The following is a 143809-nucleotide window of genomic DNA, read 5'->3' as shown; positions in this document are numbered from 1 at the left end:
AAGGGAGAGGGAGAGAGATATGGAAACATCAATAATGAGAGAGTCATTGGTCGGCTGCCTCCTGCTCACCCCTGACTGGGGGTCCAGCCTGCAACTCCAGGCATGTGCCCTGGCCGGGAATCGGTTCATGCTGGCCCTGCTTAATTAGTGTCTTTTAAAGATCATAAGTTTTTAATTTTTATGAAGACTTATTTATCCATTTTAAAAAATATGATCTTGAAGCCTAAGACATCTTTGCCTAGCCCAAGGTCACAAAGATTTTTCTTCTATGCTCTTCTGGGAGTTTTATAAGTTTATCTTTCACATTTAGGTCTGTTAGCTCTATGATCCACTTCAAATTAATATTTTACATGCTGTGAGGGAAGTTCATTATGTTTGCACATGGCTAGCCAATTGCTCCAGCATTGCTGTGGGAAAGGCTACCATCAAATTAACTTGGCGCCTTTTATGAACTCAACTGATCACATTTGCGTGGGTGTATTTCTTCATCTTCCATTGCTCTCTCTCTCTGTCCTTACACACTGCCTTGGTCACAGCACCTTCATAGTAAGTGTTGAACTCAGGTTGTTAAAGTTTCTAACTTTGTTCTTTTCAGTGTTCATTTATGGAGTGCCAACTACGTCCCCAACCCTGCTCGTTTGCTCACTGATTCATTCAAGAAATACGGCTTTCGGTGCTGGGAGACGGTGATAAAAATAGACAAACTTCCGCCCTCGCTGGTGTGGCTCAGTCGGCTGAGAGTTGTCCCATGCACTGAAATGTCATGGGTTCGATTCCGGGTTGGGGCACATGCCCGGAATGCGGGTTTGATCCCCAGTAGGGGGGGTGCAGGAGGCAGCTGGTCGATGTTTCTCTCTCACATGGATATTTCTCTCTCTCTCTTACTCTCTCGCCTTCCCTTCCTCTCTAAAATCAAATACACACACACACACACACACACACACACACACACACTTTTTTCTGAACTATCTGCGGCTGTTGTATTTATCACGGCCCTTTACTCCTAAATTCTCCAAGTGTGTATTTGCTAGGAACGGGGGGCTGGGGGGGGGCTTAGCCTCTTACACAGACAGCCCCAGGAAACAATCCCATCCGTTTATACCGATGCAAACCTTTGATCTAACCCACCATCCACGTTCCAGGCCATCAGCTAACCCTGCACCACCTCTAGGACACTTCCCCTCCGGCACAGGGTCCAGTCGAGGGGCACGACTGGCATTTTGTTTTCCTGTCTCTGTAGCCTCCTTTAACCTAGAACATTCCCACAGCTTTTCTATTCTTTGTGATATTGGCATTGTGAAGAGTCCCGTCCCTCCCCACCCCCGTCCCATATAAAGGAGTGTTTCTCTTTTTGTTTCCTAGTGATTAGATATAGGCTGTGTGTGCTTGGCTGGAATGTGGGACTTCTCAGGATGTCGCCCCTGGAGGCACATGATGTCCATCTGTCTGTCATTAGTGATGCAAAATACCCGAAACCTTTTATCCAATGTTGGTGGATGACAGGAGGTGGAGGAGGGAGGAAGAAAGTGGAAAAAAACTGGGAGGCATATGACTCAGCAATTACTTAAGTTCCTGAGTCACGTGTGTTGCTGAGTTAACCACCCGAAGCGAGGTTTTGCCTAATCGCAAGGGGTGGGCGAATTGCTCGCACAGGCACAGTTCCACTGGGCGCTTTTTAAAGCCATCGGCAAAGTCCTGTTTTAGCACAAGGGGCATTGGGAGAAATAATTTGGAGAGATTTTCAAATTCGGCACGAAGGCTTCACCTATAATCATTGCTTCTTAATGATTCCTCGGGTCTTGAAGGATTTGGCGCTCTGGTTAGGGGTTTGGGGGCACCAGCCAAGTGAGGGCATTCCCTTAAAGCAGCGGTTTTCAGCCCTGGCAGCTCATTCCATTCTCCTGGGTGCATTTAACACGCGGTGCTACAGAGACCCCACCCGATCAGCTGAACCAGAGCCTCCGAGGGCGGCACTGGGGGATGGGAGAGGTTTCAGAGCTCTGCAGGAATTTCCAGTGTCCTGCCAAGGTAAAAGCTATGATTCCAGAACGTCAGTGGTACCCAAACGGTCCTTAACTTTTGGTCAGGTGCTCCCTGTAATAGCTACAGTATATTGAGCACCTATGTGTGTCATAGACGTCATAAATTTTGTTTTCACAGCTTCCACATTCTCTTCTCTGGGTAAAAAAACCCAAACCCGCTGTTCCTCTGGCTAATTTCCACCCCCTACTTGCAGCTCATGTGATTTTGAGGGGGCTGACCCTGACTCCCAACTTCAGGGATGGACATTGAGTCCTAGGCTTGGCAAATGGGTCAGCTCATGAATGGCCTAGGTTGTTTAGATGAGACTTGAGCCAAGATTTTTAAAAACAATTTATCGTTATTGTTTTAAGTATTATAGATGTCCCCCTTTCCCCCTCATTGATCTCCTCCACCCTGCCTTCACCACACTATTGTCTGTGTCCCCGGGTTGTGCATTTATGCATAAAAGTTCTTTGATTAATCTCTCCCGACTCTCTCCCCCACCCCCACCTTCCCACTAAGATCCCTCAGTCTGTTCCATGAGTCTATGTTTCTGGATCTGTTTTGTTCCTCAGTCTGTTTTGTTCATTAGATTCCACATATGAGTGAGGTCATGTAAAACTGAATCAGGAAGAATCAGAAAAGCTGAATAGACCAATAACAACTGATGATATCGAAGCAGCAATAAAAAAATCCCCAGCAAACAAAAGCCCTGGTCTGGACAGCTTCACAGGGGAGCTTTGTAATTCTTTAAGCTGTAGGCTTAGATAGTTTATTAAACAATGTTTTTGCTCTTTGAGGTAGGCCTGCAGTGCTATGAACTTCCCTCTTAGGACAGCTTTCACTGTGTCCCATAGATTTTGGGTTGTTGTGTGTTCATTTTCATTTGTTTCCAGGAAGTTCTTGATTTCTTTCTTGATCTCATTGGTAACCCATTCATTGTTTAATAACATGTTATTTAGCCTCCATGTGTTTGAATGCTTTTGTTTTAAATATGTCTCTATTGATTTCAGAGAGAGGAAGGGGGAGAGAGAGATAGAAACATCAATGATGAGAGATAATCATTGATCCGCTGCCTCCTGCTTGCCCCCTACTGGGGATCGAGCCTGAAACCCGGGCATGTGCCCAGACCGGGGATCAAACCACGATCTCCTGGATCATAGGTTTATGCTCAACCGCTGAGCCACACTGGCCAGGCTGTTTGAATGTTTTTGAGTGTTTTTACTGTAGTTGATTTTTAATTTCATGCCATTGTGATCCGAGAAGATGCTTGGTATGGTTTAAATCTTCTTGAACTAGTAGAGACTTGTTTTGTGTCCTAATTTGTGGTCTATCTTTGAGAATGTCCCATGTGCACTTGAGGAGAATGCCTATTCTGCAGCTTTCGCGTGAAATGTTCTGTAAATGTCAATTAAATCCATCTGATCTGGTGCGTCATTTAGGGTCACTGTTTCCTTGTTGATTTTTTTGTCTGGAAGATCTATCCAGTGAAGTCCGTGGGGTGTCAAAGTCCATGACTATGACTGTATTGCTGTCAATCTCTCCCTTAAATTACTCTAGAAGTTTTTTTTAGTTGCTCCTATATTGGGTGCATATATGTTTACTAGGGTTATATGCTGTTGTTGGATTGATCCCTTTAGTATTATGTTGTGACCTTTCTTTGCTACCTCAGCTTTTTTTTCATTTCCATTTGCATGGAAATTTTTTTTCCATCCTTTCACTCTCATCTTGTGTGAGTCTTTTGTTCTGAGGTGGGTCTCTTGTACACAGCATATATTTGGGCCATGTTTTAATCCATTCAGCTACACTTTCTTTTTATTGGAGCATTTAATCTATTTACATTTAAGATTATTATTGATAGGTACTTATTTATTGCCATTTTAATTTTTTATGCTTACTTTCTCTCTCTCTATTTCTTCTTATTATTACAGCAGTCCCTTTAACATTTCCTGCAATGCTGGTTTGGCAGTGATGAACTCATTTAGCCTCTTTTTAATCTGGGAAGCTCTTTATTTCACCATCTATTTTGAGTGATAGCCTTGCTGGATAGAGTAGTCTTGGTTTGAGATCCTTGCTTTTCATTACCTTGAATACATCATGCCATTCCCTTCTGGCCTGTAGAGTTTCTGATGATAAATCAGCTGACAGCCTTATGGAAGTTCTTTTGTAGGTAACAAATTGCTTTTCGCTTGCTGCCTTTAAGATTCTCTCTGTGTCTTGAATTTTTGGCATTTTAATTATGCTGTGTCTGGGCTTGGACCTCTGTGGGTTCTTCTTGCTTGGAACTCTCCGTGCTTCCTGAACTTGTGTGGTTTTTTCCTTCACCAGGTTAGGGAAGTTTTCTGCCATTATTTCTTCAAACAGGTTCTCTATCCCTTGCTTACTTTCTACATCTTCTGGCACTCCTATGATGTGAATATTGTTATGTTTCATGTTGTCCCATAGCTCCCTTAAACTGTCCTCCTATTTTCTCTACCCTGTCTTCTAATTTGCTGATCCGATCCTCAGCTCCCTCTAATCTGCTGTTTATCCCTTCCAATGTACTCTTTATTTCTGCTCTGTCATTCTTAATTTCCTTCATAGTTTCCATATCTTTTCTCATGCTGTTGAGCATCCTTACAAATCATTATTCTGAACTCTATATCTGGTAGATTGCTTATCTCCATTTCATTTATCTCTTCTTCTGAGAATTCTCTTTTTCTTTCATTTGGGGCTTGTTTTTTTTTTGTCTCCCTAGTTTGGCTGCCTGTTCAGGTTTGTCTCTATGTATTAGGTAGATCTGCTAGGACTCCCAGTCTTTTTGGATGGTCTCTGGTGCAGGTCAATGTCAGACACTGTTTGTGAGTGGCCTTGAGTACCCTGTTTGAAGCTTTCGGTATCCATAGCTTGTGGCTCCCTCTGCTGGGGCCAGGTGCATTTGGAAAGGACCAAGATGTGCACCAAGGTCTGCTTTTCCTAGCACCAAGTCCAGAGCAGATCAGGCAAAGACTCAAAGCATCCAGAGATCCGCATTTGCCTGCAGGCTGATTGTTAGTCTCTTAATGTGCCTCAGGCTTTCAACCACAACAAGGGGTAAACCCCATAGGGTGGGGTGAGAGGTTTTCCAACAAGTGGGGCAATTGTTTCTCTCCCAGGCAAAAAAGCTGCCTGGATGATGGTCTGCCTGAGAAAGATGTCCTCTGCAGTCTGGGGGAATGACTCAGCACAGGAATCTGGGCTCTATATCCAGGGTCCCGGACCTGGATTTTCCTCACACAGCTCTAGTCCACTCTGCCCTCCTTCCACCAGAGCCCAAGGTGAGTGACTGCACACAATATTTTGTATGTTGGCCCTTTAAGAAGGTGCCTGCATTTCCAGCCATCTCTTCCTGGCAGACAGAAACCCTGCTGCTTTTCATAGCCAGATGTTATGTGGACACCTTTCTCAGTTCTGGTGCTCTAGGCTAGGGACCCCAGTTTGAGGTTTAGGCCCCAGAATTCTTAGTGGGAACCCCCCACAGCTGAGATATCCTTCTGGACCTTGAGCTGCTTCCTATGGGAGCTGGGCCAACCCTCTTGCGCTGCTGAAGTTCCTACCAGTCTCTATGCAGTCTCCACTTTAGGTCCTTGGTTATGAGGGTGCTCTCCATCTACTCTTTTTTTTTTTTTTTAAAATATGTTTTTATTAATTTCAGAGAGAGAAAGGGAGAAGGAGAGAGAGATCAAAACATCAATGATGAGAGAGAGTCATTGATCAGCTGCCTCCTGCATGCCCCCTACTGGGAACTGAACTGTGACCTCCTAGTTCATAGGTCATTGCTCAACCACTGAACCACACCGGATGGGCCCAGCTAGTCTTCAGTTGATTTTTCAGGATGGTTTTTCTATATTTTAGCTGTAATTCCAGTTTGGTCCTGGGAGAGTGTCAGTGTAGCTTCCACTTAATCCATCACCATCTTGGAATCCTTGAGCCAAGATTTTTGCTGGAATTATTGGCAAAGAGGTGTTTTATTTCTGCTGGGGCTAAAACTGAAAGAATGTAAATGTGAAGTTAACAAGGGCTACTACAGAAAGGGGACCTATCCAAGAGTGAAGTCCACATAGAAGACAGCAGAAAAAGGGATGAACTCGGTGGCTATGGTTTGAGCCCCTGGATCCAGCCATGTCTGAAGCTATCAACTCCTAGATCTTTAAGTGATATGAGCCCCTAAATTTGTAGAAGCAGGTAAGACAAATTTTACCCAAAGACCCGATACCTTGGCCTAAGGCGGGAAGTTATCAGAGGCAGGAAAGCCTTATAGAAGGAGGAGAATTCAAACACTAGTTCTCTGGTGTGTGGCTGTGGGACACCATCATCATTTAGTCTCCCTGGGCTCCAGTCTACTCCTCGGTTGGGTCAGGGGATAGCATAATGGGACTGGCCCCACAGTGTTGCCTTGGGATTTAATTGCACAGCCTGTATGGCCCTTTGCAGCAGGTGGTTGCTGATGCCATCTTTACGAGCCTGTATAAAATTCAAGTAGGCATTTGGGAAGTTGGTGGGACAAGAGGTATGGATATTTTAAAAATGAAAACTGTGCCTCCATGGGCCACTGCCTCATCCACTCTGTTTGGGGCCTAGGTGAACAGGACACAGCTGGAAGTCTGGGCTCTTACTCAAAAGGCGTTTTCCTGTGCTCTCTGTCCACCCCACCCCTCTCCTGTCCCCCAGCTAAGGCAGGAGCCGTCACTCCATCACCTTTACCCTCTACCCAGCTCCCACCCTCCTGGCCTGCTGTGTAGTTGTCACTTTTATAGTCTAATAGTGGAAGGCAGGCTGAGCCCTAACAATTTGCAAGGCCATATGAGTGGTCCTAATGTGCCAATGGGGTCCTCTCCCAAGCCCCAAATAAGGTTCAGAAGAAAAAGTATTAAAGCATAAAACAGAATGATGTTTTTGAAAATGACACACGACATTATGTGCTACAACTAAGTTATTTTCTTTTGAGATGGTCTTTCTCTTTTGGAGAGGGGAGCCCTTTCTTTGCTGAGGCCTCCACTATGCCCCTGGTCAGGTGTCTGTTGAGAAACCTACGCGGATTGTGCACTGAGCACTTGCCATTTAGTCAGTGCAACAGCCCCCAATGGATGCAGGTAACTTGGTGACCCGTTTGCCAGGTGAGGTGGGTGATTTGTCCACGGTGACGTGCTGCTCAGCTCTAGGGGCAGGATTTGATGCCAGGCAGTAATCTCCTCTTTCTCTCGCTCTCTCCTGCTCATCTGTCTGTCTATCTATCTATCAATCATCTATCTATCTATCTTTCTACCTATCTATCTATTTATTTATCCATCTATCTGTTATCTATCTATCATCTATCTATCTATCTATCTATCTATCTATCTATCTATCTATCTATCATCATCTATCTATCATCTATCTATCGTTATTTATCTACCTACCTACTTATCATTTTTCTGCCTACCTTTGTCTCTCATTCCTGACTCTGCGCTTACCCAGGCCTGGTGCTATGTTTTCTGTACAGTGACCTTGTTCACTGTCCAGTACAGGTGGCTCCATTTGTCTTTTGCCCACACAGGCTCTGGTCTGGGCACACTGGGTTGCGTGGGGTGGGGGCGGTATTTTTCTCCCCGGGCTCAGCTCATCACGAGGGCTCCTCAAGCTGTGTTGAGTGTATTTTATCAACACTCTCAGGAGAGGTGGTCAGCAGAGCTCTTTGCTTTATTTAGAGAGAAACTGAATCACAAAGCGATGACATACAAAATCCCAGGGAGGAAGTCACAGGTGAGGTGGGCCAGGCCCCTCCGGAAGGTTCGGGCACTACAAAGCTCCCCCATCAAGCACGTGGCGCAGAAGCTGAGCTGCAGGCCCACCGGAGGGAGGTCGTGGCAAGAAGTAAGCAAACAGTAATACCTGGTGCTCAGCGAGCCCGCACCACGTGCCCTGCTAAGCCCTCTGCGTGCACTGCCTTATTTATTCCTCAGGGAGGGTGCAGTTGTTACAGACAAAGAAAACCAGGGTTCAGCAGACAAACGTCCTGCTGCGCCACAGCTGCCGGAGCCCAGGGGACCTGCCCTCCTCCAGGAAGGTGTAGTGGGGTGACGCCGTGTTTGCCACTTAGAAGCCCTTCCAAGGTTTTGTGGGGACCTTCACAAGAGCATTGAAGGTCCGTAATCGCTCAAACTCATGCCATGCACCCAAGCACCCCATTCCTAGCTGGCCTCGCCCCTAAATACAGAAGACAAATCAGCCATGTCAATGATCAGCTGCACTGAGGAGCTGAGAGCAGGATGGAGTCAGCGGGGTCTTGGGCCCCTTCCGTGGGGGAGGGGAAGACTCCTGCAGAGGACAGGCAAGGAGGGTGGGGGGAGGGCAGAGAGAGATGAGCAGACAGACAGATTGGGGGTGGGGTGGGGGGGAAGAAGGGAGAAGGGAGAGAGAAGGAGGGGGAGAGGGGGAGAATGTACTAGGGAGAGATGGAGAAGTGGGGAGGGGGTGAGAAAGAGAAATGGAGGGGGGCCAGGGAGAGAGGCAGAGAGACAGAGAGAGTGTGTGGGGGGAGAGAAACCGAGAGAAAGAGATTGAGAGAGAGGGGCTGAGAGAAGGGAGCGAGAGAAAGAGATTGAGAGAGAGAGGGTGACACAGACAGACAGACAGACAGGTGATAGACAGACAGGTGATTAATAGATAGACAGTGGATGCTGACTGACGTGTGGCAGCCCAGCATGTTGAACAGAAGTCGCCTGTGGTCCCTGTAGCCACCCCTGCACAGCCACCACCAGTTTGTTGCCTGTCCGACGTGTGAAATGCTGGGCTGTTCCTGGAGCCCCACAAGGGGGTGCCAGCTCCAGGGGGTGCATCCCAGAGTGGTACCTAGCACCCCAGGCCGGACTCCCTGGGCCGCACGGGCCGAGTGTCCCACGGTGCAGACCTCATCTCTCAGAATTCTGCAAAATGGTGTCTGCAGTGTGTGCCCCCGGGGGTGTGCCTGCAGCCTGAGTCCTGAGCCCAGGCGGGCCTTTGTGCGGTCCCCACCCAGCTGGCTGCAGCCGGGGCCGCTCTCACCTCTGAGTTTCGACGGCACGTCCTTCAGGTGACCTGTGCTATCTGGCAACTCAGATTGCTGCTCACAAAGAAAGTATCACTGGAGAAAAAAATCCCTAATGATCATGTAAAAATTCTTTAGCAACGATATTAAACTCGGATGCCCTCTGCTGGGCAAGGCAGGTAGGGGCAGAGGCCAAGGAGGGCCCTGCTGGTGGCAGGTGGCCCTGAGCTAAGGGGCCCTGGAATGCAGGCTGTGCCTGGGAGCTCAGAGGAAAAGCCACATGGGGCTGTCCCCTTCTTCCATGACCCACGGGCATCTTTCAGGGCATAAGGGCCAACCTGAGTTCTTTTGGGCAAAGGGAAATAAGAAAACAAAATTGAAACTGCTTACAAGTCAATCATACATTTGGGGAGAACTGAACATTCCATCACCTGGATTTTAAAAAATTTCTGTTCTAACATAGTTAGATTTGGCGGTGGGAGAAAATTAGGAAAAAATGGCAGGGCTTTGCTGACACTTCCAGCTTTTTCATCAGGACAAAAGGTTTTGGGACTCAGGGAAGTCCTGGGGGCTGTGTCGAGACAGTGGCCAAGTTCATTTTCATTATTAAATTATATTTCCCAACCAGGATACGATGAGAGTGAAAGCGGGCACTGTTAAGGATTCTACCAGGTCAACAGGTGGAATTCAGGGGTGTCTCGGGCCAGGTAGACAGTTTAGTCAGATGGTCCCAAAAGAACTTCCCATGATGATAAAAATATTCTAGATCTGTGCCATCCAATATGGCAACCGCAAGCCACATGTGGCTGCTGAGCTCCTGAGGTGTGGCTAATGAAACCAAGATGAATTTGTGGCTTCCTTTCATTTTTGTTCATCTAAGTTGAAGTTTAAATAGTTGCGTGTGCGCAGGGGCTAGTGCATTAGACAATAGAGCTCTCTTGTCAAATTATTCATAGGAGAAGACCAGCAGGCTTGCTGACAGCAGCTAAGGCCGTAGGCATTGGACTTGCTGAGAGAGGCAGACCCTCAACAAGAATTTGTTGAACAAATACAAACTTAATAATCAGAAGTCACTGTGATCTGTCTCCACAGTGGAAGGAATTCAAAGCACTTCTCAGAGACTTCCAGGAACTTCAAGAAACCCAGTTTTGCCTGGGTTGAACCAAGTGACATTTGCCATCAAATGTCTAAGCCTAACCCCAGGTCTGGAGTGTTATGACGTGGCACTGGGACCAGCAGTTGGGAAGGTTATCTGCCACTCATTTCCAGGACTTTCCTGGTAGTGTCCTGAAACTCAGCAAAGTTTCCATCTGGTCAGAAAAGACCTCTTTCATTGACAAGTTCTCTAAATTTCTCCTGGCATTACAGATTTGGAAAGAGGCGTATTTGTTTCTAATTATATATTCATGGGTGATGTCATTCAGTTCCCAAACACCCAGTGGGGCTATACTGAATAGGGGGAGATGATATGCTAACAAGCTATCTCAAGGTGTCAGAAAGAAATGATGAAAAACAGTATAGTTTGGGGAAATGTTTTTCAGCCTGCTTTGTGGTTTTAGCAACTGCATTGGGAGAGATAAGATACACATGGCTTTACGGAGGCGGCGGATCCCCAGGGAGCATGAGGCAGGAGGAAAGAATCAGGCTGCAAACATGCAATCGTCACATACTCACTGAGAAATGGATTACAATAGAGCAAAGGAAGCTCTTGAAGGAAGGGCTGCTACAGGGACCGTTGGGGCGAAGATTCCGTGGGCTCCGGGACAACTTGACCTCAACTCAGTGGTATTTGAATAAACTGCCAGAGAGAAAACAGATATAGCACACACTGTCACATTTAGCGCCGAAACTCTCGGTTTGATTATGAGTAATGTTCAGCCATGCCAGGGTCAGGCCTACACTCACTCAGAAACAAGGGGAGAACTGAAGCAACTATTCAGATAGCCACACACCAGCTACTGGCCAGGGGTGCATCCCAGTTTAGCCCAGAGACAGTCATGCTATTATAAGCGGCCTGCGGTTTGTGGAGCTATCTTGAATTTATTAAGGAGGGGAGATTACAGACAAATCCAGAATGTCAGTGGGAGTGCGTTCAGGTTGAGTCATTGAGCAGAGTAAAGGGAGAAACAGAGCCTTTCACTGTCCTGGTTTCAGCCAAAATGAAGATGAAGATTGGGGTTTAAATCTTTCAGATGGTCAGGTCTCCACAGGACTGTTGATTACATGCACAGTTGATAAATTCCACATTGGACTGCATCTGGGCCAAAAGGCAGAAAATGGTGAAACAGCACATTAAGAATTTTGAGATACTGTGAACAAAGCAAAATAGTATTTACAGCTGTCCCTTAATTAGTCTTTCCCCGTGATTTTTGGTGGGCTGGCCAATGGGGGACAAGTGCCCCCCACCCCGCTTTTTAGAGTAGCTTGGAGGAGCTTACAGCTTCCCTGCCAGGAAGGGAAAACCAGGTCCCAGAGCTTACATTAGAGTGATTTCCCCATTCAGTAAGAATCCAGAGGTGGGTGGTTGCCTTTTTGGCTTTTTCTCATAGTCACATGGCCTTTCTGGCAGCAGAACAGGAGGGGGGAAAAGAGACCACCTGAGCTTCACCTGCCCCCCACCCCCAGGAGCTTTATGGGACGTCCCCCCAGTGATTCCTGACAGCTCATTGGCCAGAACCAGGTTAAATGGCCAAGTCTAGTTGCAAAGGATTCTGGGAAATGTAGTTTCCAAAGCTGGCCGTCTTAAAGTTACCGCCCCCTCCCCTTAAAACTGGTATCTGTTAGTAAACATCAAGTAGACTTTACCACTTTAAACCATCTTAAAACAAATTTAAAAAATAATTTAATCTAGTTTTGCAAAAATAAGCCAAACTCAATAGTCTTTATGAACAGCTTTATGATAATAGAATACTATATATGATCAAATATGTAAAGGAAGAGCCCCAGTTAGTTCAGGGGTGTGTGTCTGTGTGTTCTCCAGGAAGGTGAGCTGCATTCTTACTGGAGGACCTTCAGTGCGTTTCTCCTGGGGGTTTCCATGAATTCGTGGTGACTGTCTGTCAGCAGCGAAGTCTCCTTCTGTTAGAATCTGAGCTGAGCAGGATACTCCTGAGAACTAAATAAAGAGCTTCAGTAGGAGTTTCTTCAACCTGAAATGCACTGTCTAGAGCAAATTCAACTTCATTAGTGATTTGAAGAGAGATTTATTGAGCCAAAGGGAAGACCTTTCTGAACCGAGCGTGTCTACCTTGATTTAAGGAACTAAAGCCGTCATGGCATTTGAGTGGTGGTTAGGTCCAAGTCTGAAACAATTTCTCTGTGAGTCAGCCAGCATTAGTGATGGGAAAAAAGGAAGGGGGTGAGGGGAAGGGCTGGGAGTTAAGGCTGGGGGTGGGGGTGTCGAGGCCATATCACGCAGGGTCTTAAGTGCACATTAACAGGTTGCGTTTTTAAGGCCTGTGGTTCAGAGGTTGCAAACTCCTTCAGGACCAGGCAGTAACGTGGGTGCATGGGGCTGGCCGGGGTAAGGAAATAGGGAAGGGAGCAAAGTGCTTGGCTCCCCAAAGCCACAGTTGCTACTGGGCTCAGGCCAATTGATTCCATGCAACAACTTTTGTTTATAACTAATTATCATATAATAAAACAATGATCGTGCATTTTATCAAATATGCAGACACAGGGTTGTCAGCCAGTCAGATCTTTCAGGAAATATCTGAATCCAATATCTGAATGTTTATATGAAATCTGATTTGATGATGTTTGGTCAAATTTTAATTGCTGGGCCAAGGGCTGATCAAATGCGGCCCCCATTGGCAACTTTGCTTTATGGGCAATATGGTGCCGGTAAGGCTGTCCGAGCAGGGGAGGGACCTGGATACTTGCCCCACCTTTCCTCTTCTCTCTCTCCCTCAGCCTGGGTGAGTATGTTCTAGAATGGAGAAGAGGGTAGCACAGAGGCGGGGGGGGGGGCAGGGCAGGATCAGCTGGTGGCAGGAAAGCCAGTTAGGACGCTCTAGTCACAGCCAGGATGCGACTTGGCGAGCGTTGGAATGAAGGCAGTGTCAGTGAGGACCGGAGGGTGGGCTGAATTCTGGAACAGTTTCTGAAGTGGTATTGGGATTAGTCACTGACTGAGTAAGGGACAAGGCCAGTTTAGGAAAAGGGGGATTTGGGGAAGGGACTGACTCTGTTTGAGGGAGAAGTTTTCATCTGACATCTTGGCAGTTCAATCAGACTCATAGATGTGTTTTATGGACCACATGGGATTAAAATTCCTTTTAATTTTATTTTCAACTCTTAAAAACTGAGCATTTACATTCAAATCTAGATTTCTAGCTCCTTTTGCAAAAAAATCAGAGTAGTAGGCACAGATTCCAAAAATGCAGCAACAGCTGGAGGTGGGGATGGGGTTGGGCTCGGTGGTGGGGGAGAGACAGGTGCATGGACTGGAAGATTTTTTTTTAACCCACTGGGCTGCTGTGTGTATTTGAGTCTGTGACCCCTGAGGGAGCTGATGTACCAACCATAGGAGTAGACAAGGTCACTCAGAGCAAGACGTGAGGAGTTCCAGGCTACAACCACAGTTCAGGACAGAGTCAGGGACATTGCAAAGGGGACTTAGCAAAGATAGGCTGGGAGACTGAAAAAGTGACAGGAAGAGTGGAGTGAGAAACAGCAGCGGCTGCCTGCTGCCTGATGCTACTGGAGAGCTCAGTAGTCGAGGGACTGAAATAGGCTGTTAAACCCTGGCCAGTGTGCTCAGTGGTTAGGGTGTTGGCCCCAGGCACCAAAGGGTCATGGGTTTGATTCTCAGTCAAGGGCAGGTACCTGGGCTGCAGGTTCAATCCCTGGCCCAGTCGGGTGAATAAGGGAGGCAACTGATCAATGTGTCTCACATCGATCTCCCCCCCATCCTCATGAGAATTAACAACAGCAACAAAAAAATAGGCTCTTCATGTGGATTTGTGCAGCCATCTGGAGGGGTGATTCATCAATGCCTATTAATGGTGACAGGAAACTGAGCCCCCCATTGGCCTGGAGGCCCAGTGCTCTGCAGCCGCCCTGGAGTGAAACGCCCACTGACCTGCACCGAGAGACAGGTAGGGTGCTTCGTGTCTGTTACAGTGGCGAGTTGGAAATGCTCTAAATGGCCACCAGTAGAGTCCCAGGTAAATAAACCATGGTCCATGCCATGTCTGTGCTGTGGAGACCCAAGGACTCGTGAAAAAGATAAGATACACTGAAAAACTTCCAAACTAAACAAGCAATACTTAGCAGTATAGCAGTGCTCTCACCCCTCTCTCTCTGACCTGAGGATCCACTGCCACACAATGCCAGGTGTCCTCGTTGAAGGAGAATGTTTCCAAGACCAGGAATAAGTGGTTAAAAGGGAATCTACCTTTAAGTTGTTAGTTATTTTAACTGGGAAATTCCTTTTCTGTGTCACTTGTGTGGTTAAAAGTTAGTTGCAAGCATAGGACACTGCATTTGGCAGTTTGCAAGCTCTGTCTCAGCAGAGCAGTAGGAGTGAAGGAGGGATGACAACACCTTCAGTAAATGGGAGGTACGGGTGGGAAGTCCAGGCCAAGGAAAGAGGAGCACAGGCTATGGGCAGGGTGGGGGTAGGAGAGAGTCAGGGACAGTTCTCTGTTGGTTTTCTTTTTTTTTTAAAAAAGATTTTTCTAATTGATTTTTTTATAGAGAGAGAAAGGGAGAGGGAGAGAGAGCGCGAAACATTAACCAGGGCATCAAGCCTGCAACCTGGGCATGTGTCCTGACGGGGAATTAAACTGGCAACATTTTGATGCGTGGACAATGCCCAACCAGCTGAGCCACACTGTCCAGGGCTGTTTTGCTTTTAACTGGGCAAGGGGAAAGCTCAACATAAGGGCATTTTGGCTTCTCCTACAAGGCATGGCTTTTACAGTCGAGCATGGGGTTTGTTTCTGAGACGAGATCACACCTATAATTTGCATCTCAGCTCTTCTGATGTAGAAAAATTTAGAATTTTGATGGGGATGTAAAAGTGTTTGATTGGTGGGATAGGACCCCAAAACTTGTGTAAAGGCGAAACATTCATGTGGTGAAAATATTGCTTGAAATAGGATACGAAAAAATGTCCACCAATGGGAAAATGATTTAATATGTTTTAATGACTGCTTGGCAGACTATTAGATAACCATTTTAAAAAAAACATGTTTTCCAAGTTTTAAAACATGGGGAAATGCTGATAATACAAAGTTGTTTTGTTTTGTTTTTTAACCCTCACTGGAGGATATTTTTTCCATCGCTTTTTCAGAGAGAGTAGAAGTGGGGAGAGAGAGAGAGAGAGAGATATGAGAGACACATCGATTGGTTGCCATCTGCAGGCACCCCAACCAGAGCCAGGGATTGAGCCTGCAACTGAGGAATCGAACCCTGGACCCTTCAGTCCAAGGGCCAGCGCTCTAACCACTGAGTCAAACCAGCTAGGGCAACAAGGTATGATTAAAAATTGCGTGCTGCCAGGCTTTTTATGCAGTCAAGTCCCATTGCACTTACAAATATAAGTATCTATGGGTAAGGAAAGAAGAAAGAAAAGCACTCAGCTATTAACAGTGCTTCTCTCTGGGTGAAGGGGAAATTGGTGATTTTATTTTTCATGCATTTCTGTTGACACAACCATTTTTTACCGAAAACAGTATTGCTTTCAGAATTCCCCGAAGGAACTGTTTTTAAAACTGTAGCTTGAAAATCGTTGGCAGGGAAGATAGCCAAGGGAGGATTCCTGTTTGGCAAGGAATCGGCAGGCAGGCCCCAAGCGGCCCTTTGGAGACTTCTTTCGCCTTTTACCCAAATGTCAAATGTCAGGCTCCCGTACAGTTAAAAGGACGCAGCACTGCAGTCAGCTTCCCCTGCGCTGGGTGACAAGCCAATGCGAGCTCCTGCCCCTCCCCAGCCAGGGCTGCGACCCCGTGTTCTTGCACTTACAGGGGAAGAAAGCACAGAACTGAGGGGGGCTGGAGCCACGCGCGGGCCACAGGTAGGGCCCGTCCGCCTGCTGACCCCCAAAGCGTGCTGTGACCTGCAGAGGAAAGGCGGCCGGCCTCCTTCTCACCCGGACCCCCTCCTTCCCGCCAATAAGTTAGGAAGCTACGCGGCCCCCCGATTAACCCTGTAAACTTCGGGACCCTTGCCCTTTACTTCACAGCTCGCCGGCTTCCGGCAGATCCTTTACCTTCTTTGGGCTTGAGTTTCCTCCTGTGCAAAAGGCGGATGAAGATCCCGCTTCACTGGGTCCCTTTGAAGGTGAAATGAAATAAAACACGTAGAGTGGACGTGCAGTCATCAGATGGGTGGTCTCACTCTCAGGTTTCCTAGTTTTATTTTCTCCTAACCCCCTCATGCCATCATGCAGGGGGTGAAATGAGAAAGGACAGTTTGGGGAGACAGACACTCTGGTTCCCCTGCAGATGGTGTCCACACACATGGTGTCCACGTTGGTGTCCACTGGGAGCCAAAGGCCCAATCTGCTGAGCACCGCAGACTGCCCGGCAGCGCTGGCCCCGCCTGGGGGGGGAGGCTTTCAGGTGGGTTACACGGGGCCAGGTTTTATTCAAACCGATCCTGAGAAAGGCACTTCCCGCCCCCTCGGAAGCACCCAGCCTCACCTGCTGCTATCTTCTTGCCAGAAGGGACCGCAGTAGCCGCTCCTTGGCTCTTCTGGTGAACTTGGGAATCGGCCAAGAGAAGAGAAGAAGCATTCTGCACAGAGGAGCGTCAAGTGCGGGGGCCCAGGCAGGCGGGAGGCAGGCGACTTGGGACTGAGCCCTGCCTTGGCCAGTCACCAACTTACCTGTGGTCACAAGGCAGCAAGTGGCAGAGCAGCTCTTCGCTCCCGTGGCTGACTCCCGAGGCCCCGCTCCGGGCCACGGGCCTGCAGCCGCCCACGGCCTGAGGAGTGAGCACCGGTGCCCAGCGGGCTGTCTCAGTCCCTGCGCGGCTTCCTCAGCTTCCTCTCGCTCTCCCAGCCCCGAGGGAGGAACTTATCCACCCAACATATCGTAAGGTTTTGGGGGTGCTGCTTCAGGAAACACAATATGTAGCTGAAAATCTTTCTCTACAGCTTTTCAAAGCCAGTCTTTGAGTTAACCAGAGGTCCGATGAGATCTTAGGTATATCTACTCGAGATGAATTTGTTGGTTTGGTTCATGGGTACGTCAACATACTCATATCTTTCATTGATCTGTGTTGGGGGATATGTGAGTTTTAATACTTTTTTTTTTTTTTTTGAAAAGAGTGAAAAGCGAAGCTTGAAATGAAAATAGGGCCACCCCATAATCTCATCACTGTGTGGAGTTAATTTTGTTATAACCCGGTCTTATGGAAAAACCTCATTTTGGTTTCAAGCTCCCTTCCAGCTAACTTAAAGGGAAAAGAGAAGTGGCTTAGCCAAGGCCTACACAGTGGCACAAAGAGGTCCTGGAGCCATAAAAATTATAATCATGTAGCTTAGAAAAAATAAGGGGAATGTACATGATATAATATCATAATATAGTATTATATCAGATATAATATAATTATAATTAATGTACACAGAACATAAAACAAAATAGTTTACATTGAATTGGACAGTGAGGTAGTCAGTATGCATTTTATTGAGCACCTGCTATATGCCTGCTTTCATAACTATGAAATAATCAATATAAAAAATATTTGAAGGGACTATTTAAAAATAAGATTGAGTCAGGGAGATGAGATTATGATGGACTGTTTTACCTTTAGTCTCCCCTAAGATTAAAAAATAAGGTTTTATAATAAAAAAGGAAATAATAAATGAAACAGCATAATGATAAAGGTTGCAAATGCTAATTCTGTGCTGACTTAATCCCAGGCACTGTTCTGAGCAGTCTGTGTATAGTATCTGATTTATTTCTAAAGTGATGATAGTATAAATAACATCAGTCACATTTTACAGTGAAGAAACTGAGACACGATATTTCTTATCAAGCCCAATGTCTCAGAGCTAGTTTGTAGAACTGAGTTCCAGAATGTTCTTAGCTACTACTGCAGACACATCACACAAGGGTACATGGGCCTATTATGTATGTGAGATTTCCCCTAGTATTGTCTCGATATCCGGCCTTTGGAGTGGCTGCTTCCTTGGCTACACTGGAGTGTTCCCTGCTTTTCTTGTTTTCGCTCTCTGAGGCTCAGACTCACAGCTGACAGTCAGCCTATGAGTAAACCAATCCCACTCTGACAAAAGAGGCCCGGAACTGGGTGGACACTTGGTTTTTTCAGAAGTGTCTGTCAACTTTGTGGGACTTTCATAGAGTTTTTTCTGTGTGCTCACCATTCCAAATTGAAACAGAGGATGCCAGCCCAATTCACCAGACAAGCAAACAGACTGAGAAGACAGTGGTTAAAACAGGAAATGATTTCACCCTGGGAATATTCCGGAAATCATGTTTGAAAAATTGGTTCATGTTTAGTTGGACACATGTTCATTCCAAGGTTGACTCAGACATGTAAATATTCCTGACTACCTTATGACTGCCACACACACACACAACTTGTCTTTCCAAAATGCTAACTGTGCAGCATGAATCAGTCACTCTTTTTTTTAAAAAAATATTTTTTATTGATTTTAGAGAGAGAGGAAGAGAGAGGGAGAAAGAATCATCATTGATCAGCTGCCATCTACGCAGCCCCTACTGGGGATTGAGCCTGAAACCCAGGCATGTGCCCTGACCTGGAATTGAACCAGCAATCTTTCAGTGCACTGATGATGCCCAACCAACTGAGACACACGGGCCAGGGCACAAATCATTCACTCTTGACTCCAGAGCACTGTGTCCTTCATCATCAACCTTGACTCACCTTTCTCTCACACACCCACTCCAACAGCAAACCCTGCCTGCCCTCTGTTTTAAATTTGAAACCTATCTTATAGGCCAACACATGCTGATTTAAGTAAATATCCTCTGTGCCCTTGAAAAAGAAGAAATGGTCTGCAGTTTTTGGTTGCTTTGTTCTATAAATGTCCACTAGGTTAAATGTGTTGGTCAAATTTTTTTTATTCCTACTGATGAATTTTTGTTGGTTAGTTTATCAGTTACTGATAGAGGAATGAGAAAGCCTACCACTATGATTGTGGGATTTGTTTATTTCTTCTTTTAGATCTGGTGGTTTCTGCTTTACATATGTGGAGGCCATATTAGCAGGTGTTTGTAGATTTAGAATTTTTCTGCTTTCTGGTGGGACTGGCCTTTTTTGTTATTATAAAATATCTCCCTGTATTATATTGCTTCTTACCTTAAAATCTACTTCCTCTGATACTAGAATAACTAGTCAGCTTTCTTTTGGTTAGTGTGTGCAGGCAATACATTTTACACCCTTTTATTTTGATCCTTTCTGTATGCTTGTATTTGAGTTTTGTCTCTTGTAAGTGGAATATAGTTGGTTTTTTTAAAATTTAGCATGACAATGTTTGTTAATTGGAGTATTTAATCCATTTACATTTAATGCAATTGTTAATACATCGCTAATACAATATTAATATATTATTAGCTGTTTTCAATTAGTTCCATCTGTTATGAGTTTCCTTTTCTCTCCTTTATGACCTTTTACATTAATGTGGTCTTATTTTTTAGGTCATTCTATTTTCCCTATTAGCTTGTTATTTCCATATTTTATTTTTATTGTCCTCCAGAGTACAAGCTTGACCCTTGACTTAATAGAGTCTAATAAAATTAGTGCTTTCACTACTTCTCAGGCAATGTGAGGAACTTAGGACCTGTTTAATTTCCTGTTCTTTCCTGCCTACATGTTGTGCTATTGCCGTGATATAGTTTAGTTCTGCATATATTTTAAACCCCATGAGACATGACTGTTATGTTTTAATACAGTGAATATTTATTTAAATTTACTAATACATGTACCCTTCCGCTGCTCTCTTTTCTTTCCTAAGCTTTCATTACTGCATCTCGGAGCATTTACTCTCTCCCTAAAGAACTTGCTTTAGTCTTTTGTTTCCTTAGAGTCTGTTGGTAATGTATTCACTCACCTTTTGTTTGTCTGAAAATGTATTTATTTCATCTTAAATTTTGATGGATATTTTTTACTGGGTGTAGAATTATAGGTTGGCAGTTACTTTCTTTCAGTCTTGAATTTTTTTTCCTAAAGAGTTTTGTCTTTTAGCTTCTATCAGTTCTGCTGAAAAGTCAGCTGCCAGTCTCCTTGCTGCTTGCTCTCCATGGAGGTAGAGCATGGCGTCTTTGTTCTAGGGTGACTTCAGAGCAATTTTTTTTTTTGTCTACCTTTTCTAGTTGTTCTCAGTAGATGAGATGGTCTGCAACTAGCTATTTGGCCAATTTTTCAGAGAGAACTTTTAAATATTAAATGGCTTGGGTTTTCACCAAAAGATTAATGTAGTCTGGAGGCAAAGGGAACATATGGGGACAGAATGTCACTTCCTGAAAATAAACGGTCCCACAGTCTCGGAGATGGTGATATCCAAAATCACAGTTTATATTTCTCTTTATTGTGTTATACTTCCCTGAAGTAACTGAGATCCAGGGGGGTAAGTAAACTTGTCCAAGCTCACCCAGCTGGAACACTTACTGAGATGCAAACCCATGCCAGTAGACTCCAGAGCCCACACTTTTAACCACAAAGTATACTAAAGGCCAGAGACTTTTAAACTTTTCTGATTATAAACCATAGTAAGAAATACATACTGAATCTATATATGCATATTCATAATAAAAAACCTGACCTTTCGCTAATCACTGTTACCTGCATTACCTGTAATAAGGCATGTAGTATTCCATTCCATTCCATTCCATTCCATTCCATTCCATTCCATTCCATTCCATTCCATTCCATTCCATTCCATTCCATTCCATTCCATTCCATTCCATCCCAAGTGCTGGCTCAACATTAATGAGTTGGTCCGCAGTTTCAGGTAAAAATCACTGCTAAAGACAATGCTTTACCTTAAGGATTAAAGAACACAGCCCTGATTTGCCAAGGAAAGCTCAGAAAGTGTGTGTGGGGGGGGAAGGCAAAGGAAGCCACTTATGATTGTCTTTCAGGGAGTTTAACCACACAACAACTTTGGGTCTCCCACTTCAGATTCTGGTAGCAGGCAGCCTCCAGGAGATCCCTGCACTTTCACCTGTCACTGAGCGAGGGGAAGTTATTCCACCTGTTTGGGAGCCCATCGCAGTCCTCTCCGCACAGTGCTAGGGACAGAGTGAACACTCAACAAACGTTTGCTGCCCGAGTCAACAAAAGGACCTGATGAATCTTCGCTATTCTAATACTCTCTAGTAAGCCCCTGAATGAGGAAGGCTACACATCTCTCTCTGGGTCACATCAACAGCAAAGGAATATGCTAGAATGGTCACTTTGTCCAGAGCTGCTATCTTAGGCTGCTGTGGTACTCACTGAGGGATTAAAGAAAAATGCCCCCCCATTCCAGAATTTCCTGTCCTGTCTTGTGGTTGATGTAAAACATTCTCAACTCCCGCCTCCCTCTTTCTCACCACCTCTTTTTCAGGGTTAAAGAGGTTGTGCGTTTGCGAAGGAAATGATTAAGCAAACCCAGAGGTCTTGGCGAGGGGACCTGATCTGCTAAGGCCCTCGGTTCTGAGAGCTGGGCAGTGTGCCCGACGAAGGGTTGCACAGGAGATTTTAGCCTTGGTCGGGGACCGGTGCATAATTTCCTGTTTTTGTATCCTCAGAACTGCTAAGCTACTTGTGAACAACTGGTCCGGAGAGGGAGGGGTGGGGCTGCGGAGAGAGGGCTCGGAGCCCAGAGGGGAGGAGAGGGCTGTGTCTCCTCCAGTTCTGGCAGAACTTCTGTGAAAGTGGAAATCTTTTTTTAAAGGCAGTGAAGGAGAGACTAGAGGCAGATTCTAGACGTTGATGTTGGGGGTTTGGGTGGTAAAGGGAAGAAACAAGTTTGAGCAGGAATTTTAATGGGCTGCCAGATATCCAAATGTTCCCATAAGCATGGGCATTTATTACGCACTTACTGTGTGCCGGGCACAGTGCTAACTGCTTTGCCTGGATATGTTATTAAATCCTCATGGCAACATCACGGGGTGGAGTCTACTATCAGCTGCATTTTATGGATGTGAAAGGGAAGCCTGAAGATGCCGAGTGACTTGGGATTTCAAGCAAGGCCTTTTGGACCCAGAGCCTGTGCCCTCAACCACCACTCTGTTCTGAAGATAAAGGAAGTGACGAGGCTGTCACTGGACCATAATCTGCATGTTCATTTATTTAGATCCAGGGCCGGGGCCGGGGCCCTGACCAAGGTGGCTTCTGATTTTTGTCTTCTCTCAGAGCAGGGCTTCAGAATGTGCTCGCCATGTTGCCCTTCAAACTGCCTTGCCCAGGTTCCAGTGCCAACTGGCACCTTCTCATTGCCAGAAAGGCAGGGTTCTGGAGAGGCCCCTTGAGTCCCAGCTACCTCCCCCCCCCCCCCCCCCCCGCATGGAGCCCCGTTTCTCCTGCGGTGTCCAGTCCCCTGGCTCCAGGAATGTCACTTTTTTATCTGCCTGGCCCTGATGGTAGTTGCTGCTTCCTTCTCTGTCGTCTGGATGGCCTCCTGGTCACAGGCTTGCCTGTCCCCTCTTCCAGCCCCTTTAAAACCAGTGCCCATATGAATTTCCCTCCATGAAAGTACTTGGCACGAGCTGGGTTTTCCCGACAGGACCTTATGTGAGACACAGACGTTTGTGCCTTAGACACAGACACCGAGACAAGAACATGGGTGCAGGTAGTTTATTTGGGAAGTGATCCTGGGAGGCACATACTGGGGGAGGGGTGTTCATGAGTATGTTACTGCTGGGGACAGCCAGGTTTCCGTCTTGCTGGGGACCCTTTTGGGAAGATGGAGAAGACACCTCCAAATTGTCCGACCGAGAGATGGAAAGCTGAGATATTTGTCTGCCATCTTCCATCCTTCATTGGTTGAGGGAGGCCCTGGGGGCATAAAACTTCAGGCACTTCCACAATGCCCTGCACATGGGCTGAACAAATTCCCACAACCCCTGGAGAAAGCTACCAAGAAGGAAAGCAAATAACTGAGGGGTCCATGAGGCGGGAAGCTGTCCTTGCTGCAGGTGAGCTCGGAGGTGGGCCGAGGAGATGCGAACGGGGCATTCACAGCATCTGCTACCATGGCAACCTGGCTCCTGTTATAGATTCACACAACCAAGGAAAGCCAGAAATGGGACTTGACTTCAGAACAGGAAGGACACCAGGGAAAATCAACATTTATTTCTTCCCTCCTCCCTCGGTTCCCTTGCTTTGGATAATCCAGCCAGCCAACTGGTTACCTGGGTGGGGAGAGACTGGGGCACAGTGTAAGGGTGTCCCAAAGATTGGATGTCTTTCGGCCCGAGATGGAGCATATGCATTCTGCCGGGCAGGTGTCCCCTGCATCCCAGCGATGCCTAGTGAGCGCTATTGCTCCCCGGGCACTACGCGTACGTGCTGTGAATGCTTCGCCTCTCTCCTCTGCTCAGTACCTGCCGGAGGTAAGCGCCAGGGTTCCTTCCATTCTACAGAGGGACAAAACAAGGCTCTGAGAAGTGAAGTCACTTGCTCAAGATCTCATGACCTTGGGTCACGTCTGCGTGGGTGGTGCCCAAATCCAAATTCACACTTACAGCCCTTGGGAATCAGCATCTAAGTATCCAGTCAAGGGCCAAAGCCATTTAGAAGTTTTATGGAAGTGGGAATTTCTTTTTTAAAAATCCTCACCGGAGGATTTAGAGAAGGGAAGGGAGAGAGAGAGAGAGAGAGAGAGAAACATCAATCCGCTGCCTTCCATATGCTCCCTGACTGGGGATCAAACCCACAACCCAGGTGTACGCCCTGACCGGGAATTGAACAGGCAAACTTTCGGCGCCCTGGATGACACTCAACCCACTGAGCTGCTCTGGCAGGGCGAAGTGGGGATTTCTTAATACTTTTTAAAGAGTCTTAAAAAGAAAATGATCACACATTATTTTTAGTAGATAGTTCAGGTCACTTAATGAATGTTAGTTGAATTGAGTTTGCATTAGACCCTACCTACAACCAAAATACAAATTGAATGTGTCACACTCCAGCTCAGATCTCTCCCATGGCTCCCAGTTGCCCTTGGGAGCAAGTTTAAACTCACTGTGGGCTCCTTTCCACGTGTCCTTGAGGACCTGGTCTGAGCCTCCTCTGCAGCCTCCACCGTCTTATCTGCCTTCCCGCACCTTACTCGGCCACGCTGAACTACTTGCTTTTGCACCCCTTTTTTGCTGAGAAGCCCTTTGGCTCTTACCTGTGCCTTCCTGAGTTCCACAACACCTGCACCTACCCCTCTCACATTATATTATTACTGTCTTTTTTGCTTGCCTGTCTCTCCCACAAACATGAAAACATGCCTTTAAGAGCTTAGCTTAAGTTTCAACCTGGCATAGACTCAGGTCCAGTGTTAGCTGTTATCTTTGCATCTTCAGGGCTGTTTTTTCAAACTTGATGTTCAGTAAAGTGGTAGCTCTGCCCGGATCAGTGGTTTTCAAATTTTCTCGTGCATCAGAACCACCTGGGTCCCAAACCCAGAGTTTTTGATTGAGTGGGTTGGGAGTGGGGCCCAATAATTTGCATTTTTACCTAGTACTCAGGTGATGCTGACTATTATGGGACCACACTTTAAGAGCCACTGGGCTGGCCACCTGGGGAGGGTGGAACAGTCTGATTAGAGTGACCAAACACTTGGAGCTAAAATCAGCTCTTACTAGAGGCAACTCAATTCCCAGTGGATGTGGCCATAGAATATTGATCTATCAATTTATCCATTCAGCCGATATTTATTGAGAATCTACTATGTCCAGGTCTTCTGTGATTCCCAGGCCACCCAAAATATAAAGTTGGTTGTTTTTTCCATTCCTGCCAGCTCAGCCTTGGAAGAAGCTTGAGGAATGATAGTGTGATTACAAAAATTTAAGTTGGTGTCGTTGCAAAGCATTTAAGCCATCCTCACCAGCCTTGCCTCCCATATCTCCACACTCAGAGGGAGGGCAAGTGACTTAACCTCTCAGTTCCCTTCCTGAACAACGGGGTAACAATGGTGCCCACTTGGTAGAGTTGCTGTGAGCACAGAGGGAGATGGAGCGAGTCCAGTTTGCCCCCCTTGTTGTAGTTCTCCTCATTAAACTTGACTGCTTTCTAGAAGTCAGTCAATAAACACATTCTTAAGATCTGCTTTGGCCCAACCTCCCATTTGTCCAATGGGGCAAAAGAGCCTGGCTAGAGATTATAGGACCCCTGGTCCTGGAACTCCCCCATGTGGCCAGCTCGGAAAGAAGCCCTCCTTCTTGAGAGTAAATTGCGTAAGCAATGTGCTCCTTCAGTGGCCACCGTCGTCAGAAATGCAGCTGGGGCCTTTTTGTCAAGAAGTGATCCTTTGGGGCGGGGAGCCATACAGGTGCACGCCAATCCCCTCATAATGAAATGTAAGAAAGGAAGCAGTTCAGTTCAGTTAGGGGCGTACAGTTTTAAATTAGATAATGCATTCAAAAAACATCCTACAAGCTGTGGAGTGTGATAACCTCAGGTATTATTATTATTTCCCTTATTTCGGTGAAATTTCATGGGCTGCTAAGTCTGCGATGGCTGGTTAAAGGGCCAGGGGATGGACAGGCTCCAACGAGGAGCTTTCTGGGGAAGGGAAACAGAGGAGAAAGGGTTAAACTCCCCAGAAAATCAATTTATGCAAAGGGCTGGATCCTGACCCGCATTCAGGCCTCGCTAAAGATCTGAATTACAAATGTACCGAATTTGCTGCTCAGTAAGTAATTTCTTTTCTTCCTAATGGAGCCTATCCTTCCAGAGGGCCAGGCCACTGTTTTCACGAGAGAGTGAAGGAGCTCTAGACCGCAGAGGAGCCTGATGCTGCTCACCCTGGGAACTGCCTTTTAAAAGGCTTAAGGAGGGACGTGGGGAGTCGGTTAAAACCAGCCCTATCCCCTCGCGTTTCTGTGGGGCGCTCTCTGCGTTTGCTCCTTGGGTGAGTTAATAACTGAAATCACGTCCCTGCTCTGTAAGGAAGGTAGGCAAGCCAGTTGCCTCTTTTAAAGCTGAAGATCAATTTGGGACTATTTGACATAAGAAATGACGTTTGTCATGTTCAGTGGGCAGAAATCTGTTCCCTCCCAGGCCCTTTGAGAAGGAGCCAGCAGGACTCGGTTAAAGAGCCAGCAGATTCTAGCCTCTTGGAATCTAACTGAAATCTGCGCTGTTTGCAAACAAACAAGGACAGTCAGCCACGGGGTGTGTGTGTGTTTAAATCCCTGGTAATTTGTTTAAGGAGAAGGGGTAGGTCAGGGGGGTGTGAGAACAAAAACACAAGAACTGCATTTTCTTTCTCTTTTCCCTCCCTTTTGGGCATTTTTGGGGGTATGTGTCCCTTCCCCCAAATGATGACTTCAGGAGGGACCTAAGGACTGCTGAGAACAACCATGCCGTTGAGTGAAGTCTTGTGTGGACATCGGTGAGAAAGCCACCAGCAGCTGGCACCGGGAGCGGAGTTTTTGCTTTTTGTTTCCCCAGGGGCGGCCATTTCAGCTCAGCAGCCCGATTCTTGGGAAAGGCCACTTCTTCTTGACACCGGAGAAGCCGCACTTCCCTGTGCACCTAAAAATAAATAAGCAAACAAGTAAATGAGAACACAGGCCTGGCCAGGCCCCTCAGCCCCTTCCCGCCGGCGTTTCTCTTTCAGTTTCGGGGCTCAAAGCCTCTGGGGCAGGTCAGCGGGCCCAGCGCCTGCTCTGAGGAACATCAGTCTCTGTGGCTCCTGTGCCCAGAGCTTTCCTGAGCTCACGCGGGGGCTTTCTGCTCCTTTCACGCTAATTCAGCACGGAGCCTGGAAATCTGTGTTTATTGTAAATGCTCAGGAATGGGCTCTCAACTAAAACAACAAAAAACACCCCATAAAACAAAAACCACCCAAAACTAAAAAATGGAGTTTAACTGGCTTCTTATACAGTTCGACGTAGAATCCCTCACACAAGTCGGCTCTGGCTTAACCGTCCGTGCCTTAAAAACGAGCGAGCAATTTCAGTGAAAGCTTGCTCTCCTGGGCCAGGGTGGGAAACCGGTTACAGAAACGGCGGGCATGCTGCGCAGGGAAATTCTCGGCCAAGTACCTCTTCTCAAAAAAATGTAAATTTTTTTTTTCTGGGGAGATGGCAGAGGGGAGGCTCCTTCTGCATATGACTTAGTTCCTCCTGGGGTATTTCTCATCAAGGCCAAAAGCCCCAGTGTCCAGTGAGGTGAAACTTGCAAACGATGCAGTCACCTTCCTCGCTGCCTGGTGTGGCCCAGGCCCCCCCCCCTTCCCGTTTCCCTGGACTCTTCCCCTGCTCTGTGATGGCAGGGCTGAGGGAAAGCCAGCTCCCCCAGGGGCTTCCCCAAGGGGTAGTTTCCTGATTTGTGCCAAGTTAAGCATTGGGACCTGAAGTGCCAGGAGGTCATTCTCAACCGGGTGAGTCAGACACCGAGTGATCCCCAGGCCTGGGCAGGAGGCCTGAAGAGCCTGGCTCAGCTGCAAGGGAAACACTTAGGGCCTTTATTTGAAACCTTGCATCCAGCAGGCCCCAGCAGCAAAGGGCCCCCTAATCTGGTTTTTTAGAGATACCATGTATTTTTTTCTTTCCTAAACACATTCTCTAAGTGTCTCACTGCCAAAGCCATGGTTTTATTTGCCTGAAGTGCAGACTTAGGAGAATATATTCCCGATCGATTTATTTCCGATAGAAGTGTGATGGATTTGTATGAGCCATTGTGTGTGTGGATCTGTGTGAGTTACGTGCATCTATTGGTATGTGTGTGAACAGGAGTATGTGCACATATTTATCTTTTCCTGTATGCATTTATGTTCATGTGTATAAATGTGTGCATGAATTTATTTTTGTATGCAGTGTATATTTATATTTATTCACAGGTATGCATTTATGCTCATATGTATGAAGGCGACCCTACGTGTGTGTCTGTAGTGGACCCTGCCCATGCAGACATCCTCTAGCTGCTAAGGGATCCCAGCTTCTCAGCGCAATTAAAGCAGCTTGCCCTTCCCACCACCTCACAGGGTGGCCCATGACTCACCAACAAGTAGAGGCGGGCCCCTTGGCTCAAGGTAGCCCCAGCTGCGTGGTGCAGTTCATGCTTCAGCGCCCCCTGGGGATGGTGCAACTCAACTCCAGCTGAGCCCAGTCTGCTCAGCTCCTTCCAGCCCTCCCTCAGTATTTCACATCATAGGAATGAATCCATGTCTCAGTCTCTGCTCTAGGCAGCCTGGCCCAAGACAGTACTTTTATATAGGTGCGTGTATGTGCAAATAAATGTGCATGCGCACACATTTGTGTTCGTGTGTGCCCCCACACAAGGAAGTCTGGAGGATCTGGGAGAGAAGGCAAGCTGTGCGAAGAGCATTGATTTTTTTTTACTAGGGCAGATAAAGACATCTCAGACATGGGATGTCAGAGACCCGCTTTAAAAGTGGAAAATTAAAAGATGCTTTAGATGTAAATGTATTTTTTATTAAATCAGAGAAAGATACAGTACATGACATCAGCCAATCATATGCTACTTTTGAATTACATTTTAATAGACCCATGGTCCTATTTACTCCTCTGTACAGGATGAAAAAAACTCAGATATTTGAATAATCTTCTGTAAATTTTTATTAACTGGGGTTATAGGGAGGGTTTTATCAGAGCACATCCTGAGAACATTAGGAAATTACAGACAGATTTGAGATAAGTGCCAGACAGAACAGATGAAGGAAGCCCTGAGCCATCTGAGAAACATTAATAATGTAAGATCGCAGAGACCACATCTTTGTTAGGGACGCGGAGGCAGGACTCAGATGGAGCCCCGGGCGCCCCCTTGTGTCGCAAAGTAAACTTGCAACTACATTTGTTTTTTTTTTTTTTGGTTTTGTTTTTGAAGTTGTGATCCTTGCCCTTGTCACCGACCCTCGAAAAAGCAACTGTTGACCCAAACCGTTTCAAGCCCTCTCTAGTCAATCTTGCCCTCCCTTCAATAACGTGCAGGGCCCTGTCTGAAAGGCCCTTACTCTTTTCTTTGTTCATTCCCCCACACATTCCATTTCAGGCCGCTGGCAACCCCCGACCCGGAGCCCTGGGCTCCCTCCTAGAACCGGGAACTTAAACGGGGTTTCCTCTCCTCTCCGATGAGCCTACAAAGCTTGATTACTCAGGGCAGCCATTTCTTTCCTGCAACTTACTTGTCACTGCCGTTTTTCATAATTTAGCCAGAATGCATTCCTCTCCCCCACTCCCACATCCACTCTTCTGACCTGACTAGTTAACTTGCTAAACCATTCTAACAGTTATTTACCAGGAAAGATTGGACCAGAGACATAAATAATACACCTCAATATACAGCAGCTCAGGCTTAGTTTGTAGGCAGAATTTCATTGGATGGCCATCAGAAGAAAAAATATATACATGGAGTGGGTTTGGGGAGGAGATGACAGGGAGGAGGCATCTTGGTGGCAGGAGGACTTGGTGGGAACTGTGGTGATTTGTTTACTTGGATTTGCCAACTGGTCCAATGGATACGGGGTCTGTTTGCACTTGAGCGTCCATCATCCGCTTTGGTCCCTGGAGAAAAATATAAAGAAGTATTTCCTAATGAAGATCTGGAATATCAGTAGCAATAGCTGCCATTTATTTAGCACTTACTCTGCGCCAAGTGCTGTGCTCAAATAAATGCACCTTACTGGCCAGTGGTGGACAAGACAATAGTCTCCCTTTCGATGTCCAAGTTCAATGTCACAGTTTCTAGCTCTGTGAAATCTTGGACAAATAACTCATTGTGCTTCAGTCAGTTTCTTTTTTTCTTTTAGGGAGGAAGGGAGCGAGAAACATCAATTTGCTGTTCCACTTATTTACGCATCCCTTGGCTGATTGTTTGCGTCCTGACTGGGGATCAAACCTGCAACCTTGGCTTTTCGGGATGACGCTCTAACCAACCGAGCTGCCCGGCCAGGGCCAGTTTCTTCATCTTTAAAATGGGGGTGATATAGCTTATCTCTGAGAATCGTTCTAAGATAAAGTGAGTTTGTACTTGTAATGCACTTAGAACAGTGCCCGGGGCTTAGAAAACTGTTCATGATTATAGCCTGTCAGTCACCCTCTCTAATCACTTTCTAAGCACACTGCCCTGTTTAATTTTCTTACAAAACACATCATGTGTGAAATGACATGCGTCTAACATCTGTCTCCACTGCGTGGAAGCTCTGTGGACTGTCTGCCGTATCCTCGGAGCCAGCAAGTGCCCAGCACATAGTAGGTATTAACTGAATGTGGCTGAATAAACTGTGAGCCAAGTACTGTTATCACTGTGGTCTTCATTATTTAACCTCTTCCGTCAAGTATAATTTACGTACAATACAATTAACCCATTTTTGTGCACAGTCCTATGATCTTTGACTAACACAAACAGTCACGAAACCATCACCAAAATAAAAATATGCAGCAGTTCAGTTGCTTCCAAAACCCCTCTAGACCCTTTGGAGCCCACCCCCCGCCCCCCAGCCCCAGACGCTGGCAGCCAGGGCCTGTTCCCCTCCCCTAGACTCCTGCCTCCTCCTCCAGGGTGCCGTGGCCGCGGGGTACAGGGCACAGGGCCCCTGAGTCTAGCTTGGCTCATGCAGCCTAAAGGGCTTGGGACTTACCCGTCCTGCTGCGCCTGTCAGGGCCCTCTCATTGTCGGCCCTGTTTCACAGGGCAGTGGATACAGTGTAGGGTGTAGGGTGGAACACGGGGTAGTCTATGCAGTGCGGTAAAGTACACGTGTGGTGCAGGTGGCACACACAGTGTACACTGTAAAGTACACACAGTGTAAAGTAGTGCGATCGGTAGTGTGTGTGCACAGTGCTGTGTCTATAATGTCGGACAGGACAGAGCACCCCAGGACGGTGTGTACTGAGGAGTATGTTATATATACATACGTAGGAACCTACCATGGTAAATACGGCGTGGTATACAGTGTATATAGTACCGTTCAGCACACCGCAGTGTATCTGCTATAGCACATGTAATATATAGGGTAGAACAGTGTAGTGTCTATAGGGCTGGGCAAAAGTTTGTATGGAAAATACAATAGTTAATAAATAATAATACAAGAATAAATATGCCCCATGGGTAGGGTAGCCTCATACGCCCTGGAGAAGGACAGGTAACGCAGCTCACAATGCAGCACCGCAGGGCGTGCGTGCAGGACAGACAGGGTGACGTACAGACGGTGGGCGTGTCTGTGGGGCACCTACTGTGCAGAATACACCGTTAGTCTTCGGGGACATGCAGATGGCAGGACCGCGCGGCACAGGGCAGGCCGGGGCTCAGGAGCCAGGGCTCGAGGGGGGACTCGTCTCTCTCTGGCTTGTGACCTCTGATCAGCCCTTTGCCCCGTGAGCCTGTGGCCTCGATAGTCCACACGGCGGGTCCTACGGCTGTGACCACACCTCACAGTGCCCCATGCAGCTGACTTCAGTGTCACACACACAGCAAAGGAGGAAGCTCCGTGAGCCTAAGTCACTTAAAGCAAGTCGTCCCCTAGCGAGCATGGGTCCAGCTTCTGTCTCCCACTTGCCTGCACCCCGCGCTAGTCTCCCAAGTGCGACGCAGCTCCCAGCCCCCCGGTTTACGTTGCGTCTAAATGTCTGATGCTGGGATTGGACCGCAAACTCCTCAAGAAACGCCAGTGTCTTACTCCTCTCTGGACCATTACAGCCCAGGCACAGAGTGACTAAATAATACTCAGGAAACAGTTATTGCTTCCTGACCAATTACAACCTGCCAGGCTTTGTTCTAAGGACCTGCTACCCCACCTCATTTCACCTCCACGCTAGCCCCGTGACGTCAGTACTGTTAGTCCCACTGATAAGGTACCTGAAACTCAGAAAGGTGACTTGTCCAAGGCCACACAGCCACTAAGTCGTAGAGCTGGGTTGAAATCCAGCAACAAGCTTCTAGGTTTCTAGGGCCTGGACTCAGGCTGCTGTTTTAGTGTGAAAACTGCCATAGACAATATGTAAATGAATGTGCGTGGTTATGTTCCAATAAAACTTTATTTATAAAAGCAAGTGGTGGGCTGATTTGGCCCATAGGTTGCAGTTTATAAACACCTGGTCTAACCTTGACACTACTGACACTATTGATACCTCTTCTTTGAGGGGGACTGTCCTGTACACTGTAGGACACTTAGCAACATTCTTTGTCTCTACCCACAATGTCCCAACAGCACCTATTCCCAGTTGTGACAATCAAAGTTGTCTCCGGACACTGACAAATATCCCCTGGGTGCAAAATCACTCCTGGTTTGGAACCACTGGTGAGACCCATCTCATTAGAGCCTGGGATTTTGTGGGTAAGGAGACGTGCAGAGACCATCCTTTGGGCCTCTGGCAAAGGAAACCGAGAACCCCCAAGAAAGAGAGGCACCTGGGCTATGAACGCAGAAACCTTCCCGCGCTATACACCACCCAGTGCCGAGCAGCGCTGCCGCTTAGCAGGTAATGGCTCAACCAGAGCTCTGGGCAAGTAACATGCACAGTTGGTTTGGAAATGACAAAAACGCATGATTAGGGTTCACACTCTGCAAGGAGCAGAGCTGAGCATGGAGGCAAACACCACCAAACCACCGAACGCTGGTCAGTCTTATCCACCGTCCCCTTCGGATTCTCTCTCCTTTCTTCATCGCCTCTTTGAAACTAGAGGGGGGCCTTTCACCCGAGGCTCAGCTCTGGGGACTCAACTCTGTGCTAGGGTTTCACATCCCCAAATGGCCTCAAACTGTGACTGATCACACTCTCTCAAACTGAGGCTCTGCACACATCCTCAAGGACACAGAGACGAGGCAGCAACGTGGTGACATCAATCATAGCACTCTACGCTGGGCTCTGAGATTCCTCATTTCTAACAGGATCTCCAGAGACGCTGTTCTGAAGACCACGCCTGGGCCAGGGGAGCCATCCCCCTCACCTTCCTCTGCCTATTAGAGGTCACCAGACGCTCATGGAACAGAGCAATTATGAATGACCGGGTAGGTCTAGGGTCCTGTGCTTCATGTAACTGCCCCACCTTATTGCCGCGTGAAGGTTAACCCCAGGCCATCGGCCCCATGACTGGCGTCAGTGTCATTTCCTTGCCTTGCACTGCTGGCTCAACCCACAGTCTCCTGTGTCCTCGGTCTGATTTCACTTGTTTCCCCTCCTAGTTTATGCTGATCATCTTATCATCTGAGTCATGCCCCTTCAGACACTCCTCGTTTGCCAGGATTTACATCCTCCCGAGTAAAATGAAACATTTCCTAGTGTCCTATTTCACTCCTTCTAGCCATCCATGGATCCATCCATGCAGCCATCTGCCCATCCAGCCACCTACTCATCCATCCATCCATCCATCCATCCATCCATCCATCCATCCATCCATCCATCCATCCAGCACTAATGGAAGGTCTACTATGTTCCAGCCACCACGCTGGAGGACAGCGCACTTGCCTATGACAGGGGTGGCCACTGCCTTCCCAAAGCCAATAGTCTAGGGAGGAAACAAAGAACCAAAGAGGCAGAAACGAAGAACACAAAAGGCTGATTAATCACTTCAAGTCTGGCCTCCAACTGGGCTTCCCTGGAGCGAAGGAGCTCAGTTGTAGTCACCTGTGCACCCTGCACCCGGGTCACGCGTAGAGCAATTTCCCTGGTTTAAATTCTTCAGGACTGCCTTTGACGAGTCTCTCGCAGACGAACGTCAGTGCTTCTTGCTGTTCCCTGTCCCTGCCCACCTCTCCCGTCCCTGCTTTCTCCTCCAGCCAGGCTGCCTGTCCAGCACACCTGGGCACCCGTCCTCCCACTGCCTGGAACTCATTCTGCCTCCAGACCATCCCTTGTCTCCTCTGTCCGCAGGCTAATGGAGATCCCACATCTCCTCCGAGAAGCCCTCCCTGATGCTCCTCTCAAACTCAAGGCCAGGCCACTGTCCTCACCCTCAGGTTGACCTTTCAGGCCTGCCTTCTGCCTCCTGGCTGTTCCCAGCACCCCACCCACCCCATCAATCCCGCCCTGACTGTCGCCTCCAGACAGCAAGGCCTATGCCCACCCAGCTCTCCCTGTGCCCAGCACAGTGCCTGGTGCACAGCAGGCGCTCAACAAACACGGGTTGACCAATATCCCGCCAGCCCCTATCCAGTCTGTCCCCTCTGGAGGCGGGAAGCACGCCCCTGGCCGAGAGCCCAGAAAGCAATGCTGAAAGAAAAGCTCCACCTACCAGGCCCTTGAAGAAGCCCCCGAGGGACTGCCGCCGCTTCTCGGCTCTCTTCGGGGGCTTGTCCCGGTTCTGCAGCGCGTTGGCCGGCGCGGGCTCGGCGCACGCACACGGGGCGGGCTCCTTGGCGTCCTGCGCGCTGCCCCGCTGCCTGTTGCTCTCGGGCGCCTTGGCCTTTGCGGAGCCCTCCCTGCCCCTCGGCCCTGCTCCCGCGGGCTCGGGCGCTGGCGGGACGGCCTTCTGCGGGGGGTCCGATGCCTGCGAGTTCAACAGAACGCGTCTCAGTGGCTGCAAGACAGCTCTCAGCGCATAGGTTAAAACAGAGATGCTCAAACGCTGGGTGCTAGCTACGTTTTCGTGAATCCCGGGTGAAATGACGAAAAGAAAAATGCGCCAATACTTATTACGGTACAAGGGCGCGGTGGGGAACATCCACTTATTCATCTAATGATTCATTAATTTCATGCTTTCCCAGCAAGCATTCTATCTTCTCCTTCTGGTACTAGAACCTGGGTTTTCCCCAGGCGACCACTCCTCTCGTCTCTGTTCCTTGGGGTTTAGGCAAACTAAATATGCCCTGGACAAGAGCACGTAACTCGGGCCTGGACAATCAGAACACTGAGTGTGACTGGGCTGCTGTGATTCATTCAGGACAGCCAAACACAGATAACAGCTGAGCTAATCTCAGAGCTTTGCTACAACAACACACACACACACACACAGAGACAGAGAGAGAGAGAGAGAGAAAGAGAGAGAGAGAGAGAGAGACCAGCTCCTTTTCTGTTGAGTTTAAAGATAAAAGCCTGGAGCTTCCAGAGCCACTGCCATTTCCTGGAAAATTCTGCTCGAAAAGTTAGCTAATAGAGAGGAAAGCTGAGAGATGAAGAGAGAGAGAGAAAGAGCCCACATACTGATGGCATTGTGTGTGCCCCTGGATCCAGCTGTTCCTGAAGCCCTCTCGCGCTTGCGCAGTTTTGAGGGGGTTTCTGCACGTGCAACTCCGTGTGACCCTTCTTGGGGATACTTTTTCTTTCCTTTATGTCTATCTTGATTTCTGGTGTGAAATTGCCCTTTTGCTTCATAAAACATGATAAAGAAGAGGATTGTTTTATTTTTATTTTTGAACTTATATCCTTTCACGCTAAAGTGAAATGTTTACAATCCTACTTGGTTTCTACAGTTTGGAAAGATGAGGCTCTAAAATCCAAAAATCTAGAAAATATTGGATAAATTACAGATAACGAAAAATCTATTAGAAAGCAAAAGTCTTTTTCCCACAATTTACTTGAACTGAAGCATCTGCGGGGGCCAGAGAGCTAAACTAAAACCATGACCAAGACTACTGGTAAGACTAATCCCATGGAGACCTTATCCCCCAGTTGTGAAACCAACGTAGGGCCAAGGAAATATTTCTCTAGTGTAAGAAAAACAGCAGTTCAAGCAAGGCTGTCTTTGATGTTAGGGAGACAATTTGGAGTAGGGGAACTGTGGTGACCTGAATGTCACATGCCCAGTCTAAGTATCTGCTCAGACCCAGCTGAGGGGTGCTCTCTATGTAGGATTACAGCCCAGTGCTGTCAGATCTGGTTTTTCAATGGAAACTTAAAATAGAATTTTTAAAACGTGAGATATGTCCATTTTTAAATGCTGACTTCTCGAGTTTTAAAGCCTTGTTCAGGGCAAACCACCTCTGCACCAGTACCCTGTGGGCCACATTTGACCTACTGCATATATGTTTAGAATCTCTGATCCATAAAGTTACACACTGTCCCCAGGTCCAGAAATTCTATGACAAAGAGGCAGTTTGATTGAGAAGGCAGCAACCACAGAGCTGTCGTTGACACCCGTGGATTAAGCACACCCCTTGGAAAGAGATGAGAAGACAGGGAAGATCCCCAGTCCTGAGGTCTCTGCAGGCTGCAGCCCCCTGGAGGGCAAAACCCCTTGCAGAAAGCAGCACCGGACACCCAGTGCACCTGAGACGCTGTTCTGCAAACACACGTCCTCAGTATTTCTGTCGGATCCCAGCTGCCGAAGTTGTAGCAAATGCTAAGATACAGATGTTCAAGTACAACAGACAGCCCCGGGCAGATACTCGCTTTCGAATGAGCCAGACTCCTGCCACGATGCTCTGCGGAAAGGCCAGAGACCAGTGACCCCATTCAAACAGCTAGTGAACAGCTAAGAGCTTAGTGTCTGAAGTCAAAGGGACCTGGGTTTATTGTTATCACACCCTTGCTGTGTGGCCTGGAATAAACTGTTCGATCTCTCAGCTTCCCCATCTTAGGGGGGTAATTAAGGAAATCATACCTCATGGAGCTGAGGAGACTAAACTAGCTGGTAATGGAAAGCAGAAATGACACCATGTGGGGCCCATGTGAAATGCCAAACATAAGGGGACCAATCATCTTGGTTTGCCTGGGAGTGAGGGTGATCCAGGACATGGGACGTACAGCTTTAAGAGCAGAAAAGTCCTGGAAAAACTGGTCATCCTGGTTTAACATCGCCAGAGGTGATCCCGAGAAACTGTGTGGACCCGAGGGACGGGTACAGATGAGGCAGGCACTCAGGAAATACTGGTTGAATTGAGTCCCCTCGTCACAATTAAGTCAAGATTTAAAGGACAGGAAGGAACTGCCCACGTGGAGCAGAGGGAAGGGCAGTGTGAAAGCTTTGCAATAAGAAATAGCTGGGGAACTCTGGCTCCTGCAGAGTATCCGCAGAGTCCAGGTGGCTGCCCGATAGCCAGGAGGCGCTTGACCCAGAGCGTAAATGAGTTGGCATGGTAAGGGTTGCACTGGAAATGAGGCTGGGAAGAGCCGAGAACATGCCAGCTAAATCCCCGCCGAACCCAGTTCACAGGCCACTTACTTGGTAGCTGGAGTCTTTCCCATTTATTTCTTCTGGGTGGGTGATCCTTCCATCCCCTTTCACTGACTAAAACAACAAACAGACACCGGCCTTTCAGCTACTGTAAGCGCAGCAAAATAGAGGCGCGAAGGGGGTTCTGATGCGGGCGGCCGCAGGCATTGGCTGTTGAGGTTCAGATCACGCGGAAATGGACTACTTATGGGATGTACAATTTCCATGTGGTCTGCACCCAGAGTCTCATTAAATTCAAGTGCCGGCCTCCAAAAACGACAATAACAACAGTCTTCATCTCTAGGGCTAGGTAATTCTGGGATAAATAAATGGTGATGAGAATACCAATGTTGGAACCAGGAGGTGACAAACATTGAATGAGTGAATCAGTGAACAAACGGGTTGTCCAAAGATACAAGTTTCCAGTTTCAATGAGCAAGTACTAGGGGTGTAATATACAACGAGATGACTGTAGCCTCCTGTGCTGTGTGACACACAGGAAAGTGGTTAAGACAGTAAGTGCCAAGAGCTCTCATCACAAGGAGAAACATTATTTTTCCTTCTTGTCCCCCATTTCTTGTTTTGGGCCTGTATGAGATGATGGCTGCTAAATAAACTTATTGTGGTGATCATTTCATAATATATGGGAGTCAAACTTTTATGCCATACACCTGACACTCACACAGTGACATATTTCAATTATATATTCATAAAACTGGAAAAATAAAAATAAAGTAGATGAACAAACAATTAAACCATTGGTAGCCTTTCATTTGGTGACATTTGGTGGCCCTCCCTCCCTGCCTCCCTCCTTGCCTCCCTCCCTCCCTCTCAGCCTCCCTCCCTCCCTGCCTGCCTCCCTCCCTCCCTCCCTCCCTCCCTCCCTCCCTCTCAGCCTCCCTCCCAGCCTCCCTCCCTCCCTCCCTCCCAGCCTCCCTCCCTCCCTCCCTCCCTCCCTCCCTCCCTCCCTCTCAGCCTCCCTCCCTCCCTGCCTGCCTCCCTCCCTCCCTCCCTCCCTCCCTCCCTCCCTGCCTCCCTCCCTCCCTTCATTCCCCCTTCATTCCTCTCTCTCCCCTCTCTCCCTGCTTTGTTGGCCCTCTATTCCTTTCTTTTCTCTGGGCCGAGCTCTCTTTCAGAGACGAATTAGGATGGTTCGTGTTGGGCTCTGTATTAAAAAGACCATAAACCACAGAAACTTATTTTCCCCAGCTGTCAAAAGCAGCAGAGTTCCTGTTTGAAGGGCCTGACATTCTTTCGAAGACGCGCTCTGAGCAGTCTGAGCGCCGTGAGCGGCTTCGGAGCCTGCCCCGTGTGTGGCTTCGGAGCCTGCCCCGCATGTCGCCCGGCGCCCCTCCTCCTGGAGTTTGCCTTCTTTCAGGAGCCTGCCAGAGGCCGGGCCTGCACCTGGCTGGGCCCTCCAGCCGGCGGCATGTCCCTAACGCCACTTCCTCTTCCTTCTGCTGTGTCACACGCTCCATGGCTTGGGTCTCTGAGGCATATTTGAACCATCTCCGACACAGAGCTCAAGATATTCAAAATCCTAGCGGAGATGCGGTGGTCAGTTTACATTCCCTTAAAGGGAATGAAAATGAGTTTTGATGGAGATGTATTACAACCGAAATTGAGATTTACAAGAAGAACTGGGATGCCACTTGAATTTAGTATGACAGCACTAACTGTCGGCAACACTGTTTACTAGGTGGGCCTCACTACAGCAAATCCAAGGAACGGGACCTGCTGGAAATTTCCAGGGTAAACAAAGGCTGTGAGTCCGAACTTTGTGTTTTACTGAGGTGCTCACTTGAAATTAAACCGGACAATTCAGACAAAATTGCACCACGGAATTTAGTCTTATTTTAGCGACAAGTACATTCTGAAAACTATGTCCAAGCTTTATGTCTGTCATATATTAACTCTCTCTTTTGCCTTGTAATTTCAAGTGAGTGTAATTTTAGGGAATTTCAGGTAAGCCCAAGACATAAAAATGATGTTTGCACAGAAAACATTACTAAGATTATCACCAAAAGGGAGCTATGGTTGTTCTACCTCCGTTTACTCTCAAAGAGAACCAGCTGGCAGGCCCCGGGAAGCAGAAGTCGCTTATGGGTTCCAGGGTGCGCTTTAAGTCAGCAGCCTGAGTGTGAGCTCTGGCTTTGCCAGTTAGCAGCCCCGGGGCCTCGAAGCCCCTCAAACCCCCGAGTCTTAGTGTCCCCCTCTGCACAGCGGCGCAGGAGGAGCGTTTGCTTTACAGGGTTTCGTATTGATAAGGAGCCAACACACGCACAGTGCCAGCCATGCCACTTGCACGCAGTAAACGGTAGCTATTTTCATTATTATTACCATTAATAAGCGAGAAGTGCAGAATCCCCTTTAAGGATAGAAAGGAACGCAAGTCGCTGGTGAAGGCAGAAATTGCCAGACAAATGCTGCTTTCAGAAACCTTTCCTTAAAGAGCAGCTCAGGATTCATATTTCACACTCAGGGAAGAATTTGAGATCAAGAACTTTGGTTAGAAAACTCCTGTTCTTGTTGTTTTAAAATTACCATTACAAACCACGGTCTCCCCCCCACCCCCCCGCCCTCCTGATAGTAAATGTCAATAGGTTTTTGTAGACTTATTAGATTGAACATAATCAACAGAAAACTGATTTCTAGACTCTCCACATTTAGGCCTTTAATTTGCCCAATATTGAAGCTCACTATTTTCTTACCTGAGCAGGAGAATGTTATTCTAACAAAGAGTTGCTCACAAAACTAATGGTCTAAGGAGACTGGAGGTGGGGATTCAATGAGACAATGTATGTGATGTGAGTTTGGAGGAAGAAAGTACTTTTCAAGTACAAGGTGTTATTAATATTAACAAATGATAACCCGTATCTCTAGATTTCTCTCTACCGCCTTTATGGTTTCATCTGCCTACCTGCTGTGTGGGGACATGAATACAGTTCTCTACCCACTTGCTTTATAAAAATATACTAACGCTTCAACTATCCAACTTCTTGACATATAGATGAATTAATGCACAGAAGAATCTTTTTTTAATTTTATTTAGGGCATGCCAGATGTCAGAGCTGTTCCTTGCAATTATTTTGAAATAATTGTCTGTAGGAGCCCATGGGTTTTTGTGACATGCTCTATCTACCTGTAATGCAGAGACTTATGCAACTGTTTTCCCTGAAATAAAATTATTTGGAAAAATGATACTTTTTCTATTTTTACTTTTATGAGGTTGATTTCTGGAAAGAAAACTCTCTCTCTAGAAATGAACTGGGCAATGATGTTATTAAAATAAAAACTCAGTCTAGAGTTGCTTTGTCACGGGATAGTGAATACATTATCTGAAGGAACCTTGAGGGCGACGAAGTCTAGACGGTAGAAAATCAATGATCTGATGAATGGAGACAGATCACAAAACAAGGGGGATGCGTTTGAAATTGAGTTTTCTCTTCTGTTAAATCAATTATTTAAAAAAACTATATTTTGTAACAATATCTAAAATCAGTTGAAAGAGTCCCTTATTTTGCTCCAAAAATAAACTAAAAAGCCCATAGTGATGGACCAGGCACTGTCTCTATTTTCAAGCTCTTAGAGCAGTTTTTTCCTTTCTGCATAAATGCAAAGACCTTAGATTAGTTTGGAAGCCATGAATTGTAGCCTGAAAGTGTTTCCTCAAAATAACTGCTGAAGCTGACTTCCAGGAGCCTACACTAAGGCATATTCACAGATGCATAAAAGGTAGAGGCGAGGGGGTCATGCCAGTTAGTGGAGATCTTGTGTGTAAGACAGAGTGTGTGCTCACTGAGTGTGGCCGTTAGTGAGAAATAAACATCTGTTGCCCTGGCTGGCCTGGCTCAGTGGTTAGCGTGTTGGCCACACACCGAAGGGTCACGGGTTCGATCCCTACCCTGTGGAAAATCAATTCCAAAGGACTTTCGTTTTCAATTTTGTTCCCCTAACAGGTTTACCAGTTCAGATTTACCTAGTTTCTACTGCTAGAAAAATCACCAAGCAATGGCTAGCTCTGTGGGATGAATGTAAGTAATGCGGGACCTCACTAGGATTTAAGGATTTGTTTTGAATGGATGGTTTAGGTGTCTTTCATGCTTTATTTGGAGTCTCTTGTATGTTCCTCTCTGTTAAATGGAGAAGTACCATGTTGGTTATTTGGAAGAGAAAGTCATTGTGTTTGAGATATATGTTATCTCTCAACTCCATTCAGAAATGGGCAGGCTGGATCACACTCAATGCTACCATGAGCTATTTGGGGATCCCTTTTGTAATGTTGATGGGTTGCCAGAAACAGGCCAAATGTTCTTTTCTTTCTTGATGCCATGTAAAAATTATTGGTTTAAACATCTCAAACCCTGATCCCCATTTTCAGTGCCAAATTGCAGAATAAATGGCCAGGAATATAGATGGGGTTCCAGACACACAGGCTGCCCACTCCTGCCCCTACGCGCCTTACTCCACGAGGACCCGGCACTGAAAGAGATGATTCCTGTCAACGGTTTCTAAGAGTTACTTCTCATATGCCTCGCCTCCCACTGGCAAGGGTGTTGTTTTGTTTTGAGGACTAGAAAGAATTCCTTAACAGGTTGTGACTGTGAAATTAGAATTGCTTTCTTCAAGGATACTCCCAAATACTCTTGAAAATAATGAAATTCTTGTTTTTTCATTAAAAGAGAATTAAATGTTTTACATGCTTTTTTTTTTTTTTTTTTTGCCTTCTGACTGATTTGGGTTTTAGCTCATTGTATTATTTATGTTTTTGGATCTTTAGATATTTAATGTGCATGACTGCTACATTAAAGAAGTCTGTCTGCATTTTTTCCATGCTATATAAATGAAGAGCATGGTGAATTCACCAACTAAATTACACATATTCATTCTTATAAAATTATGTTGTCATTTCCTCATTTGAGCTATCTACAAGTCAGCTTTGTCCAAGTTTGTGGCACTCACATGTCACCTTCAGAATTTTCCCAACATCAGTATGTAATTTCAACTATTTATTACTTAATCCTTTAAAAATGCCCATGTTCTTTATGCCAATAAATGTATTTCCAAAGGAAACTGCACATCATTGCCATAATAAGAAAAGCAATATCTTTTACCATAAACAGAAGGAACCTTTAAAAATAATTAAAATTAAAATTAAACAATACTATTAACGTCTAGGTAGATACCATTGTCTGTTAAAACTCAAGATCCAAGGCCAGCTCTTTCTTTGTTAAAAAAGGGGTTAGTAGAAACCTGGGCTCAGTGGGCTGGGCATCATCCTGTGCACCAAAAGGTTGCTGGTTCGATTCCCACTTGGGGCACGTGCCCAGGTTGTGGGCTTGATGCCTGGTGGGGGGGTGATCAGGAGGCAGCCGATCAATGTCTCACTCTTGCATCGATGCTTTTCTCTCTCCCTCTCCCTTCCTCTCTCTAAAGATCAATAAAAATAAAGATAATAAAAAAGGAGTTAGTAGAGGTTAATGAAAGGTTACAAAATCTTAACTGAGATTTTCTAGAAACTGTGATAGAATCCGAAGCGTAAAAGGGCATTTCTCACGGCGCAGTCCCACGCCCTCTGCCCGCCTGCGGCTCTGTCCCGCGCCCTGGGCCTGGCCTCTCCTCCAGCGGCGTCCGAGCGCCGGGTTCCCGCGCCGGGGGCCAGAGGCTTACCATCTGCCTGAGGAGCGCCAGCAGGGAGGTTCTCGGTGGCTTGCCGTCTTCCCTTTTGGGTTTTCCTTCAGGGGGTGCGGGCGAGGCCTCTCCCTCGTCGCTGAGATCCACTGTCTGTAAGGCGCAGTCTGCTTCCTCGGACTTTATAACCTCTACTGGTGATTCACACACCACCTGGATTATTTTGCCAGGTAATGAGACAGTGAAAAAACCCACATTCTCCCCAAACATGTCTTATAAAGTGGGGTCCAGGTTGGCCCTTTGTCCACCTAGAGGCCACAGGTTGGAGTCTATGACCACTTCTACACAGGCTCATCTTCAAGAAGGAGCACTCATGTCATGCAAGGTGCGCTCCCAGCCGATTTCTGAGCAGCTGCCCGACAGGCTGACTTGGAGGCAAAAGCCCTGCTCCAGGAAGGCACAAGGCTTAGACAGGAAGTCGCTTTTGGGGACTGCCCCTCAAGCATGCTCAAAACCCCTTCCCTTCTAGAAGGCCCGCCTCTGTGGTCTGCTGTAAAGGTGAATTACACCTGGGCTGTGTAAATATCAGGAGCAATCATTCCCTGGGGTCTGACTTTAGAGATGGTGACCGTGACATCTTCCACTCCACATCTGAGTTCCCTGCGACAGTGGAGAAACTGTCCCCTACACAGAAAGCATAATGTGACAGCTCCTCCACTAATAGACTTCAAGTCTTCGTTAACTCATTTCCCACCACACCCCAGGCTGTCATTTGCCACTGTTGCTTAGCTGAAGTTCATGCCTTCAGAAAAGAAATGAACTTGGCACGAAACTCTGGCTAAGCTGCTTATGGCCCCCAGCAAGGTGCCCAGTGAGCTCAGTGTCCCCTGAATGGCTGCGGTGGGAAGGGCTGGCCAGCCCTGGGCGCAGGTCTGAGTCACCTGCCTTCTGACCCCCACATGTGCTCCTGTGCATGGCCTCACTGCCTTTGTGCTGGGCCCACTCACACCTGAGACAGTTTCTGCATTTGCTTTGGTCCCTGCCACAGGACAGAGAGGGTTTTATAATTTTGTTTTTGTTTCCTTAGGCGGGAATTGGCAAACCACTACCAGATCCATCCCTGAGTCCGGTTACGTATGGCCTCCAAGCTAAGAATGGATTTCACATTTTTAAAGGGTTGTAAACATCTTTTTTAAAACATGGAAAATATCCACTAGAGACTGTGTGTGGCCTGTGAAGTCTAAAATCCTGAATCTCTGGCCCCCGATGTACAAGTTTGCCGTTAATTCCCTGCCTCGGAGGGAAGCACTGTGAGCTTGGTATTCCTGGTGCCAGGTCCCGGCTTCCCCAGTGTCCTGTTCTTGCTGTCAGGGACGAGGGGAGGTAGCTTACTGATTTCCAAAAGCACAGTGTGCTGGCGGAGAAGCCACGTCCTGCCCCTCAGTGCAGAACACACCATTGGCTGAGTGACCTGAATGATCCAACGAGGACCCTGCCTCTGTGTTGTCAATGGGAGCAGGAAGGTGCCCACCTGGCAACGAGCCAGGGTGCAGGAACACCCGAAAGAAGGCGTTAAGCCACAGCTATCTCTCCCTGCCTTTTGTTTCTTAATGCACTTTGTAAATAAAGATCTAGATTGGGGGGTTACAAACTCAAAAGTCCCCAGGAGTCAAGAAGTTGGCTTTCAGCAGGTGGTCTCAGCACCAACTGACCAGATAGATGACAAGAAGGAGTGGCGGGGACTGTAATGGACAAAAGACAAGTTGCCCATCTAAAGGTATTCCAAGAAAAAAAGGGCTGGGCCAGCCAAAGAAAACATGTCTGTGAGGAGGCTTCGCTGCGGGGTCTGGCTTTAGGAAACCAGGCTCAGACTGGAGCAGGGAGAGACTGGACTGGCAGTCAAACGGGGACGTGGGTTTCCGCACCGAGGCCTGATTCAGTTCATCCGCATTTCTGAAAAATCAGCTTCAGCCACAAGAGCCCTGGGGTGAGCCTGAAACACAGGCAGCTGACACAGTGTTTGTGAGCATAGCTTCTAGCGCCAGCCTGCCTGGGCTCTAAATCTCAACTCCGCCCCTCCCAGGGGCTCTAACAACCCAGGGTCCCCACTCAGCATCTCTGCCTGTATGTTCTCATTTTTCCGTGGGAACAGTATGGACATCAGAAAGCGATTTTCAGAGTCAAATCAGGCAATGCATGTAAAGTGCCTAGAACAGTGCCTGCCTGGTACATGACAAGCTCTCAGTTGGTACTACTGCTTGTCACTTGTGCTATTATGAGAGCTGCTTCCCCATGGGCATGGATTACCTGGAATCACCCACCATGCCCATGTGCACCATTTAGAGAGGATACTAATACCTACCTGCTATTGTACCAGTCGCTGTGCAAGGTAGTTTTTAAAAAAATTAATCTTCACCCAAGGATATTTTTTCTGTTGATTTTTAGAGAGAGTGAAAGGAGGGGAGGGAGAGGGAGAGAGAGGGAGAAACATCGACTGGTTGCCTCCCGCATGAGCCCCAACCAGGACCTGGGATCGAACCTGCAACCCAGATAAGTGCCTGTGACTGGGACTGGAAACTCCACCCTTTGGGTGTGTGGGCTGGCACTCTAACCACTGAGCCACACTGGCCAGGGCGCAAGGTAGTTTTAATATATTACCTCAGTAAATATTTTCAGAGACAGCTCAGCGCAGATAACATTATCTCTATCTACAGATGAAGAATCTGAATAATTGAATGGCTTGGCCCAAGTCACACCACAGGTAAGGAGCCATTTCAATGAGGAGGAAGTTGTCTACCAGTAACTGAATATCTAATAGTGACTTAATCAATAATGATATGGAACAAAAAGTTTGACAGTTGGAAGCTCTGGGATTGACTTAGCAGCTCCACAGTTTCTCTAAGAACCCGGACTCTTTCTGTCCTTTGGCTCTGCCATCCTTGGCATGCTAGATTTTCATCCTTTTAGTTGCTACCTCATGGATATAAAGTGGCTGCCACAGGTCCAGGCATCACATCCTCCAGCCAACGTTCTAAGAAGGAAGGAAGATCACAGCAAAAGATTTGTTCCAAATCAACTTCTGTACTTTAATCCCCTACCTCGGGGTACATTTCATTGGCCAAAAGTAGGTCAAGTTCTTACTCCTAAACTAATAACTGGGGAAGAATATAGGTTATTAGTTTAGACTAATCACAATTAAATACTTTGGGGGTGTAGTAGTCGGCAACCTCGCCTAAGATCAAGGGACGACAGGCGGAGAAAGGAGAAATGACCCTTAAGTGAATAATGAACAGAGTCTGGCTCACTGTCTCCAGCTTCAGAATTATTCTGTCTTTGAAGCAGCACATTTTGTGTGTGTACAAGGGCATGGAGGGAAAATTACTCACTTGGTCAGGTTGTACGGCAGTGCCTTTATAAATCTGCTCTACCTGCTTGCCAAACGTCTCTTGCCTGGCCTTTCTTAAGGTCGGCAGGTGTTAACTCGTAAATCCTAGATCAGAGTCCATTCTGAAAGGGCAAAAAAAAGGACTCCCAAGAAGTTGGCTTTCAGCAGCCAAGGGAAACCCAGGATGGAAACCCAGAAGGATTTAAGCTAAATCAGGAGCTTATTTGCATAGATGGACATAAGAATTTCATTTTTATTTGGATAGTTTTCTGATTCTTTCCAGGCTGTGGCTTTGGAAAAAGCTGTTCCTTATTTGGAATATCTGATTGTATCTGCACATTTTAATGAACACAATTAAAGTCAGATTTGTGTTATAATTTAGAATTAAATCTCCCTTGCTTAATGTCAGTAGGGGATATTAGATGCTGCATGAAGATATACATTTTGGCAAAATATAGTTTCACTTTCTGCCTTGGACATTATATCATACCACTCTTAAGATTTGGCTTATACAGTTTTTACTAGAGCTGTGCGTTTTGGAAACTGATTTCTAGCAAGTTCTATTTCCTCCACTGAAATTCATGTACAACATAATACGGTTGGTATTAAAAGTTTTGATTTTAGGATCTGTTTTAGATTCTTTCCGATTTGATTTATAACATGATTATTTGATTACAAAGACCCTGTAGAGATTTTACTTTTCTATCCAGTAACTATTCTCTCACATTCTATTCACACACCCAGTTTTGCTTTGGGGGAAGCAACCCTTCCTAACTTTAAGATGGCATAAGCTGAATGAAGCTGGTTGGGTGGGTCTAAGTGAATCAACATGGTCTAGCTCCTTGACCATACCGGTTCAGGATGGCAGTATGTGACAAATTGCTTTATTTTCCTGATTGTCACTCCCCCTTCCTGTAAAAGAATTATACATCCATGCCCATTGCTGTGTGACTTGCTTTGGCAAATGGAACGTGAGTAGACAGGATGGAGATCAAGACTGAATGAAAGCTTTGGAAGTGATTCAAGGCCCACCCACGGCACTATTTTCCCTGTCGTTACAACTGTACGTCCTTGTCAAAGGGCGGCTTCTTCATTCTAGATCTCAGTAGGAAGAGGCCATGAGGATCGCCCAATAGACGACTTACAGCTGATATGTAGCATGAATGAGAAAAAACAGAATCTTTGCTGTCAAAAGCCAGTGAAGCTGGTGGCTTGCTTGTTACTGCAACATAACCTGGCAAAACCTGACTAATAGAGCCTGTGAACCCATTCGAGCCGATGAAAGGGAAAACATTCGGGACATGTAGGGCTGCTGCTCAATCAGTCTCTCCTTTGCTCTGAACTGGGCGATACGATGTTGGCAAGCTGAAAATATGGCCAGCCCATGAAGGCTGAGTCAAGGGAGAGCCCTGAATCAAGGTTATTCGAAATGAATTCTACTTCCTAGTTATGATGGCTAATAAATACCATTTTTCTTTTTTAATCCAGGTTGTGTTTTTGTTTTTTATTTTCACTTGGAACTGAGAGGATACTTAATAAGAGAGATAAACAACAGAAATAGCTGTTCCCTTGATCTTATAGGTCATTAGGAACAAAAGTCCCTCCCCCCCCCCCCCACCATTAGTTAGAACATTAACTCAACTAATAGCCAATACATTTTCAGATTACAATGGAAATATTCAATAACTTCAGTGGTCAGAGAGATAGATTTTACCTCTGATAGGACCAAAAGTTCATTCTAGGGAAGTACTGAACTTCCAGAGGTGTCAAAACCTTATTTTTCTTTTCACGAAAAACTTTAGGCAATGTTGAAGTCAGTCTCTGTCCCTTGCTTTGTATTGTTTGATAGGTTGGTTTGGAAAATTGTGGTAGAGAAATTTAACAAAAAAACAACCATATTTTAGCCAAAATAAGTCTCTAGTTAATGAAATTTCATGATATGGTTAAGAACATCAACTTGTCCAGTTTTGAAGGTTTAGAGTCCTACATTGTTCGGATTAATCCCATCTCTTTTATTTGGGAGGAAGAAATTGGTTTGCACTCCATGTGGGCACTGGTCAGCTGAGAGATGTATAATTTCATGAGGAAACATAATCCCTGGGAGCCCTCGTTCATAATGTTACAAGTCCTAAGCACTGGTGATGGCTGCAGGGGAGCACCTTTTCCTGCAAAGGGCTCTGTTACAACTACTCAGCTTTACAGCATCGACCACACGTAAAGGAATGGGTGTGGCTGTGTTCTAATAAAACTTTACTCATAAACACTGAAATTTGGATTCTGTATAATTTCAAGTATCATGAGGTATTATTATTTCTTTTGTGTGTGTTTTTTTAACCATTTGAAAATGTAAAAACCATTCTTAGCTTGTGAGCCATATAAACACAGGTGATAGGTCAGAATTGGTCCGTGGACTCTAGTTTGCCAACCTCTGAATTACTGAGTTCATTCATCCTATGCTTCAGGCACTGAAGTATGGACATTACATGCATTGCCCTTTTAATTCTCACAAGAACCCTAAGAGGTAGGTAGAATTATGGCCATTTAAGAGATGAGTAAACTGAGGTCCAAGAGGTGGCACAGCCTGGGGTGAGGGGGCCAAGATCACAGCATTTTAGCATCATTCCCTCCAACATCTAGGCTGTTAGAAGATGAAATGTTGAAGCTTAAAAATAGAAATGCCATTTTTAGGGCTAAGCAATTTAAAGGAATTTTTTATGTGTCTTTATTTTCTTGAGAAAATATTTTGCTTTCTTTCATCACTCTATCAGCTTTTGTGTTTATCTTTGGTATCAACAATTTAATTCATGTTTATATTTCTGTTTTAAATCCCACACTGGAAAAGGAAATCCTTCCTGTTTGCCCATTAGACATTAACACTGCATTGCAGCATATGAGCTGCGAGACCCAGGGCACCTCAGACAAGCGACTGCCTGTGAACTTCCAAAGGAAGCTTCTCTGCAAAGAGCCCGGGACTGTGAAGCTCACTGGGGCTCCAGACTTAACCTGCAGATTCCAAAGACCTTCGTCCTAACAGGAATGACAACAGAGCCGTTTTAATTTCCATTCCACACCACAGACAACATCTCTGAAACACACTTGCATTTTCAGCATCTCTTCAGTACCAGCAACTAAATGAAAATGAAAACACAAGCCCTACCTGTGGCAAGTAAACAGGAGACACCTCAAAAGAGCAGAATCTATTTTGCTCAGGAAAAATGATGGTGATCAGTTTCTATGTTGAGGAGCAGTGGATTCATTTATTCCCACTTAAAAAATTTTCCGAGGACTGCTGCTTCTTTCAGAGCAGAGAGCTGCTGTTTGGGTGGGAAATGCATGAGGCCAATTCATTCATTCCCAGGAAGACGCTTTGGAAAGATACATTTTCATGGCATCTCATACGGAGCTGGCTCCTTCAGACATGAGTGCACTGTCTTGAAAACTTTGACCATCGCTCTAGAAGAGCAAGGCCAAAAGGACAGACATACGACCTATGTCTCTCAGGTGTGGACTCATGAAGTGGGATCTTCAACCTGAGATCAAGTCTCAGCATCTATCCCTGCGGCAACTACCTGCCCGGGGTACCACCCACAGTTAGTAGAGAATCTGGGTTGTCATGCACATGAAGGTGAAAGAAGCAACCGGAGCAGAAAGGGGCAGAGGGTGCGGCACCCTGGTCCCAGAAGGAAGTGGAAAGAGGTTCTTATGTTTAGTAGACTCTTTCAGCCCTGAAAGGATGACAAATTTTAAAATATGTGGCCTGAATTTGCAGCCAGTTTACACTGATTCAACGGGCATTACAAATAGTGACCCGAAGTTATTCCCCAGGGGCCCCTAATCCCGTGAGAGGGTGAAAGAGTCTACGGCAGACAGTAACACCGGAGCATGCAAGGACTCGGTCCCCGGAGCTGAGATGCCCGTGGTGCCACATGCAGAAGGTGAGAATGGAATGAGTCTGTCACGTCATGCGTCACTTACAATCTCCTCTGCACCTGTGGGGACTGAATCCTCTTTAACTGACTGAAGGGAAGACAAAAACAAAAGCAGGAGTCAGAATGTTACAGAAACCAGGGCTGACGGCCTCCGGGTGCAGTTCCTGGACGTTGCTTATCTGGGCCTTGTCCAAGATGAACCCGAAGGGGCCTCACACAAACGCGAACAGTATAGCAAGATCAGACATATTATGCATTTTTAAATGCAACAAAGGGAAAACAAACAGCCAGACGCAGCCAGGAGAGGGGTCACTACAGAAAACACAAACCACAGTCTTGGCTGTGAGTCAGTAACACGTTTATCTTGGCATTTCCTGGAAGCTGATGGGAAGGGGGAAATACGAGCCATCGTGCAATACACAGGCACTGCTGGGTAAAAACAAATGATGTTCAGGAAAATTCTGGTAGCAGGACTGGAGAGAGTCATCCATGGTCCTCGGAGAGCAAGCAGGCCCTAGGTAGCGAGTAGGGCCCTGAGCCTTGTCCTGACCATCGCGCGGTGGCCAGCGTCAGAGCTGCTTCTTACATCAGCCCTGAACAGGGGCCAAGTTCACCATGTCGGAGCTCAGTTCGGTAAAAACACTTCTATGGAGGGTCAGAGGGCTGGGGTCCAACACATCCATGTTCAAACACTGTTACTCCCTGGCCTGCCCCAAACAGGAGAGGAGTTATCCCAATTCTATCAAAAGCCAATGCCATACCCCCATGCTCAAGGTTGCGATTTATCAAGTGACAACACAGCTTTTATTTTTGGAAGAATGTCTAAGAAACTAATGGATGTTAATTTGGAGGAACAAAGGCTTGGCCTAGAAATTTATAGGATGTGTAGCACTTTGGGCCCAATCATAGTCCACCATGTGGGGGTCCCCAAACAGTCTTGGAGACAGAAAATGATCTCTAAATATTTTGTTTAGCTTGAGTTTTTTAATCAACTCTACAAGATGAGGGGATATTTGATTTAGCTGATATTGTTTTCATATTTTAAAAAGTTGTAAATAAATTGGTCTTTGCTTTTAAAAAAAAAAAAAAGCCAATGCTACAATTGTTCTATCGGTTTGCCAAGCTCCAGCTCTGGAGCTCATCTCTGATCTTTCCTGCAGCCATTCTTAGCCTTTTCGGGGGGTATTTGCAGACAGCCCACTTTGAGATTCGCTGGACAGGCCTGAACTTCTTCCCAGAAAAATAAACATGACAAGATATTTTGCAAATTATTTCAGGGTGTTCATAGACTCGCATCACTTCTCTTGGATTCCCCACATCTATTTAGTTCCAGATCCCACCTTTATTTTTCCTTTAAAACATCCAGTGGGAAGGGAAGAGGGGGGCTGACATGCACAAATCAATTGCACTTGGCGCTTTGTATACAGCATCTCACTTAATGCGGCCCCAAGCGGGAAGTATGGGATCCTCATTTGCTCAGCAGGAAATGCAGGCACGGAGAGGCGAAGTCACTCGTCCGAGGTGGTACAGCTAAAAGGTGGTGGAAATGGTTCTGAGGACCAAGCTTTCCTCCTGCCACGGGGACTTCCAGGATCAGAAACACATTTTGGGGGGCGCTGGTGACAGTGTAAGCTGCTTTCTCCACGACCAGGCTTCCTTCCCTCTGGGTGAGAGCTTCAGTGTGGGTCATTGATTCCTACTTATTGATTCCTACTTATTGATTCCTAATCCTCACACTGAAGCTGACCTGGCCACAGACATGGCCCTGAAAAGAACTGTGAGTTTTCTGGAAGCTCCTGGTTGTCAAGAAATCATAGACCATTCAGAAGTGTAGCTTTCTTGGAATTACGCCCATTCTCCTTGATACCAGTTGCGTGCTAATTAGTATTATGAACAGGGGACGAATGAAGCAATATTTTGAAAGCCAGGCCTCCTCAAACCTGACCTGCCAAAGCTTCAGGGGTCAGTGTACTGTCTGCTTGAGGCTGCAAAGTCCTCCCACGACTTCAGAGCGGCCACTTGCCGCTCTCCAGGCCTCTCTCCTGCCCGGCAGGTTGTGACGAGATTAGTTTGTGTCTTCGGCCTCCTGCGTCCGGGAGGTTCCTGGCCCTCGAGAGGAGCGGGGGAGCCTGACGGGGGTGCCGGCGAGAGGCAGAGGAGCCGCTCTCGGACACTGATGTTTCCGTGGTCTCTGCCCTGGCTTCAGACGCCCAGGTCTCCCCGACGTTTCAGGAACTGGCATCGTAAATGCCGCCTGTCCCGAGGGGCTTGCTCTTTCATATTGTAAAACTATACTACCCCGCAAAACATTCTTTATTTTGGGAATTAGTCCAATGGAGCATTTCTCAAACTTGGACAATTTTCACGATTTTCACCGTTTTCACGATTCTTTACCTGTCCATGCACCACCTGTACTTACTTGATATTTTTCTTGAAATTGACTGCTTTTTTATTTAAATAAGTATATTTTCAAAGAAGACATCATTACAGTGAATGTAACACCAACATCCTTGCTGTAAGTAGAAGTGTGTATAAAACAACTCCAAGTAAAAAACAATTAGCTCATTAAATCCTAATTACTTCAAAGCTGATGTTGAGAAGGGAGGCGGGCACACGTGGGCACAGCGGGAGGTGCCTAATACCCAGAGCCGCTTTTCTTAGTGCCGCAGCAGGGGCTGGCGTCGGACGGAAAAGGGGGCGACCGACCGCATGTCAGAGTGGCGTCCGAGAACCACGCAAAACCCTTCTGCACGTTTGCGTCCATTTGCACGCAGGCCTGAGTGCTTCGCCTTGATGCCGGCAGTGACGGAAATGCCCAGTTAGAATGGCCCAGAAACAACGCTCCTGCCCCTCCCAGTGTCAGAGAACACAGCTCGGGCTGGGGCTCCTCCCTGGAAGCATCGGAATTTTCTAGCGCTACTCTGTAATTTTCAAAAATTTTACAAGACTGATTTTATAACTCAAACTTATTTTAATTTAAAGAAAAGAAAGCAGTGGTCTCAATTTTATTTTCAATGAGAACAGAGGCTCCCCATGAGATTGTAAACCTCAAAAAGTCAGCAATCTGCCCACTGCTGTCTTTTCTGATTGATTGATTGAATTTCTTGGGGTGACATTGGTTAATAAAATTATGTTTCAGGGGTACAATTCTGCAGTTCATTATCTGTACATTGTGTGTTCACCACCCCAAGTCAAGTCTCCTTCCATCACCATTTATTGCCCCTTTACCGTCTCCTACACCCCCCTCTTTTCCTCTGGTAATAACCATATTACTGTCTGTGTCTATGAGATTTTTTTGGGGGGGGGCTAAATCCCTTCACCTTTTCCACACAGCCTCCCTCCTCCTTCCCCTCTGACAGCTGTCTGTCTGTTCTCTGTATCTGTCAGTCTGTTTCTGTTTTGTTTGTTAGGGAAAGATAAGTACCATATGGTTTCACTTACATGTGGAATCTAATGAACAAAATAAACTCATGGCTGTCTTTCCAATGCCAATTACTTAACACAAACTATTTAGCACAAAAAAGTCAGCCCAAAGAAACTGATTAAAAGCACCATCACGTGAGGGAATCCCCCCATCTCACTTCCCGAGAGGGCTGTTCTCTCTCACTGGGTGAAAGAGGGAAAGAAAAGATTTACAGGTGTAGTTGCTCTTAACTACGTTATTTTTATAATCAACTAAAGAAACAAAGCCAGATAATGTTGAAAAAGAGAGTGAAAAGAAAATAAAGGAAATTCTGTTATTAGGGAGATAAGTGTCCAGTAATCTCGCCTTCCGTCTTCAACGGGAAAAGCTTGAATTTCAAAGAAAAACCAACATACCCCTGATAGAGCCCTAAGGGGAGAAAAGATGAAGCACTTGGGGCTTGTTCGCTGACAAGCTTCTGCAAACCGGGGGGACGGAAGGATACAGAACTGGACGTGGTCAGGGCCCCAACCCTCCCGAGCGCCCAGGAAATCAGCGACATCGGGGACAGCGACCCTGCTCACCAGCCAGTGTGCTGGGCGCGTGCTAGGGCCTTACGGGAGCCATTTCTCCGAGCCTTCCTTCATTTCTGTGACCTAGGTGCTGTCCTTATTGACGCGCGCTTAGGAAACCGAGGCTCATCCACGCAGACTGCGACTCGATGTCCGACCTGGCACCAAACTTTTAACCCCTACATAGGGACCCTCAAATGTCTGTCACTTCCCGACCGCCTCTGCGGTGTTGGCCTTGTATGCGCCATCTGTGGCAGCCGCGGGAGTGTGGCACTCAGGTCATCCTTGCAAGGACGGCCTGAGACTGCTCAGCATCCGGGACGGCGACAGTGTGGTGATGCCCAGGCCGGCCCTCCCTGGCTGCTCCCAGCCAATGATGGCACCCGGGGTGCTGGGCCGTTTCCGCCCAATGCAGGGTGGCCCGAATGCCCAGTGTCTCTGGGATCCCCCACTGGCTCAGTCCCACCCCCAGGCTGAGGGTCTGTCTCCCTTCCTTCTCTCCCTCCCTCCTGTCACAAGTCACAGGTCACAGGTCACAGGTCACAGGTCACAGGTCACAGGCGTGAGGCCCTCAATGGTGGGCAGGCTCTCTACCTCCCTCCCCTTTATGCTTCACACTCAGCTTCCTCCAACAAACCCCTGCACATCAGTCCTGTCTGGGTACCTACTTCTTGGCAGACCCAAATTTACCACTATTTACTTACTATCAGTACCATGGCTTACGTAACACTTTCCTTCTAATTGGGTTACTTTTTAAACATATAGTTTGACCTTGAACAAAATATGTGTTAAATCAAGTTTAGTGTGCCAGTTCTACTTTTTCTAATACACTTTAAATTTATATATATTTAAATAAAAGTAAAACTGTTTGAATATGGGTCTCCAAACTCACCTCCCTTGCCACCCACCTACGGATGTCACTCACTGAAAAACCGTCCCCAACATTATATTGCTGATAAAAGGTTTTTCAAAATAAGTCATGGGTAGTTGGTGAGGGAAGAGAGTTTAGACCAAACAGCGAATGACATCATCCAAAGTTTTCATTTAGTATTGGAGTTTGTTTCTGGGCAGAACCCAGAGGGGAGAATCCTACACAGCAGGAAACACACAGGGAAGAAATCCGGGTGGATTCCGGACAAGAGAACAAAGCTAGCTCCACAGCGGCATCTGTATTTCTCAGTGCCTGGCCCTCTAGCCAAGTGGCATGGATTTTGATGAGATGACTAAATTAGATTTTCCCAGCTCTATGAGTCACACCCCACCGCCCGGCTCACCCACAGCGTCTTGCTCTTCTTTTGGTCACATTTAAAACAGGCAAGACTTGGGAACATGCAGGGCAGCTGGGGTGTGCTCAGCAGTGTGGCTCAAGGAATAGCTCTCGGGATGACCCAGCCCCACCCAAGCCATTTCCTTGCGCCGCTCCTTCATTCTAGAGGGGAAAAATCAGATCGTGGCTTGAATTTTCCTATCACAGAGAGAGTTGTGAGCTTGTCATGGTGGGAAGCTGGTGGACACCTTGGTTTTTCAAAAGGTCGGTGAAATCTGGCGCCTCTAGTAACTGATTCTATCTGGCGGGGGAAACAGAGAGCCCGGCGGAGGTTCCTCTCACCAGGGGGAGGGCGCTCAGAAGAAGCCAGGGGGAATAAATAATAAATGATTTTCGAAAGCAAATGAAATACCGCAGCCCTCAGTCATAAACCAGAGTAATTCCAAGAATGAAGAACCCTACTCGTTCGTTTCCCTTTCTTTCCCATGACACACGTTTGCACCGTGCCAGGCGTTTCACTCTGCCCAGCAGCGAGCGAGCGAGTCTCCAACTCAGCGGCTGGTCGAGCCGCTTGGAAGAGAGACGCCCCGTGTGTCGCCGAGCTCACCGACTGGCCCACGGAAATCATTTCTCAAGTCCTCCCAGCCCAAGCACTCGCCACGTCTTGAGAATAGGACTTACCTTTTTCCAGAACAGTTTGCTCAGAGGCAGCGAGGAGGGTCCCCCCTTCTGCTTGGCACCCTCCTTTGCCGTTTCTGTGGGTGTAGGATTCTTGGCTGCCCCTTGGGTCTCCGGGGGTACAAAGGTGGCTTTGTCTGCCTTGAGGTCTGCTGACGTGGCCGGTGACTTTTCAGCACCCTATAGAGTTAAAAAAATATACACTGATTTCCAGGCCGCAAGCGGGAGAGACCTCGCTTCTATAAACGTGGGCTGGGGGCATGCATGTTACTTTTCTTCATGTTCTGCCGTATTTTCCAAGCATGCTGCTATGAAGGGGGATTGCTGTTAAAATCTGGGGCAAAGTCAAGATATTTCCTTTTGGAAAAAAATATCTCTGGCGCCGTTATTGATCATGTTTTTGTAAGTAATTCGTTAGGCATCAAGGTGATCTAAGAGGCATCGCCGTTAGCATGTTAATGAGCACCGGGGCCGCTGGGCTTCGGGTGATTTTGGTTTTGTTCCCATCAGTAGAAACATTTTGAACACGCACTTCCAATACCTGCATGTCTGTTTACATCACAGAGATGGATTGTTTTACGAACCCAAATTCGAAATTGAAGAAGGGTTAAAATAAATATAATTTAAAATTTTCCTCCCCCACTCCGCTGTGGGGGTGGCTGATCCAGGCTGAGTGAGCGGAAGACAGCCAGACTGGAGCGAGGAGTGGGGAGAGCCCCCCACGCCCCGTTTCTTCACGTTTAGATGGAGCCTCTCTGTCTAAATTAGATGTAATCGAATAGGTTGTAATTGACTTAAAGCCAAGTGTTATTCATTCGACTCCTATTGTCTCTCTCTCTTTCCTTCCCTCTCTCTCCCTCCCCCAGCGAGTGGCCTTGCTGAGGTCCAGGTCCAGGGAGTCCGGCTTCCTTAGTGACAGAAGTCCCCATGCTCTGCCGTCTGCGCCACCGGATAAAGGGCGAGTTAGGAGAATGGCAGTCCCAATTTATCTCCGCATGAGTGCCCACCGGCATCACAAACTTTAATACTCGCTCCACCGGACCTAACCTCTTTATCTTAAGCATCTTCACTTTATGATTTTTGTTCCAGGAGTTTGTGACACTAGTCCTTTCAGTTCCAGGGATGTCAGATCTCTGACTAAAAGAAAAAAAAATCCAGCAGTAAAATTGGGATGTGGAAAATTCAGGAAGTTTCATAGTGTTTTTGATGTTGGACAGAGTTTTAGAGACCATCTGGGTCAATGCCCCCATTTTCACAGATGGGGAAACTGAGGCCTATGATCCTCCCAGAGTTAATTAGGGGCCACGGGTCTGGCTTTTGGCTCCTTGCTGGCGTTCTTTCCACACAGCACATTGCCTCTTCAAAGGGTATTTGCAAAGAACGTGAATTTGACTATTTGAAGCCATACACTATGTTTTCTGTGCTTTTTTGATACCCAGAGGAAAAAATTCTAGAACTTCAGAATCTGGGGGGCTTTTTTTTAATAGCCTCTTATGGCTTTGGCTGAATGGGTTGAGCACATGACCAGGCAGCCATGAGCTGGACACTTACCTACAGTGTCCTACAATGTAAGTAGCCAAGCAACAGATTTTCCATCAAAACAGTGTGGGGTCATTAAGCAACCCAGCCTCTACTGTAATGACATTAGCAGGTTGGTGATTGACTTAAACCAACCCCTTCCTTAGAAATGGAAATGAGGTCAGCTCCCTCGGGAAAATCTGAGCTGGGAGAGGGGTATTTCTGGGTGCGGCAAAAACACTCTAAAACAATGGCCGGCCTTGTGTGCATGTGGTTGCCTCCAGTGTTTGGGACATGTGTGAAAAGGTTTGATGCTGAGGCATTGCTGTGATGAAACCAAGAAAAAAGAATTCAGATTCAGCCAAGGAAAGCAGACACCCTTATTCTTTATAGCAATAAACTTATTCCATTTATTAATTCCAGGCTTCTCCACTTTTATAAACTAAAAAATTTCTTTTTATAGGAAGGAAAACTGAGACATAGAGAAATGAACCTAGGCATTAACCAGAATTGGTAATTGTTGTATTTGTTTCTAGAGCAAAACTAGAAGATAATACTCCATCCTTGAATTTGCTAGGCTACCATACAATCAAGAAGAAGGATTTTAATCACACCTCCTATAATCGTGCCGCAAGGTTCATTGAATAGAATCGGGTTGGTCAGTTTCAATGGCCCCGATTTTTTATCTTTTTGGACAACAGAATAAAATAAATGAAAAAAATAAATGAACTGTTCTAGGCATGGAGGTAAGAGCCAGTGAGATCTACCAGACGGCTGCATAAATAAGAATGAAGAACATTTGGGAATCGTTCCCTTATTTGACTTTCAGGTAAAAAAATCCCCCCAGAAACTGAGTATAACTCAAGGCAAACCCAAAAGTCCTGGTACGTGTATAACAGAATCCCAGAGAGGGACGCGTCCTCTCCACCTTCCCAGGAGTTTCAGCATCCTGTCCCACCCTAACATGCAACTCAGTGGCAGGATGTGAGGCCAACGATTTGGGGAAGTTCTAGGAATATTGAACTTGGTGGTCCACTGAAGAGGGGGAAGAGACTCTGGGTGTGAAACGAACGTCATCATGAAATGCAGTGATTACACTCCCAAGGCCCCCTACTCACCGAAGCGCCAAGAGGGAGCCCGGCTGGACCCCTCTGCATGAGATCTATGATGCTTCACTAGCTGTTTCCAAATTGTCTGCCACACACAGTACCACTGCATTTTAACTGTCCTCTTCCACTGCAATAACTACCATTTACCCCTTTCTCTCTTTACAGAACAAAAGAAGCCTGTACGGAAATTGAAGGGTGGCTTATGCAAATATAGATTCACCCCTGAGAATTTTCTATGGAGCTTTTATGTGCATACACAACCCTGGGACTATCACAGCCAGCAGGGGAAATATTTTTTAATAAGTTCATTCAACTTAGTGGAGAATGGTTGATATTTTCGACAAATTTCCAAGCCTGCTGGCCCAACTCAAGGGTCCTTTTAATGGAAGTTTTCAGACAAACACTGGTGCCTTTTCAGGCATTAGAACAGTGAAATCTCCCACAACGATTCCTAAGGACACGGAGCTAGAACTCGTTCTGCCCATTCATTGTTCCGTTCTGCTGGGTTTTTCTGTGAGTTCAGTGCAAGCTCAGTTAATACTGCAGATGATGGAGCAGGCCGCAGGAAGATGACACTGTTACCTTGAGGTTAGCAGCGTATTTCCCAAGTGGAGAAAGCATACCATCGATGATGTCAGAGGTGGTTTTACACTGCACAGAGGTATGGCAGGAAATGACACTCAAACAGTGAAAATACTTTTCTCTTTTCAGCTCTCATTTAATCCTTCCAAGAAGGTTTGGGGAAAATTCTTGGTCTGCTGTTGGTTCGTCTTTAATGTTTCTTGACAGCAGGCTGTCTGCCTTTCAATAAAGCTAGAAAGGACATTCGATTCGGAGCTTTACATGAACAAGGTAACTAGAATGTAATGTCTTTTATTAGCCATATTAATAGTTACCTTCCTCTTATGGTGATTCTGGTTTTCTATGTAAAAAGTAATATAAAGTTTCTTTCAAAGATACCTTTCCATCAGAGATGGATTAACTTCAATATATAAATATCAAGTAAATGATAGTACATGTGACCAAAAATGATGAGGGTGGCATGCATACTTTCAACATTTGGGAAACACTGGGTTAGAAGAATAATTTCAGAACCCTGGTCCACGCTAGGAAGAAACCAGTCTGCAATGTTTATAACTGAAGATGGAGACTTTTTGAAAAATTTACTGAAATCCGATTCACAGAATCTCGAATCCCCCTTTAATGATCCCAGCCACCCAAGGCTCCCTCTGCTGAAGCGGAGCTGGGTGGATCCGCAGGGGCCTGTGTATCATGGTAAAGACCAGGGTTCTTTCCCCGCTCCTAGTTTAACAAAATACAGACCTTATGCCTAAAGAACTTTCTAAAGGTGAGTCCTAGGCTGGGGCTGTGCAGGTGCTTTTTCTTGGTGCCTTTCGCCTGGATCTCCGATGTCTTCTGCACAGCTTGCCCATCACAGACACTTTCTGCTTTGCATGCCTTTTGGGCAATAGCAGTCACAGCTTAGAACTTCATTTTTAAACAAAATCCATTTCCCCCCATTGTTTTTAAGTGCATTAAACCACTTTGACAATTCACTGCTGATATATCACCTCCATCCCCCAACCACAAGAAGTTAGGTCAGGCGACAGTTTCTCTCTTTGAAACTCTCCAAGATGATTTGCTAAAGAGATAGTCTATGTCAGGTACACGTGGACTTTCAACAGGGCGACCTGGTTAAATGACCCAGATGAATAAACCTCCATTCGCTAAAGACAATGACAGGACATTTCAAATCTGTGTACATGGCAAAAAAACACCCAGATGAAAAATCTAAACAAGTGAAAAAGATGATACAGTCCTCAAAGATCTAAATGGTACTGACACATGGGAAAGAAAAATATATTTGAAGACAAATGATTGATTTGTGCGTCCTAGAGTCAAGGCAAATACTGCTGCTAAGTGACTTTCATTCCCAAATGAATATCATTTAACTTATTAAGTGTTAGGGACTTCGGGGAAGCAGTCCCACCCACAAAGATGTCAGCTGACTTCTCGATGGGCAGATCTCCCATGCAAAAGAAGTTTCTAGTATGAGCCAGTCCATTGAGCCAAAGTGGGGGGAGAGATCGGGACTAAATAGCCCAGCTACACCATTCAAAATTGTTGACTCAAGTGACAAATGGCAGGCGATTCTGTGTGGGGTGTGTAGTGTGCTAAAAATTCCCTTGGCTCAAATGGAAGGATGGGCCAATGGTACAGATGTTTCAAAACTATGATTCCAAGAACTTCAGTAGAAAAGGTGTTAGAAAGGCCAAGTGTGAGAACCAGGGTTGTAGAAAGAGGTCTGTTTATGGGTGTCATGGACAACCTACAGTCACAAAACCCTCTTTGGAGACCCGGCTCCACCCGCAGGGACCCCACAGCTGTCTGGGGGACGGGGAGATTTTATCAGCTAGGCCCGTTCAGCTGGGGCCGCATTCTGGGTGGAGAACCTGTCTTGGTGTATGAGCAGCTGAAGAGAGAGAGAGCATCGGGCCACTTGGGAAGCCACAAAACACACCCACATACCCCACTATTTATAGTCTCTTGTGCTGTGTGACCTCAAACAATGCAAAACACAGAGAGAAACATTGGACCCAAACATTCATTGAACTTGACCCTGGCTGCCTTATAGCAAATGAATAATTCTATAGGGAAACACATGTAGATGCCTCAGGTATCTATTTTTTCCAATAAAAGAAAAAAATTCTAGAGGAACCAGACAACAGCAGACAAGTATAATCATGGTGTTGTCTGTCTTACAGTGATTATGGAAATAGGGGTCGCCTACATTTGAACAGAGCTGGTTTACCAGGCACTGTCAAACTTGCACTCAGTCCTGGGCTGGGGAGATAGAGATTTCACTGTCCCCATGTGACGGATGTGGAGATTTGGGTTCAGACAGGTTACGATTACACAGCTATCTGGTAGCAGGACCAGAGCTCTAATGCAGGTCTTTTGAGACAAGTCTGGGATCCTTTTCATAGCTCAGCCCCTTCAAGTGCGGGAAGATGTACTCGGCTGGCCAAGCCATTTATTTGGTCCCAGCCTCTTTCTAAGCACTTTCAGTTTCAAAAGAAGGACAGAAGACACTTAGGTGTCACCAAGCTCAACTTTCCTCAGGCGTCCTGTGAACTTGAAGCCACGTGATCCACTAGAGATAATCGGTTCTGTCAAGTGTGAGGGGAAAGCATCTCTAGGGAGCAGCTACTCCAAACAATTTGTTTTGAGGAGAGTTGGCTGAATTTTGGGATGACAGTGAAGCAACCCAGGCTCTCCAGGGCGTCCTAACTCCTCTGCACGCTCCCTCCCTGGGCCTCCCCACTGGCGACTGTCTCATGTCATCAAGTAATCGCCTTTGCACTGAGATTTATTTTTTTGTCAAATGACATGGAAAACAAAGAACATATTTTAAAACTCCCCAAAATATAACAGCCTTTATTTCTACTTTAAATTGAGTCTCACCTCTTCCTCATTTCCACGAGCTAATTTTGACTCTATTCCTTGGGTCTCTCTACATACAGCTAAAGAGACTAAGATGATAGATAATTATTAATATTCTGCTCTTCTGTATAAGAAACTGGTGATTGTGACATTATTTAGTCAGAATTGGCATATATTTCAAGCTTCCCACTAAAATTTTTATTAAAATGCCATTAACATAAATGAAACACTTAAAAGACAATCTAACAGTGCTATTAAATTGCTAAATATGTATATATGTGCATATGCACATCCACACACACAAAGTCCCCGAAACAAAGAAGCAGACACCAATTCCAATCCAGTTCTGTACACAGACCCAAACATAAACACGCTTCAAGGTACCTACCGTGCCCTCCAGGTCTTTTTTCGTTTCAGCTTTGTTAGATGAAACCTTAAAAGTTTGAGAAAATCAAATGTTAAAACTTACAGCTCTTTAGGGTGACTTTATTTCACAGACACATGGTTTTTAGTTCAGCCCATTCACTATGCAATCAGAAGTCCTTCTAGTGCAGTAGAAACCCAGGACTTCTGGTACACGCAGGTATACAAAGTTCAAAAAAAACGAATGTTTTATAATGAAATGCAACAGATCTCATACATTCATCAAGAGTGTGACACAGTCAGAAACTGACTCCTGGGAGGCCAAAGAGTTTCCATCATTCTGCCGCTAATCCAAACAGATGCACAGCCCTGTGGTGTGTGGGGGGCTCCTATTGTCCTTTTCGGGCTTTTCTTCTGAGGTTAGTCTTGGCCTTTGGAAAGAGCCCGAACACCCCTGGAGCTGTCTGCTTAATGACAGATTCATTCACGGGCCCTTCTCTGAGTACCTGGCCCGAGGGTTCAGAGACGAGCGAGCCATGGAAGCCACGGGTCCCCACCTCCACCCAGTTCAAATGGTAGACTGAGCTGGAACAAGATAGAAGGAGGCGTCTACAGTTTCGCTTGCCATGCAAGTGTCAAAACTGCCTCGATGGGTTAATAACTGGGGAAGTGTTCTCCAATCCTTTCCATGGTCAATGCCCACCCGATCGCAGCAGAGTCCCATTGCGACTCTGCTCATGGTGTGGCGTTTGGGCGCCCACGGCTCCCGTTCTGAAGTGTCCCTCACGGGAAGCCTGGGATGACCCAACGTCCTTGCAAAACACAACTTGTCGCTGCTCTCCAGGGTCCCAGCTTTGTCATTCAGAACAGTGACACACGAGTGTGCATTATTCTTAGAACAAAACTTTTGAGCAACAGAGTTGAGGGGGAAAGGAAGGAAATGGCTTACCAGCGTTTTTAAGAAGCTCATGACGGAATTATTATTCTCGGTTGTAGCTGCTGTCTGCGGGCCCTCCTTGGCAATCTCCAGGCCTTCGGGATCCCGGGGGAGAGAGCAACTTGCAGGTGTGACTTCCTGTCCCTCGTCTTTGTCTTCAGCTATGTCCTAGGAGGAAAACAGTTTTCACAGTTGCAATTTGTTGAATGTGGACTCTCAAAGTAATATTTTTGCTTCACACCCCTGTCTCCCTTGCCCCCTAATTCCAGCCATACTTCATCTGCCCACGGGTGTGTAGAACAATCAGGAGCTTATGAGAGTCACTCTTCCTCCCCCTCCCCCCCTTTCCAACATATTCAGCATTTGCAGCTCATTGGAGGGACATTGTTTGGAGCCCCAGGGTAACAAACACAGCCTGCACGTTGCGTTCCAAACAAAAACCCTTTTCTCCCAGCTCTGCAAAGAGGTTGTGTCTGATGCCAATGGTTTCCATCTTTGTGGTCTCCTAGTCCAATGATCCCCAGAGACGTGTCTGAGTTCTCACAGTCTACACAATGGTGAATCACAGCAACTAAAAAAAGGCCTGATATTTTAAAATAATAATTATGTTGTCAGGATCTGGTTGTTTATTGGCACTAGGAAGGCGATATAGGGACTGAGTTTCTCCTCTAACTCAGCCGGAGGGTAGGATGCGTTCTGATTCTGTTCTCTTGTCTCATCTCCACTCCTATAACCTTGGGTCAAGCCCTGGCCATCTCTCCACCCCAGGACTGTAACGGTCGCCCACCCTGTCTGCTTAGACTCTTGGCCCCTCCAATCCATTATTGACTCAACAGACCCCAACCTCCCACTCCTTCCCGCCCTCCAGAGACTTTCCATGGCCCCTGGAGTCAGGGTGCCCCATGTCTTACAGGGTCCTGCCCATGTCTGCATATCTAGGCTCTGGCACTCTCCCCTTCATTCCACTCTCTCCGGCCACATTTCTTTGAGCTTCTCAAACATACTGCAAGCTAGTTCCAACCTCAAGGCTTTCTGTCTGCCCGGGGGTAACTTCCATTTGTCCTTCAAGTCTTCAGTTTCACCTCTCCCCATCACCGTCCTCTCTAGGACTGTCCCTTGCCCCTTCCCGTCTCAGCTATGAGAACCTTTCTCTTTATTTGCTTGGTATCTGGCCCTGGCTTCCCAGCCCCACTAGACTGGAAGCGTGACAAAGGCAGGAGTTACCTCGACTTTGCTCACTGCTGTTTCTTTGCTCACTGCTGTATCTAGGGTGGGGAGGCCCACAGCAGGCATTCAATAAATACGGACCATTTGACTACCTAATAGATGAATGGATGTAAATACATTTTATATCAATGGGATGGTGCTACCTGTATCAATTAGTTTTTTCCATGTAGCAAAACAGCACAGACACCTTTCCTGTTGCAAGCAGCTACATCTGCAGCATTCTTCATGTCTCACGTGGTCTTCCATTTTCCGGCTGTGACATTGGTTACTGTCCAATATCCTTACTGATGGGCATTTATAGTGCTTATGGTTTTTACAAACAGTGTTTTTAATCAATCATGTGTATCTATATTTCCTTTGGGTAAATTTCCAGAAGTGAAACTTCTGGGTCAAGAAGTATGCAAATATTATAACTTTATAAATATTCTTATACAAAAAAGGAAGATTTCACTAGGAAGGTCCTCCAGGCACCACTTCAGATCTGAAAGCTGTTTGGTTCATAGGCAGGGGTTGCTGGTGATACGTGAAACACATGCAAGGCAGGCAGCTCAGTGCCCGGGGAGTAGGGACTTACAGTGGGGAGCTTGGCCTGGAGGTGGGTAAAGAGAGGGAGGCTGGCTCACCCACTCCCCCCAAATACAAATAAACCGGTAAATGTTACACATGACTCAGGCAGTGAAGACTGCAGGGGAGAAACCAAAGAGGAGGAAGAGCAGGCGCCTTTAAGAGGCTGTGTGTGGGGATGCGGGGGAGGCATCTATTCTGGAAGGTCCCCGACCCCTCGGCTGGGTCAGCTGCTCAGGGCCACTCCAGTCTCACAGCCCATGGGCTGGGCCCCAGAGCTCGCAGGGGATGGAAGGGTCTGCGTCTAGGTCAGCCTGCTCCCAGACTAAACACAAGGGGGCATTTATTGAACTTCTTGGAAATAACATGGAATGCAGCAAAGTTTCAACCGAAAAGGAAACGGACTGGTAGAATGTCAGGGGATCCACCTGGACCGGGTCGGGCCTGCGTGGACAGGGTTGGGTCTGCACGAACCAGGTTGCCATCAGGAAAACCCTGCCATGATGGGTCTCCTCTGAGCAAAGGAGAGGGACCCCTAATACTTCTTCACTGAGGGAAGGGACTCTGACTACAGGGGACACAGCTCCAGAGAGCTCAGGAAGAGAGGAGCCTCCAGCCTCCCCACACACACTTTTCCTCACCCTTCTATTCACCACAGTGGAAAATTCCCGACGTTACAGAGAAAACAAACAGCAAGGATTCTGAAAGGTGGAGAGGAGAAGACAGACCGGCTGGGGACCCGAGGGGCAACGCGGTGGTGAGTTCCCCGGGCTTCCTTTTGGCCTCATACGTCCTAGACTTGGAGTTGAAGAGGCCGGCTCCCTGGACATACCAACGGTCCCTGGCCAGAAACGATCCTCTCAGGAAGCCTGCTCTCTCCCCCGAGGGCCAGTCTAGCAACACGACACTCTCAGGCGGTAACTGCTCTGCACCAGCCAGACACCAACTGTGTGAATCTACAGTAATTTCAAGGTTAAAAAGTTCTATAAAAAGCATTACAGCGCAGTGCTGGAAGAGCAAGGATGAAGGCCCATGACAAGGTCTGGGAAGGAAAACAAGGCAGCACGTGGTATTAACGCGGGAGGTTTGCCCAGGACCACACGATGGACTATTCTGCAGCCACGGATCCTTTCAGGATGCATCATGGGGAGGAAGAATGGCCATGATGGTAAGAAAAATGGGCAACCTTTACGTGTCAGGCTCCGTGCTGAGCTAGCTAAAGAGATTTCACTGAATTCTTAGAATGATCCCAGGAAGTGTGTACTACTTGTAATTTCATGTTGACTGATGAAGAAATGGATGCGAGAGAAGAATGAATAACTTGCCTTTGGCCGTAGAGTGGAGCTGAGATTTGACCCCAAGGCCAAATGATTTCAGGGGCAAAAAGCTCTTATTGGTTTGAGAGAGAGAGAGAGAAACGTCCATTCGTTGTTCCTCTTATTGGTGTAGTCACTGGTTGATTCCTGTATGTTCCCTGACCAGGGCTCGAACCTGTAACCGTGTCATATAGGGATGATGCTCCAACCGACTGAGCAACCCGGCCAGGCCCATAAGCTTGTTTAAAGCACCACCCTGCATTGCCTCCACCATCTCCCTTCCTTCAGGTGTTTACTTAAATATCGCCTTCCCGCCAGGGGGTTTCCTATTTTAATTTCCTTGTCTCTGTCCCTTTTCCCTGCTATATATTATTCCCATTTTTTGGTCATCATTCATATACAACACATTTTACCCAAAGACACATGGGAATTTAGTGTATAATAAAGGTGACACCTCAAATCTATCAAAGCAAAGAAGGGCTTTTTAATAAATGATGTAGGAACAACAGGGCAGCCATCTGAAAAAAATTAGCTCGTTGCCATAACTCAGCCCTATAGGATAAAAGCCAAACGCACAAAAGTACTAAGAAAACATGGAAAAAAATCTTTCATAATTTTGGATCAAGAAGGTTTTTGCAACTTTGACTCAAAATCCAGAAGTTATGAAAAGAAAGATCTAAAATGAAAACATCCAAATGTTTGGAAACATTCAGTCGGGAGGCTGGGGTGAGACACAGGCCCTCACTCAGAAAATACTGAGTGGAGTGTAAATTAATTTAGTCCTGATAAAGGACTGACATTTTGGTGCTATTGTAAGGAAAGAACATATTCTTTTAGCCAGCAACCTCACTTCTAAGAGTTAATGCTAAACCTCAATTCACACATGTGTGAAATAACAAATACACGAGGTTTGCAGTGAGGTAATAGCAAGGGTCTGGAAGCCAGCCACATGCCATTAATAAGGTCCTGGTTAAATAAAACACGGTACATCCATTCAATAGAAAACTATGTAAGTGTTGCAAATGAGGAAGAGATACAACTATAGAAAGTAGCGCCCTCTCTGTACAGATATGGGAAGCAGTGTTGACTGAAAAGAATTCAAAATAGAACGTCCAAAGAAACCCCAGAAGGATGCAGCTAAAAATACGAACAATGGTTATCTATTGGGGTGGCACTGATAGAAGAGTACACCATTTTATAATTTCTTAATTTTCATTAAAAATTACAATGAACACACAATGTGGGCGACTAATTCCAAATTTAAAAAAATATCTCGAGGGCCAGACTACATGCACGTGCTTGGGAACATGACCCAGCCCGAGGCCCCCAGTTTGGGGCCTGTGCCTTAAATATTGGGTCGTTTGTAGGATCTTTGTCCTTAACTACAAATATAGTTTTCTCTCCTCATCAGGCCTCCAGATCATTCCCAGCAAACAGAGGTCTTCGGCAGACCCACAAACGTTCTCCAGGCTGCGTCTGGAAACCTCTCTTTAGCCCACAGGTGTTCCTGGTGTCAGCTTGTTTTCCATCTGTGCGCGTGAAGCCTGTAATCTTTCCCTTTCTGTTGCCTTCAAAGAGCAGACAGACAGGAACACTGGTTAAGTGATCACAATTTGTCATGTTGAAAAATAATGCCGCCGTGTCATAATTTGATTGTCTGTAATAAAACCCATATGGAACTTCTGGGGCCTTCTTTCCACCGTAAACTGTCAACTGGATTTCAGGCTCCTTTAAGCAACGTCAACGTTGTCGAAGTGAAACTATAGGTTAAGGGAGGATGTCAAGACTAAAAGAGCCTCGTGTGGAAAAATTAGTGATCAATGTACACCCCGTCTCCAGTTCCCCAGTGATCGTACCTCACTGGCCTCACGGTGAATCTTTGTACAGAGAATCGGGCCCAATGTACCGCTTAACACAGGCAAGTTTGTCTGAGAGAGGCTGCAGGGTGCAAAACCCACTCCTCTCTTTTCCATCTGTTAGAAATTTGAGCCACATGCTGGCCTGAAATAAAAGGGAAAGCTCTGTTTCCTCTCCCGCTTGGATGCCCCAACAGCACAAAGGGCACCATTTGCCAGGCAGCAGCGGGCTCCAGACAGGCACGAAGTCCTCCCTTTTCTCCCCAGAGCGCCGTCACCTGCATAGAGCCACTGGCAGGTTTAGGAAGAAAAACGGCTTTTGGTTCGTTTGTAAAGATGGAATGTACCTCCTCCCATTCGCCTCGAAAGGAAAGCAAATCAGTACACAGGCAGGAACTCACTCCAACACCAAAGTCTCCTAGGAAATGTTTTGTGGAACACCGAAATTTCCTAAGCGGGTGGGAATGAATAATTCATGAATATGCTATTATTTTACTTCGCTTTACCGCGAAGCTGAAATGTGTCTAATCAGGGTCTATCACTGAGCCGGTTTTTGTATTTGTGTTTCCCCCTCTATTCCTGCCCCATTCACATCAACTGATAAAAATGTATTCCTACCTTTTAACCCCGTGGTAAAAGAGGGGAATGAACACAGATAGCACACAAGCAATGCCAGTTATGAGAGGGCTCCAGAGACTGCCCTGCACTCCAACCCCTCTCCCCATCTCCTGCTGGGGGTTACTGCACACGAGCTCTAAGAGCACGGTTAAGAGTCGGTTAAGAGTCGGTGTGATTTCTAAACAAGGACTTGCCCCGCAGGCTCTGGGCCGCAGAGTTTGGGAGTTGTCATGGGCGTAAAATAACCTTGAAGAAGCTGTTCTTGCTGCCGGTTGCAGTTTCCAGTGAACTCAGAATGCCGCAAGCCTCACGGCGCAGCCTAGTGGAGAAACCGGGAAATTACCCAGACTGTAGTTTCTTGTATTTTTGTTTTTTTACTTAGCCAGGCAGTATGTGGTTCTCTCTCCTTTTATAAAAAGATAAAATATAGATGAGCAAAGAGGAAAGATATAAAATTCATCCTTTATCCCACTCCCGAAAGAAACTTCTACTAACAATTTGCAATCTTTCATTCAACACCCCTTTGTGGGGAAGGGTGAATGTGTGGGCGGGCAGGCAGGCACCGGTGTTACCAAAAGGGATCGTCTGTAAAGACTATTTTGAAACCTCTCTTCTTTTTATTTTATAATTTTTATTTATTGATTTTAGAGAGTGAGACAGAGAGATTTGCTGTCCCACTCACTTATGCGTTCATTGGTCGATTCTTGTACGTACCCTGACCAGGGGTTGCACCCACAGCCTTGGCATATGGGGATGGACTTCCCGGGCAGGGTGAAACCTGCTCTTCTTGATTCACTTTACATCACGGCTGCCTTCACAGGCCCGCGGTTTGACCTGTGTCACCCTCGTCTCTGACGTCTAGTGGAACAGTGTACTGTAATCAATATAAAAGCCGCCCTATCGGAACTTTATGTGTGTGTATATATATGTGTATGTGTGTATATATATACATATTTACTGATTTCAGAGAGAGGAAGGGAGAGGGAGAGGGAGAGAGAAACATCAGTGATGAGAGAGTCATTGATCGCCTGCCTCCTGCACGGCCCCTGCTGGGGATCGAACCCACAACCCGCGCATGTGCCCTGACCGGGGATCAAACCTCGATCTTTTGGATCGCAGGTGGATGCTCAACCGCTGAGCCACGCTGGCCTGGCGGAACTTTGATATCTTCACCGTTTTTCCCTTGCAATGTTGGAGTTAAAAAGCCTGGTGTGTGAACTTTTGCTTGCTTTCTCAGTACGTCCCTGGATGCCAAATTGCTCATTGAAAAGGCACGCGAGGTTTAGGACCTTAAAACGGGGTGCTGCTCAAATGCCGTGGTTGAAACAAGCCTCCTAGTGATGCAGGTAGATGATTACGGGTTATAGGAGATTTCAGAGGACAATAGAAATAACGTGAAAATATTGAAACGTGCAACGTAGATTTTTGCTGTCTTCTGGGTTGATTCCTGTGAGGGGAGTCTAAGCTGCAATGACACAGATCTAAAAATGCTCCTTCCCCATTGCCCCTCCTCTTTTTGGGAGAAGAGAGGCGACGGTGTTCATTTTCTCTGCTTACCCTAACTGAACCGAGCTAGGCCCGATGATCCAGCGTGAGGCTTTTGGTTGGGCCTCGTAAGATCAACGCCTGTGACGACGCTCTGCAGACAGAGCCTCACATGTCCCGGCAGAAGCCTAAGGCACGGCGCCCTCGCGGCAGGGCCTCACTGGCCTGCGGTACTGACTGATGCGCAGACATCACCCTTATAACATGAAATAAGCCAGCTGCTCGTCCCAGTCACAGGCGCAGGGGGGAAAATCAAAGAACGCAGCTCACACTTGCTGCCTCTAAACAAGGGTTTTCCAGTTTCTCTCCCGGCCCTTGAGGGGTAAGCGAACTTGTCCACTTGATTTCCAATGGCAAGGGAAACGCAGGCGGAGAATTAAGCCGTAAGATATCTTTGTCTTGTTTCTCTCTTTGTTTTTGTTTTTGTCTTTACTTTGGGGACGCTCCTAAGGACACGAGCTGGCACACTCGTTGGTTCACTGTGATGGTGTGAGGCGGAGACCTACGCTTGCTGTGGCTCAGGGTGGGTGGACCGTGACCCCGGGGTAAGTCACATCGGGCGAAAGGGACCCGGGGAAGCTTCTCCTGTTCCGCGGTTGGTATTTCACATTCCGACAATGGTATTTCACATTCGTTCAAGGAAAAATATCCAATGTTTAAAAAAAATGCTTCAAAGAATGCAAAAACTAATAACCCGCAGCCTAGAACCTGTTCGTCATCTGTTTAGCAAACACTTCCCGATGGTGAGAAAACGCTTCTGAAGGTTGGCAGAATTAGGTGGCAGACTTTCTAAGGATGGTGTGGCATTGTGCAGAAAAAGCAAAAAAAAAAAAAGAAATCAAATCCTTTTTCCTGAATTTTCCAGTTAGACCAAACTCCGTCTCACCCCTACCCCCGCCCAGTTTGAATTAGCAGCTTCCTACTTTCTATCTCAAAACTCTGTTTATTTCATTCGTAGCCCCTTTTATACCCGGGAACTGTTTGTTTTGCTCACTAATTTTCCTGTTTTTTGTTTATTGGATGGAAGCCCTCCCCAGGTACCTTGTTCTGCCACCCCAGAGCCCAGCACCATTCCTGGCGCAAAGAAAGTGCTCAGATGTTTGTTGAATGAATAAATAAAGTCTCCTATTTATTGTTCGACACCTGCCAACAGATGGACTCTCAGCCTGGACTTACAGTTTATTAAGCAGGCGGTCGCCTTAAGTAGCTTCAAACTGCGGCAAGTCTGTGAAGGAAGTAAAGTGTCTGTGAATATTGTAACCTACTCTCAACTTGACCACAGAAAATGGCAATGCGAGTGCTGTCGTGAGGGACACCTCACATGGGAATCCGTGGAGGGTGGGCACTCGGTGAACTAGAAAGTGAGTGCCCGTCTCAAAGGACAGTCACAACTCAAGTCCCATTGAGGAATATAGGACAAAATTTCCCATTTTTCAGAAATGTCTGAAATATAAGGTTGTACTGAGATCTCCTAATTTTAAAACATTGTCAACTTTGCCAATTTAAAAATATTATCAATTAATTAAAATATTATTTAACGCACTGTATAGGTCAAATATAACCATTGTCCAACTTTGGTCTAATGCCTAACTCAGCGTTTCTTAGAAGAATTGTTCCTTGGAAGAAATGCTTGACTTGTTAGACAACTGATAGTTATATGGACAATTACATTTGAGAAACAGTTAAACAAAGTGAAGCAGGCGGGCTTGCTACAGGACTTCTCAGAGCCTTTAGTAGGCCGGTGTCCATTGTGAACCTTCAGGAGAGAGTATAAAGCAAGTAGTATTTTACAAAACTATCTGATGATGGAGCCCTATTTCTAGGCTGATCTTATTGGACTGAGGTTTCACAGGACATCAGTTTGGGAAGTACTAGCTCCAGAAATTTTCAACATCTATTAGGTGTCCCAAAAGGTTCAAGTGTTCCCTCTTTTTGAACTTACAGGCACAGAGGCTAAGCATGTGGGCTTTCTCCGTGTGATTCTATACGAGTTACTTCACCCCTCTGTGAGTTAGTAAACTCTCAATAAATTAGGGCTGTTATTATAGCCCTGGCAGGAGGGAATCAGATTGGAAAACATGAAAGGGACAATTAATTCAAAATTTATTTTACAAACTCATGGCAAAATACAATAATCCGTTCCAGCGTCCTTTGAGAAGTTGTAATATAGGCATCACCTTTCCTGGCCAGGCCGTCTATGAAACGTTACTGCCCGTGGGCGTGTGCTGGGCACGGGGAACACCTTCGTGTGTAAGGAAGTCAAACCCCTCAAGACCACTGTCTCTATAGATGAGAAAAGGTGGTCGTGGGAGAGTAGAGTTTTTTAAACTTCAGATTGTGACGGTTGGTGGATTGGGAAATAATTTAGTGGGTCAAAACTACCATCCAACAAAATAGAACAGAAAATAATAGAAAATACCAGCCTGTGCTATGAGCTGTACGAATAGTATTGCTTTGTGAATTCTTTGTTTCATGTATGTACATGTATGTATATGTGGTCAAGATATGAAAGCTGCTTCTTACGGCGAGTCATAGTCAAGTTCTCAGTGCAATCGTGTATTTAAGTAAATGATATTGCAGCATCATCTACCGGTTTCATTCCCTTCATGATTTCCTGATATAAAGTTGGGTAGGAAAAAAGTATCTGATTTCTATCATCTTTGCAGGCAGAGCCTACTTTCTGCTGAGGAACGTTCCAAGCCTCCCTTCTACTTAAACAGAGACTGGTGCCTCAGCGTGGCCCCTGGGTGAGTCTGAGGAACCCCTGTCGTTCGATAGGACACTGTGCTGACGTACAACCTGCAGCTAGGACAGCCACCTGAAAACCACAGGACCAACCCCGTGGGCCGAGCCAACCCACGCAGGACGCCGGAGAAGAAGGAACGGGCTCCCGGGGCCTCGACGATACTGAACCGACCTCGGGCGCCCTCCCTCTAGAATTCTTATCATGTGTAAGAAACAGCACGATCTCCTCGCTAGCGAAGCCACTGTGGCATGGCCTTGTGGCTCGAAGGTAAACAAAACAAAGTAAAAAACACAGGTTATAATCACTTGGCCTTCTAATGTTGGAATCAGGTGATTATTATTTTTTTTAAATGATTTTTAATTTGAGATGAACTTGGCATTTCCGATTTCCACTCACCAACATTTTTGAATAGCACTTGCTCCACTGAGCAGTATTACACTTTCCCTAGTCGCACCCTTATTGCACACCTTTTAAATAAGTGGTAAAAACATAATGCTGAGCAGGATAAGTGTGGAGTTAGACAATTCTTTTCTAGCTGTGAAACTTGGAATAAGTGAGTTGGTTTCTCTGAGGCTTTGATTTCATGTCCCAAATGCTAAAAACATGGAAATCCCCTTGTGAGTTTTGATGTTTTAATGGGATGATTCCTTCAAAGTGATTGTATCACAGAATTTGACTTAAGATACAGCATATAAAAAATCACCAGACGGATTCCTGTCGTCAGAACCCACCAGGAGTGGGGACATCTGTCAGCTTCATGAACTTGGCACTGGGAGGCGAGGTAACTTTTTCATAAACACAGAGAGAAATACAGGTGGAGGAAATCCGGGGAAGCAGCAGGCATCTGTCGCGGGCCTAGGCTGGCCGTGCTGACGGGAGAAATGGAAGGGAACAGTGGGCAATACACTTGGAAAAACAGAGGGAAGGGTGCAGAGACCCTTCAAGGTCAGACTAAGAAACGGGGCCCTGTGGGTATGGGCGCTTAAATTCTATTGTTTCTCAAGTAATTTTACAACTCCCGTACTTTTTAAAACCCAAGTTATGTCTTTGGTTATGTAGCTTTCCAATTAGATTCAACTGTGCTGCCTCTGTGAGTTGAGGGCTATGGAAAGGAAGACTAAAGAGACTAAAATGAGGAGTGACAGGGAGAAAAAGCAACATCCTAATAATAGCTAAACTTCCTTTTTCTCAAAATGCAGTATCTCTATGTTAAGTACTTTCCATGACTTATTTAATTTTCACAAGCATGAATCATGGGAGAATGTGCTGGATCCTGCTCCTATCCCCATTTTACAGATGAGGAAACTGAGGCTCAGAGAGGTTAAGTCACTTGCACAAGGTCACACAGCCAGTAGGCGACAGGCAGAGTTGAAACCTGGGCTCCCTGGCTGCAATGCTTCCGTTTGGCCTGACGGCTTTATCAAGATCTCGGTTCTCTCGACCCAATCCTAAATGGCAGTCGCCGTTCCCTGGGACAGGAAGCCTGTGCGCTGAGCACGCAGGCACTTTGTGGTTGTGGTTTTGGACAGACGGAGGCTGAGCCGCCCCTGAGCGCTCAGATGGAGATGTAGGTCGGGCGGCGTGCGGAAGAGGCGCGGAGAGTTCAGCCTGGACTGCGGGGGGAGCGAGGCTGCGGACACCGTCTAGGCCTGGGCAGCAGGCGCCTGTGGCCAAGGCCTCGGGCCCAGGGGCGCTTTCCAAGGCAGTAAGGCGGCGAGGGAAGGCGGCGAAGAGCTGGAGGGAAGGCCCAGCTCAGGGACGAAGGGACAGCAGCCGGTGGCCGAGGCCCTGGAGCCCAGCTGGGGAGGCCAATGGGAGAGGAAGGGCCCGCGTCGTCGGGGCGACTGGCCAGGGGCGGGGAAGGCCAGACGCGTCTCACCCGCAGCCCGGCGAGGGGCGGGAGGTGCCACGCGGCGGCAACTTTGACAAGGGCACTTTTTCAGAGGACAAAAGCCTGGAAGGGGCATGTTCAAGACAGAAGATAAGAGGCGGCGGCAAAGCCACTGAGTTTGCTTCCCGCGTGCCGTGGGAACGCGCCTGCGGGGGACGCGAGAGCACCTCCTGTGGGAAGCCGCGCCCCTCACCAAATGCGTCACCTCTGCGGGGCGGGGAGGTGACTTCTCTCCTAGGGGCCTGGCACAGGTGGGTGTTGGAGCAACAGTTGCAGACTTTAACTAACCTTTGAAAAGGAAAGGAATATTCCTGTTGACACCTCACGGATCGGTGCTGGACGGCACTCGAGGCCCATTCTCCTGCCCCCAGCACAAGGACGCTACTGGAAGTCTGGCTGAGGACAGAGATTTAGTGTGTCTGTGTGTGTGTCTGTGTGTGTCTGTGTATGTGAACCAGTAAATGTCAAATTTTCTTTGTGTGTGTGTGTGTTGTGTGTGTGATGAATCTTCAATGCGTATCTTACAGCTCTGGTTCAGTTGTTGAGAAGAGAGAAAAATTAAAAAAACACACAAATCTCACCCTTGCCAACATGCTGGTTCTTGTGAATCGGAGCTCAGTGAAACCTCCCAGGCATATAATTTATCTTTTCTTTGGCCTACATAGTAAATGCTGCATTTGTTCATGAATTCTGGCCTTGTTTTAATTCTGCTCTGCCCTGAATGTAGTTTTATGAGGCACAAAAATCAGATTGTCGTTCTGAAAACACTGAAGATTTGTGTTTCCCCCCAGGATGAAATGGCGGCATCTTCCCCCCAGTTCACGGCTCTGCGGGTTTGCGGCTGGAATTCCGAGCCAGCGAGGGGCTGGGGGCAGGGCCGCGGGGGGGGGGGAGCTGAAGGGCTGAGGGGGCTTGGCCTGCTCCGGGAGCCCTGAATCAATACATTGACGGGCGTCTGTGCACAACACGCTACTCCCACCAAGAAGGCCATTGATCGAGGAGTTTTACTCTCATTACTTTCTCAGGGCTGGGTTCTCTCATTACACTTAATAGAACAATTGATTTTTTTTTGTGTGTGGCTCCAGATACACAGTGGTGCAGCCAGAAATCAGATGAGAAACCTTAACAATCAGCAGGCTGTTTTTTGGTGAAAGATCTTTGCAGACATATGTACTTGCATACCCCTAAGTTCACAGAGTGAAGGAAAAAAATGAATGGCTATTTCAGGACGTGCCTGCGTTTTCCATGCAGAGTACCGAGTGGTATCCGATTCCAATGATACGACTGGCAAAGAATGGATATTGGCAGGGTCACAAAACAGATGCAGATTCTGTTAGTGAACCTGAGGGTGCTAACTCACTTCGAAAGGAAGACAGATTACAATTTTGGGGACTTCTGAGAGGTTACTATAACTTCCACACTCTCAACATAAGCCCTTATCTTCTGACTCCGATTTCGTTTTGAAACCCGTTCCACTCAAACTGAGGCGCTTCCCCTAAGAGTCTTCAATGAAGAAAGAAAGCTGGTTGATGAGGCACAGCTCTAAAACTCCTCTGCTCTTTTCTTAAAGTAGGAGCGTGTTGGGGTCTCATGGTGAAATGCATGCGGCGAGGCTTGGTTGTCAAATGCTGAACTGGTTCACGGGGATTTGGATAAGTCACTGACACCCGTCCAAAGATGGGTCTTGCCCCAACTAACTCAGTCTTTTCCTAAGTCAGGCAATGGGTTGACATCTGACGCCCATGTGAACAAAACGTGATTATTCAATGAATCACAAGCTCAGAATGGCCTTCGGAACCCATGGCCAATAATGAGAATTCAATCAGTTTCCCCACTCAGAGTAAAGTAGTACATAGTTTCTCAAATATTCATGAATATTGGTGACCAGTTTATAGCCCCGAGACAAGTCACTATCTGCTGTAGGGACGCACAGTGAGGGACTGTCCCCTGGGCCAGCGAGGCTAATTCTCCCGTGTCTGGGCACTCTCTCCAACACGTGGCCTCCCACAGCACAGCACCCGCCACCTTGCATAGTATGTGTGGGGTTTGTATACCTCTTCTCTGCGGGACTGCACATTTGCTGGGGACAGGGACACTCTGTCCTATCCACCACTGTGGCCTGGCCTCCCCTGTGCCTGGCTGTGTCACACTCGGCAAAGATGTGATGCCTGGATGCATTGAAAGACTTACTTCGAATCATACAGAAAGAAATTCAATTGGCTCCTGAACTGGTGCATTTGGGGAAGTGGGCATCTGAAGGGCAATTTTTTAAACTTTTGAAGGAAAATTTGAATATCGCATTTCTTAGACTCAAATTTTACAGGACCAGAGAGAATGCTGAGAGCAAGAACCTAAACACACAAGCCTAAAGATCTTTCCCCAATTTTAACTGTTCAGGATTTTTAGCTGGTGTTTAATATTTACAGTATAATTCTTGACACTAACCTAGATGCATTGAAACCACAGAGTAATGCGACACAATCTATATACAGTATTTAGAACAGAGCCTGACATATTCTAAGAGCTCAATAAATGGCAGCCGGTGTTATTAACAACTTGGCCGTGCAGTTGGCTGCTATTAAGGAAAATATATTGACAGTCACGACACATAACTATATAATAAAAGACTCAGCCTGTCTAATTTTTTCCTGGTTCTAACCTCAACCAGAGGCACTTGATTGAATCCCAAAGTTTGAAAAATACTATTATTTAAAAGTCCATTAACTGAAGAAACAAGTGCCTTAAAATACAATGGATTCATTTTTATTTCCTTCTTCATTTAAGGATCTCTTTTCTCCGCCCTGAACACAAACAAATATCTTCATGGTTCAAGGCAAATGATATTTTTAAGATAGAAAGAACTTGCCTTTCTTTGTACAGGCCAAGAAAATGTCAAGAAAAAATGAATTCTGGGTGCCTCCTTAAAAAAAAAAATCTAGTTTTTACAAAGGTATTCCTCCAGGCTGTTGGAAAATAATTAGTACATAAGAGAGTCCATCCAGAGCTGTAAAAGCTCTTTATTTAAACCTACCCTTTACTGCAAAAGATAGTTCCAGATCAACGCAGGCTGTTAAAAGCAAGAAACGAGATGTGTCCCAAGGAAAACCTATACATGCACCGTATGCGAGACAGGCTGCGGAGACCTGGCAGGTAGTTACGTCTCTGAGGAACCATTTTTATTCTGCGAATGCCCTTCCCCCCGGACTCCACTGATCACAGACACAACCCGTCCTGCTTCCTTTGATAAATGGAAGGACGGATCCATCTGCGTGTAACTCACCTCCTCTGGCCTCTTACATAAAACAGACGCCGCAGCTGTGGCTGTTCTGCGAACAGATGTTTCTGCCCACGACACACCGGGAGGCACGTGTCTACAATGAGCCGTTTGTTCCAGGGGGTCGAGGGCCTGACACCCAGTCAGGACCCCTGGGTGACTGCAGAGGGACCTACGTGCCGTCGTCTTCCCCAGCGAGGCGCACTGAGCTTGCATCAAGAACAAAACGGCCGTCCCCTGCCAGCACTTACCCTCTCCGCTGGGGCATCGTGGGACTGCCCGGGGAATCCGGGGAGGTCGTCGGCCTGGCCTTGGGGTGCCACACTCCTGGCTTCCAGGTGGCCGACAGTGGGAGCCTTTTCCTGTCCCTTGTCCAGTTTGAAGAGTTTGTCAAAAAAGCTGGAGTCCTTAGGCTTGGAGGGGGCTGCTCCCCCTGACCCAGGTGGCGGAGGTGCGGGCCCCAAAGTGGCAGAGAAGCCCTGGTGGTCGGCGGGGGTCCGGCCGGGGGTTTTATCTGGGCCGGGCCCCGGTGCAGCTGCTGGCGGAAGGGCCATGCTGTCACTCGGGCCTTTGTTCCCCGGGGCTGCGCTCGAGCTGACGTCCAGCTTCCCCGGTTCGGTGGATGAATCCCCGGCTCGGTCTCCGGTACGCCCTGGTACAGGCCGAGAGAGAGTCAAGAAAAAACGCGATTTAGCAGCTGGTGCCTGGGGATTGGCCTCTTTCCCAAGATTCTTTCCGTTGGCACCCGCGATAGCGCTGGTCTCCACTGTCCCGGGGGAAGAAGTGGCCACACTGTCTTCCTGGACACTTATGCCCAAATCGACTGTAAACACAAACATAAACAGCGGTTATTCAGCCACTCGAGGAAGCGCAAGGACAGATAATGGACTACAAACGTCTTATACACAAAGGCCACCGTGCACACTGGGACTCTGTTGTGCCCCGTCAGCAGCAGAAGCAGCTAGATGCCCTCGGACCCTGCTCTTCTCGGGAGAAAGGAACGGAGTCCGTGAGGAGGAAGCTCATGGCTGGAAAGTACACACCAGGCGCTGCACCCCTGAGGCCGAGTCAGTCACCTTCCAGCAACTTCACAGGAACCGTAGGAGGCAGGCTGTCATGGTTTCGATGGGGGGGCAGGAGCGGTTAGGAGCCTGGGCTCCACATCTACAAGAGGCTGCTCAGCCCTGGGACTCCCGGCATTTGGGTCGGGCCCTTCTTTGTTAGGGGGCCCGTCTCGTGCACTGTAGGGTGTTTAGCTGCATCCCTGGCCTCAACCCACCAGATGCCAGCAGCATCCCCAAGTTGCGACAACCAAAAGTATCTCCAGACATTGCCAAGTGTCCCCTGCCAGGGGTGTGTGTGGAAAAAAAGACTCACATTTGAAAAGCACTGAGCTCGATGTCTATTAGAATCCAGGTTATTTACCTTTCCCATGTCTCAACTGTCTGGTAAAGGGGGGCACTTTGCTATGAAGATGACATGAGCTAATATTCTTAGAGCACACAGAACAGTGCCTGGAATACTCCATAAATGTAAGTGCCCCATAAATGTCACGAACGTCAGCTAATCTCATGACTCATGAGTGAGAAAATGGACAGCCAGGGAGGTCATGGCTAGGAATCTGTTGAGAGTACTAAAAGATTTTAAAATCGAAGACTCATGAAGTTTCTACGTTGAAGGCTGGAAGAGCAGACGTCCACACAGGATGTCAGATCAGACCTCAGGCCCGTGTGGAACCAGACATGTGGGGTTAGCTGTCCAAGACGGCGCCCCTGCAAGGAGGACACTGTGCCAGCCTTCGTCTGTTTCACTTTGACCTCTGCCTTCTTCTCTAGGCCCCTTTACAAAGCAGTGCCATGTTTAGGAAAAAAAGATATGCCACACATTTTGGAACCACAGTTAAGATCAAGATTTTCTCCTGCTAGGTTTTATGACCTTGGATAGGTCACTAAAAATTTTGGAATTTCCTCATTTGAAAAATGGGAATGATAGTCGCTCCCGTGCAGGGTTGTTGCGACGTTTAAAAGAGAAAACTCTTGCAAAGGACCTGGACACTGCCTTTCCCAGGGTAGGCCTTGAGAGTCCACAGGACAGTGGTTCTTTCTAAGGTTTCTGCCACGCCTTTGTCCACGCTGCATCGGCTTCAGGCACCTGTGGGCAGCCGCTCCTTAATATCTGGTTGCGGGAAGGCAGAGGAAGAGAGGGGAAGACAGAGGTCTCCTTTGGTCTGCTCACATGGTTCATTAACGTGGAGCGAGGAATGCACACACACACAAATAGACATGCATACACACACAAATACACACAAATGTACACACACATGTACACACACAAATACACACACAAATATACACACATAAATACACATACATACACACACAAATACACACACACATACACACGTACACACATGCAAATATACACACACAAATACACACATACATCCATTGGTTAGTAGTTGTTTTTGCCAGACTCTAGTATCTCCCAGTGTCTAGAATTAGGAACAAACATGGAGAGAGAGAGAGAGAGAGCGCGGGAGAGAGAGAGGGAGAGAGAGGGAGGGAGGGAGCTGGGTTCTTGTGCAGAACCCTGAGGAGCAGAGAGGAACCGGGGAGCAGCAGCAAGCACCAGGGTTTCCGTGGACGCTGGGACCTCAGGGCATCACGCTGGGGACGCTGACGCTGATGACAGCTTGCAGCTCTTAGCGTCCCTCTGTGGCCCAGGAGCTCACAGTCAGGTCAGCGCTAATCTCAGGGAGGGCTGGGGGGGCGGCGCGGGATAGGACGTGAGAGCCCAGCGAGCGTGTCAGGGCGCCGGGAGCAAGCAAGTGGCTGGCGTGGCAGAGTGAGCGGAAATGAACTGTGGGTGGCCCGAGCCCGGAGAAGAGGAAACAGGTGACAAAAAGGGAGAGATTCAAAAGGAGGACGGGCTTTTCAAAACACCCAGAGCATCCACTGACCCCCTTCCGTCATTTCCCCTCCTCACTCTCCGGCTGGAAACCAGTGAGTGTTAGAGCTGCAGAAAACATCTCTGAGAAAAATCTTCCCGTGGACAGATTTTTTAAAAAAGTGCCAATATATTGCTTTGATAAAGGATGCATTTCCTGCATCCCAGTATCTGAGCCAGACTTCAACACATTTAGAGATTACAGCAGGTACAAACCATAGCTCTTGATATCAGATAACTTGTGAGACCTAGGACTTCTTAGAAGGGGCAATTCATGACACTGAAGCTTTGCCCCCAAACTTGGGTGAGTGCATACCCATGTCCATCGCCCGGAGCTTCTATTCCTCTTGTCAAAATGCTCACCCCCCAGGTGGGCATATGACTAAGCAAGGCTAATAAAAGAAATCCTGTGACTTTTGCTGAACCTATTAGAACAGTTTTGTTCTTTGTGCTTGGGTTGGCGAACAAGTAGGGAGTACATCTGGAGCTGGTGGCCTTGGCCATCACTTTGGGGAATGCTTGCCTGAGAACCAACACAGGTGAAAGTAGAGCCAAAAATCCAGGGAGCAGATGCCCAAGGATAGCATTTGAACACCTGGATCCAGCTGTGCCTGAAGCCGGACTTTACCATTGCTGGGCTAACAATCTTTTTTACCCCCCTCACTTATGCCAGTTTAAATTAAGTACATACTCAGTGACTTGGAGAAAATTTCAGGGGCTTGGTCAATACCTATTTCACTAGTTTCAAGGAGAGCATTAATTAGTAGCAATGAATGAAATGGGAGAAAGTGAGTTCTAAGGAGCTGGATAGAAGTAAAAAACACCCACCAACATTTATCTTCTCAGTAAAAGTGGAGGGAAAAATCCACTTGGGGAAAAGAGATTACAGTCATTTGAGACCTTAGATCAGGGGTGGGGAATCTTTTTCTCTGCCAAGGGCCATTTGGATATTTATAACATCATTCTCAGGCCATACAAAGTTATCAACTTAAAAATTAGCTATGAAAAAAGCTCCTAGATTTATTGAATTTCGAGTCCCAGTTGCAGTTGCCCTGGCAGGGCCAGACCACACGATAAAGCCCCTGGGCTGGACATTCCCCACTCCTGCCTTAGATAAACATTAAAAACAAGTATGTTCTAAAACATTACTTAAATACACACATACACACATCCAATCTGTATGAGTGAGCAGAAGAAAACCCATTGGAGCCCTGGCCAGGTAGCTCAGTTGGTTAGAGCAGCAATGCGCCAAGGTTGCAGGTTCGAGCCCTGGTCAGGCTACATACAAGAATCAGCCAATGAATTCATAAATAAGTGGAACAACAGATCGATGTTTCTCTCTGTCTCCTTTCCTCTCTCTCTCAAATCAATCAATAAAAAATAAAATAAAAACCATCGGAGTCACAGGTTTTGTACTTGGGCAGACAGGGGTAGTTTACACGCCATCCTTGCGTATTCCCAGAAGAAGAAAACGTTTCTAGGTGACCAGAGCTAAGCTTTCGGTTCCTATGAGAGCCCACCTCAGACCTGGTTGCAGTGAAAGTGCTCTCACAGAGCAGACAAGCAGGTGGCAAAGCGCAGAGTCCTTTCCATGAGCACAAACGTGCAAGAGCTTAGGGCAGACGGAACGGAATCGAGTAAACGCAGACGGCAGCTCCCCGGGAGTTGGGGGCGATGGAAGATGGGTCTCTTTAGTGCAAGAAGGTATTTTGTATTGTGTATGTCTTTTCCCTTTTTAAGAAAGTTGTTTTATCTGAACATGGGCCTGAGAATTTATTTCCAGGGGCAGCTCAGTGTCACTGGCGAAGAACTTAGATGGTGGATCAGAAGAGCCTGGGTTTAGCTCTGAACTCCTGGTTCATTAAATATGTGACCTGGCCAGGTTGCTTCATATCTTTGTGCCTCAATCTGATTATAAAACGAGCGCGAAAGCAGCAGTGCCTTCATCAAGGGGTGATTGCAAGGATTGAATGACATACTTCCCGTAGGATGCTGAACACGGCAGGTTGTGTGTGGCGGATATTCGGTAAATCAGCTGTTTTGTAAGATTTGTGTGTTATTCCGACAATGACTAGTCTACATTCCTAAACATCGGCCATAAAACAAGGAATTAGTCCAATGGTTTCACCTACAAACTTGAGTGCTCTGGAAAGACTTTAAAAAAAAGGAATGATAAGAATTAATTTAGCCTCAAAAATCTAAGAGCCTGGGCCAGAGAAGTTTCATTTTCAAGTACCGAGAAGTCTCAGTCAAAGCAAGCTGCTTCATCAGAATTCTTATTAGATACTGAAAACACACATACACACAGTTTGTATTACAATATTCAGAACTGCCGAGGAGGGGTTATCTTCCGTTTTGCCTCATGTGCCAAAGCTGAAGTTCTCTCTTGGTAGGATGCTAAAAACGACACCGAGTATTCATGGGGCTTCTCGTGTGCCCCAAGTTATGATAAAGTGCGATATGGAACCAGAAGCGTTTTATTGAGTTAGTATGGCAAATCTACAAGTTAGGTACTATCATCACTCCCATTTTACAGATGGGGACACTGAGGCTCTTAGGAGTAGAGTCACTTTTCTGATGTCATCCAGCTCATCAGAGGTGGAGTTGGGATTAGAACTCATGTTTGCCTGGTCCCAAAGCTCAATCAAGCTCCTAGGAGCATGTTGCAGAAGCAAGAACAGAAGCCAGGCAGGGGGGAAAGATGACTGAAGCAGACATAGTTTGGTTAATATAATTAGATTAATAAAAACCCCTTATGCACAAGAGAAAAAAAAGAACCCGTGTTTCTCACATCTAGAAAATAAGTGATTTTTTTGTTCATTTTAAATAAAAATTTAATTATGCCATTTATCTGCATAAAACTATCCAAAGAGAGCCTCACCACAGTAAGATCACGTCCACGGTCTACCGTGGACCATGGCTTGTCCCGGTTCTTCCTCTCACCCGTGGCCACGCCAACCTAGTTCCCACCCAAAGCCCTTTGCCCTGGGGCTCTTTCCACCTGGCCACGCTTCCCCGAGCATCTCCCCACGCCCACCTGCCATCACTCCGGCCGCGGGGCAGGCCTGGGGGAAGACCCCTGACCCTTCCCTCCGTGGCTTTGCAGAGCACCCCTTGGCCTCCGGATCGTCTCCTTCGTCCACGGGTTGCTTTTCCCCCCACCGACTGGCAGCCCGGGCAGCGGTGCCCTCCGCTTCCATTCAGCTGCACGCCCAGCGCCCGGCCGTGCTGGCGCGTCTAACGGGGTTCGGTCGGGGACTTGACTGTACCCGTGGCCTCACATCCCGTGTTCTGCTTGTGCAAAAGGTGCAGGACCGGCAAACCCGCAGAGAAGGGAAGGGGATTCGAGGTTGGGGGCTGGAGGAGGGGACTCGGGCGTGCCAGCTGAGGGGCCGCTCCCTGACGGGTGGGAACATTCTGGAATTGGACTGTGGGGATTGTTGTGCCACCTGGTGAACAAACGAACAAGCGCCGAACTGTACACTTTACAAGGGCGCAGCTTTCAGTGTGCGAATTACAGCTCGAATCTGGAAAAGAAGCTGTTGGAACAAACATGAACACGGCGGGGGCTGGGGGGACAATGGGCACTGGTCATGAGCAGACCGGTCACAGAAAGGGAAGCAAGGCTGGCTTTTAAGCATGAAAAGATGTCCGGCCTCATAAATAGTAAAATACCAGCAAATAAAATCACAACGAGACTTAGCCCTCCGCCTGCTGAACAGTAAAGAGGGAGAGCTCTGGCGCCTTAGGGGGGCCAGGGTGTGGAGAATGGCACTCACGTCTTTGGTGGGAGCCTGATTTGGCCGCCTGTTGGCAGGATGTTTAGTGACGCATGTCAATATTTAAAGGTTCACAAACTCCTGAGCTCTGATTTCTACTTTTAGGACGTGCCCCCCAAGTATAATTCCTCGGAGGCAGGCACACTATTTGCAGCACACTGTTACTGTGGCAAAAGACTGGAACAACCTGAGCTCTTCTCAGTGGGGACCTGGTTAAGTCAGCGGTCGTTTGTCCCCACAATGACCCCAGGCATCGACGTTTTCTGAGACAGCCAGTAAGTGATAAAGCAGGTGCATCCAACCGTAGGCACAGTGTGGCCCGTGTGTTTTCTAGAAATGATGCGAGAGGCAGGGGAGGTCCGAAAAACACCCACGCTTGGGATACCTCTGGCCACAGGGAGCTGTAAAGAGTGCCTGTGTCTAAGAAAAGACATTTAGGGCTGGGGCTGGGGAGCAGTCACAGCCAAAGGGAGTGTTTTCCCTGCCACTCATTCTGTATACGTGTGTACTGTTCCACCCCATCCCATGTCACTTAAAAGTGGACAAATAATGAAAAGAAAAAATGAAGGACAGGAGAGTCTGGAAATGAGAAGTGCGATTTAGGGAACATTTGACCTGATTCCCGACTCGCCCGGGGCTGGCCCCGAGGGACGGGCTCTGTAACTAATGAGCCTGCCGCTCCGGTGGTCGTTGCCGAGTGGGCCCTGCATCCTGCAGCGAGTGCACGACCTCGGGGCCATCTTTACATTCCAGGACCCCATCCTCTGCTCAGCAAACTCAGGGACTCGAACTTTAAGTCACTTGTAGTCAATGTACCTCTCAGAGATCATTTGAAAAAAAACTCCTGAATCAACCCCACGGGCAGCTTATTGGTTTAAGAGGAGAAAACAGAGCCAGAAAGGGCACCGACCACGGGCGACACCCCGCCTGCGCGGTCCCTCCCTGTGGCACACACGTGGGCACACCTTCTCGTGGGCAGGATGCCTGGTGAGCCCAGAGGCCAAGCAGACACACTTAGAGTTGGCTATAGGATTTAAATGTTTAATGCTTCAAGCTGGTGGTGATGATGATGATTTAGAAAAAGCTACTATGTTAAGAAATGTGAAGTTGGAAAGGAACTTTACAGTAGCCGAGGCTGGCAGTTACGATGTGGCCAGCTGGGTGTTTGGCCTGCAGTGTTTAGATATTTTTGAATTGGGAAATTTCATCTGAAACTCCTAAAATTGGGCTTTCATTGAAATACCTTCTTATCTGTAGAGGGATTTCCCCCAGGCAGCCAGGCCTGGAGCTGAGTAGAGTCTCCTAGGCATTCTAGCTCTCCCCATGCCTAGCCTCCCGGAGCCTCCTGCTGGGTCTCCGATGCAGGGCTCTGAGGGAGAGTCTAAGTCCCTGGAGGGCTGGTAAGAACAGGTCGGGGGTCACTGCCCCCAACATTTCTGACTCAGGAGGTCTGGCTGGGGGCCCAGAATCTGCAGGTCTCATAGTTCCCCGTGATGGGGTGCTGCTGGACCAGGACCGCTCCGAGAGTCACGGATACAGGGCTCAGCTCTTCAGCTCCAGATGCAGCCAGACTGAAACGTAAGTTGCAGAGCAGGGATTATAACCTAGTCTGTCTGACTCCAAATGCCACACTCCAAGTGTTTTTACTCCACGGCTTTCATCTCAGCTGCCGTGAACCTGAGGCCTCCTCCAGTGGTCACATGTATCACAAGAGACGAGACTTGTTAAGAGTTGAGTTGTGTCCCCGCAGAAGGTGAAGTCCTAACCTCCAGTACCTGTGACCTCATTGGCAGATGACCAGGTAAAGATGAGGCCAACTAGGGTGAGCCTCAATCCAGAGCGACTGTTTCCTTATCAAAAGGGGAAATTTGGGCACAGAGATAGATGCATAGAAGGGAGATGCTGTGGGGACACTGAAGGCCATCTAGAAGCCGAGGGACGCCGGAGGCCACCAGGAGCTCGGACAGCCCTGCTTGCCCACACCCTGAGCTAGGACTTCTGGCCTCCAGCACTGTGACACAATCCATTTCTGGGGCCTAAGCCACCTATTTGTGACACTTTGTTAGGGCAGCTCCAGGAAACGGACACCGGTGTTTTCAAGGTAAGCCTGTGGCTTCCATCCTTCCATTTCTCTTCAGCAAAAGCAGATCAGCAGCCCCAGCCCAAGAGGAGCACCCGTGGCACTGACCTTCGTCGTAGAGTTGCACGGTGTACGTTGACACCATCACCGGCGGCATCCCGTTTTGAGCACAGTCCCTCTTAGACGCGACCTGAACAGAACACATGCCAATATCAGCCAGGCCTTCTGGGAAAATCAGAAGAACTCGGGGCCACAGGGGTTCTTCCCAAATTAAACTTAATCTAAAGGCTGTTTCTGGAAACTCCCCAACATTCTATCAGAAACACCTGATCCCACCCTAAAGACTGGATTCCTGGGATCCTGAGAATACTCCCGCGTCCACACCTTAGCTAGGGGGCCCCGCGGGCACAGGCAGGGCGGCCCGTGGTGCGGATGGACGCCCAGGGTAACGGGGGCACCTGTCTGGTCAGCGGGGAACAATGATTTAGCACGTAGATTTCGAAACCTGTGCGGTTGGCCTCCCCACGCTGTCCTGCACACACAGGCACAGCCCTCAGCCCGGCCCTTAGTCAACACACTGTCAGCACAGGAAGTTCACTGTGGCTTTTCTCTGCTCCACACCCACCCCCTCGTCTCACGTTGCAGCCTTTTTTCAATTTTAGGCCGCTGCCCTGATTTTTTTCTCTTGTTATTTATCGCAGATATTAAAAAATATTTTATATATGTGTATGTGTGTCTGTATGTGTGTATGTACATACACACATACAGACACACATACACATACACTCACATGGAGAGAAAAAGTCACAGAAGAGACAATATGGTATATAATGTCATTTAATAATAAAATCATCTAAATTATACCAGAGTTGACATTAATTGAATGTTACTTTTATGCTAAGTACTTTGCATGTTGTGTCTTATTTTGTGAATTCTCAGTAGTATTATACATGTTAATAAGTGCAGAGAAAATTAAAAACTAAAGCTTTCTAAAGGTGGGGACCTCCTGGGGGATATGGAAGGCTTTTCCTTTCTTTATATTTTTATAATGGTTCTCATTGTTTAAAATAAGCCGGTATTCTGGGTTTATCATGAACTCTACCTAGAAGCCACAAAAAAGCTAAACATCAAACCCACATGACCATTTGGCTCTGAGGTTACAGCTGGCTTTCCTGGGCCAATACTTGGTGTGCAAAGTTGATTTATTTGGCTCACAGAATTTCAAAAAGTATTTTGGGATCCGTTGCCAATATTTAAAAGTCAGGAGATTTCATCAACACTGTTTTCTAACTCCTAATGAAAATAAGAGTCTTGGAGCCTCTTGATAGTATATGTTGGCCAGAGCCGGCATGGGCCCCACCACACTGCTTTGCTTACTGTGACTGCCTAGCCCTGGAGGCTAGAGGCTCCCAGACTTGGGATCATTTGGGCAGCTTGAGAACCTACCGGGCCCACCTGGAGGTGTGTTTTAGTTGGTCTTGGGGAGCTAGCCATCAGGAATTCTAAAAGTGTCCCAGGTAATTAAATATACAGTCAGGTCTGACACCTGCTATGAGTGTTCAGCTGCTTCTTCAAACCCAGCCTTCCATCTGAGCGGGAATTCCCTCTCTGATATGACCAATGTTAGTTCACAGGGCTTATCTTCCTCCTGGGGATTCTGTGTTTAACTGGCTCCCAAGTCTTACACTGAACCGATCTCAGAAACACCGATGGTGGGAATTCAGGCTTTCTGCTACCTGGCCGTAGAAGACCTAAGAAGGGCATTTGGGTGCCCTTGACCTCAGCCTTCCAGAGCAGTTTCTCAAAGACGCATTCCTAAACTACTAGACCCCCCACACCTGGTCTTGGCTGCGCATGCGACAGGTGAGGAGCTCTGAAAATTTGGGAGCCCGCTCTTACCTCCCTCACCCCCACATTCTAATATAACTGGTCTAGGGTGCGACTCTGTTCCCAGGTGATCCTGGTGTGCAGCCAAGACTGTGAGCTACTGATCTACACCTGGGTCTCTCATCCTTGTTACACTGACATTTGGGCTGATCATTTGCTGTGGGGCCGTCCCATGCACTGTGGGCCAGTCATTTGCTGTGGGGCCGTCCTGTGCACTGTAGGCCGATCATTTGCTGTGGGGCCGTCCTGTGCACTGTAGGCCGATCATTTGCTGTGGGGCCGTCCTGTGCACTGTAGGCCGATCATTTGCTGTGGGGCAGTCCTGTGCACTGTAGGCCAGTCATTTGCTGTGGGGCCATCCTGTGCACTGTAGGCCAGTCATTTGCTGTGGGGCCGTCCTGTGCACTGTAGGCCAGTCATTTGCTGTGGGGCCGTCCTGTGCACTGTAGGCCAGTCATTTGCTGTGGGGCCGTCCTGTGCACTGTAGGATGTTCAGCAGCACCCCTGTCCTCTACCCACTAGGCCAGTAGCACTGCCTGAGTTGTGATGACCAGAAATGTCTTCAGACATCGCCAAGTGTCCCCTGGTGGGGACGGGCAAAATCACCCACATTGAGCACCATTGGTCCAAACCCACCCGGGAGCAGGTATCAAATTGGCTCCAGAGGAATCACCTTGGGGGTCCTTAAAGACACAGGATCCCTGGGATCCCAGCCCTGCAATTTCCGATTCGGTGTGTCTCAGGTGGGGCCCTGAAGCCTGCATTTCTGCCAAGCTCTGTGATGGATTCTGGAGGTTTGAATGCAAAGACAACCCGTGGGAAGAGCGGGTCTCTATGATGAAGGCTGAGCAGGCCATTTATTCTGCTCTCACCCCCACTCTGCCTTGTAGGAGCTAGTGACCCAGTGACCGCGGCTGCACTACCTCGTGGGCGTCTGTTTCTGCATCATTCTCCTGGTCCTCAGCTCTCTGAGGAATGCTCATTTGGTTACCCATCGTTCCTGCAATAGAGAAGAAAGAAGAGAGAGAAATTAAAATTCAAGACAAACCAAACTCTAACTCCTGCCAGGGAAGTGAAGGTGCAGACCTGACAAGTGACGGGCGCGTCATCACAACGGCTGGCGTTTATTTGGGGGAGTGAGAAGTCTTAGGCGGTCATCCCACAGTTAGAGTCAAATGCAGCCCCGGTTTTCAGCTGCATTGCATTTCAGGGTAGGTGACATTTCTTCCCTCTCAGCCACAGCTTTTACACCAAGGAGGTTTTAGGATGACTATAAAGCAACACTGACAGTTTTTAGTATTCTCTGGTTCTCAAACTAAGCGAGGTCCCTGGCATTTTTTTCATAGCACTCGGCACTACTTGTAATTATACGCATAAGTGGTTGTATTTTCACTCATTCATTAATTCAAAATATACATTGAGCATGAACTCTGCACCTTAGGCTGCGCCAGGCAGGAGGGTTACAACTGTGAGTGAAAGAGATGAGGCCCCTGACCTCACAGAGCTGCAGTGCTGGGGGAGGGTGGACAAACAATAAACAGACAAAACCCCACAAACCAGGCCACTTCCGATGACAAGCGCGGTGCAGCGGTTATGAGCACAAGGCCTGGAGCAAGACAACCTGGGCTTGAACCCTCTCTCTGCTGCCCATCACTGTGTGTCCTCGGGTGAGTTACTTAGCCTCTCTGTACCTCACAGGAATCCTACACACTCAGTGAATTAATGCTTGTAATGCAGTTAGAATAATGTCTAGCTCATAATAAGCAATATATAAGTGTCTGTTTAGCAAAACACATAGGGTAAAATGCTCTGAATAAAAGTAAATTGGTAACATAACAAGAGGGGCCGTGGTAGAGGACAGGAGGGGAAGGGCGGCTCTGGCATAAAGTGACGATTGACCCCGACTTGGAGGGGGAAGCTGAATGTTTAACTTCTGTCTCCCTTCTCCAATGAACTGTAAACACCAGGAGGGCCGGGCTGTGCGTCTTTCCCACGGGGTAGCCCCGGTTCTCAGCGCCGCATTTGCGTTTCTCAGGCGCTAGTTATTACTCATGGTCGAAGGGAGGGACACATCATTGGTAGCCACCCTCGCCCGCATGCACTGGGCGAGAAAAGCCCACATGGTCGTCCCTAAGCCTCTGAGAGCCTTGTTACCATTCTAACAAGTCAACACGTATTTAGCATGCTCTCCTCTGCGCTCCATCTTCCAAATGCGTTTCCTGCAGCTTCTCATTTGGCCCCACAGCACCTGTGAGACAGGTGTCACCGTCATCTCGCTCTAGATGCGAGGAAGCTGAGTCACAGGAGGTTCCATTACTTTCTGAAGGTCGCCCAGGTAGCCATGGCAGAGGCGAGATGCAAACAGGCTGCTGTGCCCCTAACGGCTGGGATGCTCCACATGTTACACCTGCCCTTGGAGAGGAGGGAATCGAGTCTCCAAACTCACCCAGACACGGACCCAGCAAGTGGCCAAGTGAGGATCTGACCCAGAGTCCCTCTGGTTGCAGAAGTGGGGCTCTTCCAGCTTCTCCGAAATCTGCTGCCTCGCTCCCTAACATTTCTATTTCATACAAACGATTCGGATGTAGGCCCATCTCCAAACACCTGGCTGCTGGCTCATCTGCTCTGTGGCTCTCAGAATAAAAGCCAGGACTTTTGATTTCTGGCTGAAAGCAGCCAGGCACCTCCAAGGGTTCCCATGGGCCTCTCACCGGTGGGGTGAGTTTTTATGCCCTGGTAATCGACACGGCGAGTAATCAGAAATTACAGAGGGAGCAAAGGGTCATAGATCCCACCTCCTGGTCTCTAGGGGGAATTCGGTAGATAACAGAATCAGGATTTTACATGTTTTCTAATCACACCACGTAATCAAGCCGAGCAGTGCTAAAACGGACACTAGGAATTTGGCAGTATTTTCTATTTGTAAAACCCACGATGTGCATACTTACAATAGACCATCACTTCACCTGTAAATGGACATTATGAATGTAATATTGAGTCCTCAAGACCAGGGTCAGCAAATGGCAGCCGCGGGAGAAAGCCAGCCTGGGGCCAGTTTTGGTCCAGCCAGTGAGCTAAGCATGGGTTTTACATTTATAAGTGGTTGGGGGGGGAAATCAGAAGGATCATGGATTGCAACTCATCATAATTATGTTTCCCATAGTAAGACTGACTAGGATTTAAACCCACTGTGTATAAAAATAGTGACAATAACAGCTCTAACAACCATATTAATAAAATAGTAGCAACAACAGCAGCAACGATTTTGGCGAATGCTTATGGTGTGTAGGAGAAACTGTCCTAAGAGCATTACTCGCGGTAAACGCATTCACTCCTTACAGCAAACCAACAAGACAATGGCGTCATCATTCCAATTTCACAGATGGGAAAACTGAGGTTCATAGGTTACCTGTCTTGACCAAGGCCACATGCACGAATATTACACACACTGGACTGTGTCTCTGTCTAAATGCCGCTTTTTACACAATTAAAAATGACTTACCAATGGGTTTATGAACATTTAAACCTCCTATTATTCAATTTAAATTCAGTCCAAATTGGGGTCTGAGGTTATGAAAAATCTCCGGGCTGGGAGGAGTGTGATGCGTGTGAGGGCAGGAGAGAAACCTTGTCACCCACAGAGCTGGGGTTACACAGTCCTGTCCTTGCACATTTTCAGTAGCCTCTCTGGATTTCAGGGCCAAGTGGCCTGAAAGGAAGAGAGGCCATGTGGACGTCTTTGTGAGTGACGACCTGGATTCAGGTAACAACTGCTTTCCGACAAAGGTCATAACATGTGAAGTGAAATCGCTCCTGCCCTTCAAATTCTGTGAAGAGCAGGATTTAAACGGGACTAAAGCGAAGGGTTACCGCCACCTGTTGGCCGGTGTCAGGATCAGCAGAAATGAATATATTCGGCGACAGGGCGAGGTCCAAACGCCTGGTGAGGGCAAAGAAAAGGCTTTCCAGTGAAACCTTCACAATGAAAACGTCCGTTAAAAGTGCAGCAATTAAAAGTTGGCAACGGAATGGCAAGTCTTTTAATGCCCAAAAGATAGTACAGCCAATAAAACCATGATGACAGTGGCACCTGACGTGCGGGCCAGCCCTGCCTGGTGGCTCCCGGTAGAGAGCAGTGTGGCGTGTCGGGTAGGGGCGTGGGCTCTGCGAATGGGCCCCGAGTCTGGAATCCCTGCTGGCTGCATACTGAGGACGTGGCCCTGGACCAGTTACTGAGCCTCGCTGGGCCTCAGTTTCCTAATCTGTACACTGGGGGTAATGACAACCGCTTTAAGAGGTTGTTGTGACAATTAAACTAATTAACCTATGCAAGGTGCTCCGGACGGGGCCTGGCACACGGTAACGTCCACGTAAGCGTTAGCCATGGTTAGGATCATCGGCATTGCTATTGATATTTTCAGTCAGTGTCCCCCAAAGTTGCCTGATAGTAAGAATCAACTGAGGAACCTGCCAGCACTTTTGATTCTCACCAAAAAGTCAGTCTGGGGCCCCAGAGCTGTAGTTTTAGCAAATACATCGGTGAGTCTCATGACCAGGCACGTATGGAAAATATGGTGATGGGCCGTCCTGGGAGGAAAGTCCTGAGCAGACCAGGGGGGGCTGACCACCCTACTGGCCGCTCGAGGACTCTGTGAGGCAAGGACTCTTTTTAGCCTCATTTAACAGCTGGCAAAACTGAGGCTCAAAGGAGGCTCAGGGAATAATTCCCGTGATGTTTTCACCAGTTTCCAACAAATCAGACGATAAATCAGATAGAGGTTTTCATCCAAAAAAATGTCTTCATTGGGAAGAGCTAGCTTCCATTTGGAATAGGACAAATCTCAAAGGTAATGCCAAGATGCCCTTTTCTCATGAGCCGCCAGTGTCCGTTGTTTTGTTCTGATGGTCGTAGCTGACATTAAGCACAAGTGGCCATATGGCAGAAGGGTTTGTTTTTGAAATTGGACTCATGTTTGAGGGCCCGGTGTGTTGAGAGTGTGGGGTAAATATTTTGCTGGGTGTGGGGGGGTCATTCAGATGAGAAAGTCCTTTATTTCTCCACTTTCTGTCTGTGTCCCTGAGGCCAGTCCTCGAACTGTGCCACACTCTGGAATCACCGGTGGACATTCAAGTCTCCATGCTCAGGCCCCAGCCAGGTCGATTCCAGCAGCCTCCTAGGGCTGGGGCCGGGGCATCAGAACAGTTTCAAGATCTCTAGGTGATTTCCATGACAGCCAAGGCAGAGAGCTGCTGTTTTTGGTATTTCAGGGCGAGCGAGTGTCCCCTGGGTGGGGACCACTTGGGTGCGGCATCCTTGACACACAGAACAAGGGAGGGGATTCCCAGACCCTGGCAGGGCCCTTGGGGACCAATCACTGCCAGCCTGGGCATCTGAAAAATTTCCCAGCCCTTTCAGGACACTCCTTTGTGGGCCCTCGGCTGTGTCAGCCTGCAAACAGAGACACACCTGGGTCTGCAGCTTTCCTTCCCTGAGAACCTGTGTGCAGGGCGCCCTTGCTGCCTGGCAGCCTCGCCTTCCCGCTGGCTGTGAGAAGTGAGGAGGGCGTGGGTGGCCGAGGGGAGGACAGCAAAAGGGCCACCTGTGCGGGGAGCACTCTCTCCTGCCCCAAGAAAAGGCTGTGGAATGAGACGGGGCCTCTGAAAATCTCACGATTATGAGGCTTCCAGCAAGGCACTGAGCCCTCCAAATGCATTTTTCTTGCGGAAAATGACAGTGTTCATGATGGTGACAATATCAAATGCCACTGAGTGTTTTCTGGGAGCCGTGCACTTGTGATATGCAGGTATTGACTTCCCTGGCCCTTGCAAGCACCCTCTGGGTAGATGCTCTTACTTGCTCAATTTTCTGGTGAGAAACTGAGGCACCGAGAGGTTGTGGCACTAAGCCAACAGGCCTATATATCACAGTGTTGCAGGGAAGGTTAAATGAGGTGGGCACATTTCTGGCACATGTGAGTACCTGACAAGTGTTCGTGAGATATTTGTATGATATATTGAAGATCTCTCTCTACATATACTATATTATTATATTAAAATGTTCTCCTTAGAAATATGCTGCTCTCTGTTTCTGACTCACAGTAATTCATAAGCAGTGTTTCTCAAACTGGGGCCAATTTCAGGCCAATTTCCCCCCTCCCAGGGGACATTTAGAAATGTCTGGAGACATTTTTGGTCATCACAACTCAGAGTGGGGGGTGGCTACTGGCACCTAGTGGGTAGAGACCAGAGATGCTGCTGAATATCCCACAATGCACAGGACGACCCCAAAGCAGAGAATGATCTGGCCCCAAATGTCACTAGTGCCGAGGTTGAGGGACCTGCTCCAGGGGCTGGGCTTAGTCATTTTTCTTCTCACACTATGGCCCATTGTCCCCCAGGGACCTACGTTGCTGCAGAGCTGGTTAGAAACCTTGTCCATGGTGGTGAAACAGCAAACCCTCCTCCTGGGCTCAGACCTTGGCTCGTACCAGGTGTGGGCAGAAGCCTCTGCTCTGGTCCATTAGGTGAGGAGTGAAGAGACCATCAGGGACCTAACCTCCTCGGTCTCCTGTGAAGGTGACAGTGGCTCTTTTACACCAGCGATTGGTGTTCATGTCACCTCCTTTTAGATACAGGTTAACAGTAAGCCCACCTCCTGGGAACCGATCAAACACCAGCCCCAGCCCAGCTGCCCCAGAGAAAGAGCCATCTGCAGCTGCGACAGCGAAAATTGTCACATGGAATGGGAGGTCCTCGAAGGGTGGAATGGTGACACAATTAGTCACCGAGTAAACAGAAACACCTTTGATCCATGCAATGGCATGTAGGCAAACTGTGAGCCCTCCTCACGCCCCCACCCCCGTGAGGGGAGTGCCAACATGGCCAGGCTGGCACACCCAGCAGAACAAGCCCTCTGCCCCCCATCTCCAAAGGCAAGGTCAGTGTGGGGTAAAGAGAACAGTCCTGCTCTTCCGTGTTCCGGGGTCTTGCATCCCCCCTGGTTCCCCAGCCCAATGCTGCCGGGTGCAGTGCTACCGCCTGCCTCCTCCACAAGGGGGCGCACGAGGACTGACCCCGGGTTCCTCCGGGCACCCCCAGCCCTGCGTCCTGCTATGGGACCATGTGGGCCCAGGGGAAGGGGTGCGTCCAGCAAAATGGAGCTGGGTGTTTTCAGGAGGCTTGGTAACTGATGCCTTACTCGATTATAGTTGTATAAGTAGTTGATGTTCCCAGAAGACTTAAAGCTCACTGTCTTATTCTCGGTGTTGCCCCAAACAGTAGCTGATGGCTTACTTACTGAGAGCCAGGCAGGGCCAGGATCAGGGGGGAGGCCAGAGAGGCCCCCAGCGCAAAGTGCAAACAAGTGCCCTCTCAGGCCGGGCAGGCATGGAATCGGCACAGCCCTGGGTGCCTGGCGTGCAGCACCCTAGTCCTGGCCCTGGGGCCCACACATTACTCCCATCGTCTGCGTTTTCCTTACAGCAGCTCGTCACTCCCCCACTATAGAGGTAAAGAAACCGAGGCGTGATGCAATCCCCTCACCCCCAGACTGTGAACTGCGTGAGGACAGGCACCTCCCTTGTCCTGCTTGCACGTGACAAGCCCTCAGTTCACATTTGGTGATTTAAATGGAGAAACCGTCCCCATATCAGAAAGTGGTGAAGAGACAGAGTTAGGGTGGGACCTGTTTCCATGTGACTCAGGCTCTCAAACCCTTAACTGCTTCTGGCCCAGCTCCGGGCAGAGGCCAGAGACAAGGTGACGGTCAACAGCTTCACACTGAGCAGGACAGATGAGCCTGCAGGGGCTGGGGTCCCCCAGACTCCCCAGGCCTTCCCACCATCTCCCTACGCATCTCCTGCCATCAGAAACCAGCTGGAGTGAGTGAGGAATTTAAGGAGGAGCCAGAAAACTCAGTCATCAAGGTGAACAATGTATTTTAACACAACTTTTAAAAACCAAAATGAACGCTGTTACTGATCCTGTTGGCACTTAACACATTATTTTGTTCTTCATGGATCTCTTGGGATTTGTTTAAAAATTTTAAATATTGCTTTAAAATATCATTTATTTTGATGATTGAGTTTTTTTGGTATCTCTTAAAGTCTTCACCCCAGGTAAGTGCTCATTCATGTCACTCAAGTCCCGGCCTTGACTGGATCCCAGTTCCCCGACCTCCTTTCTGTGAGACCCCGAAGGTGTTCCTCCCCCTGCCCCCAGCCTCATCTTCCTAACTGTAAAATGGAGATGACCGTAGCAACGACAAAAGTCACAGCTGACATTGATCACATGCATAGGTGATCACGTGCCCTGGTCCTCTCGGGGCTCACCACCTTCACTTGGATCTTGGCACTATTACTATGCCCATTTTACAGATCAGGAGCTTGACCCTCGAGGACACCCGCCCTCTAATCACCACGACTCTTCAAAGCAGGGGTGACACAGGTTCCTGGAGTCGTGCAGGTGGGGTTTGCATCTTGAGTGCTAAGTAAGACAATCTGTAGAAAGAGCCAGGATCACAGACGCTCAAGGGTTTCTTCTCCCTGCCCCCTCCCTGTCTCAGACAATGCCCCAGGTGCCCTCCAAGTCAGCTTTACCTTGGACATTCTAGTCCTGACCGAGGTCCCCAGATCGGTTACCTTACCCGTCCCCCTGCTGATTTCCCCCGAGTTTTACACTTAAAATGACCTTCCGTGGTTGCACGCAAACAGGAGCTGTTTCTGTTGTTTTGCACCTGCTGCCCACTGCACCCTAGAGAACCTCTTAGGCAAGGCTGCCTTTGGGGCCATCACACAGACAGTGACACAGAGGCTCACAGACACCCAAGGCCACGCAGCGAGTCGCTGGCAGAGCTGGGGTGCTTCTGCTTCTGTAGGTCACCACCTGCCACACACAACAAACCCTTGCACCGCGCTGAAAGGATCTGAAAGGGGTTACCTGTTGAGTCCCTGGAGGGAGCCTTCAGTCCCCTGGTGTCACTTGGAGCTGCTCGGGTGCCGGGTGCCTTGTCTCCGGCTGGTGCGGCCCAGGACCAGCTGTCAACTGAGCCCGGCTCCCTGCCCTTTGCTTCCTCATTTGGAGCTGCCGGCTGAGCACACAGGCAGGGCAAACACGGGCTGGGTGGGGCTGTCCTGTCCCCCGACGGCCCTATGGCAGCAGCTTCTCTCGCTGGCTCCCCTTGTCTCTCCAATAAAAACCAACCAGCAGATTTCTCTCGCTCTAATGCCTCCCTGGCACTCCAAGCATCCTGCCCGGTGCCCTTCACCCACCGCGGCAGCTCAGGTTGACCTGGTGGCTAACTCTCTTCCCCAGTAACCATGAGTCATGGGCAGAGCAGGGGAAACACGTTCCGTAGGGTTTTGCGGTTCTGTCTGCCTTTCGCCTTCATTTATTGCAGAACACCACTCCACCACCGCCTCACCAGGCCACCTAATAGGAAGGAAATAGCGTCTCACCCACTGTGGTGCCCCTGCTCACGGAAACACCACTCCCAAAGGGCTTTGGGCACTGGGAAGCAGGCCACCTGAGGGTGGCACGCTGCTCTGGAGGCAGAGCATGGCATTGGAAAGTCAGGATGAGCCGTTTAATTTATTTCATTCCAGCAAAGGTATTTTTTTCATGTGTCTCACAAGGACATATGCAATATAGTGTGAGCATAAATTAAAATTGGCAAAAGGAGATAGCAGAACAAGAGTGGGTACGTCACGGTACCAGGATCATTAAAAATGTGCATGTTGATTTACAGACTTGTTATGAAGATGTGGCTTTGAGCTCCCTAGCAGCCAGTGCAGAAAGGGAAACATGGTAAATTATACTATTCAGTGCTCTTGAGAAAACATTTAGTAGAAATGCAAACTAGTAATTACTGTGACTTTTTAATATGCTCATCTAAGCATCCATCGTGAATACCTGTTGAGTACCAGGTTACAAGTAGAACCTGGTTTAGAGAGGTGAGGCACAGAGGCCCTATCCCCACCCTCTTGGCTCATTGTAATCTAACACAGAGTCTTACAAGTAAACATAGAACCGCACAGTGTTACTCTCATTATGAAATAAAAGCCAAGGCTGCTAAGACAGAGAAACAGGGAGAGCCAGAGAAGGCCCCTTTCAGAATGCAACACTTACGGGACAAAAACAGTATTTAAATAAACACTGAATTTACAATCTGATGCCCCATAATGAGGGCTGTGAACCTGCTTCTGGCTCAGTGCTGTCCCTTGACGTCTGGAATGTGATCAACCCAATTATTAAGCAGCCGCCATGCACACATACTGTGCGGACACGAGCACAGAGGCAGCCTGGCCTGCAGGGGCCGGGGCCGGGGCAGGGGCGTGGGCTCTGCCCCTGGGCTCAGGTTGTGACTCTAACTGACCAGCAGCCTTACCTCCCCAAGTCTCCATCGGCCACCCTTGGCCTTGAGCGCATTTGTGCTTATTTTGTGCTTATTTTTGTATTCCTGCCTCCCGGCACCCTGCAAGCCAGAATGGCCGGCTCCCTACCGTGGAGTAGGTGCTCAGGCTGCCATTCCTGATCAGACTGGCCTACTCGGAGTCATTTGGGGCAACAACCGCCATGCGGATGGCATTTTACTCTCTGCATAGCATTTTGCATCCGACTCTCTCATTTGCTTCCACATTGTAATTGCATCCACATTGGGATTTTCGCACCCATTTTATAGAAGACTATGGGGTTGAGGGATCTGAGGGACTTGGGCCGTGAAGGAGCATTGTCGGGTAGGGCACAGAGCAGTGTGTCTGGTGTATCGTTGGCTCTCACCAAGTGATAACTAGTAGAAGCGGCAGAGGCAGGGCTGGCGACAGGATTTATAGGACCCTGCGCAAGCAAAAAAAAAAAAAAATGCAGGGAAAAACACTGCTGGAGGCACTAAAATATGTATAAAGCTTTTTCCTTTCTTCTACGGTATCTCTCTCTCTACTTGTCATTTCTCTTAAAATATTGCCCTGGCTGGTGAGCCTCAGTGGTTAGGGCATCAGGCCGCACACTGAAGGGTCCCAGGTTCCATTCCCGGCCAAGGGCAGCTACCTGGGCTGTGGATTTGCTCCCCTCCTCCGGTCAGGGGGCCTGTGGGAGGCAACCAGTCAATGTGTCTCTCTCACATCAGTGTTCCTCTCTCCCTACCCCCTTCCCCCCTCCCTTCCACCCTCTGAAAAACAATGGAAAAAATATCCTCAGGTGAGGATTAACCTATATATATATATATATATATTTGAGAGAGAGAGAGACATATCCATTGGTTCCCATATGGGGATTGAACCCTCACCCTGGGTAAACCTGGGCAAGTGCCCTGACCGGGAATCACACCCACGACCTTTTTGTGTACGGGACAGTGCTCCAACCCACTGAGCCCCGGCCAGGGCATGAGCATGAATTTTGTCTCTCCCGGGTACACTGCGCGGCTGGCTTTAACCGCCCTGACCCCGCGCAGACCCCACACTCACACGACCTGCGCTTCGTTCTCACTACAGAGCGAGCGCTGCGCAAAGCTTCCCGGGTTCATTTCATCTCTGACGCGCTTCCCGCGGCGCTCTCCCCCCGCAGCTCACGGGTGGGGTGCGCCAGGAAGGGCTGAAAGGAAAGGAGGCCACGGGTCGCCCCCTCTTCCTTCTGTGTCACGTTTGCAGGGCGGGGGCTGTCACAGGGCAGGAACCCGAGTAGGAAAGGACGTGATGCGGTTCTTTTGTTGCTCACGTTTCTTAGAAAGCATGGCCTTCTTTCTGTATTTGAGAGTTTCTGATTTGAATGGAAGGTGTGGCTTCTCAGGGCTGCCAGGGCCCTTACAAACTCAGCCGGACTCGGACACAGGGGCCTTACCCTCCCTTTGCCGCTTGCTCAGAGGGTGGCCTCTGGGCCCTCTGCCTGGCTTGCTCAGAGGGTGGCCCCCGGGCCCTCTGCCTGGCTTGCTCAGAGGGTGGCCCCCAGGCCCTCTGCCTGGCTTGCTCAGAGGGTGGCCCCCGGGCCCTCTGCCTGGCTTGCTCAGAGGGTGGCCCCCAGGCCCTCTGCCTGGCTTGCTCAGAGGGTGGCCCCCAGGCCCTCTGCCTGGCTTGCTCAGAGGGTGGCCCCCGGGCCCTCTGCCTGCGGGCGTCAGGGACGCCTCTGTGAATGAGGAGGCAGCACTGGGCCTGTGTGTGGCACCGTCTCCCCTGCCCATGTGCATGCCTCCCTGTGCCTAGGGCTGGCCCCTTTACCCGTTTCCCTTCTCCCCACTCCCCTGCCCTCTGGTAACCGCCCACCAGTCTTTTCAATGTCTCCATAGTTTTCCCTTTTCCAGAAGGTCCAATAGCTGGGATCATACAGCATGGAGCCTTTTCAGACGGGCTTCTTTCACCTTCACAGATGTGCATTCAAGGTTTCTCCACGTCTTTTCAGGGCCCGAAGGCTCATTTATTTGTATCACTAAATAATATTCCATTGTCTGGATGGACCAGTTTATTGGTCCCTTCTCCTACTGAAGGGCGTCTTGGCTACTTTTAAGTTTTGGCAATTATGAGCAAAGTTGCTATAAATATCCCTGTGGACATAAGTTTTCAGCTCCTCTGGGTACATGTCAAGGAGCATGGTTGCTGGGTCACCTGTCAGAGTGCTCAGTTTTGTAAGGAACCGCCAGCTGCCCTCAGCAGTGGCCGTGCCTCCTGCGTTCCCACCAGCAGCCACCGGGCTTCCTGCTGCGCCCCCTCCTCGCCAGCGCTGGGAGTTGTCAGTGTCCTGCATTTGGATGTTCTAATAGGTGGTCCCACGAGATTTCACTTCCACAACACAGGTTCACGGATAACACTATGAAAAAAATCTCGAAATGGTGACTGCGGAGCGTGACGCCTGGCTCAGAGCCCTGGCTGCAGGCGTTGGCGAGGCCCGCGGAGGAACGGGCCGCCCAGGGCCCACCCGCAGCTCACAGGAATGGGGCTTCTCTCTGCCAAACGTGCATGAGGTGGTGGCCACCATCACATCTCCTCACCTGGTTTACGGTCGCCACCCCTCTTCAAATATTGACAAACTCACGGAGTTGTCAGCTCCTGTTATCAATTCGCTTTCCTGGAATCTGGACTGGAGTCGGTTGCTGTGCCAAAAAGAGTCACTGGAAATCTCAGGTCTCTCCAGACCCTTTTCCAGGCCCCCCTCAAACCCCCGCCAGCCTCACAGACCGTCTGTCCCCTCCCACTCATGCAGCCCATCCTGCTTCAGGGAATCTAGCATGGACCTTTGTCACGCTATGTGCACCCATCGCTTCGCATTTTTCAGGTCCCTCTCTTGCACATGATCATGTGCTCCGTATAACCCTGTGACATAAGAAGCATCTATTTGGGTGAGAAGGAAACACAGGCTCAGGGAAGACAAATATCTTGCCCCAAATCAGACCAAGGACTGACTCGGGTCAGTCTCTCAAGGCTAACCCCCGGGCCCGGCTGTGGTTGGGAACCCAGACTCGAGTCACGCAGCCTGGAAAGGAAACTTGGCTGCTGCAGCTGGGTCGCTGTGTGACCTCGGCAGGTGACTTGCCCTTTCAAATGTGCTTCAGTTTTATCATCTGTAAAATGGGGATATTGGCAGCACCCAAGTCATGGAGTTTCTGTGGGAATTAAATAAGATAATTCATAGAAAATACTTAGCACAGTGCCTGGCACATGGTATGATTAACAAAATGACAGCCACCAAAGGGAAGGATTGGGGTTTCATTAATACTATCTGCTCTTAACGAACTTTTCAGTATGCATATATAAAAATATAATATGTACATACCTGCATAAATAAACCAAAAAACACAAATATATGTAATTCAAAGGCCAGAGCACACAAGTAACAAAACCCACACGTAATCCAAGAGCCACATGCCAGCTTCATTGAATGTCGATTGCTTGACTGTGCTCACCGGTGTGAAAGCTCTGATTCTCTGAGTCACATTTTTCACTGAAGTGCTATTTTGGGAACTACACTGGGTGCAGCGAGACATCTGACCCTCCAGCTCGTGTGAGCGTGAGACGACCAAGCACGAGCCGGGGTAACACACTCAGTCCACATCCCTGGGGATACGCTGCTCTCTCCTGCACTGGCCCCACCGGTGGCCTCCCCTGATCCCAGACCCCAGCGCCCATCGCTTCATGCCATTTGCCGGCCTCTATGAGGGGCTGGTGGTGAGCAGAGGGGTTGAGAGCAGGGCCCTGGCGTCAGACCCCGGTTTGGGTTCGGGCTTGTGGTGTGTTGAGCACAATGCGCTACGAGCCTTCCTTACGTTTGGGCCCTGGTGCCGCCAGAGTAGCTATGGGGTCGTGGGCACCTCCCTTAAAGTCTCGGGACTCAGCGTCTTCACGGCCCCATTGGGCCTGATGCCTGAAGTGTATAAAATATTTAGCAAACAGAGGAGGGCAGGTCCTGTTTGTTGTTACTCTGCAAAGGGAGACGCCACCTGTGTTGGGCGGGATCGAGGAGGGTTTACAATGTTGGCTGTGTTGACATTTGGGGCCGGGCCATTCTCTGAGGTGTGACTGTCCTGTGTACCGTGGAGCGTTTGGCAACATCTCTGGCTCACTGGACACCAGCAGCACCTCCCTCCCCCAGTGCTACAACCCCGAATGTCCATGGACATTGCCAAATGACGCCTCTGGGGCAAAACTGCCTGGCTAGAGAACTGCTGGGCAGAAGGAGGGGTGAGAGGCACACGCTGCTTCTACAAGCTGCAGAGGGAGGACGTGAGGCTTCGAGGATGGGGCACGGACATCCCAGAGGGGAAGGAGGCAGAGGAGGGCACGGCAGGCTCTGGGATCACCAGGCACCCAGCGGGAACGCAGGGCATGGTGACTCCAGTTATTATTGTCACTGCTCACACCAGAGAATAAGGCTGGGATTGTGGCCGGGGCCGGACTGGGCAGAGTTTGACTGTCACCCACACTCTTGATGAATAGAGCCTGGCGAGATGAAGCCGTGTGCAGGGGGTCCCTCCCAGAGGCCCAGAGTCGAGCAGAGAGACAGGGTTTCTAATCCCAGGCCTGGCGTTGACTAACCCTGGCTGCAGTGGGGGCCTCGGCCCGGCCCCGATCACCCCTCCAGCCCTGAGGGCTCAGTGCCCTGCTTCTGGAAGGGGAGGCTGTGGATGGCTCTCTCTCTCCCCGGGACTTGCCATCTCCCAGATCAGGCCCCCTCCCTGGGCAGTCAGTGTGCGATGACTGGTGGGGACAGAGATAGGAAGACCTGGTCACTTTGCTTCTTGGGAACAGCTCAGGAGTGTGACCCAGCTCCGAGCTCCCTGTCCGATGGACCGAGGCCCTGGTTGAGACTAAATCACAGTGTCTACCTTCTCCCTCCCCCAGTCCTGCTTCTGTCCCTTCTTCAGAGGGGTGGTTTACAAGACCACACCTGATAAACTCCCTGCAGACAAATCTCCACCTCAGAGGCTGCTTCTCATGGACCCAAACCATTCCAGTGGCCAGAGGAAAGTTGATTTCCTACATTGACATGCACATGGCAAAAAGTGTAATAAACAATTCAAAAGGTTATCCAAACACACACAAAATGAAAAAGTGGTTCCATCACTCCAGCTCTCAGAGCCACACACTTTTTTACTTTTTATTGAATTTATTGGAGTGACACTGGTTAATAAAATTGTATATGTTTCAGGTGTACAGTTCTACAATACGTCACCTGCGTATTGTATTGCGTGTTCACCACCCCAAGTCAAGTCTCCTTCCGTCACCATTTAGCCCCCTGTACCCTCTTCAACCTCCCCCACAGCCTTGAGCCACATACTGTCTTGTGCACAGTTGCATACAGGGGTTCTCAGTGTGGTCCAGGAACCCTGGGATGCCCTGGCCCTTTCAGGGAGTCAGAGAGGCCCTACTATGTTCACAACAATACTGACATGCTATTTGCCCCTCTCTCTCTCATCCTCAAAGGGTCCTGTCAAGATTCAAGAAGGACAGCACAGTGTAGTGACTGTTCAGTCAGCAGCAGGTTGACACGGTGGCTGGTAGGTCGTAGTAACCCACGGAGTCATATAGGTATTTTCAACCCAATTAATAAATGATAAATAGTTCAAGATAAGACTATTGATGCTCTGACAAAGGGAGAGTGTGGCTTGAGCTTTCTTTCTGGGGATGCATTTACAGAATTTTATGGACCAACTGTAGTGGAAGAAGAAATAATTTCTTTGAATCCAGAAAATGACAACTCCTGTCACCCCTACATCAGCTGCCTGATAGAGACATCTATCCATCCACTCAACCGTCCATTCACCCACCTACCTATCACTCCATCCAAGTACCATTCATCCATCCACTCATCCACCTATGCATCCATCCATCCATCCATCCATCCATCCATCCATACACTCACCCACCCACTCATCCACCCGTCCATCCATCCATTTATCCATCTATATCTATCTATCTATCTATCTATCTATCTATCTATCTATCTATCATCTATTCTATCTATCTATCATCTATCTATCTATCTATCATCTATCTATCTATCTATCTATCTATCTATCTATCTATCTATCTATCTATCATCTATCCCTGTACCCATCCATGCAGTCCTCCGTCCATCCACTCACCCATCCATGCATGCATGCAGCCATCCATCCATCTATTCATTCACTTGTCCACGCATCATTTTTTCCTTCCAGCGTTTATCAAACACTTATATACCAGGCACTGTACTAAGTGCTAGGCCATAGACTAACAGAGAGAAAGACATGTGTATAAACTGGGAAAAAATGTTCTAACAGCAGTCAACAAAGGGGCATATGCGGCTTGGGGAGGTATCTGATCTCAGTGTAGGGTGGGAAAAAGGCTTCCCAGAAGAAACACTGTGCACATGAGAGATGAATAAAAAAGTGGCATTAGTCAGGTGAAAGCCGGGGTCCAGCAGGGTCTCGCACAGGGAGCCACACATGCGGAGGCCCTGCGCATACAAAGCTAGCAGCACAGTGCTGGCATCGAAGGCCCGAGTTTAGGTTCTGAGGGGGCTGCCTCGCCCTCGGTTGATCTCCCTGATACTCGGATTCCTGCTTGGACTCTCTCTGCCTAAGGACGTGGGTTTCCATGTATGTTTGCATTCTGATGTTGGCTGAATCTTGGTCAATATTGTCTTAGCTCATTTGGCACCAGGATGAAGTGCCACAATATTACTCAGAGCAATTAACCTTTAGTGTTCAGCTGAGCATATCCATGGTCTCCCTGTCGAACAAGACACTGGGCTCTTCTCCAGCTCATGTCTCCTGGCCCAGGGCTGCCTGTTGGTAGACATTTAATCCAGAGTTATTTTGCCTACAAACAAATGGGGTGGAGGTTCTCTCGGACGTCTGAGGTTAAAGCAGCACAGGGCTTGCTTTTCGCACCTTTTGGCATTCCTGCTGAGGCCATCGCCCACTGCCAGCTGTTGTATGGTGACGCGATTTTATACATGATAGTACATATCAGTAGGTCTGTGGGCAACTCAAACCTGTCACTCCCCCAAACACTATGGTGTCCGGCGTTGGTTTCATCTGTAAATTTAAGAAAAACTGGATTTGGAATTGGAAAGGCTATGTGATCTTAGGCAAGTTACTTAACTTCTCTGGGCTTTGGTTTTCTCCACTTGTAAAAGTGAGGATAATAGTAGCTACCTCATGACATTTTTATGAGGATTGAGTAAGTTAATATTTGAAGTGCGCAGAACAGTTCCTGGCATAGAGTAAGCATAGAAATGTTTGTTAAATGCAATAAAAATAGGTATGTGATATAGGGCAATGGTTAGGAGCAAGGGTGCAGTAGCTAGGCAGATTTGGGCTCTAGCTGTTCAGCCTTGGGCAGGTTACTTACTCTCTCTGGTATTCAGTTTAGTCACTGCTGTAATGAGCGTACTGATAGCCTCTCTCTTGCAGGGCTGTGCGGGGCTGGAATGAGAAACGCACACAGCACTCCTGGCACAACACTGGCATAAAATAAACGATGATTGCTTTGTTCGATGTTACTATTATTCCTCAACGTAAGCCCTGAATTGGCCAAAATAAAGAATTACAAAGTCAGATGTGTAAAAGCAGAGAGAATCTCCATGCCCTTGCATTTCCAAATGCCTGCACACCTTCCAGCAGCCACCATGTGACAGGGATCTCTGTAGGGACAGAGGGGACCTCGATTAACCCTGACAACAGTCCTGGGCCACAGGTAATATTAGTCTTATTTTATAAATGTGAATTCTGGGTCTTGGTGACCTGCCCAAGGTGCCCCAAGCACTCAAGTGACAAAGCCAGCATTGAACCCAGCCTGCATTTTGCTCACCTGTGGCCATGCCCTTGGCAGAAGAGAAATTAGATAGGCCTGGGTTTGAACACTGTCTGTGCCATTCGCTGAGTGACTCTTTTCACTCCCTTCAGCCTCAGACCCCCAGCCATGAACGTGAAGGACAGAAGGCGCCGTTAGGGCTTTGGCGAAGGCCAGGTGAGCCAGGGCAGGAAGCACCACCACGGGGCCTGGCACCCAGCGCTGAACAAGGTTTGCAGTGATTACATTTGCAACTAGTAAGTTTTGCTACTTGTGATTTAGCACATTCCCAACTACCTGAAGTCTCCCAAAGAAGCGGGAGAAGAGGCTTTTTGCAAACCAGGGCCCACGGTTGTCTCTCCCTGTCAGGGCACCTGCGATGACTCATTTATTGCTGCCCATTTCCTGGGAGTCACATTTTTCTTGTCCAAGTTGCAGAGAGTAAACTTCCATAAGAGGGTGCCGCCTCGTCGGGAAGCCAGGGCAGCTGTGCCAGAGCGGGCGTGCCAGGGCTTCCCAACAACCCGCGCCTTGACGCCTCTTTGTTTCCCAAAGAGAAATGCTGTATTTTATAACTGGACCTTCCCACTGCCCTTCTCCCCCTGTGACTATGGAATCATAGGACAGTGACCAGAATCCCAGGCAGCCATCCAGTGGAGTACCAGTCAGGGTCAAAAGGAGACAGACGGCACAGGCAATGAGGACACCTGAAGGGAGATTCATGCCTGCAGGGCTGATTACCAGGTGTGGGGGGAGACAGGACAGCGCGAAAGCCCAAGGGCAGCCGCAGCGGACCCAGAGGAAAAGAGAGCTCCTGGGACAAAGCTTGTTGCTGTAAGATGAACAGTGAGTGACTTTCCGTAGAAGGACACAGCCCGCCTGAGGTCACCTCACTCTCCTCCCTTCCTCTAATTTCCTGCCCGGCATCCCCATTGGCCGCACCCAACTGGAAGCCCAAGGGCAGAGCACCACGTCCACTGTGCGTGGGCTCGGTCCATCCAGACTGGCCTTGGGGGCAGAGCGCAGGCGGAAAGGGGTGGGCAATAGAGGGGGGTGGGGCTGCCCCAGGAGGGGCCAGCTAAGGAGCTGCCTGGCTTGGAAGGCATTGGAGAAGCTGGTCCTGAGACACCACTTGTATTATTGATTGATTGTTGAGCTAGAAACTCAAGGTGCCAATTAACCTTGAGCAAATCTTCTAAAACAAGAATATCAGGCTGCGTTCCCATCCGAGAAGTGCCGCACCGTGCTCAGGGAAGCGTGCTGTGAAGCCCAGAGGACGGGTATGGGCTAAAGTAAACCAGATCTTATTTTTCACGTCTGGGTGAACTTTCCCTCCGTTCTCTCTGTCTACAGGCGATTCTTCCATCTGTACACACACAGCCTGGGGAGCGCACAGGTGCCCTGCAGCTGGCCGCACGGGGGGGGGGGGGGGTGGTTATGGCAAGGTCTGGGCGCCCTGTGTCCCCACCTGCTGAATTGTGTGCTCACCAGCACTCAGGTTGTATTTGTCCCCATACTCATTTATGCCAGTAGTACCTGTTAATAGTCATTAAAAAAATAATAAATAATTTTGTAAACTATAAAGATCAAAATAAAGAGAGTTGTTACTTTGGTAAACATTTAGCTAAATGCCTTTGGGGGAAAACTTCAGTAAAGCCCACTTTTAAAAACCAATTGCTGTCAGATTAGCTGTGAACAAGGTAACAGTGAATGATGGGGGAAAACACAAGAATCTAGAAGGATCTATTTTTAATTTATGGTCCTTAGTCCCGTATTTCTCCCGTCCCCAATTCAAGCTAACGGTCAGGCTTTTCACATTCTGGCCTTGGGGGGATTTTTCAAGAAGGGCAGAAGCTTCTGCTCGGAGGTCACTTGCTAAAGCCTTGGTAACCTTCTAGAATCTTCGACATCCCTTTTCTTTCATCCAAGGACTTCTCATTCCCCTTTTCTCTTTTATTTTTATTGTTTTTACTCTTCACCTGAGGATATGTTTTTATTGATTTGAGAGAGAGGGAGAGAGGGAGAGAGAGAGAAACACTGATGTGAGAGAGAAACATTATTTGGTTGCCTTTCGTTCATGCCCTCACCGGGGATCAAACCTGAAACCCTGGTATGTGCTCTGACCGGGACTCGAACCTTCAACCTTTTGGTGTACGGGACAATGCTCCAGCCAACTGAGCCACCTGGCCGGGGCTCCCTTTCCCTCTTGTATCTTGAGGAAACCTGGAAAAATTTCTTCATTGGTCTTTGAACATTCCCAAGGATGAGACATGCCCCGCATTCCTGAGCATCTCTGCTTTGTACCCAGGGGGAACTGAGAAGGTTTAGAGTCAGAGGGTCCCCCTCTCTGCTCACTTGTCTTGTGAATATTTGAGATTTTTCTCTTTCCATCACCAACCACCTTTCCAGCAGACAGTGAGCTCCATGAGGGTTGGGGCCACATTGCAGGCATCTTGGTCCCCTCATTGCCCAGCATCCTCTGGGACATTTTAAGTGGCAATAAATGTTTGTGGAATGATCTGGAAAGTTTCTGAAGAGTATCACCAGGGATGCAAAGGGACCAAGAAACCTTGAATTTGTGGGTAAGAGCATATTTCCCAGACTTTTGAAACTTGGTGTGACACTTCTTGAATCTGAGTGTGGTGCAGGGAATCTTCATGCATTACGTTAGGGAATTCATCGAGGGTTAAGTCCCTTTGGAAACCACACTCTCTCAGGAGCAAAGACCCTCCAATGGCACCGCTAAGAGCACCACAGCTAAGTGGCCACACTTCCATCAGTCTCTCTGTCTGTACACGAGTTAGACACACTGTGCTTGAGGTTGCCTCCCGCCTGTCAACCCAGCAGTCTGTCTGTCCATCTAAAAATCGACCTAACCTACCTAGGACTTCACAGGTGACATGCGCCACAGCATTATCTCATTTCATCCTTACAAAGACCCCATAGGCCACAACAGAGTCTTTTAAATCTTTCTGATGGTCACCTACAGGTAAGACAAACATTTTCCATCAGGAGCCTGCTCATAGAAACATGCCCGCGGGCGCCCACGCGGGCACACACACACGCCTGGAAAAATGCTTATACTTATTTATACGAGACTTTCTGTTTCAATTATATTCTACTCTACTCTGTCTACTGTATTCTGGTCCATGCAAAAAACAGTCCTTGTGAGCCACAGTATTGTTTTTATTAATCACCAGTAGGTGGCTCTTACCCTCCCTTCTCAGAATCGAAGCTCAGAGAGGTTGAGGCAGGTTAGAGAAGAGGCCTGAAGAAACCCAGCCGATCAGTCAGACCGGAACCAGACCCAGGACTCTGCTGGCACCCGAGCACTCACCACAATGCCACGCTGTCCTCACAGGACACCTCCCGAGGGCAGGAGAGCCCACTTGCTTGGTGCTGGAGAGCTGCCCAGCTCCCCCACCTGCCCGCCAGCTCTGTGCTTCTCAGCCCAGCTGCACGTGGGCCCCTCGGAGCCGCCCTCGTGGCCTGGGCCCAGGTATAGGGCATTATTTTGAGGCGACTCAGATCATCCCAATGTGCATCCAGGGTGAGCATCCCTACGGCAGGGACGCGTGTCAGGCTCACGTCTATTTTGTTGGGGCCTGAGGTCAGTTTTGCTAGTTTGCTGCGGCATCCATAACCAGGGAGACCATTAAAGCAAGCGTGTGCCGGCCACAGCGGAGCGTCTTCCCGTCGCAGCGGCACCGTTTCCCCTCCCCAGCTGGCTCCCCCGTGGGGCGGCCCTCGGCTGCGTGGGCGCGTGGGGGGAAACCGCGGCGTGTGCTTTCCCCAGTTGTCTGGAAACACGCACTTTCTTTCAACCTTCCCTGGAAGGCACCCCACCGAGAGGGCTTTGTGGCTTGACCCTGAGTCGCTTTCATAACTCCGGCTTTTCCGTTGCTGTACAGTCGTTTGAACCCGCCTCTAAATTAGAAACGGACTCGTTTTCATATCACGGCATACAAAGCTCAAAGCATGCGGTAGGTTGAGTTTTCTTCTCTGGATTGGGTGAAGAATTTGTGAATTCAAAGTGGTTTCTCCGTAGGAGCGATTTATTTTTGGAGCAAGAGAACTGTCCTTTGTGAATCTAGAGGAGACCCTCCCCCTCCCCCTCCCCCCTTCCCAGGGCAGAGCTCGCTCCCTTCTTAGGGAGCAGCATGAAGAATTCACGGTTTGCTTGCTTCCTGACATGGGAAAACTGTGCACCCTCTTCACAGCATAAACTCCCAAACCCACAGATTCAGAAAATAAATAATGAAAATCACCTACCGATTTCAAGACTTGAAAATGCCCATATTCCTATTGAGTTGTGCAAGGACTTTAGGGAAATCATGGTGACTTTTTAAAAATTTTATGAAATTTATTGGGGTGACATTGGTTAACAAGATGACAGGTTTCAAGTGTCCAAGTCCATAACACATCTGTATATCGCACTGTGCGCTAGCCACCCGAAGTCAAGTCTCCTTCCATCCCCACACATTCGACTCCTTTACCCTCTCTGCCTGCCCCCCCTTTCTCTCTGGTCACCTCAGTGCCGTAAAGATCACTGTGTTACACCTGTGCTTGCTTTAATGACATGCTGTGTGCTTCTGCTTGTACATATTATTTGTCTGTCTATGAGGTCTTTGGTTTTTTTGTCTTGTTTGTTGCTTTCAGTTTTATGTCCCACACATGAGTGAAACCATGTGGCTCTTGACTTTCCCCATCTGACTTATTTTGTTCAGCATGATGTTCTCAAGGCCCATCCGTGTTGTCACAAAGGGCAGCATTTCATTATTTCTGACGGCCGAGTAGTGTTCCACCGCATGTTTGCCCCAGGTCTTCTGTATCCAGCCATTCCTTGAAGGCCCTTAGGTTGTCTCCGTGTCTTGGCCGCTGTGAGCGATGCTGCAGTGAACACAGGGGTGCATAGATCTTTATGAATAAATGTTTTCAAAATTTTCAGGTGGACGCCCGGAAGAGGGTTGCTGGATGATATGGTAACTGTTCGTAGTGACACAAGCCTCTCTGTGTGTCCAGCTGTTACATGGGTAACACAGTGCCATCTTCCAAAGAAAGGTCTACATCCCCAAAGGAAACAGTAAAGTGCAAAATTGAGGACTGGCCTTGAAATTCACAGTTCTTCATTAGAACAGGACACAATGTCGCCCGGCCTGTGTGGCTCAGTGGTTGAGCACCTCCTCATGAACCTGGAGGTCATGGTTCAGTTCCCGGTCAGGGCACATGCCCAGGTTTCTGGCTTGATCCCCAGTAGGGGGTGTGCAGGAGGCAGCCGATTGATGATCCTCATTATTGATGTTTCCCTCTCTCTCTCTCTCTCTCTCCCTTCCTCTCTCTGAGATCAATAAAAAATATTTTAAAAAGATGCAGGTCATACCTCATAAGAGCAATTATTATAGCTCATTATAATATTGGCGTTGATTGTCAAATTCTGATGTGGATTATCTCCTTTAATCCCAAAGATTACCATATCAGATAAGAAATGATATTAACCCCATTTTTCAGATGACAAAACCGGGGTTCAGTGAAGTTATAACCATACCCCCATCACATGACCTACAGATGTCATCGCCAAGAGAAGAATGCAGGTCCCAGGCTGCTGAAGACCCAATCCCTTCTCCCCAAAACATCGTGGGTTGTCCCTGGCGGGGGAGCAGGGGGCTTTTAGTCATTACCTGAGTGAATTCTGGGTATTTCCAATGAATGAATCTAACAGTAAATTCAGCAAGTGATTTTATGCACAACTGACAGGTATGATTACTTAGGACAAGGGCAAATAAAAACAAAATGAATAGGTTATGGGAAAAGTATCGAGTCAGTAATAATCTAGGTAGTACATGTCAGAAATGGTAATAGCTTATCTGAGTGACTGGGAAATAATTTTTAAATGGCAGAAGAGAGAATGTGGTAGGTCCTGATTATATATATTTTCAATGAGTTAAGTTATTATTTCTAGAGCCATTTTCCCCAAATACAACTCAGTCCTGGAGGTCTGGCATCTTACCCTCAGTGAGCGCTGCTGAAAGTGCTGTGTGGCCAAAGGATGCCAAGTGACCTTGCTGAGCTGCTGTGTGACCATAGGCAAGTCACTTCACCTTTCTGTGTCTTCTTTTTATAAAATAAAAGGGATGGAAAATTTCATATCTAAAGCATATTTCAGTGCTAAAGTCCTGGGAGGGACGAGTTAATCCAAAACGTATAGAGTGTCCCCCCAAAATGTATACACACAGTTTGAAAAATTACAAAGCCAGTGTTTGTTTATTAAGATACAGTTCATTTTCAAAATTGCTCTATCAGCTGTTCAAGGGTTTATACATTTTGGGGGGGGGGGGGCGCCCTGTATTTATTTGGCACTTTTCTCCAGCTGTTTTTTGAGGTGGGGCAGCAGGAACGCTGGAGGCAGACTACCTGACTTGATTTCTGTCTTCCCCATTTTTTGCTGTGTGACTTCAAGCAAGCTTCTTAGAGTCCCTGCACCTCAGTTGCCCATAGGAAGCCCCGGAGCAGTGGAGTTCATCCACAGAATTTGCTGACACGCAGGCGCCTGGCTCATTGCAAAGGGCAGCAAATAGTCACTATTGCTTTTATTTCTATGTGCCAGGTGCCATGTAGGTGAGAATCTGGGGACTGATTTCTTACCTACACGAATCGTATTTATTCCTTAAAGAAAGAAAGGCCAGGAGGCTGGTGGTTAGTGTCTAGCACACATTGTTTGCCAATATTTGCGCTCCCTGAGACAGCCAGCAGGTGGTGGGGCTGCATTGCATTTCAGACGGTCAGGCCCGCACGGCTCAGGCCCTGGGTTTTGTGAAACAATAGTCTTTTCTTTTTTAATGGACACCGGGAATTATTAGCATCTGGAATAAATGAAGGCTCTCTTTGTCACTTATTTCTATAGAAATATCAGGAAATGTCCTGCTAGTTAGAGCTAATGATACCGGAGGGATTCAGAAATGCAGGATTTTCCGCCCCATCCCAGCAGGGCTGAATCGGAGCCCCTGGGTGGGAGGCGGCACTGGGCCTTTGCAGAGCCCTCCAGGTGATTGCCCCGCACTGGGGTGGGGGCTCCTCTGTGCTGACCAAGGCAGCAGCCGGTCTCTGTTTTTTGTTTGTTTATTTTTAATTCTCACTTGAGGATATTTTTTCCACTGCTTTTTCCGAGAGTGGAAGGGGGGGAGAGACAGAGAATCATCGATGTGAGAAGGACACATCAACTGGTTGCCTCCTACTCATGTCCCTCTGGGGCGGAGCCTGCAACCAAGGCCGGAATCGAACCCGGGACCCTTCGGACTGAAGGCCGACGCTCTAACAACTGAGCCAAACCGGCCAGGGGCCAGGTCTCAGCTTTAACTCAAAATGGGAATCAGTAAAGAGGGGATGCCTGGTGCGTCCAGGACCAGCAGTTTCGACCCCCACGTCGGGAGTTAAAAATGCAGCCTCACACCCTCCCGTGCTGGACCAGAACCCGCGTTTTCACCGGGTGCCGGGGATTCTGAACAATTTCTTTCTTTCCTTGTCTTCCCTCTCCCTTCCCCCTCCTCCCCTGCCCTTTGCTGTGCCCCCTCTTACTTCTCCAGCACCGACTCTGACTGAACCCTGCAGCTCCGCCTCTAAGGAGCGAAAAGAAACACCCCAAAGAATGGACAGAAAAGACTCTCGCCTTCCTGCCCTGGAAAAACGCGCTTGAGATCAGCGGTCCTCGTGTGACACAAACACGACACATTCTGCCAGCAGGAGGGTGCGCCGAGGGGTGCGGGCAGAAAATCACCAGCCCAGCCACCCTCGAAAGCTGCGGTTCTCTGGCCACGGTGCCCTCAGGATCTCGGGGGGCAGGGGGCAGGCGTGTTAAACAGAGGCTCCGATGCAGTGGTTCCCGAGTGGGCCTGAGAATTCCTATCTCTAACGCGTTCCCAGGTGCGGGGGGCTGCTGGTCCCCCACTTTGAGAATCGCCGGTACCGACTTGGGATTCTGGTGACGCTGCTGACACTGAGTGGGGGGAACACGCTGCCCACAGCTGACCGCTGTGAGGCGGAGGCACACGGAGGGAGCGCGGGGAGGGCGAGGAAGGCCTCCCCGCCTCTCCTGGGCCCCAGGCGTTTCCCAGCCGCCCTCCCTGTGAAGCTGGCGGGCCTGGCCGGATGCTTCTGCCCTGAAGGATTCTTGCCTCCCTTGGCCTGCGGCTCCTGGCACAGGCTGGCGTGTCCACTCAGAAACGTCCCCTGGCCCCACGGGGGTGAACCATGATTGGTCTACATCCTATTTCTTCTTTGGCAATGACTGGTCGTAGCAAATCAGGGCCCCATGAAGCAACTGACGGCTGAGCCAAAATACAGTGACTTAGAAGGAGTTTATTTAAAATAAACTCGGAGAGGTGAATATTAGATCCAAGAGACAGTCAAGGAACCACAGGTTAGTAACAAGAAGGCTGCTGCCTCCCCCAGGCCAAAGGGAACAGGGGGCTCATAACAGAACTGAGGAGACAGTCAAGTAGGGGGCACCCCCTGGAAAGGAGCAAGGACCTTTGGTTAAGGTTCACAGCCAGCCTGAGGTCATGCCCAGGGAGGAAGTCAGGGGAACTGTCCCCCCTCCCTCCAATCACTGTCTCTCTCCCTCTGACCCTCTGCTGGGAACCCCATTGGCTGAAGCCAGCCAGGGACAAGGGGAGCCCTGGAGTCTCACAGGTAGGTCGTCCTTACAGGTGTCCTTACTGCGCCCCATAAGGTGCTGAAGAGCAGAATGCAGGTCTGGGGGCAAATGGAAGACATCTGGGCTCATGGGGTGGGGGTGGGCTGGTGACCCATTCTGGCCAGTGAGGTGTGTGGAAGGTCTGCTGGGCGCTCGGGGGAAGGATTTTCTTTCCCGACTATTATAGAACGAAGGCCCTTCCCTTCATTCCTGCTTGGGACGCTGTGGAGAGCGGGTGTTTCCTGGGCTCCTGCAGCCACCGTGTGACTATGGGGGGCACCCCACGAGAACGGCAATGAGCGCTCAGGTGAGGCCTGCGGGGAGGAGGCAGGGTCCCGCTCGAATGTCCCCTCCTTGCGTCCACACGGGATTCACGCCTCCATCCTCGCTGGTTACCGTCCCCTGTCTGCTTCACCCTGTAGCACCCATGATGCTGAGTCAAACATTTACATCCGTTTCCCCCTCGCCTGTGAATTTCCTCACTGTTGTGGAGACATCTATGAGTTAGAATGAAATCATTCTGTTCTTGTGTTTCTTGGCAGATTGTGACTCCTGGACTACCCTGCAAGGGTCACGATTTATAGGGTTACCTTGTATTGTTTCCACCACTATCCTCATGATAGGTTGTAAGAGCCCGATTCATAATCGATTTCCTACGACACAGTTTGTGCCACGTGGTGAAAGAGCTTGGGCTTTGCGCCCTGTGGACCTGGGGCCAAATCCTCGTGGCCTTGCTGAGTAGCTGTGTCCTTGGGGTACTTTACTTGACATCTCTGAGCAAACTGTGGTCGTAAAACCCACCCCAAAGTGTTCACGTGAAGATTAACTGTGTGTAATACATCCTAACCCCAAACCCCACTGACTCTCCTTAAAAATATTTCCCTTTTCCTCTACCCCCATTTCCCTTCTCATTAAAGATACGACAAAACCCTGAGACAAACCTCGGGGTTGTACAACTAATGGAATAAAAAAACCTGAAGGTGAGTGAGCCTCACCCGCTCAGACTGGAAGCGATGGGAGCGGTCCCAGCTGCCCCAGGCTTCAAGCGGAGAGAATCGGGAACCAAGGAGCCCCGTCATGCCCTGTGGCGTCAGTCACCTGGGCAAGTGTGAAAAGCGAGAAGGCTTCCTGAAGATTCCAGGCAGGCGACTCCCAGAGGAACGGGACGAGCACCCGACAGCCGCCGAGCTCCCCGACCTTTGGATGGCAGTTGGCAGTGCCCTTCCCTGTGCAGCTGGTTTCCCCCAGGGCTGCCTCCAGGGGGAGCGGGGGGCACCCCAGGCGGGGTCACCGGGGGTTTCTGAGTAACCGTTCCCTCCGGGTCACCGTGGGCAGGGAGGGCACAGGCGTTGTGCTCCACCTGCAACTGGTCTAGATTGATAGCGATGGAAAAGCGTCTCCATTATCAGTGTCCTCTACCCAACTGGACTCAGAATAATAGTATCTAAATAGCAGGGTGGGTGTGAGATTAAATAACGAGATACTACACTTATCGAATGCAGAATTCCCGACACCCGGGCAGTCCTCAATATATGTTAGCTGTTATTTTTTAAATCGTTATTATTATCACTATGTTGACCTATGTGTTGGCTGTTACTCTGCCTCAGAGGTAGGTGCCTTTTACATAAAACGTAAATATAATTATGTGTCCATGGACTAAGAAAGAAGAGCTGTGCTATTTTAAGTCATAAGTTCATGTAGGTTATTTTCCTCTCTAGTGAATTAAAATGGTTAACACATTAAGAGTTTGACTTGGACTAAAATTTGGAATAAAATCCTATGGAAATGTACAGCAGTGGGAACTTGCATAGTAACCGGTGGGACCCTGAAGTGCTGCATCCACTTTGGAGAGCAATTTGCAAAGTCTAATACAGGTCAGGGTGCATCTCTGTCACCTGGCGATCCCACGGTTCCCCGGAGGGGCCTCACACACTGTGCACAGCGAGGCACAGACGGAAACAGACGGAGGGGCCGGCGACAGGATGGTGGGCAGATAGCCGGGGGGAAAGCCTTCGAGGGAGTGTGATCCTGAAGTTAAAATCAATGCATTGGCGCTCTGAGCATCAGCGAGGTCAGAGCTCAGAAGCATCAAACTGCAGAAAGACACAGGCCGAGTGAAACCTACAAGCAATAGTTTCTATTGATTATGAATATGTTCCTAGACAGCAGCGCTACGAGACACGTTTAGAAATAGCGAATGACGAAATCGGCAATTCAGGAGAGCCGTTCTGTTGGGAAAGGAGGAATGGGGCTAGATTTAGAAAAAAGAAGTCAGGGCAATTCAACTGTATCTGAATTGTTTTATATCATATAAACATGTTGGGGCACCAACAGTCAACATTAAGATTCGGCAAAGCTGGATGGTAGATACTTTTCTGTATGCTAGAAGTGTTTCACAATTTAAAAATCATATTTTGTTACTTGTTTTGTCTGTTCCTGTTTGTCTTTTTTTTTTCTTGGTCTGCTCTGTAGTTTCAACACCCAGTGCCAAGATGCACATTTTCTGGAACCTCGCTTTCTTCCTGCCACGACCCGCCTGCAAAAGGTCCAGGTTTATAGATTTCGGCTCCCAGGGTTACATCTTGTTTTCTGCTGGGTTCGGACGGGAGGTCAGAAAGTGCAGGTGGGAGTCGGGGCTAGTTAATGATTGAAGACGCTTCCACTCGGCCTGTGGCGCCTCTGTGAGCTGTGAGAACAGTGGTCTCCTTCACGCACGAGGCCACCCAGGGAGAGGGGCTAGGGGGGCCACGTGGGTGGCAAGAGCAGAAGGCTGAGTCAACAGCATCCCTCCCAGTCACCTCTCGGTGTCTCAACAGTGTAGATAAGACTTCCCGAGGGAACCGGGTGCCCTCGGAGTTACGAGTGACCTGGAGAGGGAAGGTTCAGAGAGGCCAGGAGGTGTGTCACTTTGCAATAAAGTGTGAGTGACTCCACCAAGGAAAGGGGTGGTGGACAGAGGGGACAGATGAGGCATCGAGTTCATGGTTGAGATTCAGTGCCAACCGGGGCAAATCCGACGGGCAACTCTGCATCTGTGTGTGTGTGTGTGTGTGTGTATGCACATAGGTGAGGCAGAACATGAAAACATACACATTAAACCGAAAGTCACTAGCTTTGTGTATAATACCTTGTAAGTTCCCAACTCAGCCACTGGGAAATGGAGATGTTGAACCACAAATTGAGCCCCAGGGAAATGACTCACCCAGGCAGTGAGGGCTCTGGTCTCTCATGACAAACTTATGCTCCAAGGAAGCCAGGTGCGAACACAAATGATTTCTCCTCTGTGGATGGATCTGGGGTTGATTGGGTTTAAAAACCTTTAAAACATTTTTATTATGATTGAGCACACAGTATAGTATCGTCGTCTCCAGTTCTTTCAAACCTAACTTGCAGGACTGAAACTTTATACCTGCTTGTTGACACCTGGCCGTTTCCCCTCCCAGCACCTGGTCGCCACCAGGCCCTTCTTTGCTTCTGAGCGGTTGACTATTTTAGGCCCCCCGTGGGGTTGAAGACGGCAGGATTTCCTTCCGTCTTCAGTGAAATAATATCCCGCTGTGTGTATACACTGCATTTTCTTTGTCCAGTCACCCATTGGGGTGCTTTGAAAATTTATCTTCAAAATTTAAATCCCAAACTACAAAAGCATGGAAAGAGTAGCTTCATTGAATACCTTTCTACCGTTCACTCGGGTTCTTCAAATTGTTAAAATTTTGCCACATTTGACCTTTCTCTCTTTCTTTATAATATACACTACATATTATGTAATATGTGTAATATAAAATATAGGCATATATTATTTTTCTGCTAAGTCAGTGGTGAGTAAATTGCAAGCATCATGCCCTTTTGCTCTGAAGAGCCTCAGCAAGTGCCCTCTAAGAGCCAGGGCATTCTCTCGTATAAACACAGGCAATGATAAATTCTGAAATTTTACGAGACTGTTTCAATTCAGTTCATAGTGAGACCTCCCCAATTGCCCCACCCCCACCCCAGTGCCGCTAAAAGTGATTCGTTTTCTGATGCGGGATCCGGAGTCTGACGTGGTCGTGCCTGTCCTGTCCCTCTCTCTGGGCCGCGCCTTGCTTGCCCTTTGCCCTTTCTGACCTTGGCAGTCTGGAAGAGCGAGGCCCAGCCGCCCTGGAGAATCAGTCCCAGTTGGGTTTGTTGTCCGATCGCTCCCTCCGACTCAGTCCGGGTTGAACGTTCTTACAGGGCCCTCCCCGAGCGGCCGCGTGTTCAAGTCAGTGGATCGCGCGGGGAGGCACACAATGTGAATTTTGATTTCTTGGTTAGATGGGACTTTGAAATTTTTAAGATGCAATTCACTGGGGGATGTTTGCAGCCACGACTGCTTCTTTGGTTCTAAGGTTGCTTTAGAGTTGGTGTCTCTTTGAGGTGGCACCTCTTTATTGCCACAGGAGAGAGCCGAGTGTCAGCCAGTTCTGCCTTATAACTTAGAAGGTCACCTCCGGCCACCTCCGCCCTACCCCCCCCCCCCAGCTAGCCTTTTGTGGTGTGGAGCAGGCGGCAAACGCCGATTCGGATTGTGTCGAGTGCCATGAAGGATATCAACCAAGAAAATGGGGCAGAGAGTCAGGCAGCGACAAGGCCACTCTAGGCAAAGCAGAGTCCCCCTCCTCCCTGGGTGTCCCCTGCAGCTGGGAAAACCCGGATTAGCACAGGAACAAATCTGCAGTGAGTCAGGGAGCGATAAACGTCATGAAGGGAGATGATGCTGATGAGTGGAGACTGTTCTCGAGGGTTCCATATAAGGGGACAGAGAGGACCTGATTCAGGAGGTGCCATTGGAGTGGAGGTTTGCATGAAGTGAAGATGAGGGCTGTGAGGCTGGGGGTGGGTCCAGGCAGAGAGGGGACAGTGAGCTCACAGCCTGGAGGCAGGGACCTGCTCCCTGCCCCTAAGGAACAGTGTGGAGGCCAATGCGGGGTGCAGGCTGGAGTGCAGGGCGCCAGCGGGAGCAGGAGGAACTGAGAATGGAGAGGTGGCCCGGGCCAGGCCGTGCAGGGTTGCTAGGCCGGGGTAAGAGCCTTGGGTTTTATCCTGAATCGACTGGGAAGCCATTGGGAGGTTGAGCGCATCTGTGTTTTCAAAGCATCACTTTGACAATTCTGTAGAGAAACTGGTGAAGAGGGAGGGGTTGTGCCCTAGGGAAGCAGGGAGACCTGTAGTATCCAGATGAAAGAAGCTGGCTCCAGCAGAATCAGCACCTCATTTTCTTCACCTGTCTCCCCCGTGTCTAGTAAGGGATGCTCGGTGGTTGCTAAACGAGCCAATGAATGGGTGGGCGAAACGATGAGTGGATGGACGAAACAATAAGTGGATGGGCGAAACGATACATTGGCTTCCATCATTATTAATTTTCAGGTAGAGACTTTCATCTGATGGGTGGAGGATTTGCACGGTGTCCATTAAGCTAAAGTGGGACATGCCCCCGCATTTGCTTTCAGGTTGGGGTTGCCTGCAGGAGAAATTGGCACGAGATTTAGAAGAGGGAGGGGAAGGACAGCCATTGCTAAGGGCTCCGAGGTCAGTATAGAGGCAACACTGTCACGGCTCACACAGCCTGTCTCTAGCCTGCCGGTCAGCTCCTTGGCCTGGGGCAGCTTCTGGTCTTTGCTCCTGGTTCAGGTAGGTGTGCAAATCCACGGTGAGGAGGGTCAGCTGCTCCTGAGGGTCACACACGTCTTTGAGAGCAGAGACAATGGGACAGGCTGTGCTTGTCTCCCTACTTCACACCCATCCTCTTAGCAGCCAGTTTTGCTGACTTCAGGCCCAGCCCCAGCAGAAGCATCAGAACGTGAGATCCCTTTCTTGGCCCCCTGGGTCCTCAGAGGTCTCCTCCCACAATAAGTCCCTTTTCTATACCGTTCATGTCCTTCTGCTTCTCTGACCAAACCCCCAGGGGTGCAGACGGAATCTGAGCATTTATCCACCTTGGAGCTTCCTAAACTCTTCTAAGTTTCAGGAAAAAACGTTTCCAAGTTCTAGGTAAATTTATGAATATGGCTGATCAATCTCTCGGCAATTCTGGTACCAATAACGCTCGTCCTAACACACAAAAGTGCCTTCAGATGCAGGAGCGTGGCTCCTTTTGAGTTTGGTAGGTATTTGGTGAGAGAGCAGTTTTTGAATTGTTTGCCGGCCTAAGGGGACATAGGACAAGGCCTCCGATTGGATTTTGCAGCATGTGAACTGGATGACTCCGCCGCGAGTCCTAGGGGTGATAAGTGCAGTTGTCAATCATTGGCAGACCTCTGCATCTCTGTTTGGTACCCCTGACCTCTACATGAGTGTCTGAGATTAAAGTTTAGTCCTGGTTTGGGCTAGATTGGAAAGATCTTAACTTTTTTGGATTTATAGGAAAAAGAGGCATGAAGAGAGAGAGACGTTGGCCACTTGAGATCTGGGCCATTGGGACAAGGGGAGGAGGCCCCTGGGGCTTGTGACAGTTAAGTGCTCGAGCTCTGTGGTCAGCCAGAGCCAGACTGAAACCCATGACACTGTAACCAGAAGGAATTTACGGTGCGTATTTGACTCAGTGTTGTGATTTGTAACGTGGGGTGATCATTTCTTTCTCAGAGAAAGCCTGCAAAGGTCAGATGAGAGCGTGTATGGACTCTGTATAGTGCCTGGCACCCAGGGTAGCAGATGAGAAACTCCCTGACCCGGGAGACCTGGGACAAATGAATGAACGTTCCCATGCCTCAGAGTTTCCTTATCTGTAAAATGAGGCTACGAATAGCACCCACTTCTTAAAGTTTTATGAACATGAAGTCATTAAATACCAGCGTGGTTAAGATGGCCAACATTAGATCCAAGTCCTGGCTCCAACACTCTATTACTGTGTGACCTTGGGAAAATTACTCAACATCTCTGAGTCTGATTCTGGTCCTCATAAAACAAGCTTGGTAATGACAGTACCCCTTGCACAGGGCCACTGTGAAGGTTAAGTGTTGTCCTGTATGTAAACAGAGCCTGGCAGGTAGGAACTGCTTAGTAAATACGGGTTATTGTCATTGCCACTCTTATCACGGTGATTAGCCACATTTACAGGCCGAGCGAAGTGCATTGCATGCCAGGCTGTTTGTGCCTCTCACAGCCATCCGGCTGGGTAAGCGTTACCCTGTTCCTGTTTGATGGAGAAGCCACTGGAAGGTTGAGGGCAGGGCTTCGGCCTACCTACCTATCTATTTGTTCGCCTCTGTGACTGGGGAGCTGAGCCCCAAATCACTCTACTATTCTGTCTCCAGTGATTTTTCGAAGAAGGTGTCTGGGGCAGTCAATGAGCTGTGCAGCCCAGTCCCTCTGGGACTATCATTTCTCTCATTGAGTGTTTGATAAGTGCTGGGGGGCTGGGGCTGAGCACCTGCAGGGGGCAGATTGGGTGTTATCTCCAAGGACACATTGGGAAGCTATAAAAGACAGGGAGGCCTGCCTGTGTTGGGGGTGGGAGAGAATTGCGTGATGCTGGCTGAGTTTCTGGTTGCCCCTCAGCTTCTGCTCCTCTACACTGACAGGGGGACCGCCGAGGGAAACCCTATAACCCGACCCTTTTGTTTTTATGAGGCAAGACCTCAATGAGTACCGCGTTTTAATAACAGCAAATATCACTGCAAAGCGTAGGGAAGCTTTTCCACACAGGTTTCCATCAAAATACACATCAGCGAGCGTGCTCGTTGCTAATAGGTGGGAAACAAACAAACGAGTGCAGTAATTTGTCTTCTCTCTGGGCTCCTGGTAAGTGAGAGGCAAAAGGATGCTAGGAGCACTGAGCTGTGTGGATTGCTGGGGCCGGATAATTTAGGGCGTGAAATGGGTTCAGGAGTGGTTCTCCACGGGGCAATGCGGCCCCCAGGGAACGTGTGTCAATGTCTGGAGGCACTTTTGGTTGTCACAACTGGGGCTCTAAGAGGGTGCTGCTGGCATTTAGAGAACAGCCCTGCTCATCCTGGCCTGTTCTCACCAAATGAGGACAGGGGCCCTTACGAGACACACCTGACTCCAAGAGTGGGCAGGAATCTGGATTTTGTGTGAAAGGTCTCACGTATCGTTTAATGTTAGCAATGGATGGCAATGTTTAAACATATAAAATGGCCAAATACAGCCCATCTGCAAGCTGGACAAGGCCTGGTGGTGGCTGGCTTGGGACCCACTCCAATTGGAAAGTAAAGCTGCCGTCGGTGCCCACCTGCCTTGTAGGTGTCCTGGTGGCATTCATAGTAGCGTCCGTGGTCCAGGACTCTCTATGCTTTTAGGGGTGAGGCTGGAGGAATAATCTGGGGATATAGCTTGTGTGAGCAAAAAAGGAATGCTCAATCCGTTGAGTCTGGCATGGTTGCTGGAAGGAAAGGACTGTCTGGGAATCTGAAGGTGTCACCAGGAAGGAAGGGCAGAGGTGTGCGAGGGATCAAGCAGGACCCAGGGAACAGATTTTTGATATTTAACTTTTGATTTTTTTTAGGGGAAAGACAGGGGGTGAAATAAGAGACCACGAATTCAGACATGCAAATCATAGCACTCTAGAGAAACCCCAAAACCCAGAAGTCCCCAAGAAAATAACGTTGAGCTTCTCTTCCAACCTTTGCCAGTGAGATCTTTATGAGTGTAGGGAAGTACTTTTCTTACAGAATTTTACAGCTGAAGACAACTAAAGAGACCTTCACATTTTCAATTTTTGTTTATTTTTTATTTTTATTTTGGAGATAAAATGGGGCCTGGAGTTAAAAGAAGGACTTACCCATGGCCCAAAACACATGCTAAAACCCCAAGGTACAGAGGGTAAGGCAAGGGATCTAAACGAATGAGCTAGACCAGGTGGGCAGCAACAGGGAATGCTGGAGACTCGGGTAAACGGGGGAGGCGGCTTTTGTTACCCAGCTGTAGCCAACTGTGCCAGGCAGGAAGCAGGCCCACTGTAGGCAGATCTAACTTTCGAAGAGAAATGAAAATCCCTATTTTGAGGATGAAACCTGCCGATTTTTAGAAGTTGTTCACGAATGCACAAGTTTAAAATGCACCATGGGAGTCGAGCAAAGCATTTCTGAGGTCCACAGTTGGCTGGAAACCGGGCAGCTTGTGAACTGTGTTAGAGAACCTTCCAGTACCCCACACGTTTCCCGATGGCATCGTCCTCGCCTCACTTCCCGTCAGGTGGGTGCTCTTCCAGGCAGAACTGTTCACTGTAAAGCTGGAAACCCCTGGTGCAGTGGTTTCTTTCACCCTACTCTGAATGGGGCCCTTAAATAAAGAGACTATTAACTTCTGTTTCCTCCCCACCAGTCACCAGCCTGTGCTTGTTCAACCAGAAACTCAGGAACCACCAGGAAGGCTGCGGGGAACAAAAGAAGGTTTAAAACTCTCATCAGCCCTATTTTTCATTAAAGAATCTTCTTTTTATAGTAAACTAGAGAGAGGATGTTCAAAGTCCGGGTTCAGAAGGTGCAGGGTTTTTGCTCAGCAGAGCCCAAAAATAGAATTGCAAAACTACGACCTGGTGAATCTTTAATGGCCCAAAGCAAGGCCATCCCTCACCGAGGCAGCCACCCGAGCCGCCCCCCCTGCCCTGGGAACGAGGCACTGCCGGGAGGCTCATGCCATTTTTTATGCACTGTTGCTTCTATTTCTCAATCCCACCTGAGCATCTTTAAGGCAGCAAAAACGAGCACAGCACCCAGCTCGATGATACGTCTCCTGGATTTTTAGGCAAACTGGGAAACTGAGTCAGAGGCAAGTCGTAAACCCATGAACTTCAGTTTCGGGTTGAACCCTTCATTTAAGACGAGGCCATTTCCCCAGATTATAATTTTTACTACTCAGTGAGCAACTGTGTTTACTCTAAGATACCGATCTTGAAAGGCATTAAACAGACACCACCTTTCAGAGAAATGCTAAAATAGTCACCACGCTTCACTTTAGGATGGGAAAATACATTATAACAAAACAGTGGGGGGTTAGAAATCTGAGTTTTCATCTATTAAAATCTGGGTTCCAAAATTATACCTTCCACACACACTGCTTTCAAGACACAAGGTAGCGAGCGAGTCCTTGGTGTGTCTCACCAGGTGGCTTCATGGCTCTGAGTTTACTGTCTTGTCATCTTCCTAGACTTCCATTAGCCTCTGTCCCTTCTCTGCAAAACAGAAGCAGTAACAGTGTGTCCCTCAGAAAGCTGCTGTAAAGATAAAACGATACAAAAATGCAGCTCATAGCACAGTACCCGGTACAGAAAAAGGTCCATCACTGATAAGCGTCACTAATGCGGACACTTCCACGGCTAATGCTCGTACAGGTGTCTCGCTTCCAACTAGGACATGATGCAGACAAAACTGCTTAATTCCAGAGCTCGCGTTCCTTCCCTCAAAGCCCACGACCAGGATAAATACAACCCAAATTCACACCCGGGGTCTCCTTATCGCATCACGTTGGGAAAGAAGAGGTGAACACTGGACGCTGCTTAGCTCATTGAATGTGAATGTGTCTGTACCTATTCAGACCCCCTGGCTGGTTGTCTGTCCCTATAAAGCATAGGTTCTCTGTGAAGTGACTTGGGGGGGAAATGGAGTCTATTTGGGGCACATCAAAGGTGTAAGGGAAGAAACACAGTCCCTGGGGGCGTTGGGGGGGTTCTGTAGGCAGTTGCTGCTTCTGAGGTTTACGTCAGCCATGGGTATGATGCACAGTGTCGTCTACGTGTCCTAGCGTTTCAATCAACTCACGGCCCAGACAATTCAGCATTTCCTCTTGGATGGACCCACCTTTTCACGCAGACGAGGCGCAGCTAAAATGGGAATACATCCGTCACCCCACCTCTGTTTCACTCCATGAGGCAGTGCGGTGGAGTGGTTAGGGGTGCAAATATTAGAACCAGGGTGCCTAGGTCTGAGTTCTGGTTGTGCCACTTCTATTGATTGGTTAATTGGGGGTTGGTAAGATGGGGATGATAGAAATAATGGTGGCAACTCATAACGTGGTTGGGACGACTAAGTGAATGCTTAGAACAATGCTCGGCCCCAAGCACAGACTCAGGGGATGTGAGTTATACCAGCTCGGTCAGCTCGGAGGCCTAAGAGATTCTTAACTTTTGAGCCCCGAGCTAAGGACCCTATCCCAGCAATGGTTCACATTTTGATGGTCTTTCAGGGGTCCACAGGTCTCACCTGCACCCACCTTCTAACCCTGAGGTTAAGACCCCTGTCTAGAAAACACTTGAAAGACGCATGGACAGGTGTGTTTAGCTGTGCAAACTTCTTTAGCCACTGTCAGGGTTCCTACAATCTTCTCTGAACCATGGCAACAAATATAGGGAAACAGATGTTGTTAGAGGGAACTTTGTAACGGGGTTCGAAAGTTTTCCTTTTGTTTGTTGGGGAGGAAAGTGCAGGATCTTTCGGGGCTGAGTCACCGAGGGAGTCCTTCGGGGAGAGGAGTGATTAGCGGAGGCGCCCTTCCTGCAGAGGCCGGGGTGGCTGGGCCTTCTGAAGGCAGGCGGCCTGCTCTCTCCCGGTAGAAGCTCGGGGGGGGGGCCCTGAATCACTTCTGTGTCCAGACACATCGAAGGCAAATTGCCTGTTTATCAGGCTCACCAAACCCAGCTGGGAGAGGGAACAGGGCAGGTCTTCTCTGAGTCACTCGGCCCAGATGGAGGGAGCGAGTGGAGCCTCACAGGCTCACGGGCGGCATTCTTGCCCTGGCTCTGGCCCTGGCCCTGGCCCTGGCCCTGGCCCTCGCCAGAAGGGAAGTCAGGTGGTCTCTTGCCAAAGAGCCGGTTAGGAAGACACTCTTGATTTTGCCTCCAGCCTCTCGGTGCCAGAGCGGAGCCCTGGGAGGCCTTTGAAGACTCTGATTAGACTTAAGCCGTGGAGAGGAAGCTGACAGCGTTCACAGCGCAGGTGCTCAGTAAACACCGAGGGCGTGAATTCAAGGGACCCGCTGCCTTGAAAAATGGGCCACTTGTTTCTGACAATTAAAAGAACTGGTTTTGAAAATCTGACCAGTAGCAAAGAGAGAAGAATTACTCTGGGTTGCTCTTTCGAAACCCTATTCAAAACACCGTTAAATTTTCGACACTCCCTCCAAATGTTTTTCACAAATTCCTTGTCTGCAAAGTCAAGTTCCTTTTACATCTGGAATGTTCTGCCCCACACTATACAGATCTGACTTCAACCACACCCCGCACTAAGTCATAATTTTATATGTATGCACACACACTCATATATGTGTACACACATACACACACGCACATATCTGTGCGCTAATTTGAGTAACAGTTGATTATTGACATCTATTACATGTGGTTTTAATGTTTTTTTTTTTTATTTGTTAGACACAATTTTTTCCAAGTGTCACCCATTTCCATCCATCTGGTGAAAACCTGATCTTAATGTCTCTGGGAAGAATCACCTTTAGGGGAGCATGTTTTACGGCCTCATCAGTAAGTGAACACATTCCGACTAGGTTCCCCATCAGTAAGTGAAAACAGTTCCCAAGGTTTTCAGGGTTTATAAACTTGAGGTTAGAAGCTTGGTTCTACTTACATATAAAGTGAGGTGGTTCCACCTGGAACGGCTGATGGGACATGGTGCTGTCTTAGACTTGGGTCTAGGAGGGGCAGGGTGGGCCCTACTCCAAACACCAAAGGAGAAATTCAAAGATCAGGCGTGTGCACGGAGACCCTGGAAGGGAAATTTTGAACTGAGAAGAGCGTGTGCTTTTTTTCTTTTTTTAAAAAATATGTCTTTATTGACTTCAGAGAGAGAAAGGGAGAGAGAGAGAGAGAAACATTAGTGATGAGAGAGTCTTTGATCGGCTGCCTCCTGCACGCCCCCGACTGGGGATCGAGCCCGCAAACCCGGGCATGTGCCCTGACCCGGAATCGAACCTCAGTCTCCTGGATCCTAGGTCAACGCTCAACCATTGAGCCATGCTGGCTGGGCCAGGAGTGTGTGCTTTAAATAATAATATAAATTTGGGCAAGTCAGATGCTCTTAGAAATGCCATCCTCAAAGGAGGCCAACCTATCGGAGGGTCTGTGCAGAAGCAGGTCTTAATGACCAAGGACTGTCACCTCTCATTGGAACGAAGGCACCATGCAAGGCTCTCGGGGCTTCACACACTATCCTGATGAGGTCGTGTCAGATGAATGGCCTTCTCTCCCACCAGACTGGGAGCCTCATGGGGCAGGGACTGGGTCTGCTCAGGTTTCCCATATTACAGGCCCTGCACCAAGCACAGGGCCAGGCACATAGTAAGTTCTCAATAAATCTAATTTACCGCTTTTTGAGAATAAGGCATTAAAACGTGGCCATTGAGTGTGTGGTCGAGGTTTGCGGTCATTGCCCGCTGGGGTTTGAGCCCCAGCTCTGTCACCGATCTTCAGGCAGGCTACCTCTGCCGGTGCCTTGACGCCCTCATCTGTAAAATGGGAATGGCACCGCTCGCTTCACGGCGAGGACGTGCTCCCTTCTCACGAGCCGGTTTCTGATACATGCCTGTCTACATTCACGTTGACCTGATGCTTTTAACTATTTTAATTGCACTATACTCTTTGTATTTTTAGCATTAAAGTGCATTATTGGTGATTTTCATCATTTTCTTCTTAATAAATAAGCAGTCCAGAAACTTGGATCCAGGAAAAGGAGCATGTTTGTGTGCATGTGTGAGTGTGTGATTCTTTTAAAAAATTGCTGGTCAGGTGCGTCAAGCCAGACTTCAACAATGTGTGGCCCGCCCACCAATTGTGAGGAAACGGGTCACATTTAATTTCAACACTGTGAAGAATGTGTCTTGGTCCCGTCGTCTGCAGCGTGGGGTTTTGGAAAGACTGCGAGCGGAAAGGAGGGGACGGGAATGCGAGCCCCCAGCAGCGCCTCCTGACTGCCCGGCCACAAGCATGGATGCGCTTCAGCGATCGCCAGCATCTGTCCCCCGGTCACCGGACAGCTCAGAGGAGGGGGGGGATGCCTTCCAGTGGCACCTGGCGGCCACCGGCTGGCGGGCGGTCCTGGATGCAAGTGCTCTGGGCGAGTTTGGAAAAGGGGGACGTCATCCGCGGTTGCTACAAAGCCGGAGGCTGAGCACAGTGAGAAAATCCAGGGATGGCGCCTCGCTTTTTTCATCCTGCGAACCTACTGTCTTCAGGTCACGCACGAACTCCTCGCCCCAGGGGACTATTCCCGAGTGGGCCCAGGTGGGCTGGGGGACAGAGAAGGACGGGGGGTGAGACCAGACGCCATGTGCTTAGGCGGATTCCCCCCGAGGAGCTGGGTTCACTGCAGGTGTTCCGGGACACTCACGGGTACCCTGTAGTTATTCCAGCCTGTGTTTAGGACACGCACAGAGCCCGGGGCATCACCCACAGTCTCACGCACGTGATGACTGGCTCTGGGAAGCAGGCCTCAGCGATACATCATTAGCCTTTTCTCCAAGGGAAATTATATTGCTGTCAAATCAGAATCTTTTCAAGCCTTTAGAGGCTTATCCCGTCTGATACATAAAAGCCTTCAACCCAGAGACGCGTTTATAGTCTTTCTAAAATTGGTTCCCGAGGTAGTTGCCTACTTTCCTTCCAATTTCTCCTCCAGCATTAGCTAAGGGTGAAGCTGAGGGGGAAGGAGGTGATGGATCTGTGGTGCAGTGCTCGTCACGGGGAGCTCTGGCCCCATCCTCGGTAGGACACTGTCGCCCTCGTTCGGGATTTTTTGTGTTCTGCTGTACACAGAGCTCCTGATGAGCTCATCTAGTAATTGCCACAACCCCTGCTGGGGATGGTGATTTCTGGGCCATGATTCAACTCAAGGGCTCCGTGACCTCCCGGAGTGTGTGGGACGAAGTATCCCCCAGTGTCCCCGAAGAGCCTTGGTGTTTGTCCTTTGGCAATAAAATGCTCGGCAGAGGAATCCGCGGCCTTTCGGCTTCTCTTTCTAGGCCGGTCCTTCCCTTGGCTTGAGCAGTGAGCTCGTTCGTTGGTGGGTGTGGGGTCCCGAGAAGGGGCCTAGGCTTCCCCGGAAGCAGTGCCTCTAGTGGGCAGCTTTGGGGTTGGGGTCCCAATCCTTTCCTTTATTTCTAAGTGTCTTGGTACTTTTTCTCATAAAAAACCCATTTCTTTCTTCTTAGAGATCATTTCTAGAAATGGTATTAGGACTAAAGTTCTTCGGTCTGATTGAATGCTTTGCCTTTACTTTTTAAAAAGAGGAAATTGCTGCTGGCTAGCGCGTGCCAGTGGGTGCTGATGTCATTTATCTTCTCTGGAGGAGGGTGTTCGTTCGTGTTTTTCCCCGGAGAGGAAATGAGTGGATGTTGGGAGCACGTGGCAGGACGTACTCCCCTGTTATCAGAAAACACTTGCTTCCTTTGTTCCTTCCATTCACTGGAGGGAGATTTTTGAAATGCGACCTGTGCTAAGGACCAGGGTTGTGGCGGGCTGGACGGGAGAGGAAATGCTCCCTGCAGGTGCCCAGTGAGAGCCGAGGCCTGGGAAGCGACGGAGAGGGGACAGACAAGGCCAGAGCGGGTGGGCGCGGTCCCCCGACTCTCACTCGCCAGGCTCTAAGGTGCCTTGATGCCTGCCTCCCGCTGGCTGCCCCAAGTAGGGCCCCGAACAAAGGATGGGGGGGGCTGGGGCTCAGCCTCTGGGGAACAGAGGAGGCACAGGTGGATCTGGGGGGGAGGCAAACGGATGGGGACGGGCGAGGTGACCCCGGAGAAGTCGTCCACCTAGGACATCGTTTCTCGAGAGTCTTTACTCCAGCCCTAGACGCACGGGCCTCTCCAGGCCCGTGGGTCCCCCCCTTCTGCACGTGGACGCCTACAGCCTGTTCGCTTTGCGGCCGAGCTTCCTCCCCGCTCAGCCTCTCTCCGGCCTCCGGTCTCTTTGCCTGTTTTCTATTCTCTATCTCCCCCTCTGTCCTTCCTCTGTGGCTCAACAGCCTTCCTATCCTTGGAGCCTTCTCAGCCTGACAAAGGACCTAAACGCCCAGGGAAAACCACAAACAGCTCTTTTCTGTCTTTTTTCTTTTTCCCCAGCGAAAGGCAGGAGGAGCCCGCAGGACAGCAGCAAATCTGAAACCGGGAAACCACTTAGATGGTGCCTTGGGGATGGGGGAGCAGGCCTGCCTTACCCGGGGAGCCGAGGCTTCGGGAGAGCTCCCTCGGGTGAGTGAGCACCGCTTACATGTTGCAGTAAGAGAAAAAAACAACCGTAATACAAGGGAAATAAGAAAGGAGAAAAGAAAAATGCCATAAACGTTGAAAACCTCTTCTCAGAAGATGATTGTTTCCTTTAACCGTCTGTTTCTGTGCTCGTTGGTTTCAGTCTCCACATCACTCGAATCACTCTTGGGACCCATCCCTAAGCCGTGATCAGCCCGGATGGCCCGCAGCTTCCAGCTGCTCTGCACAACCCCTGTGGGCTGGTACGGGAGCCACAGGAATCGCCTCTTATTAAGAATTATTGGTTATCAATCACCCCATTTCCTAAATACAGAGATGATTTATCATTCCTATGGTAATCTTTTCAAAACATACATGCGTGCCTTCATCAAAAAGAGGGAAATCTGTTTCCCTCTCAGCACAGACATCTACTCTCCAGGTGAAGACACCAGACGTGTGTTTAATGGGCCTCCAATTCGCCGAGATCCACTTTGGGGGGATCGTGACCCAAACAGACATGGAATTGCGTTTCACAGCCTTTGAAGTTGACAGTTGCCCAACTGTAGACGTTGAGCAACATGTTGTGGGGCTTACCATCCAAACTATTCCTGGTTTTGTGTTTCATGATTAAAAATGCCCACTTGCAATATGCCAACAGCCTGTAAATTCATAATTGGGGCGAGGCTGCTGTGGCTTTAGCTGCCAGGGCTGTGTTGCCGTCAGGGTCGGGGCGTCCAATTAGGGGGAACGTCCCGCAGTGTGTGGTCGGGAGCGGGTGCAAGATCACTCATGTTTGGGCGGAATTTTCTTTGAGCTGCCATATGTTCTACGAAATGGGAACATTGGCCCCCCAGACAGCAGTGACTTCACCACGTGGCGATACTCAGAGGGCCCGGGGAGCCGTGAGGGGTTAAGGAGGGCGCTTCTGCAGCCTCCCCGGGGGTGAGGCAGGTGTGGGATGGAAGGTGGGTCAAGCACCAGGGCCCTCCCACCGCTCCCCGACGCATCTCAACCCTTGCTAATGTGGCTCCAGTGCCATTTCCACCAGAAGCCAGGATCCCGTTTCGTTGTGCTTGGCTTCCTTCCCGGAGTTGAGTCACGAACGGCTGTTTGGAATCGTCGGAGGCTAAAGGTGTCGTTGCTTGCCCAGTGGTCTCCGTTACCAGCTGGCGTTTCCTTGTCATCGGTACTTCGTACTGTTTGCCTCAGGCAGGATTCAGGCTACTCTCTGTGCTTCCTTTTAGTCGCCCATCATTCGGTGGCTTTTATGATGACCCCGCTGGGGCCTAGGCGCCGTGTGAGACAGCGTTTTTCAGCTGGTGCACCCCAAGAAGTTTTAAAACCTGCGGTACCTGACTATTGAGTCAGGGCCTCTGCCCTCTTTTTTCTTCGATTGTCAAAAACAAAAACAAAAAACAAAACATTAGATGAGACCCCTCTCTCTGAAGAAGCGACCTTTATGCAGAGACCAAAAGAGGGAGGAGAAGCCAGCAATGGGATGAGCGGGGGAAGAGTGTCTCTGGAAAGGGGATTGCAACCGAAAAGTCCCCAGGAGGACTGAGCTTGGTTTACAGAAACGACAATGACGACAGCCCAACGGGATCAGAGCGTGGCTATGCTTAGTGAGCAAGAAGACAAGAGGTGCGTCTGAGAGCATCCGGGGCCCGACCGTGTAGACCACGGCGAGGAGCTGTCGTTTGGTTCAATTGCATCCATCCAGCTGTTGTTTCACGGCCTACATTTCTTCCCTTCCCTCCGCATCCGTCTTAGGCTCCATACTTCATCGTTATAATTGCTCCCTTGAAAACACCCGTTACTTTTGTGTTAGTTACCCACTGCTGTGTAACAAATGACACAAAGATGTAGTGGCTTAAAACAGGAAACATTTTTAGCTCACACAATATTTGTGGATCAGGGATCCAAAGATGGTGTAGTTAACTGGGCAGGCCTGGCTGAGGGTTTCTGATGAGAGTGCAGTCAAGATGTGAGCCAGCACTATAGTTAGCTGAGACTTACTAGGGCTCCGGGATTCGCTTCCAGGCTGACGCACTCACATGCATGGATGGGCAGCCCTGCTTGTTGGCAGGAGGACTAGTACCTTGTCATGTGGGCCTCTCCATAGGACTTCTTGTGTGTCCTCATGAAACAGTGGCTGACTTTCCCCAAGAGAGTGATCCCAGAGAGTGCAAAGTCTTTTATGATCTAGCCTTCGAAATCACACACCGTTGTTTTATAACATCTATTATAATTTATAATATATACTGATCACACAAGTCATCACCGCTCACAGTGGAAGAGGGAGGAACCACATAAGGGCCTTTCCATCTCTTTCAGATGTGAACTCAAACTTACGTGATGGGTTCTCTTCTTTCAAATGCTCATCTGAAGACATCAATCACAGTGGTGGCGAGCCCATGCTCTGGAGTCAGAGGGAATATTGGGGTTGAAGACTAGGTTTACCACTTACCAGCTCTGTGAACTGTGGCACATTTCTTACCCTCTCTAAGCTTCTGTCTTTTCATATGGAAAATGCAGATAACTCTACATCACAGTTCAAGACTGATGTGAAGATCAAAGTGAGATAATGTTAACCAACTTAGCCATAATGACTGGCATGCACAATTTTAGAATGTGTTATCAGCTACTTGCTCTTGCTCTTACTCCCTTTATTATGACTACGGAATGTAGCTACTCCTTGAAGTACTTCAAAAAATTTGTTGATATGATAATGCTTTGGAGGAAGTCAGGTGTGCAATCAGGTTAGATTGGAGGGATGGTGAACCTGGTGATCCTAACAAACCCTGGTAATGCATAGTCAGGATGCTAGAAGCTCAGACCTATCATAAAAAATTCCTCTCTGTGTGATAAAATTTGGCAGGCTCACCATTCATTCTCAGATGAGCTGTTTGTCAAGCATTGGGCCAGCTCAACAGGAGCATCTAAGTTCAACCCCAATGCAAAATCTAATCAACTCTCAAGGTTGGAGAATGAGCTGATGATTCAGGCATTTATATAGAAAGGTGTTAAAAGATCATTTGGAATGTGGTGGAGGGTAAGAAACAGTATTTCCAATCCATTCCAGAATTCCATTTCTTCTGAGTTTTCTAGGAAATGAAAGTAACGAAGTTTTCAAGATCATTTATTTATTTATTATATATAAAAACTAAGATCTTTTGAGCACTTTCTATATATCAAAAACTAGGCTAGGTCCTGGCAAAGTAGCTGAACACAAGATTGCCTGAACCCCAATTCTCAGGGTGTTCAAAATTTAAGCCAACAGCTAGACTCAACATGGAGCCCTTACTATTCTGTTTGATGGCTTAACTTTCTACAAGTTGCCAGAAAGTGCTAGAAATTTGAGGGATTTCCATTTATATATTCAAATGATTAGTATTATTTATAGACAGGGGGGAAAATCCTGACTTTTTCCTCCATAACATTTGTACCCAATTAATCAGCTGCCTAATTTAGTCAATAATAGATGAAAATGTATTAACTTGTTGAGACAAACTTTTCCCAAAGTCACTGTCTAGAACTGAATTACCAACAACATGGTTTGAGCAATAATATCATGATCACAAGTTTTTTTTCTCAACTGACTTTCTGAGATCCATGGGAACTGTTTGCCTTGCAAGGTAACTACATTAGTAATGCATAGATTCCCAAAGCAATTTCAGCACTGGCATGGAAACAGATACATTCCCTAAACTTTACTTCAAAGACAGATGAAATTCCTTCTGAGCTGGGTAAATGGAATGCATCCTGGAAACTGTACCTTTCCTTACAATGAACTCAGTTGCTCCTGGTGCTCATGATTTGCTCAGCCTAATCTGGCCTGAAGAGCCAATTCTTTGTTCCTTTGCTAATCCATAGTGCAGATGTCAATCTCTAACAATTAATAACTCATTCCTACGTAGCTTGGAAAGGTCACGACTGACAGTGTAGGCATTTTTAAAGTTGTGTGTACAGGTCTCTAGGGAGAATAAATGTGGAATGAGTGCACACTCCTTTAAAAATTCTCATTTTAATGAGTGGAATTTGCCTCTAATGCTTGGAATTTTGCTCTATACTTAAATGATATCTCAACAGAGAAAAATTCTAGTGAGAGAGCTATCTAGAGCAGCAGTTCTCAAATAGAGTGATTTCATTCCCTAGGGGCCAGTGGCAATGTCTGGTGATGTCCCCAGTTGCCACAACTGAGAGACGACTGGCATCCAGTAGGTGGAAACCAAGGATGCTACTAAATATCCCGCAATACCCAGGACAGCACCCCCACCACAAATAATTATTTTGCCCTCAATATCACTAATGCCGAGGTTGAGACACCCTGATCCACTGGGGTTGGAATGGATAATTCTGTTTAAAAAATTCATATAAAATAAAATGATAAAATATTTTAAGACCTTGGGCTTTATAATCAAATCCTAGATTCACATCTAGGCTCTCCCTTACCGGGCAGATGACTTCACACAAAGTTCTTAATTTATCTAAACCTGTTCATTCATTTGTATCCTGGCTTTGATGACAGTAATGAATGGTTGCTGTTGCTGTGCATTTAAAACGAAAGACTATGTGCAGAGTGCTGAGCACGTCCTGAGCACATAGTGAGCACTTTACTAAGTGCTAGTTATTATTATTATTAGCTTCTCTACGTGGAGCACAGCAGTAGCGGTCTCCAGGATGTCTCCCAATGATTCTCATTTTCTCGCACTCAAGCCCTTGTAGAGTCCCCTCCTCTGCCGAGCAGGGCAGGCCTGTGTAACCAACAAGATGTTGCAGAAATGACACGTGTTACTTGCACGCTTAGGCCCTAAAGGGGATGTGGCCGCTGCCTCGCTCTCCCTTGGGTCGCTCTCCCCAGGAGGGGCCAGCGTGCCGTGAGCACAGTCAAGCAGCCTATGGAGATGCCCACGTAGCGAGGGGCACAGGCTCCCTACCAACAGCGCCAGCTTGCCTGCCCCAGAGGGAGTCATCTTGGGATGAGGTCCCCCAGCCTCGGTGGGGCTTCCAGACGCCGGGACCTCAGCCTGCGGGAGATTCCGAGCCACAGCTGCCCAGCTAAGCTGCACAGAAACTCCTGCCCCGTGAAAACCGTATGACATACATTCTTTCAAAAGCCATCATGTCTTTGGCAACTTCTTACGCAGCAATAGGTGACGGATATAAGCACCTTATAGTCTTTCTACACCCACTGGCTTCATGTCGTCTTCCTGTATCCCCAGGAGGAGAGGAGGAGCGGTGAGGGATGTTTCTGTTTCATTGTGAGAAAACGAAGACTTGCCAATTACAGTTACAAGCCGTCTGACTGGGTCGTAGTCGGAAACTTCAGCCCAAGGTAGACTTGGATTTGAAGCCCAGAGCTGCCACTTTCTAGCCAAGTAACATTTCTAAGCATTAAGTTTTCAAATCCAGGGTCAAGTTGCCATGGGAATTATAAGAGATAAACTTGTAAAATGACTGGCTAAGGGTAAGTGCTTTATAAACATTTATTGAATAAATAAATATTATGTTCTATAGATATGTTTTTTTTTCAAATTAAATAACCCTATTTTTCTATTCACACCTTTGCCATTCAAAGATTTGGGAATGAATCCCAACGTCCATGATACATGGACTTGTGGTATTTTGTTGAAGTTGGAATTAGAAACAAATAATTTACAAGGTGGGGTAGGGCAGATGTCACTTAGTGATTTCCCAGCTTACTTCCCCCGGTGCTTTCTATGCAGCTTTTGTCACTCACCGGAGCCAGGACAAGGGTAAGGCGAGTGAGGTGCTTCGTCTGTTTTACTATAATATTTAAAAAATCAAACTGGCAACCTCCAGCCCACAGAGTGGACATCTGTTTTTGTAAATAAAGTCTTTTTTTGGAAGTTCATCACTCATGCCTGTGAATTCAATAACTTTCATCAAATGTATTTGAAGTGTTAATTTTTAATATTCATTTATTTTGTTTTTACTTATAAGGAAAATGTTGCCCAAAAGTGATAATCAAAAGTGTGAGCAATTGTGAAATGAGTGATATTTCTTCCCTTAAAGGGGTCAGCACCGGTTTAGAACCTGTGCCACCTTTCGTGAGGATACAGTTAGATATGAGCAGCCCAGGCTGGAATCGACACCTTGCTTTCTAACATATCTTCTCTCTTTCACCAGAGCTCTTGTGCCATCCTAATTCATACGACTTGTACCCCAAATTTTGGAACTAAAAAATATATATTTTAAACTAGTGATTTTTAAAGGCAGAGATTCCAAGCCCTAATTTAATTTCTAAGGCTATAGAAGTCAGGGGGTAAACAAACAGATAAATAATAGGAATGAAAACATCAATTAATGAAATGGAAAAAGAAAGACCAAAGCTTTGTTCTTTGAAAGACTAAAGACATAGATTTGGTTGAGATACAGAGAGCATTTGAATAAATAATAAGAATTTTTAAATCCTACAATTATGTAGATATTTTAAAAATCAAAAGAGAATACACTGAGCAACTACGGGCCAACAAGTCTATAAATTTAAATTTTCTAGGAAAAAATGTAAAATTTAAGTGTAAAATTTAAATTAAACTTACCCAAGAAGGAAAAGAAAATCTGAATGAACAAGTAACCATTAAAGGAATTGACATGGTGGTCAGACATCTTCATGCCCATGACAGGGCTGGCTCCATGGGTGTGGGATCCGACTGGAGCTATCACATGGGGCCCCAGGCCTGGAAGGGCCTTGCACTGTGCCACTATCTTTTTTAAAAAAAATCTTCACCTGAGGATATTTTTTCCATTGATTTTCAGAGACAGTGGAAAGGAAGGGGAGAGTGAGAGAGAGAAACATCCATGTGAGAGAGAGACATCGACTGTTTCCCTCCTGCATGCACCCCGACTGGGGTCCAGGGATGGAACCTGCAACCCAGGTACGAGCTCTTGACCAGGAATCAAACCCGAGACCCTTCGGTGAGCAGGCTAATGCTCTATCTAACCACCGAGCATGCTGGCTGGGGCTGTGCCACTCTCTTGAAATTCTTAAATCTTTTTTTTAACAAGGAGCTCCTCATTTTCATTTTATACTAGACCCTGAAAATTGTGTAGTCAGTCCTACCCACACCTGAATAGTTTTGTGGGCGCCTTCTACAACTCCCTTTTAAGGTGTGATAATCCAAAGTTTTTCTGAAAATAGGAAAAAAAGGCAAGTTACTCAGTTCATTTGAGGAGACTAGTGTAACTGCAAGCTTCCCAGATTTCTTGATAAAAGTTATTTAGAAATTTAGGGATAAAATGTGATTTCATCAGATCTGCCAGAACATCAATAGTTACCATGGTCATTCATTACCTAAAAATTATGTTGACCCATACAATTGAATTGTCCTTTCCTCAAATTAAGTTGTTTTCTGCTTTTTCCCCCCTGCTCCCAACAGGAATATGCTACACAAGCTTACCCCGAGTTCATTCTGGGCTGGTTGATGAATTAACTATTTTAAGCTCTTCCGGCACTTGTAGACTTTTAAAGCCTTAATATGAATTTTTTTCCAGGTCACTTGCTAGTGAACCTTGGAGAGATTTGGCAGGTTGACTGAATGCTTGTCCCAAGTCAGACTCAGCACCTTTCTCCGGAAACTGGAAGAAAAACAAAGAAAAGATGGAATGAGTCTGGGGAATCTCATTGAGAACATGAAGGCCACATATTGGTTTAGCCTGCTGTCCCCGCAGTTACGACCGCGCCCACACCCTATCCGCAGAAGGCGATCGCGGGCATCTTTGTGGCCCTGTGATTCTAACTGCCCATTGTCATTAATAAGCTACTTCTGCTATTTAGTGAAAATCAGAACCTACTTGGCTGCTTTCTCCGAAACGCCAGCCCCTCTCTTTCTATTCACGGTCATGTTTTCCTCCTTGCTTTCTCCCTTCTTTCCAACGAGCAGTAAGATCGCTCCTGTGGGGGGGTTTCCTACAGTTAAAATGTACCTGGCATTCAAAACTGTGGAACTATTTGAGAACAATGATCTTACAGAATTTTCTACAATTTAGGTGTTAAGAAAGAATCAATAAATCCAAGCTTGCCCCCCTAGTGAACGACGCTGTGGAGAACAGAGACTTTCAAGGTGGAAATAAGAAACATCTCTTGCAGTAAGAGAACGGAATTCCTTTATCCTTGGAAAGTATGAACTTTAATAGGTGAGTTAATAGATATTGGATACATTGGTGCGTGTTGCTGGTTCTGATGGTTAATCCAAGACTTAGCAGGTTCCTTTTGGACTTTCCTTTTTAATAGGAGGCTGCCCTCAGCCCCTCACCATGTGGGTCTCCCCAGCATAGCTGCCCATTCATCAAAACCAGCAAAGGAGAGAGTCTCCTGGGAGGGCGAGTGTTAGAATCTAGGACACAATCGGGCGAGTGACATCCCATCACCTTTCACATAGTTTACTGGGTAGAAGAAGTTACAGGCCTTGTCCATACTCAAGAGAAGCGGGTTAAACCCAGATGTGACTGCCAGGCGGTGGGGAGCAGGGGGCCGCCTGAGTGTTTGATCTCCACAGTCAGACTTCCTGGGTTCAAATCCCGGCCATGGCACATGCTGGTTTCATGAGCCTTAAGCATCTTATTAATCTCCACGCTTCAGTTTCCTCAGCTGTAGAATGAAAAATCTACTCACCCCTTCATCGTAAGGTTATGAAATTCCAGCAGTTCCTAACTTCCAGCCACACTCATGCTATGTTCGTGATTGCTGCCTAATTTGTGTGCCTCCTGAAATGTCATTCACTTTACCGCGATTTCCCGTTTAAAATGTAAATCAATTTATTTAAAAAGCAAGTTTAATAATACCACTAGAAATTTAAAAAGAACTAGTATTACCAGAAGCTAATGGTAACCACATACATGTAACCACAATAAATGAACGGAAGGAGGAAATCACCTTATCAAAAAGGAAACAGATGAAATGAAAAAACAATTACAGAGCATTTATTATTCGAGGGCGTGCCGTCGACTCTGGGCTCCAGTTTGACTCCCAGACCTCTTTCTCCCCCTCACCTCACCTTGCTGCTCAACGTGTGTAGAAAATATCTCACACTCATTTTCACTAAAGCAAAAATGAATTTGGGAGGGAGAAGTGCCCACTGTGCAAATCCTTTCATTGGTTCTAAAGCCTCGGTACTTGGGGGTTGATGCTGCTTGGAAGGAAGGCCCAGGTGCAAAGCATCCTGATGATTAAGAGTTCTGCAAATATTTTTTTGCTGATAAAGGGAGGTTTGCAGGACAGAACAGTCATGGGCAGCAATAAGTGATTAAGTCATTTGGATCAACGTCCAACCCAGGAGATTAGAGAAGCTCAACAAATTAAGTTGAATCATAAATGGAGCCTTGGCTCTCAACCAGGGCTGTTCAGCAGCTTATGCTAAATACTTGCTGGTAGCTCCGTGGACCGGCCACAAGGTGCAGGGAAATGAGCAGGGGCTGTGGAGTCAGGGACCGGGTTTGAGTCTAAGGCTTCTGCTTTCTGTGCTTCCCAGAGCGCGCTATTGACTTCTCTGAGCCTGTGAGGAATGGGAAGGTTCCCAGGCCCCTGGCGAGGCCGCGTGAGCAATGGTTGAGTCAGGTGCGGGGAAGGGTCAAACAGCTGGCACCGGAGTTTAGCCAAGTTGATGCCCGAGATGAACCATTGCGGTTGTTGTGTGGGGCAAGTGAGCTAAAGTATTTGAAGGTAGGTCTGACTCATGGAAGAACTCAGGGGGGAAAAGTTACATATATCAGATATATTTTATTATGCATCATATTTTACATTTACTTACATGTTATATATCCCTATTCAACTTCATCATTTTATAATACTCCATATTAATGTTATATAAACCATATTTCATATTTATCCTTCGGTCCTCGGAAGGCGTCTGCATTTTATCTTCAGCCTCATGAAGAAGTAGGTCCTGCCCTCCCTGGTGCCGGGTCAGGGAGAGGGAGCTGAACCCCTGAAGGATGGCAGGCAGCCAGAGGGCCCGCCAGTGCCAAGGGCTGCTGCGAACGCCGCCGGGAAGGGCAGTGAGGTGAGGGAAATGTTTACTGAGAGCCTCTCATGAGCTCGGAACCGGGTATCGTGGGTAACAGGCAAACGCGCGTGTGTGTGTGTGTGTGTGCGTGTATGTGTGTGTGCGTGCGTGTGTGGTGTATGTGTTGTGTGTGTGTGTGGTGTATGTGTAGTGTGTGTGTGTGTGTGTGGTGTATGTGTAGTGTGTGTGTGTGCATGTGTGTGTGTGCTGCATGTGTAGTGTGTGTGTGGTGTATGTGTAGTGTGTGTGTGTGGTGTGTATGTGTAGTGTGTGTGTGCGTGTGTGTGTGCTGTATGTGTAGTGTGTGTGTGTGCATGTGTGTGTGTGCTGTATGTGTAGTGTGTGTGTGGTGTATGTGTGTGTGTAGTGTGTGTGCGTGCGTGTGTGTGTGGGGGGGGTGTATGTGCAGTGCGTGCGTGTGTGTGTGTGCTGTATGTGTAGTGTGTGTGTGTGCATGTGTGTGTGTGGTGTATGTGTGTGTGTAGTGTGTGTGTGGGGTGTATGTGCAGTGCGTGCGTGTGTGTGCTGTATGTGTTGTGTGTGTGTGTGGTGTATGTGTGTGTGTGGGGGGGTGTATGTGTAGTGTGTGTGCATGTGTGTGTGCGCGCTGTATGTGAAGATGGTGAGCATCAGCCTCATAATCATTCCCCTCATGTCAGCGCGCCATCGTGGGGAGCTGGGAAGGCGGGGGACACGTGCTGTGGGAGGCAGGACACAGACCCGGAGCCATGACCCTCCGTGTCCTCAGGTGTGAAACGGGAGGTGGCGTGGCGGGGACCCGAGCATTGGCGCATATGAGCTCTGGCCGCCCGGGGCAGAGCATCACAGCCACTAGCTGTGGCGGCCGTGACTGCAGCCGCCTGTCAGAGCCCACGCTGGGCCGCGTCCCCCCAGCTTCCGATGCTGCTCCGATTGGCTGGGCCTGTGACCCTCCTCGCAGACCACCCTTGGGCCACCGTGGCCGAGAGCTAGAGGTGCCTGGGCATTCACCCCCCCCGGGGCAGCCCGGGCGCCCTGCCACCAGGAGAGCGAGCGACACCCCAGAGCTCCCAGGACCAGGCGGAGGCGGGACCTCCCCCAGGTGGCACCTCCTTTGGCTCCTTCCTTGCCCCTGTCCTGCTGCCCTCGCTCCCTCACAGGTGTCCCCAGGAATCGCCCCCCTGATGAACCCTGGTCCCCGGTCAGCCTCTGGGGAGCTCAGTCGTCAAGGAAGACTTCCTGCAGGCAGCTTGGGGGGCTCTGACGGCGCAGAGGGGACAAAGAGAGGGACAAAGGGAGATGCCAGCAGGCAGGACGCAGGTGCCAACCCTCGTGGGTGGGTGGCGTTTAAGAACTAGAAGGAGCTGGCAGGAGCCGGTGTGGCCGAGTCTGGGGGCATCCAGGGTGAACGTGGGCTGGGGCCTGTGGGTCAGTGGGGCCATGCTCCACAGGACACCGAGTCCAGCTGAAGGAATTTGCTTTCGTAAGAGCAATGGA

General features: G+C 48.1%; 1 protein-coding gene across 5 annotated transcripts; it reads right to left on the bottom strand.

Annotated features, from left to right (window-relative positions):
- Positions 1-28598: 28598 nt before the first annotated feature.
- BCAS1 (brain enriched myelin associated protein 1) lies at positions 28599-98377 on the bottom strand. Of its 5 annotated transcripts, XM_081150386.1 has the most exons (13): positions 98136-98275; positions 90122-90198; positions 87420-87501; positions 78758-79329; positions 63482-63637; positions 62558-62602; positions 60049-60183; positions 56102-56278; positions 50225-50266; positions 42904-43077; positions 37243-37308; positions 34375-34629; positions 28599-29706 (listed from the first exon to the last, which is right to left on the bottom strand). In XM_081150386.1, the coding sequence occupies exons 2-13, from the start codon at positions 90191-90193 to the stop codon at positions 29632-29634; spliced, it is 1851 nt and encodes a 616-aa protein (XP_081006512.1). In that variant the 5' UTR covers positions 90194-90198; positions 98136-98275; the 3' UTR covers positions 28599-29631. The 5 variants fall into 5 exon arrangements, with proteins under 5 accessions (XP_081006512.1, XP_081006515.1, XP_081006513.1 ...); XM_081150387.1 differs by lacking the exon at positions 60049-60183 and having other exon boundaries at positions 28605-29706; XM_081150389.1 differs by lacking the exons at positions 42904-43077; positions 50225-50266 and having other exon boundaries at positions 98136-98377.
- Between the last annotated feature and the right edge of the window lie 45432 nt (positions 98378-143809).

The sequence above is a fragment of the Miniopterus schreibersii genome (genome assembly GCF_964146895.1).
Source record: "Miniopterus schreibersii genome assembly, chromosome: 10".
Taxonomy (NCBI): Eukaryota; Metazoa; Chordata; class Mammalia; order Chiroptera; family Miniopteridae; genus Miniopterus; species Miniopterus schreibersii.
The sequence above is the reverse complement of the archived record's forward strand: the minus strand, read 5'-3'. Positions and strand labels throughout refer to the sequence as shown.

Coding starts and splice junctions, on each gene's coding strand:
- BCAS1 (XM_081150386.1), bottom strand. CDS start 90,193: ATGGGTAACCAAATGAGCATTCCTCAGAGAGCTGAGGACCAGGAGAAT. Junction 56,279..60,048: donor GAAAGTTCTTTAGGCATAAG/GTCTGTATTTTG, acceptor TTAACTCTATAG/GGTGCTGAAAAGTCACCGGC. Junction 50,267..56,101: donor GCAAACTGTTCTGGAAAAAG/GTAAGTCCTATT, acceptor TCTTCCCTTCAG/TCAGTTAAAGAGGATTCAGT.